The sequence below is a fragment of the Martes martes genome (assembly GCF_963455335.1).
Source record: "Martes martes genome assembly, chromosome: 3".
Classification (NCBI taxonomy): Eukaryota; Metazoa; Chordata; class Mammalia; order Carnivora; family Mustelidae; genus Martes; species Martes martes.
Window position 1 is genome coordinate 42,424,468 of NC_137890.1, and position 144,179 is coordinate 42,568,646.

The following is a 144,179-nucleotide window of genomic DNA, read 5'->3' on the forward strand; positions in this document are numbered from 1 at the left end:
TCCAGTGCCTCCCTGCTCTCTGGTCAGCAGGGAGCCTGCTTCTCCCTCTCCCTCTGCCCTTCCCATCCCCCTACCCCAGCTCCTGCTTATTCTCTCTAGTGCTCTCTCTCTCTCAAATATATAAAATCTATTTTTAAAAAAGGAGTTTAAAGACCACCTCCTATTCCTAGGCCAAATGATATCCCAACCCAGTTCTCTAAATTCTTCCTTCATTTCTCTAACAAACCACCCTGTACCAAGCACTGCTGAGGCTATGCAGTTGTAGAGAGCTTAGCATATTAGATATCTGCACTTTCAGTTGATGTGCTGTGATAAGACAAGGTCTCTGGAGAGAAGATGACTTTCAGCAATTTCCAAAGTCTCTATGGAAAACTGCAGTTCATTTAAAATTTTTTCATAGAATAGAAAGCCAAATTAACCAGTGATAATATCCATAAGTAATCAAATTTTAATAAAACCAACAAAATAAACATCTGGTCTATTTTAAATATTACAATACTATTGCTGTTTTAATTCAACATAAAAATTCATTCCTCTTTTCTAAAACTGTAAGTCTACATGAAAATCTGAAAATATTTGGGAAGTTTTATTTTCTCTTTACCATTTCATTTGTTTTTCTCTTTCATTCTTGGGAATATGATATAGAAGTAGCTTAAAATGTGATATGGTCTACCTCTTTGTCTCCTAAATTATTCAAGAATAGAAATATCAATTCAGTCAACAAGAATATGTTGCTCTAGGTTAGTATACAGGAAAAAGAGATAGTAGAAAAACAAATTTAAAAAGCATACATATTTTGGAAAATACCTGAGGAAAATGCTGTGTTTTACCCACTTCAATACTACTACAATCTGATAACCCAATTGATGTTATAGCTGTGAAATGAATATTTAATTTCCTTCTACCTTGGACTGAAGTTTTACATTTTTCTTGCCCAGGCCAAATCATTTTCATTCCAGTGTAAAACCCACTTAAAATAGCCATGCATTATAAGAAAGTTTAAGAAAATTACAAAAGGCAAAAACTTTTGTCACAGCTAAAATTTCATTTGTCCTTTCTTTCATTCATTTAATAAATACTCATTGATTTAGCAATAAACTGACATTTCTTTTTTTTAAAGATTTTTTTTTTAATTTATTTATTTGACAGAGATCACAAGAGAGGCAGGCGGGGGGGGGGCAGAGAGCCCGATGCGGGGCTTGATCCCAGGACCCCAGGATCATGACCTGAGCCGAAGGCAGAGGCTTAACCCACTGAGACATCCAGGAGTCCCAATAAACTGACATTTCTAAGAAAACAATAATGATGGAACTTAGGTCTTTCTCTCCAGAAAAATATAGTATACTTTAATGGTAGCTGGGTACATAAATGTATTCAAATAAGTAAGTTTACTAAATTGTCAATGGGGCAATGATAAAAGTTTGTATAGTGCCCATTTGAAGCCAGTAACAACAAGCAGTCAATTCTATCTGCAAGAATAGTTTTGCTGTTTCATGATAATGCACTTATTTAGTGCATGTGTATGGACTGAATATTTGTAACTCAAAGCATGCACAAATATAAATAAGCCATAAGAAGACAGAATTATCCAAAGGGGTACTACGTGATTTTTCACAACAGAGTTTTTCAGATTCTGACAACATAGGCAAAAAAGTAGCTGTCAGTTTCCATACTGGCATTACTTTTTTAAACTTATGCTAAATTAAATGTCAAGGTAAATAGCCAAAGGAAAGATAAATAGATATGCTTTTTAATCAAAATGATAATAGAATTTTTAATGTATTTCCCCATTGAGCTGTTTTATCCTTTCATCTATAAAGTAGTATTTTTTTTCTTATATGCTACCTGTGATCTCTTCCATCATGATATCTTTGTCTATCCCACTCAATTTGATATTTCTCTAATCCTTAATTTATCACATTGTCTCAATCTACTCAATATCTCTTTTTCCTTGTGATTTCTGCCTTAGCTTGACATTTTCCAAGACCCAAGGGTAAAAATATGTTAAATTCAACACTTATAAATAATTCCATCAATATTGTAAACAAATGAGAGCAACAGTGGCTATACTTCTATCAGAAAAAAGTTATGTTAAGACAAAAACTGCCACAAGAGACAACATTATATAATGATAAAAAGGTCAATTCACCAAGAAGATGAAACAATTATAAATATATAGACATGCAACATCAAAACACCTAAATATATAAAGCAGACATTACCAAAAATGAAAACAGAAAGAGAGAGCCACAAAATAATATTAGAAGACTTCAATACACTTTTAATAATGTATATAACATGCAGAAAGTCAATAAAGACATAGTGGATTTGAACATCATTACAGATCAAATGGACCTAACAGACATACTCAGAACATTCTATCCAATGGCAGGGACATGTATACATTCTTTTCAACTGCTCATAGAACATTCTTCAGTATAGATCACATGTTAGGTTAAAAATAAAGTTTTAACAAATTTATAAAGATGGAAACCACAGCAAGAATCTTTTTCCAACTACCATCAAATGAGGCTAGAAATCAACAGAAGAAAAATGTGAAAATTCAAAATATGTGAAAATTAAACCATACACTCTTGAACCAATGGTTCAAAGAAGAAATCATACGGAAAATTAGAAAATATCCCAAGACAAATGAAAACAAAGTATTACATATCAAAATGTATGTGATGCAGTAAAAGTAGTACTAAGAAGGAATTTTATAGTATTAAATGTCCACGTTAAAAAAAACCCTCAAACTATCTAATTTTATGCCTCAAGGAATAAGAAGAACAATAACAGTCTAAGCTAAAAGTTAACAGAAGAATGGAAATAATAAAGATTAGAACACACATAAACAAAACAGAAGACAAAAAATAGAAAAAAATCAAGCTTACAAAGTCAAGTTTTTTTAAAAAAAACTAAACAAATTTTGGCTAAACTGAGAAAAAAAGGTGAAAACTCAAATGATATTGGAAATACGAGACATTACAACTGATACCATAGATATAAAAAAAGATCACAAAAGACCGCTATGAACAACTGTATGCCAACAAATTGGATAACTTATTGGAAATGGATAAATTCCTAGAAATATAAAACATACCAAAACTGAATTGTGAAAAAATAAAACACCTATACAGATCAATAATGAGTAAGGAGACTGAATCAATAATTAAGCCACCCAACAAAGAAAAGCCTCACTGCTATATTCTACAAAACACTTAAATGAAGAATTAATGTCAATCCTTCTCAAATTTGGCCAAAAACTGAAGAGGAAGGAACACTATCAAACTTATTATCTTGATACCAAATCCAGACAAAGACACTACAAAAAACAGACAAAAACCAAGCAAAAAAAAAAGCAAAGGCCAAAATTCCTAATAAGCAGCGATGCAAAAATGCTCAACAAAATGTCAGCAAACTGAATTCACCAAGACTTTATAAGGATCATACACCATGACCAAAGAGGATTTATCTATGGAATGCAAAGATGGTTCAACATATGAAAATTAATAAATGCGGTACACTACATTAACAAAATAAAGGATAAAAATCATATGATCATCTCAATAGATGCAAAAACATTTGACAAAATTCAACACTTTCATTATAAAATTTCTCAACTAGGAATAGAACAGAATTAAAACAAAATAATAAAGGTCATGTATGAAATTTCATAGCTAACATACTCAGTGTTGAAATACTGAAAGCTTTTCCTCTAAAATCAAAAACAAGGCAAAGATAACCCTTTTCACTAATTTTATATCACACAGTACTATAAATCCTAGCCACAGCAATTGAGCAAGAGAAAGAAATAAATGATACCTAATTTGGAAAGAAGTAAAATTTCCTCTCTTTGTAGATGACATGATTTTGTATATAGAAAACCCTAACGACTCCACTAAAAAGAGTGTTAGAATCAATAAATGAATTCAGTAAAGTTCAAGGATACAATATCAACATACAAAAATCAGTTACATTTCTATACACTAAGACCAACTCTTTTAAAATTCAAAAATTAAGAAAATTTTTAAGAATTAAAAGAAAAATCTTATCTACAACAGCATCAAAAATAAGATACTTTTTTTTTTTTTAAAGATTTTATTTGACAGAGAGAGATCAGAAGTAGGCAGAGCAGCAGGGAGAGAGAGAAGGGGGGAAGCAGGCTCCCCGCAGAGCAGCGAGCCCGAGGAGGGACTCGATCTCAGGACCCTGAGATCATGACCTGAGCCGAAGGCAGAGGCTTTAACCCACTGAGCCACCCAGGTGCCCCAAAAACAAGATACTTTATTGTGAATATAATTAAGAATATAAAAGATTTATTTATATCTGAAAATTATGAAATATTGCTGAAAGAAATTAAAGAAAACAGAAATAAGTGGGAGGATACCCCAAGTTCATGGATAGAAACAAACCCAGAAACAAACATTCTGTCAACTCTTCTTTGACAAGAGTGCCAAGAACCCATAAGGATAGTCTCTTCAACAAATGGTGCTGGGAAAACTGGATATACATACGCAAAACAATGAAACTGGTGTTTTATACCATACACAAAACCCAACTCAAAATGGATTAAAGACTTAACTAAAGACATAAAACCTGTAGGTATAAACCTTCCCCAAAAAAACACAGGCAAAAGCTTTAAGGCATTGGTCTTGTTAGCAATGATTTCTTGGATATGACACCAAAAAAACAGACATTAGAAGCAAAAATGGGCAAATGAGATTAAAGGAAAGCAAAAATCTTCTACCCCAAAAAGAAAACCATAAGCACAATTAAAGGACAACCTATGGAATGGAAGAAAATATACAAACTTTGCAAATCATGTATCTGATATAGGGTTACTGTACAAAATACATAAAGATGTTCAACTCAATACCAAAACTAAACAAACAAAAAAAAACAAAATATAAAACCAGAAGAAACCCCCAAAACAACAAACAAAAACTAGCCAAATAGCTTGATTAAAAAATGCACAAAGAACCTTAATAGACATTTCTCCACAAAAGATACACAAATGGCCAACAAGCATATAAGAAGAAGCTCAATACGATTAATCATCAGAGAAATGGCAATCAACATCATAATTATATGTCCCTTCACAACTGGTAGGATGGCTATTATCAAAAATAAAAATTAAAAATAACAAGTGTTTGTGAGGAAGTGGAGAAATTGTAACTCTCAATACTGTTGGTAGACTATAAAACGTTGAGGCCACTGTGGGAAACAGTACGATGCTTCCTGAAAAAAAATTAAATATAGAACTATCATTAGCTCTAGCAATCCTACAGAAGTAGGGTATGTATCCAAAAGAACTGAAATCAAGATCTGCACTCCCATGGTTATTGCAGCATTATTTACAATAGCCAAGCTATGGGAACAACCTAAATTTCCACTGCTAAAATCAAAACAAACACATACCAGCACTGAAAACTCTCTGAGCAGATAAAACCAGCTTAGTCATACAAAGGATAATTAAACTTATTTTGCAAAACTAGCTTGATCCCAGTCTTTTCTTATTTATGCTTCTGGAAATCATAAACAAAACTTACAATGTCTCCCAAGGTTAGTATGAAATAACTACTGACCAATTACCTATTATTTAGGAAAATTAAAATATTATAACTAATCTCTGTAAAGAATAAACATTTAATGCCGTCTCACTATATAAGCCACTTTTATAACAATATATTCCTGAATATTCTTTTATGTTTTGGCTTCAGTGCTCCCAGTTCACAAACTATCTTTTTGGTGTGTGCGCAATAAACTTCAACAAATTGCTGCTTTGGTGACTCACTGGTTTTACTTCTGCTGTCTGAACTTTCGACACCATTGAAAGATTGATGGATAAAGAAAATGAGGCATTTACATGCACAATAACATTATTCAACCTTAAGAATGAAATTCTGCTATTTGCAATAACATGCATGAATCAATTGGCCATTATGCTAAGTGAAATTAGCCAGGCACAGGAGGGCAAATCAGGAATGATCTCACCTATATTAAGTATCAAAATGGCCAAACTCAAGAGCACCTGGGTGGCTCTGCTGGTTAAGCGTCTGCCTTACTTCTGATCATGATCCTGGAGTTCCAGGATCCAGCCCCATCTCAGACTCCCTGCTCAGTGGGAAGTCTGCTTCTCCCTCTGTCCCTCACCCCACTCTCCTGTTTTCACTCTCTGTCTCTCTCTCTCTCTCTCAAATAAATAAAGTCTTTAAAAAAAAAAGGCCAAACTCAGAAACGAATGGTTTTTAGGGGCTGGACAGAAAGATATGGAGAGTTCCGTTCAAAGGGTATAAAGTTTCAGTTATTCAGGGTAAATAAGTTCTAGAGATCTACTGAACAATATTATGTCTATAATTAACAATACAGTATTGTACATTTGTTCAGAGGGTGTACGCCTTAAGTTTTCTTACTCCAATAAAGACAAAAACTATCACTTAAATTTTTCAAACTTAAAAAAACTAATACCTACTTTAAGACACCGTAAGACCTCCCGCTACTGCTGATGTGAAGAGGAGGTGGCTCCCAGTGAGGGAAAACAGAGCTGGAGCCCGAGGAGCCAGGAGAAGAGCTAAACACCTGCCTGCCACAGCCTTGCCACCACCAAGCCTCCGAAAGCAGGAACTAGAGTGATAGGTGATAGCACGCGGCACTGGGCGCTTCAGCCTGTGCGTCTAAAGAGAGGGCTGCGCGCGCAGCCAGCGCCTGGAGGAGGCGGGGCCGAACGCCCAAGCCCGCCTAGCTGAGCTGAAACTGCGGGTGCGGGCTTTACCGTCCGTTCTCATCCCCTCGAAGCTGCACTGCTTTCACCCCCCTGGAGGAACAGTTCCACGTAGGCATCAGCTCCTTTAAAAGGAGCTCCGTTCCGACCACGGTGGAATCCAGACCTCAGAAAAAGAACAGCAAGAAACACGTGACTAGGTACAAATGAAATAGACTTCACGAACAAGCCAGTGAGGAGATTTTGAAAGTAGAATAAAAATCTAGCAAACTCTGCCAGCCGTTTTTTCAGAAGAGGCCGTATTGAGCACGATAATCCCAAATTTGGATGCAATCACATTTATCAACCAACCACAAGTGTCTGCCTGCTTGGGGAGGAGGGTGAAGAAGCACTATTTAACAAGAGTTGAAGTCAGAGTTTAGAAGATATTAAATTAGGTTACAGAATCAATTTTTATTTTGATGAAAACCCTTGTTTCCAAAACAAAGTCTCTACAAAGAATTTCATGTGAATGAGAGTAGTAGTAATCCATCTTCAAAGTCACTGAAATCAAATGTAAATTTGGAAAGGGTTTACTGAAATGTTCAAGTCATACACAAAATAAAGCCAGCAGAAAGAGACAGCATAAGGAACCAGAACATTTCTTAACCGGATTTACTGACCATTCTGATGCAGGTGCAAATGTGTTAGGAGAGGTCATCAAAGATGATATTTGGCCAAATCCATTACAGTATAGTTTCTGACATGGATGATTAATAAAAGCAAGGAGAAGAAATGAAGAAAAGCATTGGAAGATACTGATAAAGGGGATGAAGTTGAAGGTAAAGAAGATGAAGGTGATGATGGGGGAGGGTAGAGAGGATGATGAAGGAGATGACTAATTAACACTGATGGATTCCAACCTCACCTTTTTTTTTTTTTAAGATTTTATTTATTTATTTGACAGATCACAAGTAGGCAGAGAGGCAGGCAGAGAGAGAAGGGAGGAAGCAGGCTCCCTGCTGTGCAGAGAGCCCGATGTGGGGCTCAATCCCAGGATCAGGATCATGACCCTAGCCGAAGGCAGAGGCTTTAACCCACTGAGCCACCCAGGCACCCCTAGAATAACATTTTGAGAAACTACTTAAGTATAGGCTTTTTGATGCTGTAGAAATATAGTAGCTAACATTAGATGCCACTTAAATTTTTCAGAGATGAATTAATGGGCAATTTGGTCAAATTCAAAGCTTTTTGACATATAAACTTTGTCAGTGGGACTATTCCATCAATAGGTACAGTGTAACAAAACCTGTCCAGATGAATAGTATATAGTAGTTTCTGCACAGGTTTCTGTTTAATAAATATATCATTCTATGGTCAGGAATCTTGCTCCAATAAAGAAACATTTTTAAAAATATATACATATAACATAAAAGAAGATTTCTTCTTAGGTAAATTGACACAGTAGAAAACCACCACAGTGCACCCTAGGTTCTCCTGCCATCTCATGCTTTGAGCAATAGGTGTAAACAGGGTTAATTCTATTGAATTTCCCCTCTGGGGATGTGTTGGTCCTCAAAAAGGAGAAATGGACTATACTGCAAAGGAAGTACAAGACACTGTCATTTATACCTTTAAACATGAAACTAGATTCTGAGGGTGCTGATCAAGAGAGTTGGAATATAAAACTGGACTTGGGAGTGTTATTCAAAATTACAGGGTATAAATTCCTGGAAAGGACCCCAGAAGTTGGTCAAACTAATTTGTATAATGCCTCTATACCCTGGAAATTTGATGACCCACATTGAATAAAGATAAAATGCCAGAATTGCCTTATAGATAGTAAAGCAAGAGACGTTCTAGACTGAATATATTACAAGCAGTCATAAGGCCCACAAAATCATAATGTTCCAAAGGAAGACCAAAGCTCTAAGCAACTAAATGGCAAGAGGCTCATTCTTTCTCATACCAGACATGAAAGTAGGAGAAATTGTTGGAGAATTTGACTCACTAGCCAGAGCCAGAAACACACACATGTTGCTGCCCCTCCATCTTCTGCCTTCTCACTGTCCCTCCAAAAATTATGTTTCCAGAGGAATGGCAGCTGCCCAAGAGGATAGAAGAGAAGAAAGGAAGGGAAAGGGGAAAGGAAAAGGAAAGAAAAGAAAAGAACTTGTCTCACTAATAACAAGAAAATAGAGGCCAGGCAAAAGTGTTTCACCACCAGAAGAGAAGTGGTTACAACCAACCATAATGATGACTGGCAAAGTTTGAGTGGTAGCTGAGAGGATGTAATATGAAAAAGGTAATGAATATGGTTCACAACCATATGGATACAGAAGACAAGCTCCCCAGGGAAAACACGGGTGGGCAGCCAACAAATTACTATTCAGTTTGTAGCAATAGAAGAAATCAAGAATGGAAGATCAGGGGACCGAAAATATTTGGTCCATTTAAGACTCATGACCCCTTGCCAAGATTCTAGAGCTGAATCAGTTATCAGACTTAGAAACCATTGCCAGAAGAGATAGTGAGATACCCAGGAAAAAAGACCATGCAAAACCATACTTAAGTATACACAAAATGGATATACTAGTCCTTCACTAAAGAGAGCTTGGTCATTTCCTCTGCTAACTGTGGACTGGTGAATAGATTGCCAGACACATTGAGAGATGTTAGAAACAGGGTCTGCGTTGACTCATCTGGAAACCTAAAGCATTATCATGTCATTGTGCCCCTTCCCTATTAGAAATGGAGTATATGTGGGATAGATGTGGAGAAGGGAGATAAGAAATAGGTCCTGGGCAAGGGCTGGTTACAGAACTCACACTGGTGATCTGGTTGCCATTTTACCACTATGTTTCTTTAGTCCATTGAGGAAGAATTATCTTGGTAGGAAATTTTAAGGGAAGTCTTCAGAAAGTACTCTTCCCTGCACAAGAAAGTAATTCAAAAATTTTATATTGCATTCCAGGTGGCTTAGAATACTAATGCTACCTACCCTCAATAATTTAGAAGAAGCTGGAAGAGTGGTTTTCATCATATCTCCTTTGATTCACCAATTCTAACTCCTATAGAAATAGCATGGTTGCTGGATGATGACTATACTACTGACAAGTTCAACCTAATAGTAGCCCAAATATAAAATACCTTTGCTAAACTTTAATATAGCCTCAGTCATAGGATATGTGGCTGATCTGGAAAATGTGTTCTTTTCTCTCCCTCTAAGAAAAGATAATTAAAATTAGTTCACATTCATGTGGGATAAAAAAAACATATAGTCATAGTTTGGTTCCAGTGCTATGTTAGCTCTACCAACTCGGTCATAATTTAGTCAGATAAGATATGGATTACCTACATAGTCCAAAAACATCACCAAAATGACTCATTGATACATGAGTGAAGTAGTATATATGGAATGCATTACAATTAGTGATAGAGTACACAAGTCAAACACATGTGTAGGAAGCCCAGATGCCCATGATACCCATCATTGTTGTACCAGTGTCTTCTTTTCACCTTGTGTCTATGGGGATCTCTAATGACCAGATAAAAGAGGATAAGATGGGTGCATGGGTGGCTGAGTTGGTTAAGTGTCTGACTCTTGATTTCAGTTCAGATCATGATCTCAAGTCATGATCTCAGGATCCTAAGATCAAGTTCTGCATAGGCTCCATGCTCAGCAGGACATCTGCTTGAGATTCTCTCCCTTTCCCTCTGCCCCTCCCTCACTGACATGTGGGTGCACACTCTTTCTCTGTGTCTCTCTCTAAAAATAAGTAAATCTTTTTTTTAAAAAAAGAGGATAAGAAATCCTTAGCTTCGTTTATTGATGGTTTGTTTCGGTATGAATGTGCAAGTCAAAATCAATAGCAATTACGTTATACTACTATAATGGTTAGCCTTGAAAATAGTGACAAAGGTCAGTCTTCTCGATGGGCATAACTTCAGAATATCACATGGTCATCCACTTCGCGTGGCCAGAGCAGTGGCCCTGGAGAGAATAAAAATAGATTCATGGGCAGTAGCTGAGACTAAGAAGAAAGACTGAGAAGCTGCTGAGGATCCTAAAGGATAACATAGTGCAATATTGAGGGGGAAAAAAGTTCAGTATATAGGCAAATTATATATAAATATGTCACATACCAGGTTTAACTAGAATGTATCCATCTCTGAAAAGGAACCATAAAAGACACCAAAATGAGCCGGGAAAGGGGCTTTCACAAGCCTTTGTAACTGGCAACTGCCAGCAGAGCATAGGAGGCCCAAGAAGTGGCCACAGTGGCAGCCATGAAGGTAATTTCAGGGTCAAGCAGCATTGACGCATATACTCTCATTCCACCAATGTGAGGCTTGCTACTGCTAAGCCCAGTGTTCAACCTGCTAGGGACAAAAACTCATGGCTGGCTATGGCACCATCTCTTGAGGTAGCCAACAGCAGCTTGTTCTGTATGTATCTGGGTATGTATGTATATGTATATGTATATGTTTACTACCTGCACAGCCTCAGCATATCCAAGGATTTATTTGACATATTGGCATCAGATTACACTTAAACTTGCACAAATGCAGAAGATCTACTTTACAGAAAAACAGATGCAGGAATGAGCTCATGATCATGAATTCACTAATCTAGAACTTCCCGGCTTGATAGCTATTCCAAGGACGGGTCCTTTTCACTTCAATAAACACACACTTTTGGTCATCTGAAAGGATAATTTTGACTAAGAATGGCCATGACTAAGAATGGCCATGACAAGGTTGCAGGAACAAGTTATGAGTGATCCCAAATATAATCCAATTGATTTAGTGCTTATTACATGAATATTCAGTAAGTAGAAGACCTATTAGGAAAATGTGAGCCTTTTCTCAAACTGTGGTTTGCAACCCTCTTAGACCTTTTGTTTTTCTTCCAAAGAGGAAGGGCTTTCACTTGGTAGCAAGCAACAACATACTGCATTCTGACTATTAATTGGGTACTGTGATAGTATCTGGAGAAAAACAAGTCATGAGCCCTGATCTGTAATTTCTCAGAAACTAATGGGCTCATCTCTTAATTTGTCAATATCTGTAGCCCATAACCTTAATTACATGCTGTTCAATGACCTCACTTGCTTACCTTAGTAAAGTGTCTTACCTAAAGTTCTAATCCTCTAGGTGTTAATCTGTTACTTAAAATAGTTTCAACTATAATTTTCTCACTCTTGATCACAACTCACTCATACGATCCAGTAAAACAAATTATTGTGTTCTACTGCATTGATTTGACCTCTGGTCCTTTATAAATCTTACTTCTTCAATTAGCTTATAAAAAGAAATTGCAATATATAGATTCATGGAATAGCATGAAGATGGAGGAAACATTTTTAACAATTCTAAAAACCGAAAGGGATTTTAGAAGTGTCACTGTTATGAATTGTGTTTAAAATCCCATAGTCTATGTTAAAATAAATAGTCTTAGGACAACATAGTCTCTGCTGTAGGTATTTCAGAATCACCATAATTTTGTATACTACAAATGCTTAAATATGTTGGAAATGACTAATTATGTCACATTTTCATATTAAAATATTGAACATTCTATTACATTTCATTCCTACAACTGCTGTCCTTTTTCACCTCTTGATCATCGCTTGTCTGTATAACTTCAACAGCTTCTCAAATCGTCTCTTATTAGATCTGTTCTTTCCCCAATGACCTTTCTATGAACTTAGATATACTTTATGAGGCTTTACTTTTTCAGAATAACATGGTTTCTTCATGTCTACCCAGAAGTTTTTAAATATTTTTCAAATATTGTACACTTTTATTCTACAAAGGCAGTATCACATAAAATTTTATTTTTTGAAAAAGTAGATACCCCTTCTTCAGGCCATGATATAAAATTAGTACTTGAAAAATTCTCAATGTATAATCAAACACGAAACTGAACAAAATATATAAAGTAGTTGCTTTTAGGCATTGGACAGCAGGCAGCACAATACTGCAACCTCAAAAATAAATTTGAAAGTGAATAAATAACCACTAGACTATCTGTAAAGAAGTAAAAACACTGCATCAGTTTACTCTAATAAAATGTACATATACATTATATCATCCTTCAAAAATTCATCTCTTAATAGTATATTTCCTTAGGGGCACCTGGGTGGCTCAGTTGGTTAAGCGTCTGCCTTCAGCTCAGGTTATGATCTCTGGGTGTTTGGGATAGAGCCCCGCATCCGACTTCCCGCTCAGCAGGGAGTCAGCTTCTCTCTTTCTCTTTCCCTCTGCCCTTCCCTACCACTCATTCTCTCTCTCACAAATAAACAAATAAAATTTAAAAAAATAGTATTTCTCCTTAGACACATTGCTTTAAGGCATTTCTACTTTGAAAAAAATATTTTTATAACACAGTTGACTATACATTATCTGTATTTTATATGATTATAATGAAATTTATAATGAATATAAATGAATAATGAAAAATAGAAAAAAATTATTTTCAAATATTTTTATTTTAATGCCTCCAAATGAAGTTTCATGAGGACATCAGTCTTGTTTGTCTTGTATTCTTCTGTCCCTTATTCCAATGCCTAGTACCTTGTAGGTCCTCAATACGTATACACTGAGTTTATGAATAGAAGCATACTTAAACATTTCTCCTCAAATAGATACCTAGCACAATGCTGTGGATGAAATGGTTCTCCATTTCATGGAGATGGTTCTTCATCTCCAGGAAGATATTTAATAAGTATTTTAATCAAAACCATAAATATAGGTACATATTTATATATATAATTATATATAACACATTTATGATGCTTGTGTTACATATAAATGTATATATAAATATAAAGTACCTCAGACCTCTCAAAACTTAGATCTGCAAATGATCTTAAAATATATAGTACAGTTTTATTATTTTAAACATTTGAAATTGTGATAGAGACAGTAAGTGACTTGGCCATGTATATTATTTATATTTAAGAAAACTATGTTAGTCTTTTGTTCTTTTGCAGAGTTTATGAGAAGATAAGTAACAAAAAATATTGAGTCAAGTAAAAGAAGAAGACACTAAACACATTATTATTTTAGAGAAGAAGACAGTGACAGGTGCAGATTATGCAAAATAAAAAGCGGGACGATGAATGATGTATTTTCCTCTTATACACGCAAATGAATATATTTTACTACAGCATTCATTCGAATGCATTTTGTGATTATCCATCATGTGCTAGGAAATGTAGAGGGGACTTGGTCTGTATCTGTGAACAAGATAAACACCGCCACCTTCATGTAACTTACCTTCACCAGTGGGAAATATGCAAGTATCAAAATGGACATACTAAATAAAATATTATGTTGAAGATGCTAAGTATCTTGAAGGACAAGATGCAAAGAAGTGAGTTCAGAATACTGGAAAGAGGAGCAAATTGCAATTATAAATAGAGTATTGTAAATAGAGTGAGATTTACTTGTAACTCAGGGTACAAGTTGTGTTCAAGGATTATCGAGGAGGTCACAGAGGATGCAGGACAGGGGACTAGATCAAAAAAGGGCAAAAATATTGATATTTTACAAAGATATTTGGTACTATGTACTACATATTTTATAAAGATAATATATAGACTATCAATTCTAAGATTTGAAAACTTAAACCTAAAAGAATAAATTATTACAGTTGAGGAAACTTTGTCTCAGAGAGATAAGAATGAAAAGTGTAATGTGCCTTGTTCAGTTGACAAATTCAAAATCAGAAGGTAACAGAAAAAATTCAGGTGTCTTTATTCAGATTTTGTGTAAGAGAACTTCATCGCTCATAGTCTTTGGTGGTAAAGTGGGAATGTTACAATAAGGTAGCACCTTTAGGTGCCTTTTATTTTATTTAGGGCATTAATAGTCCACAACCCATAGCTGGTGGCAGAAGATAGAATGTTGCTTTTTTTTTTTTAAATCCAAATATTTAATCTTTCGTAGTACTTATAAAAGAAAGACCAATTGGATTCTTTGGCTTTGTGAAAGTGAAAGCCCTATATCCTTTTTATTTAGTAACAAGTGGCTCATCATATTTGATCTGTTGAACTATAAAAGAATAGAACTTCAATATGAACATCATACAGAACCCTTACCATTCATTCTTTTGTTCCATGTATCCACTGCTTTTAGCTCTTAAAAGCACTTCTTTCACATCATTTTCTGAAGTTAGTGCCTTTACTGAAAAGGCTTTCTAACTGTCCAGGAATTTTGCAACTACTGTAAACCAGGTGACAGCTTACCACTAGAGATTTTGAAAATGATGCTTTACTTTTAGGTTTATTTATTTTTTTAATCAAGTATCCAGGATAAAATAACAACACTATCACATAACAAAAACATGAGGAAAATTATGTAAATATTTGAATATTCAGGATACAATAATTATATTTTCAGTTTATAATTATCTATACTAAATAGCATAAAACTAGCAGCTGAATATACATAAGATTGTTTCATATTTTGTAGCTCTAATTCTTGATGCATATTTAGAATAGCTATGTCTTCTTGAAGGGTTGTTCCTTTCATCATAATATTATATCCCTTAATGTCTCTGGTAATTTTATTTGCTCTGAAGATACTTTATTTGAAGACCTCTCCAGCTTTTTTAAAATATATATTTGTACATTATACTTTTTTCCATCATCATTTTAGCTTCAATTCAATTATGTCATTATATTTGAAGTAAGTTTATTTTGTGGATGGATAGTCGGGGTATGTATTAAAATTTACCCTGCTAATCTCTTTTTTTCTATTGGTGTATTTAATAAAATTACACCTCATGTAGTTATTAATACTTAAGAGCTTAAGTCTGCCATTTTATTTTTGTTTTGCTGCTTGTTCTATTTTTTGTTTCTCTGTTTTCTTTTAGCTACCTTCTATTTCACTCCCTAAACTTTTTTCAACTTTAATTTTTAAAATTTAACCACTAGCCAATAATACCCGGAACAACCACTAAAAATCTCTACAAATAGATACACTTAAAAACACTGTCTGCTGGTGTCACTTTACTGATTCAAATGATATATAGAAACCTATGTCAATTTACATTTCTTTACCCTCCTCCATTATAATATAATTGTGTTAAATATTTCCTTCTAGATTCTGAAGTTACTGTAGAGAATTCTGGGGGAATTTTGATATTAGAGTTCTGTTTTCTTCAGAAGTTTTACTATTTTCTCTTCATCAATGCTCTGAAGTCTCATGATGATGAGTCTTATTGTGAGGCTTTTCTTTTTTCTTTCTTTTCTTTAAGTATACTATAATAGGTCACCAGTGGCCCCATCTATGTGGCAGCTATGAAATACTTTTTAAAAACTAATGTCAAAAAATAAAAGCCACATATGACAAGCCCACAACTGACCACATACACAGTGGCAAACAGCTGAAAGCTTTTCCTCCAAGATCAGGAGCAAGACCAGGGTACTCACTCTCATCACTTCAGTTCAACATAATACTGTAAGTTCAAGTCTGAGCAATTAAGCAAGAGAAATACATAAAAGACATTGAAGTCAGAAAGGAAGAAGCTTAATTATCTTTTTAGAAAGATGACATGATCTTGTATATAGAAAACTCTAATACTCCACCAAAAAATTTAGAAGTAATAATGATGAACAATGAATTCAGTAAAGTTATAGGATATGAAACCAAAATACAAAAATTAGTTGTTGATTTTAATGACCAAAGACCTGAATACACATTTTTCCACAAAAGACATATAAAATGGCCAACACAGAGGTATATGGAAAGATGCTCAATTCCACTAATCATCAAGGTAGTGCAAATCAACACCACAATGAGATATCAGCTCATGACTGTTAGGATGGCTGTTATGGATAAAACAAAAGATAACAAATGCTGGCAAGGATATGGAGAAAATGAAACTCTCCTACACTGCTGGTGCAAATGTAAATTGGTAACAGGCACTATGGAAAACTGTAGGAAGTTCGTTAAAAATAGACTAGTATAAAAAAAAAAATAGACTAGTATATAATCCCGGAATCCAACTTCTGGTTATATGTTCAAAGAAAATGAAATTGCTACCTCTCAGAGGTATCTGTACACTCATGTTCATTGACCATTACTTATAATAGGCAAGATTTAGAAATAATCTATGTGTATATTGATAGGTAAATGGATAAATAATATTTTATCCATGACAATGATTCAAAAACCATAAAGAAAAAGATCAAGTCAGACTCCTTCACTTAAAAAAAAAAACCCTCTCAGGGCACCTGGTTGGCTCAGTCCATTAAGCATCTGCCTTCTGCTCAGATCATTATCCTGGAGTCCTGGGATCTGCGGTTGAACCCGGCAATGAACTCTCTGCTCAGAGTGGAGCCTACTTCTTCCTCTACCTCTTCCTTTCTCTCCCCTGCTTGTGATCTCTCTCTCTGTGTGTCAAATAAATAAATAAAATCTTCAAAACAACAACAAAAAAAACCCTCTCAGACAAAATTGAATGACAACAAACAAACAAAATATGCAATATATATGAGTGTAGTTCAGAACGCCTATGTATTTAGCTTCCCCAGAAAAGAAACATCCACTCTTTTCTCTGAGCAGGTAGGAAACCCAGAGACTCTAGAATTTTTTTGGAAGATTTTCAACAATCCATTGGTTTCTGGTTATTTTACCACTCCCCTTTCAAGGTATTTTGGCTCTTACAATAATTAAACCACTAAAAGTTCCTGAGGGAAAAACGACTTGATATTCAGTAAATCTCACTCTCTCATTGGGTGCAGCTTTTTTTTTTTTCTAATTAGCTCATTTTTTAATTCTATCATCTCCTTGCAGTATATGCCTTTGCAAAATTAATGTATCATTTTGGTAGAATTAGCAGAAGTGGACTTAAAACATGTGTTCAGTTCAACATTTATAATAAGAAAATTTGGGAGACTATAAAAAAATATAAAAACCTAAAATGAATTCTGAAACATTTAAAATAAAAACCTTAGCTTTGTCATCCTAGTTGCAAACTAGAAGCAAACCACACATCTACAAATGACCTGAAAATATCTTTACCATGACTCATTTAGAGGGGAAAAAAAAGTGTACCTCATTTCTGCAAAGGACATAATTCAATATGTACAGTTAACTTATAATTTGTGAAAATGTTACTATAAAAAAGAATACCTAGCTAATGAATAAAGAATATAGGTTATGACTATATATGGCTATAAGGTGGTTTTTTTAATAAAAGTAAATTTAGATTAATTGCAAAACTTTTGTTCTACCTTATCATCTTTATCATGAGAGTGTTATTTTGTGTGGAGAATCTATTTTGTGATCAAAATGGAGTTAATTACACTGACACAAAAATTTTGAACTTCTGAATGTGATATGAAAATCAGATCTAACTACCTAAAATTCTTAAAGATGCATGATTCTTATGCCTTAAGATTCTGTTGTTCTAATGTGTATCTTCTTCTACATTAGGCTTTAAAATATATATGGTCCCTCCTATGCTTCCAACCTCATGATTGACATTATCATCTCATTTCATTGGCTGTGACATTTTTTAAATTGCTTGAACAAATTATGCTCTCTTGCTTCCACTTTTTTCAAATCAAATTCAGTCCTCCCCAAATTCATTCAGTCATCACTTGACAACTTAAGATATACATTTCATGATCAAGGCAGACATCATGTATACTGGGAATAAATTCCCAAGCCCCCAAATTATGTTAGGTACCCCTTCTATATATTCTAGTACAACACTCACTTCCTCTATCATGTACATATTCAGTCTGCAAATGTCTTGTTATATATATGTCTCAGGCAGTAAGCCTTCAGAACTATAATGCACTTCTTAGTAAAATAGTTTTCACAGAGTAATCCCTCAATATGCATATATGAAATACAAGATAAGTAAATCAATTAATAAATAGTATTTTGTAGAAGTTTCTATCATAGTTATGAATTTTTAACACTTCCATGGTGTCAAATACAATTCTAAGCTTTTTACATATCAGAAAAAAATTGCATGCACTTTTCAATTATTATTTCTCTACTAAAGAAAAAATATTTTAACACCTGTAATGTTAAATATATATGGAACAAATTCAAACATTTTTTTGAACATACAGTCTAAGTATGTTCCTATCCAAATGTTTTCTTGGCTAAAAATATCAACAAAAAAATACATATATACCCACATTTGTAAGAGGAATGTGTTTTAGTTTGTTTCAGCATTCAGACTTAATAGCTGTAACTATTATGGACATGGTAGCTTGCTTATACATTGTAAACTGTGTACCAACATACCCCTTACTGATCTCCATGTGCAAAGAACATCATTTGCTTTCTGGGAACTCAAGATTTATTTCACTGTGCTCTAGAGTAACACCTTTCATTTGTCTACTTGTTTTTATTATTTCATCTATAGTCAGTTAGGTAGGTAGATACTACATATTATTTTCTACTTTAAAGATTTTATTAACACAGAACTCTGTAGTGATTTTGGCAACAGGAAAAAAAAAGGTTACTAAACGGTTTTCCATACAAACAAATGGAAAGAATAATATTATCAAAGTATGAAACAATGATCAGTATCACAAAGAAAAACTTTTCTATGTGTGTGTTTAAGCACCTCATATAGGGGGGCCTGGGTGCTCGTTGGTTGAGCATCTGATTCTTGATTTTGGCTCAGGTCATGATCTTGGTGTCCTGGGATCAAGCCCCACTTTGGGCTCTGTGCTCAGTGCAGAGTGTCCTTGTCCCTCTCCCTCCCTCCACTTGCACTCTCTGTGTCTCTCTCTTTCTCGTCTCTCTCTCTCTCTCTCTCTCTCTCAAATAAACAAAAATATTTAAAAATAAACTTCATATAAGTAGTTCTATTTACATCCAAATTAAATTGGCCCATATCCCAACACATCCAGCAGTGTGACACAGATGTAACATAGTTGTCTGAAAGTATACCATTCCTGGAGTAAAAATAGGTCAGTAAGAACAACTGTTGAAAAAAGATATTTGTTCACTCTTTGATCCACTTTCTGTGGAAACTCAAGCCTTACTGAAATTTCACACAAACAACAATGAGATTCCCCAAAAAGCATTTTGAGGACTGGTATTATGGTTATTCTGTATCCCCTGCCCTCTGCTTCTTCCACTACTCCATATGATCAGTAGCTCTCCTATTCTAGCTGACACTGAGCAGCATTTAATATATCCTGTGCCTTTCAAAAGTACTCTGCAATTAATGCCCCTTATAGATAAATGTTATTGATGTCTATTGTGTTTGTGGATTCCATTGGTGTTGCAATGGCCATTAGTCCTTATGTACTGACTGGTATTATCACAGTAGCTTGCCTCAAAATATACTTTATTTTTCTTATTTTAGAAAGACTCCCTTGCTCAAGGAATATTTAAGCCTAAGTGTATATAATAAAGGGAAGCATTCGTAATGGGGAGAGAGAATGATGAGAGGGAGGAAAAGGATAGAAGCTAAGTGACAGCTTATTTTTCATTTGTAGAATGAGAAGAGATAAGTCTGCTATAAAATAAATTCATATTTCTCTTAAAAATTGATATTATATCAATATGTTTCCAGGTTTTATGCTGTGGATTCAGTCTTCTCTGTTGGACCCACATGATGCCTATCAAGATTCTAATGAATTTGAACTTAGAAAACCCCCAAAACATCAGACAGTACCTAAAATGAAAATAAACTCTTTGTTTAACAGAATTGAATGGGGAAGAATGTGAAAAAAAATGGCTGGTCTGTTCACTGTATGCAGTAGTGAAGCAGTTAGAATTTAGCAACAGATTGTATACCCAGGACAAAAGAAAAATGGACATTCATTTCTGCACAGGAGAAAATCTTATGATGGGGGCTGACAAGTCACAATAAAAGGAGGGGAGAATTACCAGGTTCAGGAGACAATTAGAACTAGCAAAATAGATACACTTTGCCTTGTACTTAATGTAACTATTCCTCTAAACCTTCTGAATTTCTGTAAAGGTCTAAACCTCCAAAATGCAAAATAACTGTAATTATTGTCAAAATTAAGGCATAGGAGGATCACGGTTTTGGGATTTTTGCAGAAGAGTTATCAGCTAGTTCCTTGGTAAGAGGAGTGATTCAGAAGAACAAACATGAGGGGCACAGGGGTGACACAGTCAGTTAGGCGTCCAACTCTTGGTTTCGGCTCAGGTTGTGATCTTAGGATACTGATACAGGGTCGTAAGATCAAGCCCGGTGTCAGGCTCTGTGTTCAATGCGGAGTCTGCTTGAGACTCTTTCTCTTCCTTTGCCTCTGGACTAAGTGATTTGGGAAAAAATGATTATAGTTTTTTGGTAACTCTTGGTTGAAACACTGGTTCTCTAATGTTTGCTCCCCCAGATTAAGGAAACTTTCTCTTAAGATATCTATGATTTACAAAAGTATGATAAAGTATTCATTTGTAAACAAATTAAAGCATTTAACTTTTCTCTTTACCTGAACCCTCTAAAATTCAAACGTCTCAGTAAATATTCTTCATTCCATGGCAATCATAGTCATTTGCATAAGTTCAACAAGAATCTGTTCTCCTGTAACAGGACACCATTGGAAACTTGGTTAGTTTACTAAGGTTTTGACCGAAACGTCATATTGGAGAGAGAAATGCATAGACTGAGATACGACCAAACAGTTTTGAGGAACTAAGGTTGACTTTATGAAACCTGGGGCTATAAATCCCCTTGAAAATGTTGGCCTGATACAAAGTTTCCAGCAGCCTCACCAGGTGAATAAAGAATGTCACTTCCTGGCAGATGCAGTAACCTTAGGATATATTGGAGACCTCATGAACAGGAATCCGCCCAAATCTACAGATATTGCAGGCATGTCTGATGGCAAGTACTTGGCTTGGCTTCTGGCCTAGAGAGGCTACTAAAAGTTCAACAGGAAGCTTCCTTATAAAAGTTCCAACAAATCAGATTCTAAATGATCTGTATGATCAATCATTATTCTTGCAATGCTTATACAAATAATTACATCATTTGTTAAAACTGGACTTTTTTTTCAAACAAATTAGTCTTATTTGGCTCTCTCTGGAAATGAGGGTTATTATAGAGAAGGTGTTTCAGTAACACACCTTTGTGGACACTAAATTTTAGTTCTGACTGTCTTTGAATGTTGTTTGCCAAAGCTAGACAACTTGAGGTTAACTTCAGAGAAACTGCCACACTATCTCATATAATCTCCTTGCTTGTCATTCTGTGGGGATAACAAGACCCGATAGGCATATGATTACTTGAACAACTGAGAAATGACATAGATTCCCCAACAATTGTATGACTCAGCTATCACCTTGACCAATTTTTTTTTAAGATTTTATTTATTTATTTGACAGTGAGAGACACAGCAAGAGAGGGAACACAAGCAGCAGACAGAGGGAGAGGGAGAAGCAGGCTTCCCACTGAACAGGGAGCCCAACACAGGGCTTGATCCCAGGACTCTGGGATCATGACCCTAGCCAAAGGCAGACCCTAAACCACTGAGCCACCCAGGCACCACTCACGTTGGCCAATTCTACTTGGCTGGAATAACAAAACCGCTCTTTCAGAGCATACCCCATAGAGATAATGGATGGCCCTGTTTTCTTCATGATTAGATTTGATGATGCACTTGGGAATGCCCTTATCTCCTGAGACAGTATTCACCCATTTGCCAGTGATTCCTAGTAATTAGGATATTGTTAAGGCTGGACCTCAAACAAAAAGGGCTTCTTAATGGTGTCATCCCTCATTGTCTTCTATCCTAGAAGGCACTTCTACTGACAGTATCCTTGCAAAAAAGTCTTTAACAAAGCATACAAAAGCCCTCCTGGTAAAAACAGCCTCAAAGCTCATAGTGGAACTTCTAGGACTTACATTAGGACTGCAATATAAAATAAGCAAAACGGTATGCTTGCTCAGCAGTACTCTAAATGATATTTCCCAGGCACTGGATGCACTCAGCCAAGAATTAAATGAAGTCATAGAAAGACTTCACCAGAACTGTGCCACTACTGACTGTCACTATTGCTACACCATTTGGGGTGTAAGAAATTCCCTCACATGTATTGTTTTAACATTAGAGTTAACTCCTGCAAGGTGTCCCAATTAATAGGAGATGTTTGTGATCAATTAAATAAGATCAAGATATTCACTGATCCATTTGACAAAATTGGTAACTGGGGATCTTATCTAAGGGATGTGATCATAATTTTCTGCTTAGTTATTTCTTAATGGCAGAAGCAGCATTTTAGCCTATGGATTTAATAGTAGAGTAACCAGAAAGGCGTGGTAGCTGCTTTTTAGCTCTTGGCAGCAGAAAGTGTGGGGAGCTCCCACCCTGCAGAAAATCTGTTGCCCAGGCTGAACCAACTCCACGTTCTCCTCTCCTCCATCAACAACACACATATTGGTATTCTTTAACATTTTTCTATATTCTTCCTTCTTATTTTATATCTCACTGGACAATCATATCAACTCCTTTACTTTCAATTAACCTTTCTATTACAATAACTTCCAAATCTGTCTCACTAGCATAGATAGCATTCCTTTTATTCATATTCATACATCCAAATGATAATAGATACTGCCAATCAGATGTTACTCTTGAAGCTGATATTAAACATGCCTAACATTCAGCTTGTCAATTTCTTCTGAGAAAATTTTAATAAACATGCTGAAATGCTAAGGATAATTGAAACTATTGTCATTAGTTTATTAAAATTTTTTGAAGAAGAGAGTGTTTGCATTCCCTCTACATTCACTTAAACTATTCATGCATTTAAATATGTTAATTGATTGTTTGCTATGTGCCAGGTAATCATCTAAGTAGGGACAGAGATGCAGAATAGACACAAGGTCTTTATTTCATGGAGCTTACATTCCTATCAGCAAGACAGAGAAAGTTCCTAGGAACAATTAAATATGGAACAAATTGTGAGACAATTAAAATTCCTAAGAATTAAAGATAAAGTGTGTTAAGGACGTAGGGAGGGATGGGACAAGGATATTTTAAGTGCAAGTGTGAGAAAAGGTCTTTCTGAAATAGTAGCAGCACTTGAAGAGAACTGAGTAAATTGAGCAAGGAAGCCACATCAAGTTTGATGGAAAGAGTAACATTTTCCTAAGCAAGCAAATTTTCCATTTAAGAGTAAAAGTACTTTGTTGTCAAGATAATTATTTTTAATTCATACTAAGAAGTACTGGGCATGTTTTCTTCTGATGGTGAAAGCCTTGCATTTAACATGAAGTAGACACTGGCTCAAAAATGCAATTATGCTTACATGAAAAAAGTGAAATTTGAGACAGTTAATGAATAGTATCACTAAAATGTCAATTAAGTAGGCATTAGTTTAGCCAAGTTAAATATTCACCTTAAAAATGGCAGAGCTTTGGGGCACCTGGGTGGCTCAGTGGTTTAAGCCTCTGCCTTCGGCTCAGGTCATGGTCTCAGGGTCCTGGGATCGAGCCCCGCGTCGGGCTCTCTGCTCAGCAGGAGCCTGCTTCCCCCTCTCTCTGTCTGCCTCTCTGCCTAGCTCTGATTTCTCTCTGTCAAATAAATAAAATAAAAAAAAAAAAAAAAAAAAATGGCAGAGCTTTATTTTCAAAAAACAGCAATAACTATAGAGGAAAACAATTTATGAACTTGCAAATGAATCAGGTTTTAATTCTGACATAAGTAGCAAAATCCATTTGTCATTTTTTAAAGTATCAGATTGTTGTAATTTATTTTCTGCAAATATGTCATAGACAACTATATATTAGTTGTCATATTTAATGCTGTCAATTAGAGAAATGAGATGGAAGATAACTATCTTTAGGTTAATAAATAACTATGTTTATTTTCCTAGCCTAAGAAAAAAAAACACTCACCAAATATTACTTGATGTAGTGGATGATATGACAATCCAAAAAAAATTCTTTCATAGTGAAAAATCTCAGAAAGTTTATGAAGATGATCTCTAAAAGAACACAATGAGGATTTTCTTTTATGAAATAATAATCTTCAAATAAACAAAGAAATTTGAGAATTTCAAGTACAGATGGATTATAAATTATGTGTGATGTGAACTGATGATATTAATAATTTTTGTGTAAATCCTGAAAGAATAAAGCATTTTAATCATCTGTAATAAAATCTCAAATTGTCTAGAAAAAAGTCTTGTTTTAAAATAATAAGTGTAAATATTAAGTGTAAATAAATCATAATATTTTGCATAAGGACATATTATGTTAATAGTATATAAAATTGCTTATTTATGCATATTATTTGTAATTTCTAGTAATCACTTATTATAAATGAGATGTGGGTAGGAGTGCCTTATGGGCAAAACTAAATACTTATGTCCAAATAGTTTTTATTAAAAATTTGCTTAGGAAGAGTCAATCTCTTTTTCTAAGTTAATATTTTATCTGGTCTTCTGATTACAAAGGAGTCAGCATCACACTCATACTTTAGTACTTTGTATGTAAAACATATCTCCTCTCCTTTGAAGCTAGATAACACAGATATAGATTTGACTTTATAAAATTTATAAAATTCACTTTGTTTATATTTGGAAGCAGTATTTTTTAAAGTGGTATTATCTTCTATAAAATACCACCATAAACCTAATTATAATTGATAATGCATTTTAAATATTAATTACACACTGTTCTCCTGTTAAAATTAAATCTATGATCATTTAAAATGCTAATGACCTTTGAGAAATCAAGACAATATGAATATTAGTTCAGACAGGTTAGATAAAGCAGTTTTTTAAGGACTATATGCCTTTTACCAGTATTTGACCCTCTAAGCTATTATTGGCAGAAACTGTAACTAACATGTACTTTTTTCTCCCTATTAATTTCCAATTATTCTAGTGTATGGAACTTACAAGATACCATAATTTTCAAATTAACACAGTATTTTAAGTTCACAGAAATGGTTGATATATAAAGAAAAAAACTCTTAGTTATATATCTAATCTAAAATACTTAGATTCCATTCAACACTAAGGAACTATATTTTACTTGTTAAAGAATGCTATTTCACTGTATTTTCAGGGAGTTTTGATATGAAATGAAAAAATATGTTGCCCTAAAAAAGAAAAGTAATATGACTTTTTCTCCAAATATATTATTATTTTAATATTATTTAGTACATAAAGCTTGATTTCCATAAAAATGTTTCAAGAAATTGCCTCTTGAAATAATAAAGCACATATAAAATTTAAGTCAGATTACTGATTCTCAAAAGAAATGTAATGACTTATATTAAAAATATATAAAATTGTGAATAAAATTTGTTTTTTTTAAATATTTTATTACTTGAGAGAGAGAGAGTGAGAGCATGAGAGGGGAGAAGGTCAGAGGGAGAAGCAGACTCCCCGCAGAGCTGGGAGCCCAATGTGGGACTCGATCCCAGCACTCCGGGATCATGACCTGAGCCGAAGGCAGTCGCTTAACCAACCGAGACACCCAGGCACCCATTTATGTTTATTTATAATATAAATCATCTCCAAAGTATAAATTTAATTATAATTGATGTAGTTTTAATGCTGGCATTGAATTTATTTCACTTGGCATTTATAAGTAAATTGTTTTGTTTAATTATCAAAATTTCTTGATGGTAAGATGAATTTAATTCCTCAAAATTAAGAATTAAATCTCAGTGCACACAGTTCATATTTTATTACCCCCTTTTTTATAGTATATCCCAGTTATAATAAACTTGGGTTAGAACAAATATCATGGCTACAAAGATGTCATAATTACAGATTTATCTGGCAACTTTTATGCTATTTGGGAGCATATCATTATGTTACATGTCACTAAATGTCAATGACTTTTAATAAAATGAGATGTCCTTGTTGAGACTTTGATCATCTCCCAATAGACAGGCTTATTTCTCTAGTTTCTCTTGGTGATTCCCTGGTCACTTATTTTTGGCTGTGGATTGCCATGGTGAAGCTTCATGGTACGACTCTCCAGCATTTACCATATTTCCTGGAATATGATAGTTATTCAATGAAAACTTGACTGAATAACTGAATCAATAAGGAACAAATCAATGAATGAATGGTGTGACTATGCTAGATATACCAAGTTTTTCTTTTCCTTCTTTCATTCTAGCATGTCTTTGAAAATAATTTCCTTTTTGTGTAATTTGAGGAAACATAATTAAAGGACCTTAATATAAATCTAAATATATATCTAAGATTTCAGTAATAACACTATGTCTTTTTTTCCTTCTTAATAACAACTTTACATTTTAGGGAAAAAATAAAGGACATATTTTTTACTTGTTTTATCCTGGGCTACTTTTACTACTAACAAATATTGTTTCTGAATGGATGGAGTAACAGAAAGTAGCTTTTATGCAACATCGGGTATTCTTCAAATTAAAATAACAAGTTAGAGTTATACTTAAGAAAAATGCTATTTTTTTCAGCAAAAAAGGAAAAAATCAATGTCTATTTTGGGAAAGTAGACAAAATGCAGAAGCAGTATCACCTGAATAAAAATTACCAGTTTAGGAAAGACAGAATCTTCTTGGAAAGAAGAAGTTTTTCATGATTTTAGTTCAAATTATCAAAAAACAAGGTTTCAAAAAAAAACACAAGGTTTCGGGGGCACCTGGGTGGCTCAGTAGGTTAAAGCCTCTGCCTTTGGCTCAGGTCATGATCTCAGGGTTCTGGGATTGGGCCCCGCATCAGGCTTTCTGGTCGGCGGGGAGCCTGCTTCCTCCTCTCTCTCTGCCTGCCTCTCCGCCTACTTGTAATCTCTGTCAAATAAATAAAGAAATAAATAAAATCTTTAAAAAAAAAAGGTTTCTAAAAACGCTATAAAAATATAAATATTTTGTTTAGAAGCAGTTTCTTCCCTGTGTGCATGCTAAACATCTTATGATGTAAAAAAAGAAAATTAACTAAGGATTAATTTCTTTTTTGTAATGTTCTCATGTGAATTATAGAGCACATTGGAAACTGAAGCTCAGGCTTTTTATTTCCAGAAGCAAAGGACTGTGAATAAAATGATAGCATTTGGACCCTTCAGATCCCTCCAGACAAACTTCCTCCAATACCCCAGTAGTCTGAGAATTTGTAATTGGTGTTTGACCATATATAAGTTTAAAGAATCAGCATCAAGGGTCCAAAAAATAACACTGACATACATAATATCCACATTTGCAAATACATATTTCACTATTTGTTTCACTTCCAAATTTTTAAGTAGCATTAAAAAAATGTAAAATTGGTGACATTTGTTAATTTGTTCATTTAAAATTTGTATAATATTTTATATTTTTAAATTAATTTATTCAAATACCACTAATTACTAATAAATAGAAGTAGAAATAGATTTTGAAAGGGTCCTTCTCATGTCCATGTCCCCAATTCTAAATGAATTCTAAATAACAAAACTGTAAACTATTATTAGGTATAAGTTAAAGTGATATTCAATATTGGAATTCATATCTATTTTTTTTCTAAGATTTTATTTATTTATTTGACAGAGAGAGAGAGATCACAAGTAGGCAGAGAGGCAGGGAGAGGGGGAAGCAGGTTCCCTGCTGAGCAGAGAGCGGGATGCAGGGCTCCATCCCACGGCCCTGAGATCATGACCTGAGCTGAAGGCAGAAGCTTAACCCACTGAGCCACCCAGATGCCCCTCATATCTATTCTTATTTATTACATCATACAAATAAAGACATAAAAGTATAATTTTTAACCATGTTAACAAGGTAAATTTTGGTACTTGCTCACTCAATCTAGATAGTATTTGGTAATTTTGGAGAAAGTGAGAGAGAAAAGAGGAGAAACTGATAGAGAGAGGTGAGAAATAGACAAACCCAATAATGTATCTAATATCCATAGGAAAATTATTTTTAAAGAGTAATTATTAGTTTGCAAGACATAGAAACACAATAATTATTATTTTTTAATATTCTGAGAGAGAGAGAGAGAGAGAGAGAGAGAGTGAGAGAGAGCACAGGAGGGGCACAGGGAGAGGGAGAGAGAATCTCAAATAGACTCCACACTCAGCAGCATGGAGCCCAACACAGAGTTCAATCTCACCACCCTGAGATCATAACCTGAGCTGAAATGAAGAGTTGGACGTTTAACCAACTGAGTCACCCAGGTGCTCCTGGAAATGTAATTATTAAAGTGAAAATAAAAATGTGGATGTATATAAAAGGATAAAAGAAGAATCTCTTGGAGATGGAAGGAAATAGTTCATTCTGAGCTGGAGAGTCATTATGAAACTTTTCTTTCTTTTGCTCCTCCCTTTCTCTCCTTAGTTACTTGTCTATTTCCAAGTGCGAATATTCAATCTCTCTTCCTCTGGAAACTAATTTCTTTGCTCACTTCATAGCTTAAACAAAGTCTATTATGATCACACCTACTGGAGATCTCAGACCATGGAATTTAGTTATCTTCTGGCTCGGTACTGAAGAGTTAACTGTCTTTTTACACACATTCAGAACTTTTATGGTACTGACTTCAGTTGTTCTAAACTGTGCCAAATAATCAACCAGCTTTTCATGAGTAGGAGTCAAAGCTTTTTCAGATTTCCTATCCTAAGTCTGTGTGCAAGGCTTGTTCTCTAAGAAAAAAAAGTGTCTGAGTGAACAAAATTTTTAACACCTCTAGTATCTTAAAATCTCTTAGGTTGGCTTGAAGTTATAAATTGCTTTCATTTCACAACTGTTATATAAAAACTGTTTTTTTTTGCAAGAGAAACAGAAACAAAAATGAACTATTGGGACTTCATCAAGATAAAAATGCTTTTGCACTGCAAAGGAAATAGTCAACAAAACTAAAAGGCAACCTACGGAACGGAAGAAGATATTTGCAAATGTCTTATCATATAAAGTGCTAGTATCCAAAATCTATAAAAAACTTATCAAACTCAACACCCAAAAAACAAAAATATCCAGTCAAGAAATGAGCAGAAGACATGAACAGACATTTTTCAAAGAGATCATACAAATGGTCAGCAGACACATGAAAAAATGCTCAACTTCACTCAACATCAGGGAAATACAAATCAAAACCACAATGAGATACCACCTCATACCAGTCAGAATAGCTAAAATTAACAATGCAGGAAACAACAGGTGTTGGTGAGGATGCAGAGAAAAGCAAACCCTCTTGCACTGTTGGTGGGAAGGCAAACTTGTGCAGCCATTCTGGAAAACAGTATGGAGGTTCCTCAAAATGTTAAAAATAGAGCTACCCCACAACCCAGCATTTGCAACAGTAGGTATTTATTCAAAAGATATAAGCATAGTAATCTGAAGGGGCACCTGCACCCCACTGTTTATAGCAGCAATGTCCACAATAGCCAAAAAAAAAAATGGAAAGAGCCCAGAAATCCAGCAACAGATGAAGAGGTGAGGATGTGGTATATTTGTGTGTGTGTGTATGTGTATGTAATGGAATATTACTCAGCCATCAGAAAGAGTGAAATCTTGCCTTTTGCGACAATGCGGATGGAACTAGAGAGTATTATGCTAAACAAAATAAGCCAATCATAAAAGAAAAATACCATATGATTTCACTCATATGTGGAAATTGAGAAAAAAACAACAGAAGAACACAGGTAAAGAGAAGGAAAAATAAAAAAGATGAAAATAGAGAGAGAGGCAAAACATAAGAGACACTGAACTCCAGGAAACAAACCAAGGGTCATCAGAGGGGAGGTGGGTGAATTGGGTGATGGGCATTAAAGAGGGCACTTGATATAAGGAGCACTGTGTGTTATTTGCAACTGAGGAATCTAAATTCTAACGCTGAAACTAAATAATACAGTATATGTTAACTTCATTGAATTTAAATAATTTAAAAAATCTGTTTTTTTCTTCAACTGGTTAATCACATCAAAAATAGTTTAAGTATTTTGAAAAAGTCCATCAATTTATCTGCTAATGTATATGCTTGCATACCTTCACTAATTTTATATCATCTCCTATAAATTGTTGTTAGTTTTATTTTAACTTCCTACCTAGACTCTGATCCTCTTGCTATCTCTAGTTCTAATTGGCAGCTATAAAATGGAGTTAGTTCTGCTGTCTGTTGGTACAATCTCATCAAGAAAACTGTAGGAAATATTAGATTTTATACTTTGCAAATAAGAAAACTGGAAAACAATTTTATAGAAACAACTTACAGAGCATGAATACCCCACTTTTGCAAAGTCTCATATTTTTAAAATATTACCCAAATTTTTCATGTGAATTGCTGAATTAATTGACCTGGAATAAGTAATAACTAATTAGTAAATAATTATTAATAACAAATAAGTAATAATTAATTGATCTGGTATTATAACTTCTAGACTTTTCAAATACATAAATCAAATTATTAGTTATTTTGAGAGATTTCCATCTTATTAACGATCCATTTTTTTTTTCATTTTGAAATAAAGAAATATAATATGTTCCATAGCATAGTCCGCAAGTTAGAGATACAAGCCCCTGTTTCTTCATACTATTAAGAACTATAATTCAAATAGTTGCTGTAGGTGAATAAAAGTTTTACAAATTATCTGGACCAAATGGGAAAATTGCATTTTGTAAAAATAGAAGCAAAGTAAATATATAATATAGTAGGTTCACCAGCATGAAATAAATGACATTTAACATTGCTTCAAATTTAGGTATTCATTGACCTTCTGTTTAGCTTAGTTTTCAGCATGAATATGTATTCAGTTAAATATGTTGAACGTGCCGAACTACAATGAATACTTTCTCATGATAATAAAATCACAAATGAGAATTTACAGAACACTAGTGCCGAGAAATGGAATTGTGTCAATACAAGTAATTCGCATTAGGAGGTGAGTTTCCCTAGAGATTTACTACTTATTCTCCTCAGACGATGAATTAGAAAGATTTAGTTACCTTCATCAGGAAGCTATAAACTCAAGGGAATAACTTTCATTATGAGCAAATGTTTGAAAATTTGTTATTCATTATTGAAAATTAAAGACTAAGTAGATTCATTAAGGACATTAATTACATACACAATTAACTGTTGTTTTGGAATTGCTTTAGATGGTTTCAATAAAATAATTTTAATGAATATGTGGATGCTGCTGCATTTCTAAACATAATATGCTAGCATGGTCATTTATTGAATGTTAGAGGAAATACATGAAGCTAGAAGAAATACCTAATTTATATGGGAATTTTGTATCTTAATAAATTATTTTGAATCCAGATGTGGATGTTGCTGTTTGAAACATGTGATGCTGGTATGGTCATTAATACTGGAGGGAGTTTATGATATTAAAATGAAATATTCATTGGAATATCTGGAACTATTTGGAATTATAGCTTCAAAATATTTGAACAATTATGGAGGTCAACTTCTAATCTAAATTTTATAATGTATTGAGAAATTTGCTTGTTTGACAAACAGATTGCACCCAGTGAAGTAAATGACATCTATTTTAAAAAAGGTATGTTTCTCACTTACTGCATCTATCTAGGAGATATGAAATCTGACTGCTGACATATTTCATCACAAGTAATTCTAACTAGTTGGAGCTTGTTCAGTAAACAAGGGGATAGTCCTAACCTCCCATGTGTAAGTTTATGGATTCACCTTTGGTCAATGCAGAGTTGCAGTTTTAAATCCATAAAGAGCATAAACACCACAAACTCCACCTTAGAACACTTCATCATTAGGGAGCAACACAATGATTTTTTTTCCTCCAGCATGATTTATCTTTCTTGAATTTGTATTAGACTCAGCATTCTATGTAGCAGAGTTTGTCTTATTCTTTGACAGTATGTCCATTTTTTCCATGTTATTATTTTCACATTTCATGTGTATAAGACTATGGCTAAGTGATTTTACATTCTGGAATATAGACACTGGAACAGCTGTTCCTCAGGGAACTATGTGAGGTGATCATGGACAAATGAGAGATATGTAGACAAACTTAGTATTTCCTGGCAATGTGATGGCAATATGATGTCAAGACTTCTGTTGCTTGAGTACAAAGGTATATGATCTAGAATTTTTTTTAAAAGATTTTATTTACGTATTTGACAGAGAGAGAGATCTCAAGTAGGCAGAGAGGCAGGCAGAGAGGGAGGGGGAAGCAGGCTCCCTGTTGAGCAGAGTCTGATGCAGGGCTCCATCCCAGGACTCTGAGATCATGACCTGAGCCGAAGGTAGAGGGTTAACCCACTGAGCTACCCAGGCGCCCCTAGAATATGCCTTTTTTGGGTACTAATATCCTTTAGGCCTGTAAATGAACCCCTGAGATCTGAACATTTTATGTCAAAGAAAGATAAAAGCAAAGAAAAGTGTAAGTCTAGAAGAAGAAAACAGATTTATATATTCCTGTGAGCTAGAACATTTGCCTTAGATTCTCCATCTCAATCTGATAAAGGAAGGTATGATATTGCAGTAAGAAATAGTTCAAGTTCTTAACATTCCAGATGGTAGGGGGGAAAAGAGAAGCCAAGCAATATTAATGAAAGCGAGATGCAGATAAGCAGATAGGATGTTCTAAGTATTTTTGGCCTTCATCTGTTATATCAACATTTCTTTTCCTGGCTGGTAATGAGAAGAAAGCAAAGAGGACAGAACAGAAAAACTTCCGTGAGACAATTCAATGAGTGGAGTATTTGGTGTAGATTCATCAGTTCTAGCAAAACCTTGAAAGTACACTGTAAGCAGATTTAACACATGAATGAATCAGAATTCAAATTACAATCTGTGATATTGTTCTCTGATAAGCATATGAGAGCAATTATAGTTTTCTGAAGAGCTTTCATATACTAGGTTACATGATAAACAATATGAGCATATCTTATAAAATGATATAATTACTGTATTAACAAAGCCTTTTGATGCAAAGGTGAACATAGTCTACCCTTCTACATTTGACCCCAGAAGAATAACTAATTCTTCACACCTTGTAAATCTGATCAATTTAATAATAAAATTAAATTAAATTAAAATTATTTAGAGCACATATGCCCTAATAAAATAAGTAAGGCTACAAATCTGGTAAAATAGTTCAAATGATTTTTAGGATTAAGATTAATAGGAAAAAGTCTAAATATGAAATATTTTGCGGGTGGGACTGACCACGAAAGTTATTGCAGAAACTGAAATTCAATGAGTTCAAGTATTAAAAAGTGGGGTCTGTTTTCTTCATATCAAGATAAAGTTAGTTATATAATATTATGAATGATTCCTAACAACATTTGAGATTAAGATTTGCATTATATGATCTTCAAATTGGGTAGTTAGTAGATAATGTTTTAAAATACAATTTGATACAAATATAAACATGGGGTTTACAATATTCACTGGTAGAAAGAAGAAAAGTAAATATTCAATATTCAATCAGGGAGTCATTATTTGAAAACTGATGTCTGAGAAGATAAAAATTTCTTTCTGTTAAGGTGAAAATAAGATTTTTGAAGCCTTTCTTTGGCCAAGTACTATAGTATCTCACAAAGTCAAAGACTGATACATTCTTATCCCCATCATGCCATGCAGACTACTGGCCTCTGATGAACCGATTATCATTAAAGCAGTATTCTCCAAAACCTCCTTTTAAATTAAACATTCAGTTTGAGATAATTGTAGATTCACATTAGGTTTTAAGAAATAACACAGAGATTTCCCTTGTCCTCTTAACCCAGTTTTTCCCAATGGTAACATCTTGCAAAATTATGGTACAATATCACAGCAAGGGTGCTGACATTGACACAGGCAATGCACACCATATTCATCACTACAAGGATCATTTATCTGGAACACTGGCACTTTTATGGAAACTCCCACTTCCACTTTGCAAATATTTCAGTAATTGGGTTTCCAACAGACAATTTTTCTTTTCTATAGGTCCAGCTGCTTCAGAATTATATAGATCACAAAACCTTAGAGTCTTTCCTCTTGTAAATGATTCCATAGCTTTGATTCTCACATTATAAACAGAGTTAATTGATCAGAAGCTGTATTTTGTGATAAAAAAAAATACAGTGATGTTGGCAGAAATATGAGGCAAGAAAATAAATCCAACTATGTGCATTTTTCAGTCAGGTCTGTCCTACCCTCCTTATGATGAAAGAGCTGTGAGTAGAAGTAAAGCTGAATGAAATATGGTTTAAGTAAATTAGACACTTTTCCCCTGAGGTGAAAACAGGCTAAGATATTTAGAGAAGTCCTTTTGCTACAAGAATCTGAGACTCTCTCTAAAAATATTTTCAGCCATCCTTTGCCTTCAGTTTGTAGCCTCATAGTCTTAGAAAGGCTCTTCCATTTCCACATTACATCTGTCTTCCAGAACAGAAGTTCAAAATGGTACATGCCAGTCAACTGTGTGATTTTTTTTTTTTAAGATTTTATTTATTTATTTGACAGAGAGAGACAAGGGGAGAGAAGAAACACAAGCAGGGGGAGTGGGAGAGGGAGAAGCAGGCTTCTCGCGGAGCAGGGAGCCCGATGCAGGGCTGGATCCCAGGACCCTGGGATCGTGTCCCAAGCTGAAGGCAGATGCTTAATGCCTGAGCCACCCAGACGCCCCAACTGTGTGATATTTAAGAGAGGATTCTTAAAAGCTTCATCCAGTGAGTTTTACTTCTACATCATTGGTATAACTGTGTCACCTGGCTATTCTTAGCTGCAAAGAAGCTGAGAGATAGATTTTATTTCTAAAGTTGGATACATTGTTGTCCTTTTAGAAATTAAGTTTCTTTCCTAGGGAAGGAGAAAATACATTTTAGGGGATTGTCTGTGAATACCACATGGCTCTAGTACATTCACCTGCCATTGCACATACATTGGTATATACATCCTTATTTCATTTCATTCATTCTTACAGACAACCATTGTCACTTCTGTGAATGTTTGTGAGAAATAGAAGATGGATACCCTGGGCTGGGGGGAGGGAGGGGGTGGCTGGGTGATGGACACTGGGGAGGGCATGTGCTATGGTGAGTGTTGTGAACTGTGGAAGACGGATGATTCACAGACCTGTACCCATAAAACAAATAATACATTATATGTTAATTTTTAAAAAAAGATGAATACCCTGATCTACCACAAAATGGTTCACTTAGTAGCCATAAAGTTTTATAATAGTAGTTATTTGAGTCAATAGCAGAGTGCAAAATTATTCTGAATGAGAACCAACTCCAACCACTACATCAAATGGGTTTAAAATTAGCTTTTGCTGCTGATTTTTGCAGATAACATTTTTAAATGAATTCATCTGAAAATTACAATGCAAAAAAGTGCTTATGTGCAAAACATACTGCTGTAATGTTATTTCAACAACTAAATTTTGAATTATTTAACTAATGTCAAGTTGTTTACACACTTCTGCTGTTGTGTGTTAAAGAAGCATATTTTCCATTTGTATACAAATTTGCGGCAGATATATTTTCTGTTGAGTTCAAACTAGAGTTATGGTACTGCTTTTTTCAAATTTATTTAAGTGTAAAGGGAATTTCCATATTTCAAAATCTATTTAACTGTACAGTTGAAGATCTTCCACTTAACCTTCATTTGGGAGTTATTATTCTGCAGTATAATGATATGCTAAAAGGCAAATACCAAGAGAAAAACCCAATAAAATACTATAAATGCCTTCCAAGTGTTGCATATGCTCGATTAAAATAATATGCTTGTGGACTGATATTAGTATTTGGCAGCATCTCTGTGTTAAAAGATATTTCAAAGATGAAATATGTAAAGTCTCATTATAGATGAGTTTAACAGTAGGTAAAATCAGCTATGAATACCGCTTAAGTAAAATGTTACTCCCCAATAAAGAATTCCATTGTTCTTATTAGTGGACCTATACTACAAAAGAAGACTACTCAATTATTATTGTATTTTGGTTTTTGCCAGTAAAAAATCTGTGAAAATGTGTCATCTCCCTTCTTATGGAAGCACCTATATAACACCTTCAATTTTGTCTCTTAGCCAAAAACCAGATTTTTTGCAACCTGATCCTTTAGAGAAAACAAACAAAAAAACTTTGGTTGTTCCTTTGATATTAACTGCTTATCATAAATTATCAACTCAAATATTCCTTATTAGGAAAAATTTACCTGACCTTCTACGTAGGTTCAAACAACTATGATCTTTCAGAGCAATTTGCCTTTATGATTTGTGTGCCTTTTGAACATTGTGTCAGACGTAGAATAAAATCTAAACACGTCCCCATTGTATCTATGACTTTTGATTAACTGATTTTTTTTTCCCCTACTTTCCTGAACCTAATTTTGTACAATTGGACAACTCATACTCTACAACTTCCACTTTACTCTTTCTTCTTTACTTTAAACCCTAACTCATCATTGCCTTAAGGTCTTTGCCCCGGATAAATTTTTTGTCTGAATCTTTTATCTTCCTGTTATTCAATTATCTGGTTCTTTCTCATAATTTCAATATCAGGAGTAATACTCACTCTTCAGAAAGACCTTCCCCAAGAACCATACCCAATGTTGCCCATTCCAGCAGTCTCAGCAAATAATATCTCTGTATTTAAGTGTTCTTCAAAAATACTAATTTCTATATAAAATAAATTCATTTATTTGTATATTTATTAAGACTTGGTCTCCCATTTTCCCAAAGAAGCACTTCATAAGGGCACAACTTTTTTTCAATTAATGGATGAATTAACGTGTCTCTCTGCAGATTATACTTTCTGAGTGCAGAGACTATTACATGCTTTTAGTCCAGTGATTAATACATACTTAATAATGTAAATTGAATGATCGGTTATGTTATATTTGCTGCTAAAACTTGCAAGTCAGAAAAAAAGAAGCTAACACTTCTGTACCTAAAAGGTTAAACAAATTCACCTTGAATTTACTCATACTACTCATTTATCATGTACTCTTTCAATATTCTTCTGTACTTTGGTTTTTGTTTCCTCTTTAATTCATTTTATTTATTAATCCTGTTCAATCCACCATAAATATGATAGGAAGACAGCAATAGGTCCTGAGAATAACCCTGTACAAAAATAGACTTTTGATTTTAATTGCCTGTTACTGGAGAGTCAAATCTACTTTTGTAAATCTATAACCTGAGGTTACTGATTCTGCTCTATTTGAACTTAGCTAGGCTTTTCATAATGAGTAGAGTTATAACTGCTATTTTGCTTTTAATTTAGCTACCTCACTCTTGTCCTTATTGACCTTCACCCATGGTTTTAACTAACCATTTATCTAACCTGTCAAGATCATGACAAATGTCCCCAGAGTTTGCTGTGATTGAATGTGAAATTTCTGCAATAAGAACAATCCCCTCAGCAAGTGTTAAGAGAGACACCAGGAAACTCCAACCCTTAAATTCAAATCTACTTGGTTTTCCCATTAATCTGGAAAGCCTACAATTAAAACAAAAACAAAAACAAAAACAAAAACAAAAACAGAAAAGAAAGAAAGAAAAACCCAAAACCAAAAACGAAAAAACAACATGCCACCTTTATACATGTAGACACACAGGATGTGCCAATATATGAAGTATCTAGCAATGTGTATCCAACCAAAAAATTAATAATAATAATAATAATAACTAGGGAAAGAAACTGCAGATCACTCATTGCTTCAGAAAACAAATACAATATTTAATGGTATGCAGACTTATAATTTAAAAATACATATATTGCTTTCAATCAAATAAAAATAAAAATTAAATTAAAACTGTTTTTTATAAATCATAGACATTAGAAATGTAGCTTTCCTACTGATTTTCAAATTAAAGTATATATATAAATGTTACTGTAAAATATCTTTTAATATTACCTTTCTTTTATGTTGAGTATATTTAAAAAAATAAAACAGTGATATTTACAAATATGGATTTAGGGTCTCCAACCATGATAGGAACTTTGGTTTTACTGTTTGTAAAATATTGGTTCCCCCCAAAATTAAATCAGCTAAAAGAAAACATGTAAAATTAAAATGGATATGTGACTACCATAGAAGTTTTGCATAATTTCACTTGAAACAAAACACTTCCACTAAATGCATTCTTATATGGTCTTAACATGTTAAATGATAAAAATCTTGGGATAATGATTAAATGGATGCAATGTGTGCAGTTTCCTAGGCTTTTTTTTTTTTTTTTAAATCAACTGTGACCAAAAAGGAAAACAACTTATTAAATAGTTATCAAAACCTATTCCATTTTGGTGTTAAACATTAGATGTGACTTAAACACAGGAAAATGACATAATCTAAATCATATTTGCAATGTAGAGTTTTTTGGGTTTTTTGTTTGTTTGCTTTAAAGATTTTATTTATTTATTTGTCAGAGAGAGCACACAAGTGAGTGCAAGCACGGGGAGCACAGGCAGAGGCAGAGGGAGAGAAAGAAGCAGTCTCTCTGCTTCTTTCTCTGCTTAGCCTGATGTGGGATCGAGTCCCACATCAGGCTAAGCAGAGAGCCTGATGCGGGACTCGATCCCAGGACCCTGGGATCATGAACTGAGCAGAAGGCAGATGCCTAACCAACTGAGCCACCAAGGTGTCCATGCAATGTACAGTTTTCTCAGAAGTTTTATTTTAGGAGATGCAGAACAAGCTATGAACTTTTGTTTATATATCGATTTTAGACAACTCAGGATCAAAAATCAACTTTTCAAATATTCACTGTATGATTATTAGGCAAATTACTTGACAATATGTGCCTCAGTTTCCTCAGTATCAAAATAACAATAATAATTAAATTATCCTTAGTGTTACTATAAAGAACAAATTAATTAATAACTAATGAGTCAGATATAATAAACACTTCAAAATGGTGATTATTTTCAGGTCTTATCAGTTTAATTTAGCAATTGACAATTTTTCCTAATTCAACTTGTTAAGTTTCAGATACATAAATGTGATTTTCAATTGATGTCTTCTAATTTGATTAGAAAAATTTGACTTCTTTCTCCTGTGAGAAATAAATGGTGTACACAAATGAAAAACAGACAGATTGGAATTACTAACAGCTCCAACAGTGACACACAGAGCCACCTTGTGGAATTCTTGGCCATGTACTAAAGTAAAGAAAGATGTCTAGATATAAAATGGGTTCAATCTAATAAAATGTAAAAGGACTACAGACAATTATTTGAAGTGAATTATAAAAAATTCTCTGGATGATAATCCTCTCTATCAAAGACTATCATTAATGTGAAGGAAAAATATGAAAGTCAAATATATTTTTCATCTCTGCATCCTTGCATTTCCCCAAAGCCACCCACCACTGTTAACAAAGGCTCGAGTTAACAGCTTTGGGTTATCATCATTGCAGTCCAGTTATTTCCTATCCCACTGAGTTACTAAAAACTGTGTCATGTGGAAACAACAACAAAGGAAACCATCTATAACATTGAAAATGTGAAATATGACATCCTGAGATGTCACTATTGTGAAAAAATAAAATATTTATAGCATATGGTTTCTAGTCAATTACAAAGCACAAAATGATAAAGACATGCCGGTTTGCTGGGCTGGCAGGGCTGCTCTGCCTTTAGGGATGACCAAGACAGTATTAATGTTCCCCTCAGTTTGGTGAACTTTTAGACAGGCTTCTTCCTATCTCCAGGTCACTGAACTCCCTCTTCTTAGATCATTTACTTTAGAATGCTTGCAATTGTAAATTATTTCTCTGCCCCTTTCATATGTAAATCTTCTCTAGTTTCTTGCCTGTTTTACCATCCAGGAAGATTTTTCTGAAGCACCTGGGAGCCAACCTTTTGAAATGTAAGAGTTAATGCTCCCATCTTCCAGTTTCTAAGGTAGGACTGCCTTGGGTCAAGTTGTAAAACTACTTCCTATCATGAACATATGGGAAAGTTTACTTTTCCTTTGGGTCAAGCCAATTATCAAACACAGATGGTCTATGATTGCCCCACCCCAGCTCTTAAAAACTTTCCAGCCCTTGTTTCAGTAGAGTTGACCTTATCTGAATTCTGGCCTATTTCCCCTCTTGCTAAAACCTTGAATAAAGTCTCTTGCGCCTGTTTACCTTTGCCCAGTACAATATTCACTGAGTGTAAAAATTAAGGATCAACATTGCTTTTTTAACAATAAGAAGGGGCTTCTTTTTGTAACTTTGTGTCTAATTGAGACAAAATTTTTGGTTCGTCAGTACGTTCTGTAACAGTGCATTCTTTCTCTTTCCTTTTACAGTCTCTCTTGACAAATATTAAAGCAGTTGAGAATAACTAGACTTTCAGAGTCAATGTTATCAGAGTCTATTTTCCTGAAATGTATTGGAAATTCTGACTGGGACACTTCTCTGCACACCAGTATCACTAAGTACTCAAAATTCTCATGAGCATTTGCAGCTGCCTTTCTTTCTTTTTCTTAACAAATTTATTGAGATATCTTTCACATTTAAAGATTATATACACTTAAAGATCTAAAAGTTGATGTTTAGATATGTGTATATATTACATATTGTCATGATCAAGCTAAACAACTTATATGTCACCTATATATAGTTAAAATTTTGTGTGTTTTTGTCTGTAAGACAGACATTCTCTTGATGTGATAAACTCTTTAATTTTAGTCCTATGCTTTCAAATATGTCCATGCTATAAATATGCAAATTGCTTGGACTTTTTGAAATCAGAAATGAGCCCCATATACAGTATATATGATACAATGAAATCACAAAATCCAGGTGTGCAATAAATATAACTTTCCTTATTCTCCCTTACCAGATTTCATTTCTGTCTCTAGCACATATTTTTTCAAGTGAAAATAATTTATTCCATCCTATCGTAAAATTTCTTTGTCACATCAGATTTTTTCCCAGCAATTTTGAATTTAGCTTCTGGTAATTCCATCTTTTTATTTATTTTGTGGCTGATGCTACATGCAGGCAGAGCAGGTGAGGACTTTGCTTTTGCAATGCTGTGACGACACTGGACTCTCTTCTCCATGCCATGCCATTTATTTCTCCATACTGACCCACTTGGTCTAGATAGTCACCAATAGTCAAATCATTTAATCATTCCTTTGTTTGCAATGTTTTATTCATTCAACAAATTTTTATTAACCATTCTCTTTCTTGGGATGAGACAGTATACAAATAACATTATCCCTGGCATCATGGTGCTTATATTTTCACATTGAAAGAGAGGCAATCAGCATAATAGAAGTATGTTAGATATATGCATAATAGAGGAAAAGGAAGCAAAGAAGGAGAAGTAGGAGGTTAATGGCTACGATTTTAAATAGGACGGTAAAGGAAGGTCTCAATGAAAAGATACTATTGACCAAAAACTGACTGTGATGAGGGAATGAGCCATGTTCACATTGTAAGGAAGAGCACCATAGATAGGAAAAACAAAAAACAAAAAACAAAAAAACACTAAGTAGAACAGTCCTAAGGAAGGAGTAAATGAGTGGGTCCTGGGAAGAGCAAGACTGAATGAGTAAATACCAGGATATAAGGTTAGAAAAGTGTAAATAATGGGTGAGGGTGTGCATTTCATAGCATTATGATGATCTTGAATTTCACTCTGAGTGAGTCAAAAAGTTATTGGAGAGTGTTCAACAGAGAGGTAACATGATGTAACAGAATTTGAAAGACACTGGCAGCTGAATTAAGAATAGACTTCGGTAGTTAGATGTGCTGAAAAGGAAATTAGGCAGTGCTCACAGTAGCCTGGGAAAGACACAATACCAGCTCCGGGGTGGTGCAGACAGTAGAGATGGACAGAAGCAGTCCGACTCTAGACAGACTGCAGAAAAAGGAACCAGCAGCTTTCTTGATAAATTAAAGTGTAATGTGAGAAAAAGTAACACACACGAAGATGTGGGCCTGAACAATAGGAATAATGGGGTTATCACTAACTTAACTGAGAAAGACTATAAGAGGCACAGACTTCAGAGGTGATCAGGAGATCCGACTGGCATGTTGGATGCCTAGTAGGCATCTGTGAGGTGACACTGAGCAGGCAGTTTGCTTAGGATTCTGGATTCAAAGGAAATATCAAATCTAAAGATATAACCTTACTCTCCTTCCCAAACCATAGTCTTTTATTCAAATCTAAAAGGGAAAAAGTAGTTTCTCCATCCTCATGCACTCCATCAAATATATTTTTTCAAGGCATAAACAGTTTCATCAGAATATTTTCTTTAATGAAATTCAATATAAATTCTTATTAAGACAAAATGTATTTTATAATACTTCCTTTGCTCAGTAGACACTAAGAGTTTAATTGTGACAGCCATCCTATTAAATATCAGGGAAACAGGAGGATGTCATTTTTGTTCTAGTACAGGCCTTGAAAAAATAAAGAGGTTTAACCAGTGTCAAAGGAATGAAAAATGAACATTAAACAGAAACAAGTAATCACGAGAGTTCATGAAGGTGAGTGGTTATACATAAATATATAAGGTATCAATAAGTTATATAAATAACCAATACTCCATTATAAAATATAATTTAAAAATCAACAACAGCCAGACAAGGGAATGTGGCAAGTGTATGCCAGATTCCCAGCATATATATTCTAAAATTTTTCAAAAGGAACAAAGCACTTATATTAATAGAGGTCTATGATACTATTCAACATGTGATCTTACTACATCAAAATGTTAATAATTTCTAAATGAATGGATGCATAAAACAATTAAGATCATATTCTCTAAAATCAATGATGGGGGTGAAAAATTCTTCTAGATGTAATTATGACAGAGTGTTAATACTAGAAAATAATATTTTTCAAAGTAAAATTATCAGAATAATTTGAATTCTATTGAAGTATTTCAAAAACAAAGATACTGAGGTACTCAAGACTATAAGGAATTTTGAGATCTGTGGTCAACTATGACATCGAGATCTGTGACACGTATGCTATTGATATGATAGCTCTTGATTGCAAAGTCAGACATTAGATCAAAGTATAGCAAAAATAATTTTCAGAAGTAAAAAGTACTTTAGATATTGCTTATTCAAATATCAGCATGTAAAGGAAAACAAGTAGTCTCAAAGGCTCAGTGTAAGTAAGCTGGAACAAACTGTACTCATTTAAAGTTTGTGGTAATATTTATTGGGACTGATGTTTAGAGTATATGTAAGTATTAGAATTTCTGTGGACCACATCATTCTTCAAAGAACAGTTTAGTTTGAAGATGAATACCTATGTCTAGCCACTATCACCTGGATATTTCTGCCTTGCTTATGCTAACAATCTAAAGCTTCAAGGAAATATCCTAATGAGGGAGCATGCTGTGACAATCTGCTAGCTAAGCTATTCCATGCAGACCAATTTCATTATTTTTAATGCATGTGCCCTTGCCTATGAATACATGATTTCCATTTTACTCCTGTTTCATCAAGCTTAGGTATAGACCCACGACAAAAGCAACCCAGATGCCTTAAAATGATGTAAACCTGATTTTTGCTTTGTAGTTATAAACTTCTCCTTGGCTTTGCATTTGTAATTGAATTTGATGATAAGCACCTGGGACATCTTTTTTATCCCAAGATTAGTTAAGCTCCTTTTAACAATGCGCAACAGCGATAGCCTTTATCTGGCCATTCTCCTCTATTTTCCTCATGAAATAATTTATGAGAAGCTCATTTTCTTATATCTCTCTTCTTTAATACAAACAGATCAGCAAGGGAAAGAAAACACTGCATTTACACTAACCTAATTTTAGCAAATAACTCTTCACAAAAACCCTCAGTAGTTTTTCTTCTTTTAATCCTTAAACAAATTGGGATTTTAAAACAGTGAACTTTCTGGGCATCCAGGTCTAGAGACATTCACTTATTAGACCAAACTAAGGATACTTTTCTGGCTAATGGACAGTGCAGATGTATGAACTCATTTCATTTTGTTCAATGTGCTAGTTTCAGCACCTAATTAACACAATCACCATGAACTCCTCCTTTTTTTTTTAATTACTTAAAAGAACCTGTTTATCCACCTCAGCAACTTAGTAAAATTTTTAACTGGTATGTGTTCCCTTGCTTGGCAAGTTAATGTACTCAGCTTTGTAATTATTATTATTGGTAGTAGTAGCAGTTGTAGTGGTAGTGGTGGTCATAGTAGTCATAATAACAGTACTGGTAGTCACAGTACTTTCTCTCTGGTCTTTGTTTTGTTCTTAGACATTCTAGGAGTCTCACCAAAACTGTCTTGTTGCTTTCACTTACTAAGGCCAGTGCTGCCGGACTTCTGAATGGAAAGAATTGCTTCCATGTGCCTTCTGGAGGTCAGTTTGGAGCTGCAGGGAACTTGGACTGTGGGTGAGAATTGCTGTGGGAACTGACTGAGATCTGAGTCCTCCTTGAGCCCTCCCTTACATTTATCTCATCTACCGAGATTGTTTGACATTTTCTAACTCTGGGTTAATATAGCTCGTGACTTATTTTATAATTTTGACCCTCAATCAGCTGCCACTGAGCTTTCAGTCTTACTGTGTCTTCTTTTTTCTGTACTTGTTTTCTAGAGCATTCTTGGGTTTCTTGTTTGGCCAACAAAGGAATCATGTCTTGGTTGGGTGTGTGGTGAACGCAATGTTGAAACAGTTAGCACCACTATGACCCTTTACGTCCTTCTTTACAATTCTATGATAGTCTACCTTTTTAACTGGTTTTTAAAATCTGTCGCTATATAGGCACACTCTAGAAATATCTAGTCCAAGTCTAAATCAAACCAAGTAGAAAAAAAAATTAACTGAACTGTTTATATACGATCATTTAACTTTCACTGTAGCTCTGATGCTAATTATAAGTTTATAGAAACTTCTGTAAGTTTATAGAATGTTCTCAATACTCATATACTTTAAAAATAGAAGATAAACATTGCCAAAGAACTTTTAAAAATTAATTACTAATTTGAAAGTGTTTGGTTCTAAGAAAAACTGTCTGGAAATATGGGAAAAATCTAAAACAAAACAAAAAATTTAGCTGCAGTTAAGGTAAATGCCTTAGTGACTTATCTCTTGGCTAAGAGACAGTAAAAGATGCAACATATTCAGTTTGATTATAAATTGTTGTATACATGTAAAAAGGTATGCACATTTCTATAAACTGTATCTAACCAAGGTGAGTTTTTAAAAATTAATGTTCTGACTTCTCCATGATTTTATCATAGTATAAAAATGTCAGCTTAATATTCTAGTTTATGAGATCTTGGCTTATTGTCTCATATAAAACATAAATAAAATTAACATCCTAAATTTTTCATTTTGAAAGAAAATGTTGCTTTAAAAATGTTTAGGGTTTCAAAATGTAAGCATAGATGCTCAACTAAACTGAAACACAATAACTAATGACAAAATACTGTATGATACTATTACTCTTCAAGGGTAACTTCAGTTTCTAAAATCTCTAACTTATTTTGAAATCTTGAGAGATTTTAAAGAAGTGTTTATTACTGAAGAAAATTTAAAAGAACATCAAAATTTCTCAAAGATTGGGAACAAATACACTACAAAAATTTTTACTTATTTTTTATATTATATATTTATTTATATAATATAGACTTACATTTCCAATTGTATTTTGATAATATTCTTAAATATTACATGGCCATATTGGTTGTATATAAAGCTTAAATCAAAATAGTAGAATTTATGTAATTAGCATATATTACTTTAATAAGTTAATTTTACTTAAGATTGAAAAGGGAAGATTTCAAAAATGTTATTCTGGCACCTTGACTGCACCACGGTCAATATATCCAGTTACATCCGTTCAGCCATCTCTCACCAAAATGACTAGGAGGAGGAATCCCCAACAGAAGAAAAATACAGAGGATGGGCCTTCTGTAACAGAGCTAATGGCTATCGACATAGACAATATGTTGGAGAGGGAATTCAGGCTAACAGTTATCCAGGCAATAGCTACGTTGGAGAAAGCCATGGATGACCAAACGGAATTGATTCGGGCAGAATTGAAAGCCGCCAGGGATGATGTTCACAATGCTCTCAGTGAGTTCCAATCTAATCTAAATTCTCTAAAAGCTAGGGTAACTGAGACAGAAGATAGAATTAGTGATCTGGAGGACAAACAGATAGAGAGAAAGGATCAGGAGGAAGCCTGGAACAAACAGCTTAGAAGCCACGAAAACAGAATCAGGGAAATAAATGATGCCATGAAACGTTCCAACGTCAGAATTATTGGAATCCCTGAAGGGGAGGAGAAAGAAAGAAGTCTAGAAGATATAGTGGAACAAGTTCTCCATGAAAATTTTCCCAATCTTGTGAATGGAACCAGCATTCATGTACTAGAGGCAGAATGGTTGCCCCCCAAGATTATAGATTCTTGAAAGTCCTCGAGACACCTAATAGTAAGAATGAAGAATTATAACTGTAGGCAGGTCCTCTTGAAGGCAGATAGGAAAAAGAAGCTCCTTACGTACAGAGGAAAGCCCATCAGAATAACGTCAGAACTGTCCACAGAAATCTGGCAAGCCAGAAAGGGCTGGCAAGATATATTCAGGGCACTAAATGAGAAGAACATGCAGCCAAGAATACTTTATCCAGCAAGACTGGCATTCAAAATGGATGGAGAGATAAAGAGTTTCCAAGACCGGCAAGGCTTAAAAGAGTATGCGACCACCAAGCTGCCACTGCAGGAAATATTAAGGGAGGTTCTATAAAAGAGGAAAAAATCCTAAGAATATCATTGAGCAGAAATATAGAGACAATCTACAGAAAGAAAGACTTCAAAGGTAACACGACATCAATAAAAACATATCTATCAATAATCACTCTCAATGTGAATGGCCTAAATGCACCCATAAAATGACACAGGGTTGTAGATTGGACAAAAAGACAGGACTCATCCTATGTTGTCTACAAGAGACCAATTTTGAACCTAAGGATACACCCAGACTGAAAGTGAAGGGAAGGAGAAGCATCTTTCATGCCAATGGGCCTCAAAAGAAGGCCGGGGTAGCGATTCTCATATCAGATAAATTAGATTTTAAACTAAAAACTGTAGTCAGATATATAGAAGGACACTACATCATTCTTAAAGGGACTATCCACCAAATGATCTAACAATTGTAAATATCTATCCCCCCAATATGGGAGCAGCCAATTACATAAGAAAATCATTAATCAAGATAAAGAGTCATATTGATATGAATACATTAATAGTAGGGGATCTTAACATGCCTCTCTCAGTAATAGACAGATCATCCAAGCGGAAAATCAATAAAGAAACAAGAGCATTGAATGAAACATGGGACCAGATGGACTTCATAGATATATACAGAACATTCCACCCTAAAACAACAGAATACTCATTCTTCTCAAGTGCACATGGAACCTTCTCCAGAACAGACCACATACTGGGTCACAAATCAGGACTCAACCGATACCAAAAGACTGAGATTATTCCCTGCATATTCTCAGGTCACAGTGCTTTGAAACTGGAGCTCAATCACAAGGAAAAGTTTGGAAGGAACTCAAACACCTGGAAGCTAAAGACCACCTTGCTTAAGAATGCTTGGATCAACCAGGAGATCAAAGAAGAACTTAAACAATTCATGGAAACCAATGAAAATGAAGATACTTCCATCCAAAACCTATGGGATACAGCAAAGGTGGTCCTAAGGGGGAAATACATAGCCATCCAAGCCTCCCTCAAAAAAATAGAAAAATCCAGAATACACCAGCTATCTATACACCTTAAAGAACTGGAGAATCAACAACAAACCAAACCAACTCCACACATAAGAAGGGAAATAATCAAGATTAGAGCAGAGATCAATGAGGTAGAAACCAGAGATACTGTAGAACATATCAATGAAACTAGAAGCTGGTTTTTTGAAAGAATCAATAAGATCGATAAACCATTGGCCACACTAATCCAAAAGAAAAGAGAGAAAGCTCAAATTAATAAAATTATGAATGAAAAGGGAGAGATCACAACTAACACCAAGGAAATAGAAACAATCATCAGAAGTTTTTATCAACAGTTATATGCCCATAAGTTAAGCAACCTAGATGAAATGGATGCATTCCTGGAAAACTATAAACTCCCAAAATTGAACCAGGAAGAAATTGACAACCTGAATAGACTGATATCTAGTAACAAGATTGAAGCAGTGATCAAAAACCTCCCAAAAAACAAGAGCCCAGGACCTAACGGATTCCTTGGGGAATTCTACCAAACTTTCAAAGAAGAAATAACACCTATTCTCCTGAAGCTGCTTCAAAAAATTGAAGCAGAAGGAAAACGTCCAGACTCTTTATGAAGCCAGCATTACCCTGATCCCCAAACCAGCAAAGACCACAATAAAAAGGAGAATTTCAGACCAATATCACTGATGAATATGAATGCTAAGATTCTCAACAAGATCCTAGCAAACAGGATCCAACAGCACATTAAAAAGGTTATCCACCATGATTAGGTGGGATTCATCCCTGGGTTACAAGGATGGTTCAACATTCGCAAATCAATCAATGTGATAGAACCGATCAATAAGAGAAGAGAGAAGAACCACATGGACCTCTCAATTGATGCAGAAAAAGCATTTGACAAAATCCAGCATCTGTTCCTGATTAAAATGCTTCAAAGTATAGGGATAGAGGGAACATTCCTGAACTTCATAAAGTCTATATATGAAAGACCCACAGCAAATATCATCCTCAATGGGAAAAAGCTCGCAGCCTTCCTGCTGAGATCAGGAACACGACAAGGATGCCCACTCTCACCACTCTTGTTCAACATAGTACTAGAAGTCCTAGCAACAACAATCAGACAACAAAGAGAAATAAAAGGTACCCAAATTGGCAATGAAGAAGTCAAACTCTCTCTCTTCGCAGATGACATGATTCTTTATATGGAAAACCCAAAAGACTCCACCCCCAAACTACTAGAACTCATATAGCAATTCAGTAATGTGGCAGGATACAAAGCCAATGTACAGAAATCAGTGGCTTTCTTATACACTAACCATGAAAATACAGAAAGGGAAATTAGAGAATTGATTCCATTTACTATAGCACCAAGAACCATAAGATACCTGGGAATAAACCTAACCAAAGAGGTAAAGGATCTGTACTCGAGGAACTACAGAACACTCATGAAAGAAATTGAAGAAGACAGAAAAAGATGGAAGACCATTCCATGCTCTTTGATCGGAAGAATAAATATTGTTAAAATGTCTATACTGCCTAGAGCAATCTATACTTTTAATGCCATTCCAATCAAAATTCCACTGGTATTTTTCAAAGAGCTGGAGCAGATAATCCTAAAATTTGTATGGAATCAGAAGAGACCCTGAATTGCTAAGGAAATGTTGAAAAACAAAAATAAAACTGGCAGCATCACATTACCTGATTTCAAGCTTTAATACAAAGCTGTGATCACCAAGACAGCATGGTACTGGCACAAAAACAGACACATAGACCAGTGGAACAGAGTAGGGAGCCCAGATATGGACCCTCAGCTCTATGGTCAAATAATCTTTGACAACACAGGAAAAAATATACAGTGGACTAAAGACAGTCTCTTCAATAAATGGTGCTGGGAAAATTGGACAGCTATGTGTAGAAGAATGAAACTCGACAATTCTCTTACACCGTACACAAAGATAAACTCGAAGTGGATAAAAGATCTCAATGTGAGACAGGAATCCATCAGAATCCTAGAGGAGAACATAGGCAGTAAACTCTTTGATATCAGCCACAGCAACTTCTTTCAAGATATGTCTCCAAAGGCAAAGGAAACAAAAGCGAAAATGAACTTTTGGGACGTCATCAAGATCAAAAGCTTCTGCACAGCAAAGGAAACAGTCAACAAAACAAAGAGGCAACCCACGGAATGGGAGAAGATATTTGCAAATGACAGTACAGACAAAAGGTTGATATCCAGGATCTATAAAGAACTTCTCAAACTCAACACACACAAAACAGATAATCATATCAAAAAATGGACAGAAGATATGAACAGACACTTCTCCAATGAAGACATACAAATGGCTATCAGACACATGAAAAAATGTTCATCATCATTAGCCATTAGGGAGATTTAAATTAAAACCACATTGAGATACCACCTTACACCAGTTAGAATGGCCCAAATTCGCAAGACAGGAAACAATGTGTGTTGGAAAGGATGTGGAGAAAGGGGAACCCTCTTACACTGTTGGTGGGAATGCAAGTTGGTGCAGCCACTTTGGAGAACAGTGTGGAGATTCCTCAGGAAATTAAAAATAGAGCTTCCCTATGACCCTGCAATTGCACTACTGGGTATTTACCCCAAAGATACAGATGTAGTGAAAAGAAGGGCCATCTGTACCCCAATGTTTATAGTAGCAATGGCCATGGTCGCCAAACTGTGGAAAGAACCAAGATGCCCTTCAACGGACGAATGGATAAGGAAGATGTGGTCCATATACACTATGGAGTATTATGCCTCCATCAGAAAGGATGAATACCCAACTTTTGTAGCAACATGGATGGGACTGGAAGAGATTATGCTGAGTGAAATAAGTCAAGCCGAGAGAGTCAATTATCATATGGTTTCACTTATTTGTGGAGCATAACAAATAACATGGAGGACATGGGGAGATGGAGAGGAGAAGAGAGTTGAGGGAAATTGGAAGGCGAGGTGAACCATGAGAGACTATGGACTCTGAAAAACAACCTGAGGGTTTTGAAGGGGCGGGGGGTGGGAGGTTGGGGGAGCCAGGTGGTGGGTATTTAGGAGGGCACATATTGCATGGAGCACTGGGTGTGGTGCAAAAACAATGAATACTGTTACGCTGAAAAGAAATAAAAAAAAAGAAAAGAAAATTGCAAAAAAAACCCAACTTTATTCTGAAATTATGCAGGATGGCTGTGTGTGTGTGTGTACAGTCAGTATACAGACTTTCTGTATAGACTACATACATATATTCAAATACTTATAGACAATATTATGACAAAAATTAGTGGACTGATAACTAAAAGAAAACTATGAACTTGTATATATAGTATGTTCTTCACATATACTTCTTTCTATGCTTATAAGTTCATTTAAGTATAACTGAAAGGACACTTCACTGCAAGAAATTCTAAAATTCTTAATTATTGTAATGGTTATTCCTATAATATTATTTTAACTTTTGCATGGTAACTTTGATTAATGAATCAATCAAGACAATACTGACTTTCTAACTTAATTATATAAAGGTAACTTGATAGCCATATAATATGTTTCAGGGAAGGCATGTTTCCATGTTGAGAAAACTATACTCATATTCCTGTAAAATACTGATCCACTGTATGTCTATAGGTTAATTTGTTTTAGGACAAATTTGTTTTCTAGCTTCAAATATCCTTAGTGGTTATAAGAAATAATAACCCCTGTATAAATTAATTAAAGACACTAAATTTTTGTCAATGCCTCCATTGTCAGTTGTTACTCTAATATGATTATTGAGCAAATCCCTATAACTTGATTTGTATCTTATAGATAATTCTATTTTCCTATACTCTGTTACAAGTTATTACTACAACAAGTTCACTAGACCCTTTGGGTTTTAACAACCATAGGCATTTTCTGTTTTGCATGTTATATTTTTATTTGTTTTTCTCCTTACTCTTGGCTGATGGTCCCTCCAACAAGCTTCAAGCAATTAGTCTTCTGGAAGAAGTGCCATGATCATCAAAGACTCAAGCAGGATTTTGTTGTATAACAATCCCTAAATGAAAATACATTAGTAATTGTTGTTGTTGTCAAGTGTATTGTTACTAGGATCTTACATGTTGCAATCAAGTTCTTATCTTGTAAGTCTGTACATCAGATGTCTGTGTATGGACAGGAGACTGCAATGACTCAATAAACACAACATCATGCATTAAAAATCTAAAACTGAGGGCGCCTGGGTGGCTCAGTGGGTTAGGGCCTCTGTTTTCGGCTCAGGTCATGATCCCAGGATGCTGGGATCGAGTCCCACATCAGGCTCTCTGCTCAGTGGGGAGCCTGCTTCCTCCTTTCTCTCTGCCTGCCTCTCTGCCTACTTGTGATCTCTGTCTGTTAAATAAATTATTAAAATATTAAAAAATATATATAAAACTGAGAAGTGTCAACCAAAAAATCCAACCATTCAAGTCATTTGTGTCATCATTCTATCTCGGCGAAGAGAAATTAAGGAAAGGGCAGCAAGCAAAATTTTACTTACTTTGAACAAACAGCTCACAGCAGTATTTGCCTAGGAAATATCAAAACTGACTATTGTGTTTTTTTTCTGCCACAGAATTAATCAGTGGGGGCTTGTAAAGGACATGCCTATTGAGCATGCCTCTGAGACTACAAACCCTTACTTGATATGAAGGACTTTCCTGATCAATGAACAATGGAACTCATTTTATTCAACTATATACAGATCAATAGACTTATTCTATTCTCTCTAGGGTACCAGTTTTAATACTTAATTAGCACAACCTTCATGAACTCTCACTTACCAGCACATCAAAAACTGACCTTTTGTCCTCTGCAGATTAATTTTTTTAATGGTGTATATATTGTTTGATACAGTTAATAGACTCAACTTTGTAAATATTTTTATCTCTGGTAGAGTGTTTAACTCATTGAGTATAACAGAAAATAAGTACATAAGGCAATTATATCTTTGTTATTAGGATATGTTCTGATATTTATAATTTACTATATTTTTTAAATAAATACTGGTGATGAATCCTAATTGATTTTATGAACTGTTAATAGATTATGGCCTGCATTTTTAAAAATACACTTCTTTAAAATTTCATAAAAATACTTTGTTACTAAAAAAAATACTTTGTTACTTTTATTACATAATTTCTGGGGTCAGACTGATATTTGAATATTTGCTCCAACATCTCATAGCTTTGCAACCTTAAAAAAGTATATTTCAGGGGCGCCTGTGTGGCTCAATGGGTTAAAGCCTCTGCCTTCTGCTCAGGTCATGATCCCAGGGTCGGGGGATTGAGCCCCGCATCGGGCTCTCCGCTCCGTAGAGAGCCTGCTTTCTCCTCTCTCTCTGCCTGCCTCTCTGCCTACTTGTGATCTCTGTCTGTCAAATAACTAAATAAAATCCTTAAAAAAAAAAAAGTATATTTCACCTGAAGTATACATCATTATATGCAAAATATGTTATTACTGGACACACCATAAGCTTTTTTATTATATCAAAAAGTTTGCAAATCATGTAGCATGGTGCCTAGAACTTACATGTTATTTTGATCATGAACTCACCATCAGTGTAGTTAATATAACTGCTAATATTATTTTTAATGGTCAATTTTTGAAATTCTTACATTAAACAATATCTTTAATTAGCAAGGATAATCTTTATTCATAAAATCACACACACACACACCCCCAAAAAAATCAGTTAAGATTTAAGTGAATTTTCTAATGAATTAACTCTTTATTAGTAATCTTTTGAGAATACAACAAATTTATCTGAATCTAAAAGTTTTGGCTGAGTGTATATCCAAACTTACTACATTCTTTCTGGTTTCAAAAGTTCTCTTATTTATGTAGGACTGTTAAAAAGTAAAATGTAAATGAAAGAACTCCACTTTCTTTTGACATTCTCTAAGCATTAATAAGGGATTGCTTTGCCACAGTAATAATATGAATTATGCTAAGTTATTCTCCTGTGAATTTCTCTATTATACGGATCTTGTACGTACTATAGGGGATGAAACGTACAAGATTCCCCGGGCAGCTTTTCTCTGTGAGGGTCAGATACTTAAGTTTCTGGTAAAGCTGTACTCTGAGGTATTTTCAATTAAGTAAGTAATTAAAGAAATAGATGACTAAAACAATACAGAATTATTTGTAAAATTATTGAAACTATCATGGTAAAATATGGTTAATAATCTGTTTGTAATATATTCAAGTGGAGCAATCTGAAAGGTTAAGTTTAAAGTAATTTGTTAATATGCAGACATTGGTTAAATCAAGTCAGCTAATGGAAATTTGCTCAATTAACATACATGTTCCAGGTATAAAACCTCACTGGATGGCTGCGTAAATACAGTTTGGGTGCTAAGAAAAGATAGATCAATATTAATTTTATAAGGTATCTACATTTCTAGCTAAAAATCTTTTTAAGAAAATGTAGTATTGACAAATTACATGGAGATTTGTTTGTATGTTTTTCCTCTGTAATTGATTTATGAACAAGATTATTTTTGGTCTTATTATATCAATGAACTAATGGTTTACATTGTTTTGTTAAAGTATAAAATAGGCAACTTTGAAATCTTATGTAAAGTTAATTTTGAAAATTAAGCCACAACTGGACCTTTTTATTTTTAAGACATGTAAATTGTGATATATAATACATATACCCTAGTACTAGAAAATAAAATATATCTGTGACAAAGAACTTACATTCTTTGCAGAAATATTTTCAAACACAAACTTTCTGTGGATATAATTGCACTTCCATTTCATTAAAGTACTGGTTATTGTAATATTTTGCAAATGTCTGCAACTTTAAATAAGAAGAAACCAGCTTTGACATTTTAATTTATCTACTGAAACCACAAACTAATTCCCAAGGCTCATACTTTTAAAAAAATTCTTTCTTTAAAATTTCATCACATTTGTTGAGCTACATGGGAGCATCATGCCTTTTTTCTTTCTTTCTTATCTTTTTTTTTTTCCTTTCCTTTCCTTTTCTTTTCTTTTTGTTTTTTACGTCTCATCAAGTTTAGGGATTGAGATCCTTGAATTAATGATTGTCTAAACCCTCTAAAGCTTTCTTTTCTTCGCTATTTATTTTTGCAGTTTAAAAGTTGGTGAACTATTTCTTTTATTCTTTAGAAGAATCAAAAGCACTCTCAGCTATGCTCTGTATTATTTGGAACAACTGAATTTCCAAAACATCCTTATTGAATCATCAATTTATCTGTTTCTGAAAGAAAATCTTTGTTAATTCAGTTGCATTGTATGCTAATTTAATACGCTCCATAGGGATTTAGATAAAACTTCAAAGTTATTTTAATCCTTAGAAATGAGGTGAAGGTAACTTTGCATATGACTGTAAACACAGTGATAAAGCAATGAAATTTAAAATATCTGTTAAAGATCACTCAAGAAGTAAAAATACTAAGATCCTGGTAAGGATACTAATTGTAATCTTTCCACTGAGATACATGAGATCTTATAAGATATGGAACAAAATAGGGAAATTTTACAAACTCTGATATTCACAGAGTTTAAAAATTATATATTGAGTAAACCTGGTTCCAAGTACCTGTTTCAATGTTTATAAAATTTCCAATATTTTAGTAAATGATGCCTGTACCTGTATGATGTAAAAATCAGCATTTTTTTGTTTTCTTTAAAAAATAAGGAATTATTAAATATTTAATCAAGTTTGTTTCAAGAGAAAAAATCTGTTATTTTCTTTAATTTGCTTTTTTTTTTTTTCTGTATAATCTCCCACTAAAATCAGGAATACCCAGTTAACTACTGGTGATCAACATTATACTAGATGTTCTAGGCAGAGCAGTTAGACAAGGAAAATAAATAAAAGACATTCCCAATTGGACAGGAAGAAGTTACATTACATGTATTTGCAGCTGACATGATCTTATATATAGAAAATCCTCTGAAAAATGTACAAGAACGTTGCTAGATCTCAGAAACAAACCCAGCAAAGTTGCAGGGTAAAACATCAACACACAAAAATCTGATGTATTTCTATACATCAGTAAAGAACAATCTGGAAATAAAATTTAAAAAAGCAATTCCATTCACAATGGTATTTGCAACAAAATAATATATAACCCAATTAAAATTAATCAAATAACTTGAACAGTCATTTCTCCAAAGAAGATATATGAGTGGGAAAAAAGCACATGAAAAGGTGCTCAACATCATTAGTCATTAGAGAAATGCAAATCCAAAACCACAATGAGATACTATTTCATACATACTATGATGGCTACAATAAAAAAATCAAATTCAATTAAAGAAGATAAAATAACAAGTGGAGGCAATTAGGTGGAGAAATTAGAAATCTGTATATAGTTTGGTAGGAATGTCAATGGTGCAGTCACTGAAGAACACAGTTTATCAGTTCCTCAAATCTAAAGATAGAATTACTATATGACCCAGCAATTACTCTCAAGATATATACTTCAAAAAATTTAACCAAGGACTCACATATCTGTATGACACTCTTCATTGTGGCATTATTCATAAGAGCAAAAAGGTAGAAGAAACCCTAGTGTTCAACAACAGATGAACAGATGAACAAAATGTGAGATATGCATACCATAAAATACTATGCAGCCATAAAAATAGAATGAAGTTCTGATGCATGCCACATAAGAAACAAACTTTGAAAATGTTATTTTAAATGAAATAAGTCAGGCAAACTGGACAAATAGTGCATGATTGTACTTGCATGAAATATCTAGAACAGGTAAATTCATAGAGACAGAAAGTAGATTAGAGGTTTCCAGGGGCTTGGGAGAGAGAAGAAGGAAGAATTACTGTTTGTTTCTGTTCATGATAATTAAAAAGCTTTGGAAATAGTGGTAATGACTTCACAAAACTGTAAATGTGATGAATGCCTCTGAATTGCACACTTAGAAGTGAATAAAATGGCCAATTTTATTTGACATATATTTACCACAATAAAAAAAGAAAATTCCAAAAAAAGTCATATGCATATAAAACTCACAAGTGGTGTGCAAAGAACATGAATCTCCTGAAAAAGATCATTATATGACCACTTAGAATTAGCATAAATTATGCAAACAATGAATCATGAACACTACATCAAAAACTAATGATGCCACTGCATGGTGACTAACATAACATAATTAAAAAAAGTTTTCTAATTTATAGCAGCTAATTTTCTTCTTTGGAAATAATTTATAAAGCAATCTATCCTAAGTAAAAGAACATGTATCTACCTATAACTAATAGATTAAATACTGGGGGTGTACAAACTAAAATAAGAATGCATTTCTCGGGAGCTTTCCAAAGAATAGGGGAGAAAGAGAGAAAAAGGAGAGAGAGAGAGAGAGAGAGAAATCAATAGAATAATTTTCCTGAGAGACAAAAAGAAATGTAATCTACTGCAAAGATTAGATAGAAGAAAGAGTTACTTTGTTATAACAGGATATACACTGCATCCAAATGATATAAAAGTGTGTGTGTATGTTTGATTTTTGGAGGCAATGAATATGTAACTAATAGAAAATATGGAATTAGATTTTGCAGTGCATGAACAATTCTTGAAAGAGTTGAATGAAATAGGATGAAGATTAATTGACCAGATATCTTAAGTAGAATTGAGGTGATGAGGGATTATTTCAATTTTATGATGATCATTTCATACTGGGAATAATATGTCCTGATATTTTATGTAGACAAAAATCAGATAACTTAGTTCTCCAGATTAGTGTACTGGAAAAGGAAAAAAGTATAGGGCTTTCAAGAAATGGAAGAGTCTTATTAAAATATGAGCCATGGAATACAACTGGGGAAAATGCACACTAAGAAAGAAGAGAATTTTTGAAATGGGAGATAGTATAAAATTTAATGAATTAGGGCTTCTGATAAAATCAGAGTGTAGGAGTAACTGAACAAATTAGCTGTAAGGTGGGATGTGGGTTGTTATGGAATGAATATTTGCATGATTAATTTTTCAGCTAAAAGAGCTGCAGATAGTAAAAAGATACGCCCATGGAATGGGTGTTTGAAGTCATGGGGACGAGTAGTCACTGGAAACAAGATCAAAAACTGAGATACAGTAGTAAATGATCAATACATTAGAAGTTGTCGACAAGAATAATGATAGAAATTGGGGAAGAGAGGTCTGTAGTTTTAAATAATTGAGGGGTACTGATTGTGAAAACTTCAAAGATAATATATGCTTCGTATCTCCTTCCCTGAAAATGTGTACTCCTAAATTAATAATAACCTTGAGACACATTTTTAAATTATCTCTGGAGTATGTTTCTGTTGAAGAAATATTTGACATAGGGATTTAAAAAAAAAATTCAAGGGTAACTCAACACATTAAAAAACCAAATAATCTAATTTAAAATGCAAAGACATGAGCAGACATACAGATGCAAGTGCAAATCAAAACTATGAGTTATTACTTTACACTTGTCAGAATGGATAAAATGAAAAACACAAGAAACAAGTGTTGGTGAGGGTGTGGAGAAAAAGGAACCCTTGTGCACTGTTGGTGGGAATGCAAACTGGTACAGTCCCTGTGGAAAACAGTATGGAGGGTCCTCAAAAAATTAAAAATAGAATTATGACATGGCCCAGTAATCACACTACTGGGTATTTACCCAAAGATTACAATACACTAATTTGAAAAGATATACGCACTCCTCTGTTTATTGCAGCATTATTTACAATAGTCAAATTACGGAAGCAGTCCAAGTGTCCATCGATAGATGAATAAATAAAAAGATGAGTATTATTCGGCCATAAAAAGAATGAAATCTTGCCATTTGCAACAACATGGATGGATCTAGAGAATATAAGGTGAAGCAAAATAACTCAGTCAGTAGTAGACAAACCATAAAATTTCACTCATATGTACAATTTAAGAAACACAACAAAAAAAGAGACAAATCAAAAAAACAGACTCAACTACAGAGAACAAACAGATGGTTACCAGAGAGGAGGTAGGTAGGGGCAAGGGTGAAATAAGTGATGGAGATTAAGAGCACACTTATCTCAGGGCGATTGGCTGGTTCAGCCCATAGAGCATGCAATTCTTGATCTCGGGGTTGTGAGTTCAAGCCCTGTGTTGAGTGTAGAGATTACTTAAAAAAATTAAAAAATCTTAAAAAAAAAAAAAGTTCACGTATATTGACCAGCACAGAGCAATATACAGAATTGCTGAGTCATCGTATTTGTACACCTGAAACTAATATTATACTGCATGTTAACTATTCTGGAATTAAAATTTAAAAATTGCCAGAGGAGTTTTTATTATACTTGCTATTTTTTTTCAGTTAGTGAATATTTTAAGCAATTTAATATTGTAAAAATATGGTAAGGCGGTGGTTCCAACCACAGTATCAATCTACTGGTTGTTTCTTGAGATCAATGAACATATTGAAATAGATAATGGTTTGGGAAGAGGGGGAAAGTTAAAACAACTACCAGAAAATGTTTACTAAATGTAAATCTTGTTCAGAAAAATAAACTATTTGTTAAGGATATTTCAGATTTTCTTTCAACATTTGTCAGTGTGTTGTTCGGTATATTAAAGGGCATTCTCTTCTAATCTTTTCTTTTAGTAACATAATTTTGGTTGCATTTTCTAGTTACCATTTTTAGGATTATTCACTTGACAAGTCTCTGCTATAAAAAATAACAGTAAAAAATGTGATGAAAGGTGTCAAATTTGGTTCTGCAATAGCCATTAATCTTACCTTGTAAGATTTTGGTGTCTCATGAAACTGGGAAATACAATTGGCCTATAATTACACTATATAGAATACTAAACAAGGGAATTATAGTCACCTCCCATATTATAGATATGTTCATGCACTCATGAATCACAATGATAATTTAATAAAAAAAAGTATTTTATCCCAAACACTTCAGATGTGTGTCTAATTTAATTTCTTTTACCAATATCTCTAATAGATTTTATGAAACCAATTCTACATTTGAGAAAAAAACCAAGAAAAGACTTAAACACCTAGGGGATTTGCATAAGGTGACGTGGCAAGTGGCAAGTGGAAATCACAGTTGGGATTAAAACTCCTGGGGTGCCTGGGTGGTTCAGCTGGTTAAAGCCTCTGCCTTCAGCTCAGGTCATAATCCCAGGGTTCTGGGATCAAACCCCACATCAGGCTCTCTGCTCAGCAGAGATCCTGCTTCCTCCTCTCTCTCTGCCTGCTTCTCTACCTACTTGTGATCTCTGTCTGTCAAATAAATAAATAAAATCTTTAAAAAATAAAACACAACAGCTAGATATGTTCAGGTTTGCTTGAACCAAAACCTACGTTTATCTATGTTTTATGATTCACCCTAATAACTTTCCCATATTCTCTTTAATATGTAATTTTTTTTGTATTTCCTTATACAATAATTAAAAAAACAAAACTCACTAACTGCAAGTAATTATAGATTTTAATAACACAATCTGTAGCAGTTATGTTTCTGGGTTTAGATTTAGAGGATGTGAAGGAATTTTAGGACACACATAAGAAGCAATCACAATTACAATGAGAATTTGCAGCAAGAATTATGAAAACATATTTTTTTCTTTTGGTTTGTTACATTTACTCTGTTACTTGCAGCCCATTAATGATACATGACAAAGTGAAAAATACTCTTACTATAGAATCTTACATTGTCTACAGAGTAAGTTCCATCACACCAATTTGGCATTCATGTTATCTTCTGCCATATTCAATTCATGGCAACCAAAACTCCAAAACCATTTGGCTCATCATGTTTCACTGAACTACCACCATCTACCTCAACTCTTAATAACTGAATTTTTACTAAACTTTCGAAGTCCAGTTCAAACTTTACCTTACACATGAAAACTTTCTCAATCTTAACTACCTCTGTCAAATTTCCTTAGATTAAACTACTCCTTTTTTTGAGGTTCTTGGTGCATATAACTCATTAATTTCTTTGGGGGGATTTCTTTTGTTCTTCCAGTAACTACCCACCCCTAAAAACAACATCACTAGCTCTTTTTTTTTTTTTTTAAGGTTTTATTTATTTGAAAGAGAGAACAAGTCAGGGGATGGGCAGAGGGAGAAGCCAACTCTACAGGGAGCCTGACACAGGTTCAATCCCAGGATCCCAAGATCATGACCTGACCTGAAGGCAGATGCTTAAGAGATTGAGTCACTCAGGCACCACTCACTAGCTCTTTAAGTTCAGAGCATGAGACTTATTTAACTTTGAACTACTCTCCAACATATAATATTTAATAAGTACATAAAATATCTTTGCTGAAACACGAAATATTTAATCTCACTTTTTGTCTTTACCTTGAATCAGCAATAATGCTATTAATCTCACAAAATCCCTGCAAGGTAATTAGAAAAGTTGTGATTAAACTATTGTGCAGAAAAAGAAATTAAGTCTGTGAATTTAGTAATATCTCCAAGGCCAAAGGATGTAGTTAATTATATATAACTTTGAATTCTGGATTGATGGTTCAGCACAGTGTTATACTATATCTTTCAACTCATTTGAGACCCAATATACAGTAAAATTCATAGTTCTGCTAAACATAGAGATATGTTATGCACTCATGAAGCCATGATTTCAGTTGTGAACCCAGATATTTTCCTAGGAAATTTTATTTAATCTTTAAATGTCCTGATTAAAATCCACTTATCCATATTGAAACTAATTTTATCTTTTTATAAGCAATTTGAGGAAACCATTTAAATTCTGCTCTCTTATAATGGTTTTACATACTCTTCTATACAATGAAACCACAAATGAATAAATATACTGTCTTCCAACAGGAGGACAGTGATAAAGTCCTAAAAAGCCCATAAATAATATCAGGTTATTATTCATCAAAGGAAACTATTGTTCTCTTCACCTGGATTTTAAAAAATTGACTTAGAAAATTTTAAAAATCCTTCATGCACAATATTCTGTGGTAAGAACTGCTGAATGTTTATTGGTCTATGTGAAAGGAATTCATCCTAAAGTCCAATTATTAATTTAGAAATAGATCATGAAACAAATCTACACAACTGGTATAATTGCCTTCTTAGAAATATTGGTAGAAGATCCAAAGATAGATTACAGATATAAAATTAACCAACCATGGTAGGTTTCCTTTAAGAACTTTCAGGAAGAGATAAGCAAGTGTTCCCTGAGTTCGTTCATGACTTATATGTATATTAATGTTTCCATGACTAGGAATTCTTATCTAATAAAAAATGTCATTTAAAATTTTATTTATTTATTTATTTATTTGAGGATGGGGGGAGGGGAGAGACAGAGGGACAGAGAGAGAATCTTCAGCAGGCTCCACACTCAGTGCCCATTGAGGGGCTGGATCTCAGAACCCTGAGATTATGACCTGAACCAAAATTGAGAGTTGGATGCTTAACTGACTGAGCCACCCAGGGCTCCCTAAAATTTTATTTTAATTTGAGGTCTATAAAGGAACTTAATATAAGAAACAAATACCCACTAATTAATCTCCATCTCATTTTCATACCTCTCCCCTACTTGGGGTTTATATCCCAGATAAGAAAAGCCTCAAATATCTGTCAATACATCTAATTTATTCCTATATTTTCAACAATAATAAAACAGTTCTCCAGATTTAGCAAGTAGAAGCAATAGCAGCCAATAAATTCTGGGATTGGGCTAGACTGGCATTAAGTAATCACAGGGAACACTATATATTTTCTGAACTTTAAAAGATTGCTTTAATATAAAAAAATGTCCAACATATGAACATGAGAATATGTTGATACCAAATCAGTTCTTCTGTCTCACATCCAGCGGAACAAACATTTAGTGATGGATACTAACAATATAATTCCTTATATCATAACCCACTTCTAGATTTTAGCATTGATACTCAGTTCCTAATATATTCATTAGGCAGTGTAAGGACCTATTTTAGCCAGAACACTTCAATCCAGGTTAAACAATAACCTTGTTGTTTAACCCTTAAACTGTCCCTGTCCCCCTTCCCCCAGGGGACTTACTCAAAAACAAGTCTCAGAAACCAGTCCCAGTACCCAGCCCAAATACAAGGGTGGGTCAGGCCAGGTGGAGACATCTGATCAGTGAGGGGGATGCACACTGTCTCCCTAGTTACCAAGGAGTATGGGCCCCGCCCTTTGGGAGCCCTTTGGGTGCCAATTCTGACCAAGGTGATAGGCTAATTCAAATATCTACTAGGGTAAATTGTAATTCAATTGGTCACTTATGTATGACCTAACATGACTGTGCAGCTTTCTCTGTGTGTTACAATTTCATTGGCCACCTGTGCATGGCCAGGCCCAACCACATGGCCTTTGCCCTTAAAAGCTAGTCTGTGAAGCAGAGAAAGGTCGCCCTCTCTTGTAAGAGGTGCGGCCCCAAAAGTTCGGTTTGATTCTTGAAGCTTGGCGCGAAATAAAGCTTTGCTTGACCTTCGCTTTGTATCAGTCTTGCTCCTATAATCACGGACCCATTATTGGGGGACCTAACAGGCAGCACATATTTATCAATCTTCTTAAAAAATTTTTAAACAGATTTATTGGGATATAATTGATATACCATTAGAAGAGCCACAAGAATGGCAGATCCAGGTTTCCAAAACTGAAGTCACTAACTGTCCCCCCAAAACCTGCTTTGGCATTCCAAGACACACAAAATGACAATGCCACCAGGAGCTGAGACATCAACACTGACTTCTTCCCTTCTCACATGCCTAACAATCACTGAGTTCTGCTAATATAGCATCTAAAATTATAAGTGAAAACAAAAACAAAAACCAGACAAAATCCCTCTGCCCAAATAAAGATTAGATAAATGGAGGTAAACAGATTTAAGAAACAAGTATCTTAGGGGGTGCCTGGGTGGCTCAGTGGGTTAAATATCTACCTTTGGCTCAGGCAGGGATCTGATCTCAGGGTCCTGGGATTGAGTCCTGCGACTGGCTTCCTGCTCATTGAGGAATCTGCTTCTCTCTCTCCCTATACTCCTGCCCTTCCCCCTGCTCATGTCATGAGCACAGGCGTGCTCTCTCTCTCTCTCTCTCTCTCTCTAATAAATAAATAAAATCTTTAAAAAAGAAAGAAACAAATAGGTGTTTCAGGGGAAAATGAAAAAATAAAATGGCTTAGCCAAATTATTTATACAATTTGAGAAATACACTTATTTGGCAAAATCCAATTCACATTATGTGGTTCTTTCACTTATAAGCTTTTTGATCTTCTCAAACAAAGGATGTATCATTTTAAGTTTATGGCATTGCTTTGATTTATTTATTCTTAATCTTTAAATTCAAGATAGGAACATAAAAGGAAAACAGATTAACATAGTATTTTTTAAAATGTCCTACTTTCCTTTGTTGAGGCTTCATAGCTGTAAAGAGTTTCACATTTCTTGCCCAAGAGATATGTCTGAAACTGACACAAAACCACAGCCTTTATTTATGTTTCTCTTCCATATAATTGGTCTGAACAATACATTTTTATTCTCCAGCCTTATTTGTTAGGTATTGGTTCCTGAGAAGAAAACAGTCTTTCTTACTAAGAGAGCCAAGTGTTGTTTGTTATATAGACTTTTATCGATCATAAATGAAAGGTCTCCTTTCTGCTGTTTCTGTTGAAAAGTCCTTTGAATAGAAACCCATTTACCCCTTCTTAGATGCTGTTTTGGTGAACAACCTGAAAATTTATGCAATATTTATTTTCTCCTTAAACAATGTATTTCTAGTAAGCATGTTTATATTTACACTGTGATCTGCTTCTGTACTCTTTACTCACCAATTGTTCAAATAAACTGATCCGAAGAAAATCTTCAGAGGTTTACAAAAAAGTCTCTCAATGTTTCTATAAGCGAATACATATATGAATAAATAAGCTTCTGTAAAATAGGTTGGCAAAAAAGATAACTTATGTTCTTATGTTTTTTAAGTATGAGTATCAAGTAGATATAAGTACCTCCATTTGTTAACTAGAACAACACTGTTTATAATACAATGTTTACATCAATGGAGAGGAAATAACATTGCTCTTATCACTCTATTTACCTATCTATATAGCTACATATCCACGCATCACAAAATAAAATGGAAGTTGATAATCTTTGATTGCATTGGGTTCTGTGTAAATGAATGGTTATAAAACTAAACAAAACAGCTTCCTAACTCATGTAAAACAATTATTTGCAATTCAAGCATTATTTCCTTTTAATGCAATTCCACAGACAGGCATTTGAAGATTCCAGTAAGAGTAAAAGAGGGAAAAAAAGAGGGAAGGAAGGAAAGTCACATTGATCAAGTGCCTATTTTCAGCTAATCATGGAGATAAGGACTTCCACATGTATGTACCTTGTAACAACTCTCATAGGTTCTGCAGTTCCCAGTTTCTCACAGTTCTGATCACTTTTGTCCCACTAAAAAATTCATGCAACTGTCACCGAAAACACACCCTCACAAATGAATACACTCTCAAAAAAAAGAGTCATCCTAAACTTACTTGAGCCTTGCCAGAACTGTTACAGATTGCTATGGAAACTCATTAACACGTCTGAGAACAAAGTATTTTGTAGATATTAGCCAATACAAGTAAAGTAATCACTCTGAGAAATGTTAGGTAGAGTTTAAGCTTGTACTCCACAAAACATGCACCTCCTCACCATGCTCAGTCTCACATCCCTCAATTTAGACAAACATCACTAAACGTCACTCTCTTGGATGCTACATTAACCTCCAGGTTGTCCTCAGTCTATGGTCTGCCTCTTTCCAAACACACTCTATATTTCTGATACAGCAATCTTTCTAACACAGAGAGCTAGCCATGCTACCTACATAATCTAACTCTTCAATGCCTTCAAAATAAAATTCAAATTCTTTGCTTCAGTGTACAGGGCTCACCGTGATTTTTTGTTGCTAACCGTGCTGCCACTGTCTTGCTAGACTCTTCCATGTAGCCTACATTTACATCTTACTAAAACCCTTCCACGGTTTTTGGACTTGTCACACTTTCTTACACTGTCACACTTTTGTGACACTTCGTGTCACTCCCACTAATCTCTCAAGATGCCATTACTTTATAAAACTTCCCTTGATTTGTGGGAACCCAGGAATTGAATGACAGTTATGCATGATGAGATGAGCTGCTACAGGAAAAGTACCAAGTGGTTGTAGAATATCTGAAATCAAACTTGAAGTGTTGGGGCACCTGGGCGGCTCAGTCTGTTAAGTGGCTGTCTTTGGTTCAGGTCATGATCCCAGCGTCCTGGGATGGAGCCCTATGTCGGCTTCCTGTTCAATGGAGCCTGCTTCTCCCTCTCCCTCTGCCTGCCACTCTCCCTGCCTGTGCATTCTTTCTCTTTCAAATAAATAAATAAAATCTTTAAAAAAGAAAAAAAAAAACTTGAAGTGTTGCAAAAGTTCTCCACACAATTTCTTCTCTCTGTTATCAACTGGACTTGATGAGGATCACATATATTGCAGTTGAAATGAAGGTCTTAAAAAAAAAAGTCACACCTTACTAACAGACCTGAACCTGACACTCAGTATTATTCATGTTAACACATCATTATGAGACAGAATTAAAAAGGTAAGAATATCCCAGTTTTTAGATGTAGTCCCTAATGTTAGACAGTATTTACTACAAAATTATGGTGAAACAGTATGTTATTTCTCCTTTAAGTAGACTTCGTAGATATATATTTAAAGTACTAAAACAAATCATCACAACTAAAGAGTGTCTAAAGTATACCACAAGCTTTCTCATTTATCTAACATCATATCACTTATAAAAAATAAAAACAATAAGATACAATAAAATCACATCACTTATATTTGATGAAATAAAAATAAGGGTCCTACAGAAATTGAAAAGGAGTGATATTGCCCAGATGTTTAGATTTTATTTTACATAAAATGAATTTGTTAAAATAACACCAGAACCATAGCAATCTCATTGTTATTATTTCCTATAAAAGTGGTGTGATCTAAAATCTTATTTTGTTTTGCTTTTATTTATACTAATGATTATTAGTAATTTTCTTTGCTTTCTCAATTTTTGTTAAAGAGATACCAGAATTCCTTAAGTAATTTTCTGCTCTTTTAGATTATTGTAATGATCTCTTCATTAAAAGTCACAGCTAGCCAGTAATTCAATTCTAATATGTAATACAAAAGTCAATAGGTAGCCTTGTCAAGTACTAATAGCTGCATTTTTGAAATACTTGTCACCTGTTGCTTATACCGTAAAATAAGGCTGCTGGTCTAGATTGTCAGTCAGATGTCTTTAGCTCTAATTTTTTCCCCCTCTTTCCTCTTTTTTTTAAAAAAAACATATTCCCATTCTCTCATTATTCATCCATCCATCTACCTACCCATCTATCTACCTATCTATCTATTTAGGTATCTCAAACCTAACCTGAATTTTGCATACGATGCCTGTATTTAAGAATTCTATTAAAACAGTTCATACACAGCAGTTTCGAAGGTGCTTTCAAAGTTGCATCATTTGATAATCAAAACAATCTTTCAACATAGGTTTTACCACTATATTTTAAAAACCAACATAAAAAATCATCTTCAGTTTTCTAACATGTAACTATTAGAATATTTTCTAATGGCCATTTATTATTACTATTTTATCTCAATTTATTTTTTCACCTTTTTAAAGTTTACATAAATGGTATGTTATTTTATTGACATGCTAGGACATCAAATTTTCTATGGCCATTTATTATTAATGTTAAAAAAATAAAGTTGTGGTGCTTGTGTATACTTGTATGTATACTAGGCCTACATGTACATTTATGGTTCTATATGATTATGTGGGTCTAATCATAATTTATTTATACTCATTTCTATATGTTATAGCTATATATGATATATATGTTTTATACAGAGATTAAAAAGATAACCGAGCATTAAAGATTTTAAATAAGGGGCACCTGGGTGGCTTAGTCGGTAAAGCATCAGACTCTTGATCTCAGCTCAGCTCTTGATCCCAGGGCTGTGAGTTTAGGCCCTACATTGCGCTCCACTTAAAAAAAAAAAAAAAGGATTTTATATAATAATCAATATCTTGTAAGCAATAAGTAACTGAGTAACAAATCTGAGTTTCAATCTCAAGCCTCTCTCTTCAGTTTCTCTTAATAAAGAAAAGACAGTTTACTGTTTCAAAATATTTAAAACTATTCTTAACCCAATTAAATCAGTATTTTCATCTTTTAATTAGGAGACTTTTCTGTAAGTTACTTTCAAACACTATCTGGCACAATAGTCTGTTAATTTCTTTTCTCTTTATGTTTGTTTTTTAATATGCACAACAAAATTAACTTAATAAAATTTAGAAAATAAGTCTTATTATTTAAATGTATTTTTTCTTCTCCTCATATCACATTATTCTACACTTCCATGGCTCTGAGAGGTACAAAGAAAGGAAAAGATTGCAAGAATTTGATAAATATAGTAAGAAAAATTGTGGTAAGTTTTGAAACTTGCTGCTTGTATATTTCACAATCTCATAGTAATCACATGATAATGAGGTTCATAGTTTAAAGGAAAGAATATTTTGTAAAATGTTTCATAAGGGATTACTACCAAGTGAATTTAATATCTACTAGGTAGTCAAGGACAAAATAAAATGAGTATTTCATGAGCAAAAGAAAGTCAACCTAGATGACATGAAACGATGTCTGTTATGATTACATTAATAGAATTATTTGAAGAAAAAAATTGAAGTAAAATTTGTAGAGTCAAATAATAATAGCCAATTACTTGGTATTCTTATCTGTTACATTAAAGTAGAAGTCAAAATTAAATATATAAATAAATAAAGTAAAAGTCATAGTTTGAACTTGTACTATCAGCTATACCTCCTATTTTTTTCCTCAGTAACTCAGCAATGCATCCTAGCTGTTAGAAAAGAAAATGAAACTCATGTATATTTTGTGATAAACTATTCGCTAAAATATTCCATAATCAAATACACATAAATAGTATAACCTGAAATGTTTGGTAAACTTGTACCTCTAAAGAGAGAGTTTCATCCCAAGGGAAAAAGAAAGTAAAGAGCCAGACTTCACCACGGAGTCCAGTATGCTCCTTGTGACTCCATAGTACCAGGTTCCCAGCAGGCTCCTATAATCCAGGCTCTGTCCTGCCCATTCCAGTACCAGACCATTCCCATGGACCCAGATACCAAGCCTACCTCAGGGGTCCCCAGGGCCTGGTTGGCTCCTGTGAATCTAAGATCCAGGTCTGTCCTCACAGACTCAGGCACCAGGCTGTTTCCCATGTATTCAAGCCCCAGGCATGCCCATCTACTGACCCAGGTGCTAGAACTGTCTATGCAAGGACTCAAGCAACAGGCCTGCTCAAAAACACCAAAATATGGCCCATCCAGTCAGCCTGGATGGCTGGATTTGCCAGTCAGCCCATCCAGGCTGACTGGATGGGCTGACTGGCAAAGAGTTTGTTTATCAAAGCCAGTATATAAAGACTGGAAGAAGTTCCTACTTCCTTGAAAGTGCAGACACCAACCCAAGGCCACAGGGATCATGATTAATCAAGGAAAGAAGACACCACCAGAGGAAACTAAAAAACTCCAATGACTGACCCTGAAGAAATGGATATTTATAACTGTATGACAAAGAATTTAAAGTAATCCTCACAAAAAAATCTTTAAAAACAAATGAAAAAAAGGGCGGCCCCTGGGTGGCTTAGTTAGTTAAGCAGCTGCCTTGGGCTTAGGTCATGATCCTGGGGTCCTGGGATCAAGCCCCACATTGGGGTCCCTGCTTGGGGAGGAGCCTGTTTCTCCTGCTCCCTCTGCCAGCTGCTCCCTTGCTTATGCTTTCCCTCTCTCTGTCAAATAAATTAAAAAAACTTAAATAATAAAGTAATCCTCACATAAATTCTGTGAACTATAAGAAAACACTTATAGACAACTAGTTGAAATTAGAAAAATAATACATGAGAGAGAGCAAGAGTGCCTATATTTATATCAGATAAAGTAGACTTTAGGTCAAAATTGTAACAAAAGACAAAGAAGGTCATTAATTAATGATAAAGGGGTCAATTCACCATGAGTATATAACAATTGTAAATATATATGCAGCTAATATTGGAGCACCTAATATATTAAGCTAATACTAACAGAGAGAAATAAAGAATCATACAATAATATTAGGGGTACCCCTAATACTCCTACCTTCAACAATGGATAGATCAACTGGACAGAAAATCAACGCGGAAAAACTGACTTGAACTATATTTTAAAGTTCCTAGGGACCTAACAGACATATATAAAACATTTCACTCAACAGCAGCAGAATATCCATTCTTCTCAACTGCACGAGACATTCTCTAGGATAGATCACATGTTAAGTCCCAAAACAAATTTAAGCAAATGTAAGAAAACTGAAATAATATCAAGTATCTCTTCAAAGCACAATGGTATGAAACTAGAAAACAACAGCTGATGGAAAACTGGAAAATTCACTACTGTGTGGAAATGAAACACACTGCTGGAGAACTAATAGGTCAAAGAAGAAACAAACAAAAAAACAAAATAAAAAAAATCTCAAAACCAGTGAAAATAAAAACAACATACCAAAACTTAGAGGATACAACAAAAGCAGTTCTAAGGGAAAAGTTTATGTTGATAAATGTCTACTATATTTAAAAAGAGAGAGAGAGAAAAGAAAAATACCACACACACAAACGCACACACACAAAAACCTCCCTTTGCATCTTCAGGACCTAGAAGAAGAACAGTCTACATATGGAGATAATAAAATCTCTAGACAGAAAGTAGGCAAAGAATTTTATCAAGAATTTCACAAAAGGCATTTTCTCAAAATGAAACAAAAGAAAAATACCAGTGCATACATAGTAGAATGCCTAAAATTAATAAAAAAGCAAAGCTCATTGGCTACTCCGACAGAAATATGGCTTCAAAGACATAATAGATACCTTTCTCATTGTCTATAAGCAGTGGGTTGTGATAAAACAGATTCAGAACAATATTGAATATTATATTTCTTATGTGTTTACACTTTAAAAAATTCTTCAGTAAGTTTTTCTTTCTAATACTTAGGAACAGAATTATTCCCTTTATGAATCTTTCTAGTAAGTACTCTTTTCTACTTGGTTTCTTTTAGGCATATTATCATATCTAGTCATCTAGTCAAAGTTGTCAAACAGGGTATATACATACACTAAAGTTGAAAATCATACAGAGAAGGGTTTATGCAAAAATTTGAGGGAATTGCCAATTGATAATCAGAAGAATGGGAGAGGAAGACCTCTCTGTTTGATTTTCATTATATCTGATATCTAAACATAAATATACTCAGTGTTTTCAGGCACTAAAGTCATTTTAGAGAACACATGAAAGACAATGGTTGGTAAATAATTCACAAGAAACTGATGTAATAAACAAAATGTTAATATATTCATTTATAATGAAAAATATGATTTTTCTAAAGAAACAATAAGGAAATAGAAGCATATTATTCCCCTAAGACAATTGCATAAAGATCCATATCATAAACAAAAATTATTTGATTTGCCTTAACAATATGAATATGATAACCAATGTACCTTGTGAGAAAAGGGCTGTAGAACAAAAGTCTTAGGACAGTTTTAGGCCTGGTCATTTGACTTTCAATGTAGTGCAGCTCCCAGCAAACACCTTCAAGTGCACAATTCCCCCTCACCCCTCATTACTGTATTTACCCATTTAGAGAGGCAGAGATAGAGCCAGTGTCTAGAAATGTCATGTGTGGTCACGAGTTTACATAATGGGTGGGTAGTTGCTCCTTAAATTACCTCACAGGATCATCAAATTAATCATAGTATCTCTCAGGCATCTGTTTGACCTAGAGAGTTGGAGGTCAGTGAATATACCCAAAAAAGTATGCCACTATGATCCCGCACTTTGAGGTTCATCAAATATTTTGAGAAATATTATTTTTCACTTGGATCTGTGGTTCCTTTTCGTGTCACAAATTTACCCTTGTGCCAACCATGAAAATGTTATCTTTTTACTTAGCAAAATAATATGTTATGCCCACAGTGGCAAGTAGTATAATTCAAAACAGACTTTTTTAGATACAGATTTGATAAAGAATCTAAAGAATATCAAAGCCTCTCAATTCAGTAAATAATTTTCTATAAAACATATCTGTTATTGAAATAGTTTAGCTTTCATGTGAAACTACAATAGAACACAATGGGAGGGCTGCAATTTTAGTGAAATTAAATGACTATTTCAATTGTTCAGATAGTTAAAAAAAAAATCAGACATAGTCCTTGACCAAAAGAACTAAATCTTTTAAGAGTGTTTCTTCTTTGACAAAAATAAAATCATAGCCATTCATTCACAATTTCAAAATTAACATGGTACACCCTTCATTCCATTTCTAACAGTGTAGAATATACAAAATTTTGTTTCTCTTTCTACCAGGAACTGAAGTCAATACACAAAGCTGTTTGTGGGAAAGGTTTGGCAGCTACAGCCTTGCAGATGTTAAGATATGTTCTCTGTTAGACCTGGCAGCTGGGTATGTGTATGCTCCCCAGTTATATCACTTGTCTGACCTCGTGATTTGTTCCACTGTTAGCTGTGGCGACAGCTGTTCAGCTGTATTGAGGTTTTGTCTATTATTTATTATTTATTGCAAACTACAGCCCAGCATAGCTAAGTAGCACTATCTACTAGAGGTAATTGTGTTGAACAAATCTCTTATCCCCAAATCTCTGATCTGGAGTACATGATATGAAGGCATCAGAGGAGCCATGGTCAGCAAAACCAGGAGAAGCACTCATTCTTTGGTCCTGTGCTTACGAGAGAGATTCTCTCCTTATCTCTTTGGCACAGCACTAATTTAAGATATAAACCATCCAAATTCATTAAAAACAAATTTAATAATGAAAAAGCCTATCTTGTGGCATTTTAAAATAAAATACAGATGATTGAAATTGCATTATTTTCTAAGAATTTTAGCAAAAAAGGAGCTACAATAAATCATATAGTGTATGTTTAGAGACATAGAATAAAAAAATTGATTTAATGCAATGACTAAATATATTTATACCTATATATTTATTTCTAAGTACGTGCTGGCAGCATACCACAATATTTTTGTATGCTGTAATTTTATTATTATTCAGTTTGATACATTTTCTAATTCCCCTCGTGCTTATTATCTTGGATGAGGTATTAATAATGTGTCACTTAATTGAAAATCAGGTAAGGATTTTTTTTAGACCTTTTTTTTTTTTTTAAGATTTTATTTATTTATTTGACAGACAGACATCACAAGTAGGCAGAGAAGCAGGCAGAGAGAGAAAGGGGAAAGCAGCCTCCCTGCTGAGCAGAGGGCCCAATGAGGGGCTTGATCTCAGGACCCTGAGATCATGACCTGAGCCAAAGGCAGAGAGGCTTAACCCACTGAGCCACCCAGGTGCCCAATGAAGTGGGGATTTTTGAAATGAGTTCTCATTATTGATAACTAATTTAATTATATTATGAATAGAGAACTACTTTATAAGATTTTAATCTTTCTGATAAATTATACTTATTTTGTGACATAGTATGTGGTCTAACATAGTATATCACATGGACTTGAAAAGATTTTATTCTAGTTCTTGAATTTAGTTTTCAGTGCCTCAACTCAATAGTGTTATCTGAGTGTCCAGATTATGTCTTTATTTATTTGTAGATTCTGTTTTTATTTTTTAAATCAGTTTCTGAAAAGGAGTGTTAATATAATAAATATTACTGTGGATTTGTATTTGTTTTCCAATAATACTATTTGGTATGATTTTTGGGTTTTGTCCTTTTTTTGGATCAAAAATGCAGTTTTATATTTCAAGTGTCTCTTGTTGAAGCATATATTTGACTCTTGGTATTTTTCCTAAGTCTAACAATCTTTAATTTTATGTGCAGAAGTTAATCTATTTTATGTAAAAATTGCTATTGTTAATTTTTTTCTCATATTTTGTGGACTGTTTGTATTTGACCCATGTATTTTGGATCATCTCATCTCCATTTCTGGGTTTCTTCTGGCTCAAACCAATATAATTTTTTAAGATTTTATTTATTTATTTGAGAGAGAGAGAAAGAACAAGCAGGCAGAGGGGAAGTGGGAGAGGGAGAAGCAGGCCCCCTGCTAAGCAAGGAGCCTGATGTGGGGCTCAATCCCAGCACCCTGGGGACCATGAACTGAGTGTAAGGCAGATGCTTAACTGACTGAACCACTCAAACGCCCCTCAAACCAATATTTTTTTCAAAAATTTATTGACTTTTGAACTATAAATTTTGCATTAAATTTTAGTGATAGTTCTAATGACTATAATTTGCATGCTTAATTTTCTGTCTATTTATATTTAACCCTGTTTGTTTGATATAAATGCCAAAATACAATCTTAGAATTTTTGCATTAAATGTTCTTATAACTTTTAAAGAGAGAAAGAAAAAATATATATGATCCTTTATGTATACCCACATATTTACTTTTTATAGTGCTCTTCTTTTTAAAACATTTGGCTGTTTTAAAGAGATTCTCTTTTATATTTTTTATACTTTTTACATGATCAACTGTTTTTCAACAATAGGCACTTGGAAATTTTGGGGTACTCTTTGTTATTCAAAAGCAGTCTCTGAAGACATAATAGTAAAAAGTTTCCAGAAAAAAAGTCCTTCAACCTTTGGGCAATGTCTTCTTCAACAAAGCACAAACCGCTTGATATTTGAAAAGAAGCTCTTTGTGTGCTAATGATCCATATTAGTTTTGCGTGCTGTACAACAAATTATCACCAAATTATCAGATTAAAACAACACCCACGTATTATCTGTTGCTGTAGATCAGAAATTCAGACGTAATATTAATTAGATTCTCCACACAAGTTCTCACAAGGTGAAAATCAAGGTGTTAGCTGGACTAGGCTTCATTTTCATCTGTATTCAGGATCCTCTTCTGCGCTCATCAGGTTGTTGGCATAATTTAATTCTTTGTGATTGTGAGACTGAGATTCTACAGGCATACCTAAGAGCTACTGTGGGTTCAGTTTCAGATCACCACAATAAAGCATAGATCACAATAAAGCTAGTCAAATGAATGTTGGGTGTTTCCCAATACATTTAAAAGTTATGTTTAGACTATATTGTAGTCCATTAAGTGTGCAATAGCATCGTGTCTCAAAAAATTATGTTTTTTAAGATTTTATTTATTTATTCATGAGAGACAGAAGAGAGGCAGAGGTAGAACAGAAGTGGACACTCCACTCCACAGGGAGCCCAATGTGGGGCTCGATCCCAGGACCCCAGGATCACAACCTGAGATGAAGGCAGATGTTTAACCAACGGAGCCACCCAGGTGCCCCCTAAATTACACATCTTAATTTTAAAATACTTATTGCTAAAAATGCTAACACTGTCTGAGATTTCAACCACTGTCTGAGCTTATAATCTTTTTCTGGTGGAGGGTCATTGATGGCTGCTGACTGACTAGGGTGGGAGTTGCTGAGAGTTGGGGTGGTTATGGCAAATTTTCAAGTAAGACAACAATGAAGTTGGCTGCATCAGTTGAATCTTCCTTTCACTAACGATTTCTCTGTAGCATGTGATGCTGCTTGATAGCATTTTATCCACAGTAGAACTTTTAAAATTTCAGTCCACCTCTCAAACCCTGCTGCTGTTTTTACCAACTAAGTTTCTGTAATATTCAAAATCATTTGTTGTCATTTCAACAATCTTCACCAGGAGTAGAGTCCATCTCAAGAAACTACTTCCCTTTGCTCCCCCAAAAAGAAATGACCCCCCATTCTGTTAACATTTCATCGTGAGATTGCAGCAATTCAGTCACATCTTCAGGCTTCACTTTAATTATAGTTCTTTTGTGATTTTGATCACATCTATAGTCTGAACATACACAACATCTATTGATTAAGTTAGCCATCTTATATGGACATGGTTCATGGCACCGAAAACAATTACAGTAGTAACATCAAAAGCCATTGATTACCATTTTTTTTCATGGAAAAATTTGAGAATTACCAAAATATGACACAGAGACACAAAGTGAACAAATTTTTTTTAGAAAAAAGGTGCCAATAGACCTGATGCAGAATGCAGAAAAAAAATGTCAATTTGTAAAAACCCACAGTATCTGTAAAGCAAAATAAAATGAAGTGCAGGGACACCTGGGTGGCTCAGTGGGTTAAAGCCTCTGCCTTGGCTCAGGTCATGGTCCCAGGGTCCTGGGATCGAGTCCCACATCGGGCACTCTGCTCAGCAGGGAGCCTGCTTCCTCCCCTTTCTCTGTCTGCTTCTCTGCCTGCTTGTGATCTCCATCTGTCAAATAAATAAATAAAATCTTTAAAAAAAAATGAAGTGCAAAAATGAGGGATATGCCTGTATTTTCTTTCTGGCTATTTGAGTGGGGGTTGCTCAAGTCTCCTAGAGGCCACTCTCAAGTCTTACTAATACAGTTGGCTCATGACATGGAAACTTCCTTCTTCAAAGACTGTAGGAGAATCAGGCCCTCTTCTAAAGTCTTTTACGTAATTAATCCTGGCCCATCAGGATAATCTTCCTTTTAATTAACTCAAGCTAACTTAGGACTTTAATCACACATGCAAAATCTCTTCACGTTTTCCATATGTTGCAACCCTGTCACAGAGATGTAACCCCATCATTTTCACAGGTTGTCCCCATAATCAGGGGAGGGGGTTATCCAAGGTGTGTATGGGATTGGCCACAAGAATCTTGGAATCCACCTTAGAATTTTGCCTACCCCATGATCTTTGTGGAGACTGAGTATCTAGTCATAGAAACTTAGCTATGATATGACTGGAACTGCCCATTTGCACAATCAGATTTGTTAAACTTAAGTCAACTGTAATAGAAATCAAATAACTGATGTGGCATTTTAGTAGTAGAGTCAAGCAGATCTATCACATACTACTAAATATTATGAACTGGTGGCACAGATCTGTATACCTACTTCTGCACTCACCCTTTCCCTCAGCTCACATCTATGACCTTATGGGGGAGTTCCTTAGCATCACATTACAGAGGAGGATAGATATTGGTTCTGGTTTGCATGTGGGTCAACTAAATATGTCACAGTTCAATGAAAGTAGCATGTAATTGTAATAATGCATTAATCTGAAATGCAGTAATTGGGGACATCCTCTCAGAAGGTGTTACTACTAACATTACTCTTTGTTGTCCATTTGATATACAGTGAAAAGTGACCCAAGGAGTATATAACTGCTGTAGAGTATCAGATGGCTTGGATGGTTGAATAGGGTCCTATAAAGAGCAAGATTAGATGTCAGATATATGGAAGTAAGGGGAAAAACATGTGGGTAGGTATATGTCAGTAGGCAAAAGTGTGTGAAACCTGTGTCTCACATTCATGAGCTATCCTGAAAAACCACAGGAATGCTCAGCTAGGATATCAGTTCAGAGGCAACATTAGAAACTGAACCAGTGCCCACTCAGTGAAGTGTCCCACAGATATAAATTATATAGGTTTCAAAACCAAGGGGTGGGAAAAAGTAGAATGAACTTTTATTACCAGTTGTCCAGTGACCTATTTATAGAATCTATGCTTTATATTCCCATAGCTTTAGGCTCTGATGAGTTAGACAGCCAATTCCCGAAGGAGTTGGTGGTACTACCAAAATGGGACAGAATATGAGGATTCCATCACTGCCACATGGAATCCTCATGGTACTGTGTCAAGAGGGAAAAAAGAAGTCACTTTACCAATGGAGAGAGTCATGCCTGGTCATCATGAGGAGCTAGGACTGATGATAAACCATGTAGGTAGGGGGAAGTGTATTTGAAACCTATGTCATTCTCTTGAGTGTCTCTTGCCACTTTGATTTAGAATATGAAGAGTGACAGGACCATTCAAACAGTCATGAAGTTCTGGATCACCCCACCTTGCATGTGAATTAGATTAGATGGCATACTGAATGAGAGCATGGAAATCTACAACAGGTGGTGTGGAAAGGAGATGATAAAGATGAATTCCTGCTTAGAGACCAGCCTCGAAAGTGGACACTTCCACTCAGTCAGAGTTGAGATGAAAATATCTTAAAAAGTAAGCAATATTAATAATTAAATAACAATTTGTTCCTTGCTAACTGACAACTTTTTTGAAGAGTCTGTTATTACCACCAGAAGGAATGTGAAAAAATATAAAACGAACTAAAAATAAATTGCCATTTGATGGAAGTAGGAATAAATATGTAAGAATAAATATGTAAGTATGTGCAAAAAAAGTGTTTAAATTCTCCTATCTTTTAATATCTTTTTCTTTTAAAAAAAGACTTTCAAGTCCTAATTTTACAATTCCATATGTTATTTTTAAATTAAAAGATAATAAAACAGAAAAGTTAAAAATATAGTTATGTGAAAACAGACATTGCAATTTAAGTCATAATACCCTAATTGCATAAAAGGATTGCTAATTTTGATGAGAAGTAAAATGTATAATTACTGTCATAATCTTTTTATAAAAATATGTTGAACATTTAAAAAACTGAAAAAATAAAACCCATTAACCATCATTTAGATTAAATGTTAATGTTTACTTGTATTTGCTTTAAATCTTTTTTTATTTTTAACTGAACACTTAGGACACAAACAACCCCTTTGTATCTTTGTGTTTCTATGCTATTATAACAATAATTATTGATAAATTATTTTACTAATCATTTCTGGCCATTATTTATAATTTTACAAATATGGATATATTTATCAGTTACCTCATTTTGATTTGCATATTTATTTATTTTTTTTCCAGAATTTATAATATGACTTTCATCATTATACAGCTGACTATTTTTACTTAATTACATTTCTGAGTTTATACACAAAGTCTATTCACGTCAATAGGCTCAAAATATTTCAGTGTTTGAAGAGAAACTTTACCCAAGGGTATGGGGGAACCAAGGCCCTGGCACATGTGAGTAAGTTATTGATCAAATTAACAAAAATATTTTCCTGTAACTCAATAATCAGAGAATTTCAGAATTGTTTTTACCCGGTCCACCTGACCAAGCTACCAGACACTATGACCTTCTTCTGCATCAGAGTATTTCAAACATCTGACTTTGTATGATGAAGCTGTTGAAATTTTTGTCAATCTCTTTATCAGCCTATAGACAATGTTGTCTATTGTGTATCTCAGTAGTTCTTAAAAGTACATTTTTTGGTAAAGGCCAAGTTTTGAACAGAGTTCAAAAGAGAACAATGAATTTCCTCAAAATATATTTAAACTATTTGCCATGAAGTAACTACATGCTGAGGAAATCAATCAATCAATCACTTACTAACTGTTCCCAAGGGTTTTTAGAGTTTAGTTCAGTGATCCTTGAATGCTGGTGTGTATGTATTACCTACAATATTTATTTACATGCAGAGACCTTAATTCAATAAGATCATGGTGGGGTCTACTAGTGTGCATTGTAAATAAACACCCAAGTTTTTCTGGTGCAGGTTGTCTGGGGACAAGTTTCTGTTTAAAAAAAAAAAAAAAGAGAGAGAGAGAGAGGGAGAGAGAGAAAGATCTGGTTAGATCAAATAAGAGGACTGAGAATTCCTGAGTGGCAGCAATTCCCAACTTTACCCAATGACAAATTGGATTTTTCTGTCTAGGGCTTTTATGAGATTTCTAGCTGAAATCACATTGTCCAAAGACCTGTGGAATGCCCTGCCCTGAATGATCGCATCTTAGCTTGTTTTCACTTGGTGGCACTTCGACTCAGTGTGACCTGAATGTGTGCAGTTTGGCTTCAGGACTAAAAGACTAGTTGTTCTGAAACCAAGAGCGATCTGACCAAACATGACATTTACTGGCATAACTCAATCTTGCACTGATATTTGAATGGTCACAGAATCTCTTGCCCTTCTTCTCAACGCTATTGATGTCTTAAACTATTTCATTTATCAAAGGCTATATCTCCAAGAGAACAAAATCAAACATAGGTCATTTTAATACAAGCACTCAATCAATTTTTCAATTTTAACCTTGACAGAATCAAAAGATTTGAATGTTTTTACTCATTCAGAACATTCTATTTCAGCTCTGCCAAAAAAATTGAACTGATTTTCTGTTTATCTAAATGCCTATCAAAATTAACCTATATACCTGACCCCCACCTAAATGTAAGTGTATGTACATTTGGACAAATGCATATCTTTCTATCTGCACTACTGTGTTTTATATTTCAATATTCTGTGTGATCTGGTATCTTATAAATTGACAGAATTTGTATCTATACAGATGGGATACCTATATCTATCTGACTATACCTATCTATTCATTTATCTATAGAGATCTTACTATTTTAATTCTTGTACATACTGTGTATGTGCTGTCTCAACCTATAACAATGCTATGTCTTTATCTGAAGAAAACACTTTCATTCTGGACAGGATAACTACTGATTCAGGATAATCTGAAAAGCCTGTCATGAGTGAAATATAACATGAGAAGAAAAAAAAACATAAAAGCACAAACTAGAAGCTTAGAATAGAAATCTTGACTCAGATAATCTCTGCTTTTATGAAGAATCTTATAATTTGTATACAAAAGGGTCTGAATATTAAATTCTGGCACTATTAAATCACTGAACTCTTTAAATTTTTTGATATTGTACAAAGAGTACATGAAAATAGTCCCAATTAGAAGAGTGTGCCTTGCCAAAATACAGCAGCATATTGAATTACCCAGTGTAAGTACATAAATTATTATGTACGAGGGAAAGAGTATAAGCAAGAGTGTAAGTAAGTATTACATACATATATATATGATGCTTTACAATTTTGATTGGTCCCTTAAAGTAGTTATTTTACAGAAGTGTTCATGTATTCAGACTATTAAAAAAAATGACTGGAAAATAGCATGTATTCATACTTTTTATGTCCATCCATTTTTTTTTAAAGATTCTATTTATCAAACAGAGTGCACGAGCAGGTGAGAGAGAGAGCAAGCACACAAGCAAGAGGAGGGGCAGAGGGAGAAGCAGTTTCCCTGCCGAACAAGGAGCCCCATATGAGACTCCATCCCAGGACTTTGGGATCAGGACCCCAGCCAGTGAAACGCAGACACCAAACCTACAGAACCACCCAGGTGCCCCTATGTCCATCCATTTTTAAGGTACAGTAAATATTTATTGAGAACTTACTATGTTCTATATACTTGGAACTGGTCACAAAATAAAACAAAGACCATCGCTCATATGAAACTTCCATTCTTGTGTGTTGAGGGATAATAAACAATCATAAAAATATATTAGCAAAATTTTTATCAGAAGGGACAAGGAAAAATGGGGTGTGGAAAAAGAAAAGCAGGCAAAAGACAATCAGGACAGTGTGTGTGCATGTGTGCATGTGTGTGTGTAGGGTTAGGTACTCAAGTTAGCCTGATTAGAAAGTTATATTAGAGCAAAGGCATAAAGCTAGTGATAGATCCATATCAAGGGAAGAACATTTTATAAAGAATACAGGCAGTCTGAGGCTCTAAGAAATGTGAGTACATGACCTGCTTGAGGACCAGTGAGAAAATTGCTGCAGCTTAGGTAAAGTGAGTAAGATGGCAGTAAGAGATAAATCAGAGTGGTAACTTCTATACAGATCAAATAGAATTTGATCATAAGGACTTTACATTTTCCATCTGACATTGAAGGAATGACAGAGAAAAAGAACTAATATCTTAAAAAGGTATAACCATCTCGGAATTTAAACTTATGCATTTTCCATATGAATCTTATAAAATGCCCTGTACTGCACAGAATTGAATGTTAATTTCCTATTTAAAAGTAGTATTGCACAATAACCCGAAATTTTAAATTTTGCAATATTGTCCTAGATAAGGAATCTCTTTAAACTAAAAACCTAACAAGGTCTTCAAATAGAAGTAAACAACCAATAATTGGTTTAACTTAAAATATTTTTAAGATAATGGAATTTGTAAGAGATAATTCCATTGCACAGGACCTTGGAGATGGATGTGAAAATATTTAAAACACTTCATCAACTGACAAGCAAATATGTTTTACACATCATGGATATTATTTTTCCTGAAATCCTATTATAATATTACTTCTGATAGTCACTCTTTTGAGGAAATGTAAATTGATCTTTGAGGTCTGTAGCCAGTCTGCCTTCTTCTCTCCATTTTCAGGGTCTTTTTATGACTGTATCTGTTGAATTACTTCCAGGTTATTTAGCAGTATTCGGAGGAGACAGGCAGGGAAAAGTGAGTCTACATCCCAAAACTGAAAGTCTAACTTTGACTTTTTAAAATTATTATAAAATTACCTGCATAGAGAACTCTTCTGCTAAAAATACACACATATAATGACAGAAGTTAGAAATAATAATTACTTCTCATTCAGTCTGCTTTGCTTCTGAACATCCAGATTATCAAAATAATGTATAAATGTACATGAGGATATAAATTTAACTTAATCTTTTCTACCTATGATATACAGAGAACTGATGTAATGTATTATTGTTATGGCACTTACAGCAGATAGAGAGTGAATGTTAGTGTTTCCAGTGGAGGGAAAGTGAAATCGGTTTTCCTAAATCAAATATATATATTTGCTTCTCAGACCCTATGACATGGATATTTAGTTCATTCATATGATGGTATAACAAGGCCTCTGAGGATATAACTTTTTGGATCCTATTTTATTAAGTGTCAAAAAGTGTAATGTTGAAGACTCATGTTGAAGGCTCATGTAATGCAATTTACCATCCTCACCTAATCTCTCTCTCTCTCTCTCACACACACACACACACAGACACATTTTCTAAAGATGCTCTATAAAAGATTTATGGGTACCATGCAAGTTTTATATCAGCAAATTCACTAATGGCTTTTACCAGTGAATCCCTCAGGAATACTGCTTTTTAAATGTTGAAATACAGCTCTTACACTTCTAAAGAGCAGGAATTTGGTGTGAAAGGTTTAAGAACTAAAGGTGGAATAATACGTCAAAGAAAATCTCAGCTCTGATGGTTCAGGGAACTTATTCTTCTGTGGTAACTTACACATGGCACAGTATTATGACCCAAACTGTATAAACAGCAGCTTACCACACGTCAAGAATTACGACTGCTCCTATGTCTCATGGTCTCAAAAGAAATTTTTATAAGACTATACTATAACTCGGGCCCACCAATTTACCTCCATGTTTACATGATTTCAAAGCCATCATTTAATTTTTGCATATTCAGAGTCACATTACAACATTAAAATACAAAAACAGCTTTTTCTCAGGATATTTGTGATGCTCCAGTTAGTCAATAGGGAAAACCAAAACAAAACAAAACAAAAAAACCACCACCACCACCACCACCACCACCAACAACAACAACAACAAAAAGGAAGAAGAAAAAGAAGATTCTTTAAGTCCCTGTGCCTCAATACTGGTGTGAGTCAATGTTGTGATTTATATATATTCATATACACATTATATATGTATTTTCCATTTTGACATTTGGCATGAATTTTTCTAAATGTTTAACTCATTTAATTTTAAAAGTAAATCTACAAGGCGTGTGCTATTAACATCCTCATTTTAAGTATAAAGAAATTAATGCACAACAATTTTACATCATGTCTTTGGTCACATAGCTGTTAAGTGACAGAGCTGGGACCTGAACCTGCACTTTAATAATCACATGTAGGCAGTCTATTCTCCTTATCTTAATCCTCTTGTTCCAGATCATTACCATATCACAGACACTATCTTTTAAATGAGAAATCACAATTTTTTTGTATGAAATTCAGTTGGATTATCTGCAACTATTTTCAATTATGAAATTTTCAAATAGTTCAATTTCCCTTTACATTTATGATTACAATTCCATGGGAGCTGTCTCACTATTGTAGTCTAGTAATGTCCTTGTTACGTAGGCATATAAAAGTGTAATGACTTCTCCATTTTTATCTTACTTGATCATTTTCCAAAAATCCAACACATCACTAGACGCATGCAGATATTTTTAGGTCACCCTTTCAAATAAATTTCTAACAAACCTTAATTTTACTTGATATCAATTTTTAGTACTATTTTATGAGTTCATTATTTAACAATTATTCATACAATTGGACATTTAATCAATAATTTATTTTTTAATATTCTTGATACCTTTAAAAAACATCAGGAACTTTTAGTTTATCAGATAATGTGGGCAAATAAACAAGGAACTATAATAGATTGTAATAAGAACTATGAAAAAAAGATGGGCAAGCTCATATCTAAGAATTTATAGTCCTCATAAAATATATGGAATATCACCAGAATTTGCTTACAGACTACACGTGTAAGTGTTGATTTCTCTCTGTCTCTCTGTCAGAACTTCTCTGCCATACACAAATCTAAAAACACACACACAATGAAATTGCAATTAAGACATGATGTTGTATAATCATAAAGGCATATTCAGACTACTACTGCTTCTGCATATTTCTACTACAGCTATTAAAATCCAGTTTAATAATATCTTGTCTGGGCTGCTCAGTTGGTTAAGCATCTGCCTTCGGTTCAGGTCATGATCCCAAGATCCTGGGATTGAGTTCAGTGGGGCTTCCTGCTCAGTGGGGAACCTGCTTCTCCCTCTCCCTTTACTCCTCCCCACTGTTCACGCTCTTGCTCTCTCTCTCAAATAAATAAATAAGTAAAATATTGAAAAAAAAATTTGTTCTCACATTATTGCAGTAGCTTCCTCACTGTTCTACTCGCTCCCACACTCTATTCTTAACAATAAACCCTGATTCCCATTTCACCCAAAGTTAAAGTCAAAGTCCTTCCATTGAGTCTCAAAGCTCTGTATTTCTGATGCCCAGTGACTTCCTCGTATCATTCTCTACTGATACTATTCTCTACCTTGCTCACCCTTTTCCTACTACTTTTTTCCTCCTTACTTTTCCTCAGCCATTCCATGCTTGATGATCTTTTCACTGACGCATTATTTGGCCTTAACTATTCCCTGCCCATATATTCATTATACGAATTCCTTGAACTTTCCTCAAGTATCTACTCAAATGTTACATTGTCATTAAGCCCCGCAATGACTTGATCTTTAAAACTGATACCCTCTGAACTTCCACATTCCATATCCTTTCTTACTCTGAATTATTCTCTGCCAGGGATCTTACGCACTATGAAAATATTGTTAATTTCATTATCTATTATGTTTATGCTTTACATTATTCCTACTTCAAACACAATTTGGCTTAGGCAATTATCTCTTAATTAGGGCAGTTGTCCTTAGGGCAATTATCTCTGACTGGTTCATACACTGACCTATCTCAAGTCCCTATAATGGTTCTGAGCATAACATGTCTGCCCAAAAAGTAAATTATTACTCAGTCCTTGTGGCAATAGTGAATGAGTGAAACACCTAGGCAAAAAATTTTGGGATAAAATTATAATATTTGAACAAAATATACAGAATTTTAAAAATATTTAAAAGAAAGTATGCAAAAAAGCAGAGGTCAGAGGACACTTTATTCTTGAAAAGTTGCAGCAGTAGGGGTGCCACCCAGGTTCCACCCAGTTGGTTAAGAATCAGGCTCTTGATTTCAGCTCAGGTCACATTCTCAGGGTTCTGGGATCAACTGAGCCTGGTACAGGGCTCCCCACTCAGTGGGGAGTCTGCTTGTTTCCCTTTGCCCCTCCCCCCCGTTCCCACAAGCTTTCCATCTCTCTCTAAAACAAATAAATGAATCTTTAAAAAGAAAAGTTGCAATAATAAAGTGTAAAAATTCACATTCATGGTTCTTTCCTTGAAGGTATTCTCCAACCTTATGGTTATAGCAGAGAAAAAAATCACACTAAAACAGTGCAGCCTGGGTGGGCTCAGTCCTTAAGCCTCTGCCTTCAGCTCAGGTCATGATCCAGGGTTCCAGGGATTGAGCCCCGCACTGGGCTCTCTGCTCCGTGGGAAGCCTGCTTCTCCCTCCCCCCCTTCTCCTGCTTGTATTCCCTGTCCCAAGTGGTCTCTCTTTGTCAAATAAATAAATAAATAAAATCTTTAAAAAACAACAACAAACAAAACAAAACAAAAAAATGCTGCAGCCTTACAGGCTAAAGAGTGCAGAGAAAGAATTCAAGAGTGGATAATTTAAGAGGGGGTAACCCTGAAGTGACATAACCAGTGTGTGATCCATAGTACAGGCATAAACTGCTCCAATCTCTTGATGATCACTAACCTACACATATGCAATGGGGACCCAAGTTTAAAAACACAGGGACCAGAAAGCAATCTATTTTTATAGGGTAAAACTGTGTCAAGTGAGTTTTGTGCATTTGTTGCCTTATTAATTGATGTCATTCCCCAAGCATATGCAACTGGAACAGCAAAAAGCTAAAGCCCAGTAACTTGACGATTCAGAGGAAAGAAGTTAAGACTGATGGAGCCGCTAGAAACTACTAGCAATTCCTAGAAACAAGAGAATAACAGAGAAGTCTGACCTCAGAATTTAAATATAATCTCTATATCTATTAGATTGAGACACAAATTAGGAAGAAACAGTAAAAGCAGCCTCTGGAATGCACAGGTATTGGGCAGCCATGTCCACTGCTGTCTAGTCTAATGGATGGTAGATACAGTCTATATTTTAAGTCCAGGCACAGTTACTGTTTACTAGAAAAAGAAGTAATAATTTCCTATTATTATTGTTACTAGTAATAAGATTTATATTTACTCTAATATGTTATTTGCGATTTTCAATCTCCAATAAAAGTTCCAATGCTTGCAAAGAAACAGAGAAGTGACACCTAACAATAAAAGAAAAAATATGCTGAGCAAAAACAGACCCAAAATGACAGCAAACTTTGGATTATGAAGAAAAATTCACAGGAGCTACTAAACTATATTCAAATAATTTTTAAAATTATGCCCAAAGAGGGGCACTTGGGTGGCTCATTGGTTAAGCCTCTGCCTTTGGCTCAGGTCATGATCCCAGGATCCTGGGATAGAGCCCCATATTGAGCTCTCTGCTCAGCGGGAAGTCTGCTTCTTCCTCTTCCTCTCTTTCTCTCGCTTGCTCTCAAATAAATAAACAAAATCTTTTTTTTTTTTTTAAGATTTATTTATTTATTTATTTGACAGAGAGAGATCAGAAGTAGACAGAGAGGCAGGCAGAGAGGGGGGTGGGGGCGGGAAGCAGGCTCCCTGCTGAGCAGAGAGCCCGATGCGGGACTCGAACCCAGGACCCTGAGATCATGACCTGAGCCGAAGGCAGCGGCTTAACCCACTGAGCCACCCAGGTGCCTCAAATAAACAAAATCTTTAAAAAAATATACCCAAAGATTAAAGAACAATGGTCTTAAGTGGTTTAATGAGTGAATAGAGAAGAGACTCCAATAAAATGGAAAGGGAAAAAAATGGAATTTTATGTTATTTATTTTAAATGGAATTTCAGAGCTAAATACCCAATAAATTAAAGAAAAAATTACTATATGGGGTAATGGGAGACTAAAGATGACAGAGGAATTATTAAACATAAAAATAGACCAGTCTATATATCAGAGACAGGAAAAGGAGATCTATATACACTGAAATACCTGTGAAAGAATATCAAGAAGTTCAACATATCTATAATTGTAGTGTCAGAAGGAGAAAGAGAAAAAAAAGCAAAATATTTGAAGAAATAATGACAGAAACTTGTCAAATTTTGTGGAAAACATTGATTTAGTGATCCCAGAGATTTCAGTCTAAACACGATGGCCCATCATTATCAAAATGCTGAAAGCCAAAGAGAAAGAAAATCTTAAAATGAGTCAACAAGAGATAAACTTTATTTGGAAGGAAGAACATTGTGATTAATGGGTGATTTTTCACTGAAACAAAGGAATCCTGAGACACTGAAATGTCATATTAAAAATGCTTAAGGGAGAAAAAAGCCCAAAATACCACGAATCAAGAATTCTGTATCTGAAGAAACTACACACCCAGAAGTCCTCTTAATTTATTCTGAAATACATATGACTGTGTTGTTGAGTTCACATGTGTACAGAATTGAAATGTATTACATAAAGCAGTAAAGAAGGAGTGGAAATGGAAGTAAATTCTTGCAACTATTCCATAGTTTACCTCAAGTAACTGAAGATTAACTTTAATTTGATTGTCACTATTTAAAAATTTATAGTGTAAAACCCTACTAACAGCTAAAAAATGCAAATACATGTAGCTTAAAAAGTGAACAGAGGAATTAAAATGGAATACTAAGGGGAAAAAAAAGCTACTACTGGGGCTCCTGGGCGGCTCAGTTGTTATGCTTCTGCGTTTGGCTTAGGTCATGATCCCAGGACCTTGGAATCAAGCCCTGCGTCATCCTCCTCCTCCTCCTCCTCCTCCTCCTCCTCCTCCTCCTCCTCCTCCTCCTCCTCCTCCTCGGGCTCCTTGCTCAGTGGGAAACCTGCTTCTCTCTCTCCCACTCCCCCTGCTTGTGTTCCCTCTTTTGCTGTCTCTCTCTCTGTCAAATAAATAAATAAAATCTTTAAAAGGGGGAAAAAAAAAGAAAAAAGCTATGAACAAAGAAGTTAGAAAAAGAGGACTATGGTAACAATAACAGATGAGCCATCTAAACACAGTGAGCTGAGTGGCAGACCTAAATACAACACTTTTGGTAACTATGTGAAAAAAAAATGAACTAAACATTCTAATCAAAATGAACACATTGTCAGACTGGGTAAAACAAACAAACAAACAAGAACAACACAAGGTGCCCAAAGAGGGGCACTTGGGTGGCTCATTGGTTAAGCATCTGCCTTCAACTCAAGTCATGATCCCAGGGTCCTGGGATTGAGCCCCAAATCTGGCTTCCTGCAAGGCAGAGAGTCTGCCTCTCCATCTCCTTCTGCCCCCTCCCCCAGGGCTCCTGCTTATGCTCTCTTTCTCTCTCTCTCTCCCTCTCAAATAAATAAAATCTTAAAAAAAAAAAAAAAAGAATGGACTATGCACTATCTATAAGAGATAATATATTTATTCAAAGGAATAAGGAAGTTCAAAGTGAAGGGCTAAACATGTATCATTAACAGCAAATATAAGAAAAACAGTGGGGCACATTATAACAGATAAAGCAGACTTCGAAATATGAAGTATTACTAGAGAAAAAGAACAAAACTTAATATAGAGTAAATATGTCAGGAAGATAAGATAATAACATTGTAAGTGTATATATGCCTAATAAGACTGCTTCAAAGTACATGAAGTAGAAGCTGAAAAAAAATAAAGTGAGAATTAGACAAATCCAGAATCACTATTGGAGATATATATTATAATTGCTCTCAGTGATTCAAAAAAGACTAAACAAAATTTCAGAAAAAATATCTGGAAGATATAAATAACATTATGAACAACAGCAACCTAACTGACATATGAGAAGTCTTTACCCAACAACTGCAAAATATACATATTTAAGTATATCTGAATTATTAACCAAGATGGACCATATCCTGGATTAAAAAAAAGCTACAATATATATTAAAAGATTAAAATTTAATGGAGTATCATACTTCCTTACAATTTTGTGACTGGCAGGGAGGAAACTTAGATGAAATGAATATTTCCTAAGAAGAGTATTTCTTAACTAAAACTACCTCAAAGAAAAACATGAAAATGAATAGTCTCATAACTTTGAAACACTGGATCATAAGAAAAAAATTTCCCTATATAAAATTCCAGGAAAAGAGGAATAAATTTTAACCTCTGAACAAATATTCAAATAACAAAACTTCCAAAATTGATTTATATATAATGGTCATTTGATTACAAGAGATATTCCATTGTGAAATCATATGGATACAATAATCAGCTGCATTCCTATACACTAACAATGAGAAGAAAGAGAAATTAAGGAATTGATCCCATTTACAATTGCACAAAACCCCATAAGATACCTAGGAATAAAACTAACCAAAGAGGTAAGGATCTGTACTCTAAAAACCTCAGAATACTTATGAAAGAAATTGATGAAGACACAAAGAAATGGAAAAATATTCTATGCTTATGGATTGGAAGAACAAATATTGTTAAAATGTCTATGCTACCCACAGCAATCTAGACATTCAATGTAATCTTATCAAAATATCATTGACATTATACTTGTAAATAAATAATGGGACAAGTGGGTATTCTTCTAGGAAATCATGTTTTCCCCCCTTATTCAGGACACATAATAAAATCAATTTCAGGAAGACAATAATTCAGGATAATGTGATTAAAATTAAGAAGTTCTGTTCATCAAAAGATACAGGAGAGTTAACTCTCTTGTATTACTAGAGCTCTGGAGAGAAAGATGGTCACTCCCCTATTTGGACAATTTCAAATCTCTCAATCATACAAAGTAGATGATGGTTTCAGTTATTTGATGTCACAGACTACTAGCCTCAAGTGTGAAGAAATTTCCTTTCTTCCTATCTCTTGTCCACAATTACTGATGACGAAATATTTCCCAAGCACAGTGAGGATAACAATTTTAAAAGTTCTTTCCTTCTCAGAGGAGTGGTAAAGTGTTTGTTGTAGGGCCCAAATTAAGTCCAAAGGGTTATTTTATTCAGACACCATTTTTTAAAAAAGTGGGCCACCATTCCCTTTTCTTGCATTTATAATCATCTTTGCTTATTATTTATCACTCTCTTTATGAGGATTCCTTCTGCTTCCTCTCTTCTCTCTTCCTTTTTCCCTTCTCTTTTTTGTCTTTCTTTCCTTTCCCTTCCCTGAGCAAATATTTGCAAGGGGCTGTTTCTAGACATTTGGGCTATAGCAATGAGAGGAATTTGCATTACAATGAAAAATATTTGCCATTCTAGTTTCTACTGAGCCTACTGAACACTGAAAGTCACAAAAGAACTCAAAATTTTTCTTATAGTTAACAGAAGAACTCAAAATTTTTTTATAGTTAACCAACATAGTTCATAAAAAATGCAAATAATTTATATCAAAATGGATTTAACCGAGTGGAAACTGATTCACTACTAGTCATGATTGGGTTATTTTATCCTTCTATGCAACTTATTTGCTTCAATAGACATTTTTTTCTCACCTGGTGTCACAACAAATCTTGGCATATAGCAATATATTACCAGATTTTATGATTTAGCATTATGGAACAGAAAGTTTAAGTCTCATATTTGCCTATGTATATGAAACTTGGCAAACATTAGGATCATTATAATGACTCCCTGTTCAATATTACTTTTTCTACTGTTGTCCACCTGTCTTCTAATCAAACATGATAGTTCTCTTTTTTTGTACTGCAGACTTATGGACATTAATAAGACAAAAAAAATTGTAACATTTAGGCTTGCTAAAAAAATTGAACTACAGAAAAACTTATTCAGTTATAGAAGGTAACTAAATAAGATGAACAAAAATGCAGAAATCTTCTATTAATAGAAAAAAGGTTATTTCTTTTAGAAACTATGTGCATGATTAGCTAAAATATGTTAAATTGTTTAAATTTATGATATTTGAGCGGCCCCTGGGTGGCTCCAGTGGTTAAGCCTTTGCCTTCAGCTCAGGTCATGAACTCAGGGTCCTGGGATCGAGCCCTGCATCGGGGCTCTCTGCTCAGCAGGGAGCCTACTTCCCCCTCTCTCTCTGCCTGCTTCTCTGCCTACTTGTGATCTTTCTCTGTCAAATAAATAAATAAAATCTTTAAAAATGTTTTATGATATTTGAAATTGATGGTCAAGAATGTGTGTTTGGGGGCGCTTGGGTGGCTCAGTGGGTTAAAGCCTCTGCCTTCAGCTCAGCTCATGATCCCAGGGTCCTGGGATCAAGCCCCACATGGGGCTCTCTGCTCAGCAGGGAGCCTGCTTCCTCCTCTCTCTCTCTCTGCCTGCCTCTCTGCCTACTTGTGATCTCTGTCTGTCAAATAAATAAATAAAATCTTTTTTAAAAAAGTGTGTTTGTTTTGAAGTACTTTAAACTGAATCAAGTTTAATTTGGCATCAGAGATTTTTGCATCATTTGACTACCATAGTCAAATACTTAGGAAGGTGATATTTATAAAAATAAATATAATAAGAATCATTGTCTAACACAATTAAGGTATTATACCGAAGGGATATCTTATAGAATGTGTATGTTGAAGAAAGTTAGAAAATTCAGACACACTGACTCTTGCTCAATGCTTCATCCTCTCATGGTTCTTAAAAAGACTATATAATTGAGGGGGGCACCTGGGTGTCTCAGTGGGTTAAGCCTCTGCCTTTGGCTCGGGTCATGATCTCAGGGTCCTGGGATCAAGCCCTGCATTGGGCTCTCTGCTCAGCGGGGAGCCTGCTTCCCCCTCTCTCTCTGCCTACTTGGGATCTGTCTCTCTCTGTCAAATAAATAAATAAAATCTTAAAAAAAAAAGATTATATAATTGATGATTGTGTGAATGACCAAAAAGAAGTATAAAACAAATCTATGAGAAGATAGAGGGAAAAATAAGAAAATTCCAAAGTCTACCAACTATTAAAATTTTCTATTTATACTTTAAGTGTCTCACTGATCCTTTCCATCTTTCTCTATACACGGTCAAAAACATAGTTTGGGTCGTCCCCGTTTTACCATGGCGTTAACAGGAAAGACTCAAAGTCAGCTTCCTTGTCTCAATGTGTAACCCCATTTATTATATTATTTATTATTTTAAATATAAAAATATGTAAAACATATATGGTAAAGTTTCACAACATTTTATAAAATAAACAGCAATGAAATAACCTCCTAAATCAAGAAATGGTACATTTCCCTTGGTGACCCAAAGGATACCATATTCTAGGAAAACCTCTCCTTATTCACCTATACAAATTTTGTGATAACGATTTTCTCTATGTCTGTATTGCTTTCCTAACTTACTTTTTCCTTTTATGGAAAGCAGAAGAGTAATCTGCCAAAGATGCTCCTGTCTTAATCCCAGGTATCTGTAGATTTGTTGCCTTACATCACAAAATAACGTTGCAGATGTAACTGTGTTAAGGAACTGGAGATGGGAGGATTGTTCTGGATTATCAAATGTGCCCAATTTAATCATATGGGTCCTTAAAATTGGAGGGAAGTCACAGAGCAATGCAAAGTCAGTGGCTTTGAAAAGAGAGGAAGGGAACCAGGAGCCTAAGAATGTGGGCAGCCTCTGAGAGTTGTAAAAGACAAGGAAAGGGATTCTTCCCTAGAGAACCCTCCCAAAGTAACACAGCTCTATCAACACTTTAATTTTAGTCTATTTAGACTCATGTCAAACATCTAATCTATAGAACCACAAAATGATAAATTTGTGGGGTTTTTTAAGAGCCCAAATTAAGTTTATGGCAATTTGTTACATCAAGAATAGAAAAATTTTAATGATGTATGATTATTTAAATCTAAACAAAACTAGCAAATAACAGAAGGTTGTAAATGTAACTGTATTTTTCCAAAATATTTAGGCTTTCATAAACATTTCATAAAATAACTCCAATCAGACTTTGGTACATTAAATGTACATATTTTAACTTAAAGAGGAAGATCCAAAAGCCAGTTGGAAAATTAAGTTGAAATGAAGAAACAGATTGGGAAGCAACTGGGAAAAAATAACAAAAATGATATTATAAAAATTTAACCATATTGATAATTTATTTGAATGTAAATGAATTAGTTACTTCACCTCACCAGGAATTGCCATTCTAGATTAAAAAAAAAAAAATCAAGAAATACTTACACTCTTTCTCCATGAAAGGAACTGTAAATATGTAAATACTAATAGATTAAAGGCTAATGATAAAATGACAAAATACCATGAAAACACTGAGAATAATTTGATTATATTAAAGTCAGAAAATACTAGAATTCAAGGACAGGCATTACCTGAGATAAGGGTGGGAGCTATTTCTTAATTAGAAAACTGGGAATATATCAGGAAGATAAAATAATTCTAAATGCACACACATCTATTAAAAACAATGAAGCAAAAGATGAAAACTTAAGAAATAAACCAACCTACAGCATTAAAGATACTAACAAGTCTTTACCAAAATGTAACTAAATTATCTATCCAAAAAATCAGCATATAGATATCTGAACAGTAATGACTGAATTTACATTTATAGAACAATACTCATTATTGAAGAATAAATTTTTTCAAGTGTTCATGAAACATTTTCTATAATATGCTACATGTTACCCATAAAATAAATTACATTAATTTTTCCAGAATTTAAATCTTACAGAACATATTCTCTGGGGAAAAAAAAAATCACAAATCATAAATCAATAATATATCTTAGAAGTTTACAAATATTTGGAAATTAGGTAACACACTTTAAAATAATTTATGGATCCCAGAGGAAATCAAATAGTAAAAGTGAAACCAGTTTGAAACATATGGTAATGAAAATATAACACGTGAAAATTTGTGAGATGCAATTAAGCCAGTGCTTAGATTGATATTTACAGCTCTAAATGTTTATTTTAGAATAAATGAAAAGTTTAAAGTAACTGTCTATGTTTGCACCTTAAAGACCTAAAAAACTGTGTGAGCAAATTATAATTATTATCAAAGTAAGTAGAAGGAAGAAATTAATACAAATAAGGGTAGAAAGAACTGAGATAGAAAACAGACTAGCCATAGGGGTTGAAAATACCAAAAGCACCAATTTTGTCGTTTTTATGAACTTAATAAATATAAGGAAATCCTAGAAAAAATTATAAAGGAAAAGAGAGAGAAAATACTCCTATCAATATGAGAAATGTAAAAGAGTTCCTCACTACAAATCCTATGGACTTTAATATGATAACTTTTGGGAGACAATTCTTTATAGATTTCTTGCTTTCTTGCACATTCTAGATCTTCTGGGCAAAGGCTGTGTTTCAATAACAAACAGTCCTACACGTTAGGAATAGTGGGTCCTCCAAAGATATTCAGAGATGTACCTCCTTAAAGATATCCTGGAGTAGTAAAAAGAAAGCCCTTTCCTCCTGCCTGGAGACACTTGCCCATATTCCAGGATCATGTGTAAACTGTTTCTCTGGAGAGGAGGACAAGAAGACCTGCTGGAAGCTCCACAGAAATGCAGAGATTCTACATCTTGGCATTTCTCTCTTCTGGTGCACCCACTACATGTGCCGGTAACCTCTGGCCCTTATTTCATCATCCTCTGAGGATTGGGGAATAGGAAACTGATCCCAGATATTTCTCTGAGCAATTTACATTTTTACTTTTTTTTTTTTTTTGAGAGATTTTATTTATTTATTTGAGAGAGAGAGAGAGGAAGAGAGAGAGCAGGAGCAGGGGGAGGGGCAGAGGAAGAAGCAGACTCCCTGCTGAGCAGGGATACTATTTGGGGCTGGATCTGGGACTCCCTCTGGGATCATGGGGATCATGACCTGAGCAAAAGGCAGACACTCCACTGACTGAGCCATCCAGCCACCCCTATTTTTACTCCTTTGTAGTAACAAACTGCCTTTGTCTCTTCTCCAGGGGACTTGTGCCCACATCAGCCTAATTTACTGGCTTGCAAGTAGGTATAATTTCAGTGATAAAGGATTATTATGAAAAGCTTTAGGCCAGTCAGTTCAACAACTTAAGTGAAGTGGTTCTTATCAGCAAAATCTGGAACACTTTGAGAGTGGAAAAAAAATAGTGACAGTAATTAATTATAACCCATTGAATAAGAAATAATAAGCCCATTTGAATATAAATAAATGCACAGATACATAAATCAGTAAACAGTCAAAAGTTAAAATTCTCACAATATAATGGCAGTATAGACAAATTATGGGATGATTTAAATTTGATTTTTAAATTAATGTGCAAAAATTTAATTAGATGCACAATATGTATATAGTCTCAACTGACTCTTACCAAATTGTTTTTTTTTTAATTCATAAAGGAGAAATACTTGCCTTTAGAGTGGAGGAACCTCACAGACATATTCTTAAGCAAATGATCAAAGGTAAATCACCAATACTGTGCAAACCAATGTAATGTGGCTCCTGATAGGATACACTGTAAACACAAAAATGTCAGTTTTTGGTATTTTCACCAGAATTATATTATTTAAATCTAAATATCTGCTACTCTGTAAAACTTTTGAAATGATTACTATTTCCATGGTGTTTTAACAATGAGAAAACCATGTTGACTCAATCATTATCAAGTCAAAGATAATCAATGCAGAGAAAGTTTTCCAAAACAGGCTGGTGCCAAATTGGGCCTATAGCCTTTTATAAATGAAGTATAACTGAATCACAGCCATGACAGATTTATGGCAAAACCGAGTAGGTAGTTGCAACAGAGATTGCTGGCTCCCAAACTGGAAATATTTAATATTTATTAAAACTAATTAGATAGCCTGAAATATTTGGCCCTTCACAACAAAAGTTTACTAATACTTGCCTTAGAAGATAGAACATTTTGTATATTCTGGCTAGTGTGCTAGTTTGTAAGGTAAATAAAATTCACATCTCAGCTAACAGATTAAAATGATTCTATTAGCTCATATACCACCCATTAGAGTTACAAATCATAGTCAAATTTGAGAGAATAATTGATTTCATTAGTAAAAAATATTATATAGGACAACACATTGTTAGTTTGTATCTGACTAATTTTTAAAATAATTTATAATTTTGGACTTTTGGGGTAGACGTATCTTGTTAAGGCAGTACTTTTAAAACTATCTTAAATATAGTTTTCAACACAAGCAGAAGTAAAAACTATACATGATTGTATTATGGGTGGGTGACAATTAGAAGGCTAACTTCTCAGGATTGAACCCGTTTATTAACTGGCAAGAAGATAATCTGGTGGAAATAAGAATGGAAATTGCCCATTGCTTTTTAAGGTTGTTGATAATTGATTGTAAAGTCATATTATTACTTGCTTAACATTCTTTGATCACAAGAACTGGCATAAAGTCAAGTTAAAGTTAAATAACAAGAAATAAAATGGGGTGATTCTCAAAATCAAAGAAATATTGTGGGAAGAAAATGATCCAGAAAAGGAAGTAGAAGTTTATAGACATAGTGGACACAATTTTCTGAGTCCTTCTGTTAAAAAGAGTAACTGGAACTTTTTCTTGTTTAAAATTGAGATTCCCAGAAAATAATCTTAATAGATTTGCTTGCATTAAACATCAACACATTCAGTAGGAGAGTGGGAGAAATTTGACTGACAAACCCCATTGATACTGTGAAGGGATTTATACTAAAAAACAAAACAAAACAAAACAGAATTGCCTAAAGTTTTTAATTGTATGATTTATTTTAAAATTATGCAAACTTAATTTACATTTTTAGTAACATTAAAGAAATAGTTAATCCGTATTGTCTTCTTCTTTTCAGATAAGATAGAAAACAGCTGACTGCCATCCTCATACTGTAATCTCCAATTTATAGTAAAAATTATCTTGCTGTCCCAAACTTTTGGTAAATCCTAGAAATTCCAAGTATCTTTCTCCAAAACAAACTCACTACCATCTCAAAAACGAGTGCTATGTGATACATTTATAATAATTGTATCAACTATTCATTCAATAAATATGTAACAAATATGGGGAAGGAATAAATATTCAAAAACTGACTTTTATGTGACAGGCATGCTATTATATTTAATCATCAAAGACATCCTTTGAGACAGGCATTACTATCACCAATTTATTAATAAAACAGGTGAAATTCAGAGAGATTAAATAATTTCCTTAATGATACATAATAAGCAGGCAGAATTTGAATGCAAAAAAATTTATTCCTTTATACCATTGTTTTTTTCTGATAGCTAATGTAGATAATGCAAACATAAGTATGATATTGCCTTTAAATAATTAGTAAAATAAGGTATGCAAATAAAAATGTTGTAAAGAAGTACCATGTATAAAATTAGAGACATGTTTTCAGGAGAAGAAGAAATTATTTTTCTGTGGAATGATGAATCAAAGGATTTTTAGTGAGAAGTTTGTCATTGAATGACAGCAATTATTGTTAAAGACATATAGCTGGTGGAAAATATTCTAGGTAAAAGGAATATTTTGAGTTAAAGTAGTTAGATAACATGTTTGGCTAGAGATTAACATGCAGGGTTTCTAGCTAGAATAATGAATGCATTTTTGAACTAGTTTAAACAAACTAAGTACTTTCTATTTACAAAGAGAAAACATTTTTAACTATGACCATGTCCTAAAAGGAAAAATAACAGAGAAACTACTTTCACTAATATGCTTAATCATAATCATCTCATATTAAAAATTATAGCACAAATTTCCCTTCTACATCTCCAATAAAGGAAAATATAACAAATTTCAATGAAAATAATTCCTATTTTAGTTTTGCAAAGGAAAAATTTGAGTCTGTTACTATAACTCTAGCCATGTTTTAATATATTAATTCTTTTTTTCATGAATTCTCCCCAAAAGTTAGTGAATATTTTCAGCTAGCCTCTTTCTGGTTTTTAAAAAATTCCTTTGGGTCTAAAGAAGTGTTTTTCAAACTTCAAAGAATTTTATAAAAAACAAAGGTAGCATTTTATCTGCCCCCATTTTGCACTCTACTTCTTCACAGAAGTGAGGAGGCCAAGCCATTTGGGGATCTGGGCTTTAACTTTCTTACAAGAAGGTTACTTTCCAATACTGGACAAATACAGAGTTTTCCAAAGAGGCATATTTCATTGAGGTTGTATGACTAATGTCAAGGTCCCAGAAGGTCATTATCTCTTTCAAGTTGGTCAGAATGACATCTGCCTCAAGCAACCTAGAGGCACAGTTGATTGTTCTAGTTTTATGGTAAAAATATAAGCTCTTCCTGTAACTTTGGGTTTAAGTCAATGTAACTATTTCATGGCAAAAGAGATGAAATTTGGGAAGAAGTGGGAAGAAATATTAAGTTGGCTTAATTGAAATATAACTGGATTATAAGTGGAAATATACATAAATAACTATTAAAATAAGTATGGTTTTCAGTTTCAAAACAACACCATTTGTGAGTTGGATGAAATCATAAAGCGAAGACTCCATGTCAAGGTTTCATGACTGGGTTTCCATATATTTTTAGAGATTTATTTATTTATTCATTTGATAGAGATCACAAGTAGGCAGAAAGGCGGGCAGAGAGAGATGGGGGAAGCAGATTCCCTGCTGAGCAGAGATTCTTGATGTGGGGCTTAATCCCAGGACCCTGCATGACCCGAGCCAAATGCAGAGGCTTAACCCACTGAGCCACCCAGGCGCCCCTGAGTTTTCATATTTTATAAATATTGTTTGTCTTTGTAGACTTAAGAAAAAAAACAAAACAAAAACCAGAACTAATATCCCCATTAGAAATAAAATTCATTATGAATTCATTATAGTAGTTATGACTCCTATTGTTCTTTTTGGTATTTTAACAGCTCTGGCCCAAGTGCGGACAAAACCTTTACTCTCAGGTCCCATTAGTACAACTGTTTCCCTTACACTCTACTTAGCATGGAATAAATAAAGTAAAGAGAATATGCTGCTTCTTTTTGAAGAAGCTGTGGAACATTTGAATAAAAATAGAGAGAAAGTATAGATTACATAATAATCTAAAAGTTTATTTTCCAAGCTTCCCTATAATTAAAGCCTGAAAAATAACAACAATCCTCATCCTCTTGTGATTGGGAAATATTCTATCCTACTTCACAAGATATGGTTTGCCAGGGAAGTAGATCATGAAATCACCCTAGGAAGTTTAGTTACGCTGCACTACAAAATATACAATTGTCCACAATTGGGAGCAGAAGCCTGATGCAGATATTGGTGCTACAATTCAGACAGTTCATTTCTGTATGTACAAGATAGCAGACCAGGGGCAGGCTCTGCCATCTACTGACAATTGCAGAATGGCTGATTATAGAAGACATGAGGAGGTTGTATGCTTTCTAACAACATTATTTACCTTGCTTAATTAGAAATAATCTCTTTATTCAACTCAGATGCATAAAGAGAAGTAAATTTGCTTTAAATTTTTAAATCACCTATTTAGACTTACCAAAGGCATTCTTAATTTCTGTTAGTGTATTTTCTTTTTTTAATCTCTAGCATTTTAGTTTTCTTGGTTCTTTCTTAGGATCTCTACCTCTCTGCTTATGTTGCTGATCTGATCTTGCCTGCTGTCTACTTTATCCATTAGAGCCCTTGGCATACTAATCATAGTTGTTTTAAATTCCTTGTCAGATAATTCCAATGCTTCTGTCATGTCTGCTTTTGATGCTTGCTCTGTCTCTTCAAATTGTTTTTTTTTTTTTTTTTTCTTCTCCTTTTAGTATGGCTTTTAATTTTTTCTTGAGAGCTGGATATGTTGTACCAGGTAAAGGAAACTGCTGTAAACAAGCCTTTAGTAATGTGATAGTAAGGTGTGGGTGGAGGGGAAGCATTCTATGGTCCTATTAGGTCTTAATTCAGTGAGCATAGACCTCTGGACTATGATCTTCACAATTCTGTTTTTTCCTCCCCTCATTAGTTGGGACAAGTTAGCAATAGGGCCTGGAGTTGGATATTTCCCATTCCCAGGTCAATTAGGCTCAGACAACACCCCTGCAGGCTAGGTAGGCTCTTGGTCAACTTGCCTCCCCTGAGGGTAAGCCTTGTTTAAAAAAAAAAAAAAAAAAGTGTTCTAACATATTTCAAAATATTTATTTTTCCTCTTCCTCTGCCAGAAACACTGAAGGGATTTTTCTCTGATATTCACTGTGTGAACCTGGTCCATTTCCTGGAGGTAATATCACAATATCATGGTGCCCTCAATGACTGGCTTCCCCTGGAATTGTTTATGCTGAGCTTCTGGCAATTCATCAATTCCAATTCAGGTTTTCCAACTTGGGCACTGGTTCCCACAGCTGTTCCTGTTCCTGAGTCTCTGCTCCACTTAGCCATGACTGTTTTCATCCGTCTGTCTCTACAGTCTTGGATGCAGAAGTTTACTCTATGTCCTCCTCTCTTTTAGGGAGCCAAGAACATTTGTTGATGTTTCAGTCATTTGGGGTTTTTACTTGTTAGGATAGAGCGGAGATTTCCAAATTCCTTACAAGTGGGACTGAAAACCAGAACCAAGTTTGTTTATGACTCATTCTTTTACCTGACATAACTTGGTTCTAATTATAAATCAAAGTATCTAGCGAAAAGATTAAGCTTTGCTTCTCTGTTATCAGTTTCTTTCAAACTTTATCACTCTAAACTACAAATACATTTTTTACATTAACTAGGATTTTTATAAATCACTTGAGCCTCCCATCATGGTGCCTCTCATATAGTAACTTTTAGATTCTAAAATGAGAACTGTGTCCTAGGTAATCATTTCACCATCCCTATGGCAGGTTTATCTAGTTTAGAAGACAAGGTAAGAATCTCATGAAAAGAAGTCCAAAATATTTCTCAAGGGTAGTTCATGATTTTCATGTATTAGCTGTTCTTGCTGGCCAATCCAACTGGACATTTCTTTTCTGTACTACATGGTGGTAAGATGTGTAACAATTGACTGCATAAATGGATTGGAATGTTAAAGTATGTAGTAACAGTAACAATTCAATTCAGAAACATGAGACTGTTTTCACATCATCATACGTAATCCTCCTCACAAACCCCTTAATTTGTCTAAACTAACAGAAGGTTGTAAGATTTTTAATACAGATACTACGTCTTGAATCTCTTCTAGTTTAAAGGTGAACCATATTTATAAACTACTAAACTTTATTTATAAAAGTATGGAAAAATGAAATCATGGTTGACATCTTGCTATAAATGCTTTAACATTTGTTATGCCATTTCACCGTTAAATGTTGTGTGGTAAGTCACTATAAGCTACTTATTCTCATGCTATTTAATATTTAAATTATGTTTAATAATATGGGTTTGGAAGAAGACAGAACTGAGTCTATTTAGGATCCCAACTTGAACATTTAGTAGACGTTTGACCTTCAACAATTTACTTAATCCCTGTAACCTTCAATTTTTTCATGGAGTTTACAGGTGGTTTCAAGTGATTACATATTCCAATTAAGGTAACTAAGTTTTAAAGAAAATGGTTATAGATAATCAAATAAAACATTAAAAATATATATCCAACATTAGCTGCAATAACATTTATGTTAAGGAAAAAAAAAAAAGCCCTAAAGAAATAACCTGAATTCCTCTAGGACAGAAAAATAATTAGATAAATAAAAAAAGAAGAAAAATAACAATTTTTGGTATATAGGCACAAAGTGGTTATAACTAAATAAAATAATTAAAATGGTTATAATTAAATAAAATACTGTGATGCCACTTTCTAATAATAATTATTGACTTTTTAATCTGATGACAGCTTTAATTTTAACTATGTAGCTTAGAAATTTGGGAATTAGGGAAACCTGAATGCTTAACAATTTTGGATGGAGGGAATTTTTTTTTTCAGAATGAAAAAATAAATTGAATATGTGAGATAAGCAGAGAATTATGCAGATTTTCTTGTAAGGTATTATAATTTTTCCCATTTTAGAGATAAAGAAAGTAAAACATAAGTAATATATTCACAGACAAAACTAATAAGGTTCAAATTCATGTGTCAAAATTTTGTGTGAATCTGGAGATAACTATGTTAATTATCAGAATTAAGAAACTTAGAGAGTGAATGTTAAATATACTTCAACTGTGAAATGTAGCCAAGCTTTTATTTTGTATCTCTGTCACAATTCCCATTAAGAATTCTAGCTGGTCTTGCTTAGAAATGATCAACATTGTCAAGATGTTTCGGAACAATGTTTCTGAGGCAGACAAGTTAACAGGGTTTTATTAGATCCCATGGAAGAACATGAACATTTTTCCATGCTCCCAAGAGAAGTTTAGAAATTATCTCTGTGAAAAATCACCTCAAAGTGGAACTTTCAGCACTCACAAGGAGATAGAGTAGTTGGCATAATAGATGTTTGATGATATCAAAGAAACATATGTGAAAACATACATCCCAGTTAAATCAGCCAGAACTAATAATCATGCCTCCCTACCAAAATAATCCCCTGAAACTTAAATTCCCTATCCAAGAGGAAAGAAAAATATGGCAAAATTTTAGTTGCCTGAGTTTATTCTTGAATGATAAAACCCTGGGAAGTGCAACGCTGAGAGAACAAGAAGGGGATGGCAATGTGATGCAAATATTGCTAAGTAAAGGAATGAACTTCTTCAGCTCTGGGGATGGGATAATGCAGACATTAAGTATAGGGAAGCACTACTAACAACAAGCCTAGAGAAATTAAAGAGAAGAAGGGGGGGTATTATAAGCTAGAAGATCATATGGGGAACCCTCATAGAAGGGTTCTAGTATCTCGGGGTGGGGGTGGTGAACTTGATGTGAGTGGGAAAAGCCAAAAGAAGCTTGGAAGCTTCAACTCCAGATTTCTTCTTTTGGTGGAGCAACACTGAAAGAAAATATTTGTTTCCCAAACTGGTCTTGAATCTCTCGAAAATTATTGTTCTGTATGTTTTATCTAGTGTTTTTGTTTTTTCAGGCAGATTGGTCAATCTGATTTTGGCTAGCAATGGAAGTCCAGAAGTTTTTCTTTTTCTTTTTTTTTTTTTTTAAAGATTTTATTCATTTCTTTCAGAGAGAGAGAGAAAGAGAGGAGAAGAGCAAGCACACAAGCATGAAGAAGGGCAGAGAGTAAAGCAGACTCCTCATTGAGCAGGGAGCCCACCATGGGCTGAGCCGAAGGCAGATGCTTAACTGACTGAGCCACCCAGGTGTCCTGTAGAAGTTGTTTGTATTAGAATATTCTAATTTACAAAATTCAATAATCTCAAAAGATGTTATAAGTTTTAATTTGGCCCCAAATATTTAGGGGGAAAAAAAGCACATTCAGTGACATATGAGCTTATAAAAATTATAATTTCAGTTAAGCATTAAGATCTAGTAAAATTTTAATACAAGTTAATAACATTTTCCCAATTTAAAGTAGGAACCTCAAATCAACTTTAAGTCACATTTTGAATGATTTCTTTGTAAACATTTTCTGAAATTTCCAAGAAATACATTTGCTTCATTTTCATAATCAGATACATGTGACTCACTTGAAGAATTCTGTCCCTCTTAGTAAGAGTTTTATCTTAAACTGAAAATAAATGAACATTTAGTTGCTTTAGCATTTATGTTTAGTCTTCACTCCAGTAGTTGTATGTTCATACCTTGGTGTAATTACAAGATGTCAACACTGGTCTTCCCATTTCAACTACCTTCTCAGTTACTAGTTTTTTCTCACTTCTGGCAGATTTTAATATTTCCATTTGACTTTATCTCACCTACATCTAAACCAAATACATGAGATGGTTTTGCTTTGTGTTAGTTAACATTTGTACTTTTTTTTTTTTGCCATAAACAGATTAACTTATCAAACTATCTATCCCCCCCACCCTGCTTTAAGAAAAGTCAGATACATAGAAAGCAATATTTCAATTCAAGTAATAAGCTTATAGCAGTGTTATACATGTTCTTTTTTTATTTTAAATTCCATTAGCCAACAAATAGGACATCATTAGTTTCAGAGGTAGAGTTCAGTGATTGATCAGTTGCATATAACACCCAGTGCTTATCACATCACATGCCCTTCTTAATGCCCATCACCCAGTCACCCCATCTGACCACCCACCACCCCTCCAGCAACCCTCAGTCTGTTTCCTATAGTTGAGAGTCTCTCATTGTTTTTCTCCCTCTTTGATGACTTCACATTCTGTTCTCCCTCTCTTCCTCTATGATCCTCTGTGCTGTTTCCTATATTCCACATATAAGTTATAAATGAATCTTAAACAAACAAAAAAAACCCTGCTTCTCCTTAGCTTAAAGAAGAAAGAAAGAAAGAAAAAGTACAAACACATCAATATGCCACAGAACTACTTTTCACAATCAGTCTTTTGGTATATATATATATATATATATATATATATATATATATATATATTTTTTTTTTTACTTACAAATAATTTTTTTATTTAAAAAATGAGACTGAATCTTCTGTTCCTTTAGAATTATTCATATATGTAAGCCTTTACCTTTTAGCTGGCATTTTTTTAACCTCATCTGAATATAAACTTTTTTCAGCTTAATCATACATTGACATCACTGACTATATGAATACAAATATGTAAGTAAAAAAATTATATAACCAGTGTTAAATGTGTAGTCATCAGACTATTTTGGATTTTCCTACATGATAAGCTTACTCTAATTATTGAGGAAAAGACTGGAATATGAAAGTTCTGTGCTCAAGGAATATAAAATCAACTAAGAGGCAGACAAGTGAAAAAATTACCATATTTCATTGGCATAAGTGCCACACAAAAAATGCATAAGTACATAGAAAGAAGCCACAAAGAGTCACTTAATGCTGAGAAATGTTTCAAAAAAGTTGATATAGAGAAAGAGAAAGCTAGAATGTGCTGTAAAAGTCAAATAGCATATCACCAGACAAGATGCATAATGTGGAAGGAAGGGAGGGCATTCCAGGCATGGGAAGCAGAACTGAAACTGTACAAATGGACTTTTAGTAGTTCTGTGACTAAAGCACAAATATCAATGGGGGTTGAGAAGGAAGAGATAATACTGTGAAGAAAGACCAGGGCTGGTTGATGAAGCTTTTTGAACATAACAGTAGTGAATGGATTTATGCTGTATGGAATGGAAATACAATAAAATATTGCCAAACAATAGGATGACATGTTAAAATATGTATCTTAGCTTTTGTGAAAACAAAGGTTTGGAGGAATGCAAGACAGGAGGGAGAGAACAATTAAGATAAACAAGAATATGCAAAAGCATATTATAGTATTGTTACCTTAAGGTCCTTAAGGGCTTTTTAAAAATCATGTAAAATATAAACCCAAAATATTCTGTGTGATTAGATTACAGAATTAAATAGCAACTCAAAGATCACAAATTCCAAAATGTATTCTAAATAGTTCATTCTTTTCCTCTGTTACTAAGTGGAAAAATATATTCCAATCATACCCGATCAACTGGCTTCACTAGAAAGAGTACATAGTGTTTTCAGCCGACTATTAAATATGAATCTGTCAGGTTTCATTACTATTACCAAAGTGGCATTATCAGTTTTGCTCTTTCAAAGTCAAAACAGCCTATTGAGTAGGTAAGATCAGCCAAGTTTTTATTCCTAACATTACACTTAAAACAACCTAACTTAACAACCTAACAAACCTTAACAACCTAACAAACAACTTAAAAGAACCCTTCCTCGGTTGTTTGATAGTAGATTTTGAAAAGGACTTATAATACAGACAAAAATCAGCTATAATATATCCATTTACAGTACATGTTTGAAACACAATGAAGTATGAATCCAAAATTGGAAGAAAAATTAAAGAACATATAAACAGAATTAGAGAAGAAATATTACCCTGGAAATAATGGTTACACAGTTTGTACTATCAGTTACATATTTTTGATCCAAATGTTTTAGATTCTTTAAATGTATAAGCAAAGGCAATTAAATTATGACATATTAATACACTATTTGAGGTGTTATTATGACTAAATATCAACTTTATATCTCAAATAATGAGATTTCTAAACAAATGTAGATTTTTAAAATTCTTTTATGAAAATAAGGCTGATTTTGTGAGAAACTATTTGATGTTTTATTCTCATAAAATATTATTTCACTGAAATCATAATGTCAATTTCCAAATTAATTAGACCAATAAAATGACTCATGGTCTATTCAAACCTAATGGTTAACCTTATGGCCTGCTAGTCATGAGGCTCTGAAAGAATAATGATCTAAGGGACTGAGAGGGGACAAAGAAAATCCTTGCATTCCCCTTGGGGAATGAGAGAGACAAAATATAGACAACCAGTAAATAGTACAACCTCAGTTATCTGGTACTTGAAACAGGTAACTGTTCAGCTGATTCTGTTATTACACAGACACTTCTCTGAAAAGGGAACAGAGTTCGTGATGAAAAAGACAAAACCTGAAATTACACAATTAATTACAAGCCATTTCTCCTATAGCTATATATTGCACCTAGGAGAGCCTGAGCTTAAAGGTTATACTACTAATTCTCTGTTCAAATGGTACTTTTATTACCCATTAAATATCACTCAGTGTGTGATTATTTTTACCCTTGACTTAGAAATTGTGAACCTGAGACATTAAAATGGGTTAGTGGCTCTAAATCAGACCATACATAAAAACTCCCAACTAATTGGTTTTTATAAATTGTTTGGCATCCAGATGCATTTAAAAAATGAGTACATAGCTTCAGGAAGAAACAGGTTAAGTAAACTTGTGACAGAAGATAGGAAAGTTATAAAATATCCTTTTGTATTCTCACTTATTTTCTGTTGAACATCTTTTTCTTGACAACCATTAAGATTAAACTACTTCTGTAGTAGGGAAACTCCCAATATCTTAATCTATTGATAGTCCTCCATATATGTACCAATGGACATCTTACATTTTATAGAAATGAGAGTATTTCACAGGAAATGTTTATACAGCATAATAAAAGGAAAGAGGATACCCATGGGTCTAAAAGAGCAAAATCCCAACAAAACTACAGTGAAAGCCCCTTGAGAGAAATTGTGAGTCTTTCTCACTTTTATATATTCAAAGTCTGAGAATAATTGGTTAACATATAGATACCATGTATATAATAATGAAAAAAATATAGGACCCACCATTGGCAGCATATTAGGGATACATACTCTCGGGGTGCTGACACAGAATATATAAGAAATTAAGAAGTATAGTGGGGACAGAGGGAAAACAGGTCAAGAAGAGATGTCTCAATATTTTCATTTTTATGTTTGAGTCTAATAAACCTTTATCCAATGTACTTAAAAACTATTATGGAAATGGTGAATCACTATATTGGACACCTGAAATTACTATTACACTGTATGTTAAACAATGGGAATCTAAATAAAAACTTAAAAAAAAAAACTAGTCAATCTATATTTCTACCTATCATTTATCTTCTATATCTATATACATACACCAGGGTATTGAATAATTACTGCATAGAAGTTATTTAATAACTTCTCTTAAAAATTTTTGCATGATTTTGTGGTATAGTATCAAATAAGAGGTGAGGTCCACAAAGTTTTACATTTGGGCATTCAATAGAAGTTCACAACAAACACTCTTTTTCACTGCTCATCGTAGGAGACATTAATGAACAGATTATGACTCGGACAGCGATGGCCGCATCACCCTGGAAGGGTATTGAAATGTAAAGTGGTGGAGGAGCTGCTCTCCGGGAACGCACACATCCAGAAGGAGTCGGCCCGCTCCATCGCCGACGGGGCCATGATGGAGGCAGCCAGCGTCTGCCTGGGGCAGATGGAGCCTGACCAGGTGTATGAGGGGATCACCTTTGACGACTTCCTGAAGATCTGGCAGGGGATAGACATCGAGACCAAGATGCACGTGTGCTTCCTTAACATGGAAACCATCGCCTTCTGCCATTAACCCGCCTGCCCCCCCCCCAGAGGCCGCGCTGTGCCCACAGCCTCCCGTGGGGCCCGAGGCCGCAGGGCTCCTTCTGTCACCGCTCGTGTAAATAGCCCCCACTTCTCCGCTGTCTTGTTTTCCCGAGGGTGTGGTACCTGGGACCTCGCTGTTTTTATCTAATAAAAAAGAAAACGGTTGGTTTGTTAAAAAAAAAAAAGAAAGAAAGAAAGGGCTGCTGCATGCCTTTTCTAGAACTACATATACTATTAAAGTCCATAGTGTGCATTCCCAAATAACTTTTAAAAAGCCTCATTGAATTCATTGGTAATTTTTAATTTATATGTGCTTTCTTCCTCTCGAACAAGTTTTGGTATCATTACAATTAAATTGACATAAAATGTGCTTTATGTCAATGAGAGCTTGTATGGTTATTCACTACCTTGTTATCTGATCCTACAACAAAAAAGGTTTTATGTGTTTTAGCTACATACATCTAAAAAAGTAGAATAAAACATGACGTGTCACAAAACAGTAAATATTTCACTTAATTGGAAAGCATACAGTACTACTTAGAACTGTATTACAAATACCAGGAGGTGGGGAATAAGTATGCATCACCAACTTTCATAAACATCACTTTCACGAAGTAGCAATAAGCCAGGTACTTCAGAAAAATTGGAGATCATTGCCACTTTCAGTATACTATACAGAACAACCCAATAATTTTTCAAAGATGTTTTTCATTGCAAAGAGTATTAATTACACATCTGTTGTTTCCCCTCTTGGGGAACTGCAAAATAATTTTTAAAGATCTGAGTAATTCAGAAACTGGAGCACTTTTATCAGTAAAGATATACATGTTAATTTCTTTAAGTAAAACTTATATATTGAACTGCAAGAATATACGATACATAACAGGCAGAAATGGTAAATTTCTCTTATGTTCTGGTATAAATTATATTTATTTACAGAGAAGATTTGTTGTTATAACTTCTTGTTTAATGAGCCAAAATATTGATATCTAATAGAAAACATAATCACATTCAAGAAAAACATTTCCTGGAAAGACATTTCATTTTTTAAAGTCAGGTTTATTTAGCTATAATCTATGCATAATAATTTTGTGTACAGTGCTATGTGTTGTGACAAATGCTTATAGTGTGCATCCACTGTTAAAATCAAACCCATCACCCTCCTAAAAACACCCTTTTTTTAAAAAATCAATCTCTTCACAACCAGTAAGCATTTTTTTTTTCCATCTACTTGTGCTATCTCCAGGTTGATTGTAAACAAAGGCATATGATATGTAGTCTTTGGAGTTTGGGTTTTTTCACTTTAAATAATTTATTTGAGATTAATCCATACTCTCCATATATCAATAATTGGTTCCTTTGTATTGCTATGTAGTGGATATGCTACTCTTTGTTTATTCATCCACTAGATGAAGACATTTGGGGTGTTTCCAGTTTTTTAAGATTATTAATAAAGTTTCAACACACATGTATGTACAGGTTTTTCTGTCAACATAAGGTCTTATTTCTTTTGGGTAAATACCAAGAAGTAGAATGCTGGATAATACAGTAAATTTATATTTCACTTTAAAATAAGCTACCAAATACTTTTCCAAAGTACCATTTTTTTATTCCCATCATATTGTGTGAGACTTCCAGTTACTACAACCACTTGAAAAGATGTGATAACAACCTGTTTTTAATTTGCATCCCACTTATGACTACTAATATTAAGTATCTCTTCCTGTGATTGTTGCCATCCATGTATTACCTTTGGTGAATGGTCTGTTTAAAAATTTTGCTAATTTTTGGGGTGCCTGGTGGCTCAGTGGGTTAAGCCTCTGCCTTCAGCTCAGGTCATGATCTCAGGGTTGAGAGCCCACATAGGGCTCTCTGCTCAGCAGGGGGCCTGCTTCCAACCCCCCCCCACCCGCCTGCCTCTCTACCTACTTGTGATCTCTGTCTGTCAAATAAATAAATAAAGTCTTTAAAAAATTTTTTTGCTAATTTTTCTAATTGTTGAAAAACAACTGTCTTCTTATTCATATGTTTTGAACAGTTATTATATTATATCCCAAATATATCAATTCAGGATATAAGTCCTTTATTAAATGTAAAATTTGCAAATACTCTCTTCCAGGCTATGGCTTGTATTCTCAGTTTTTTAACATTGGCTTTCAAAGGAAAAAAAAAATTAAAGTTTGATGAAGTCATATTTTTATTTTTATGGACTGTCCTTGTGCTGTGATGTCTAAGAACTCTCTGATGAAGATATAAAGACATCCTTCTAAATTTTCTTTAGTAAATTTAATGGTTTTGAGTATTACTTTTGGGTTTATAATATATTTTTAAATAATTTTACATGCTCTGAACAATGGTGATTGTTCACTTGATTTCTACATATGGTTGTCCGAGTTTCCAGCACCTTTGCTGAAAAAAAAAAAAATCCTCTTTCCAATAATTGCCTTTACTCCATACTAAAAATATCAATTAACTGTACATCTTTAGGACTATTTCTGGACTCTATTCTGTTCCACTGATCTAAATGCCTAAATTAGCTATTTACTATTACTTCATAAAGTCCTAAAATCAAATAGTATAAATAAATACACTAAAAAAATCTTCCAAATTTATTGTTTTGCTTTAAATTATTTTGACCAAAGTACTTTGGATTTCCATATAAATTTAAAACTAGCTTGCTCATTATTATAAAACTATTTCTGGTACTTTGCTCATAAAACTGAATCTATGAATTAAATTTGAGGATCTCCAATTTTGGAAATCCAATATTGGAGGATTTCCAAATTTGATGGATCTCCCATCCAAGAAGATGATACATTTCTTCTTTCTTTAGGTTTTATTTGTATCTCATTAGTATTTTCAAGTTTTTGGCTTATAGAACTTCATATAGCTTATTATATCTAGATTTTAAAAATAATTTTGATGCTACTATAAATATTTAAGTTTGCTTTTAATTAATGGTTGTTCATTTCTAATACATTAAAAAAAAACAGCTGATATTTGTTTATTGGCCTGAATCTTATGGCCTTGTTAAATTCACTTATTGGTCCTGTTAACATTTTAGTAGATTCTTTGATATTTTCAGTAAAGATAATCATATTATCTGTGGTTAGAGATAGTTTCATTTGCTCCTTTCCAATTTAGATGTCACTTCACCTCTTATTTTTCTAGTCTTATTGCACTGACTAGAAGGTTCAATGTGATATTAAAGATTGGTAAGACAGAATATGCTTTTCCTTTGCCTGGTCCTAGGGAAAAACATACAGTATTTCAGTTTTATATGGTGGTAGTCTTTTGTAGGTCCTGTTTATCAGGTTGAAGAAATCCCCTTCCATTCCTTGTTTACAGGATGATCAATATATATGGAATTATAACAAACTTTTTTTCCTAATTTCTTGAGAGGATTATAAAATTTTTCATTTTTAGTCTTTATATATGGCAAATTACAGTAGTTTTTAAAGCTTTGAAGCAAAATATACATAAAATAAAAATCACTCATTTTAAAGTTCAATTCAATGATTTTTTTTAAGCAAATTTAGAGTTATACACTAAAATCCAAATTTAGAACATTTCCATCGCTCCCCCAAAATCCAATGCACTCAATTTGCAGTCACTCTTCAGTCTTACTTTGTGATTTGCTAACCACTAACCTACATTATGTCTCTGTGTATGTGCCTTTTCTAGAGATTTCAGATAAAGTTGTGTTTTAGAGACTATATGTCTTTCGAGCCTGGCTACTTTCACTTAGCCTGATTTATAAATTTTCATTCATATTGTAGCATGTATCAGGAGTTTATTTTTCTACCAAATGGTATTCAATTACATAATATGTCTTAACAAAACTACTTTTTAGAAATGTATTATATCATAAATAGAAATTATTTGAATAAGTGAAAACTCTAAATTAAACAAGGTATCAATTTTTTAACTATTTTTTGGTGTGTGTGTGTGATTATTGTGGGAAATTTAGTTCGGTTTTTAATCCATTTTTAACTTTTACATTTTGTGTCAAAAGTAAAATTAGAGATCAGATACACAATATATCTTGATTTCCTGGAGAATCAATAGCAAGTTATTGTAATCATATTCTTCAGTTAACAAATATGCTCCTATAAATGGTATGCAATTATTACAAATTAATTACTGTGAATTAAACATCTGTTTTTCAAAGGAAACCTGAATATGAAAATGGCATTTATGTCTTCTGCATGGGATATGATTGACTTGTTTATGGATAATTTCTTACATTTATTAATAAAATTAAGCAAATTTACACACAAATGAATACCATTTTGCTAATGTAAAATACGTTAGACAATTTATTTTGATTTTTTTTCTTCATGCAGTGGCTCTAAATTGAAATATTTAATACCATCTGCACTCAGATTTATCATGATATAAATCTCCCTTGGCAGGGAAAAGGGTATTTATACCATTCCAAACCTTCATCTATTGGGACACATTTATTCTTAAACATAGAATATTTGAAAATCTAATCCGTTATGGGACTCCTTTTTGGTACAGAATATTAAATTTTTAAGGGATTAATAAAAAATTAATTCCACTTTCTCTGTTCAACTACTTCCTTTCATTTTGAGGATTTTTAAAGGGTTACAGAATCATCGCCAGAAACAATAGATTAAATGCTGGTTTACTTTGGGGGGGGTTATAAATAATATTCAGTGTGAAGTACTTATGAGGACAGGGTGACAATTCCAAATCTTAAAACCACTCATGGATATAGGAGGATTTATTACATGAGCATAATTGTTAATATAGATAAGAACAAGTCAGATGAATAGAAAAGTTTACTAAAGATTAATAAATATTTAAGCTGAGAATGGACTTTCAAAAATAGAATTATAAAATACAGAAGTCAGATTATATGAAAAGTAGCAGAGAACAACCATAGCAACATTATTTAAAAAGCACCAGAGATTAAAAAAATACTTTATATTATTAAAAATAGAACCATATAAACAATCTAAGAAGCACATAAAAATGAATCAAAATAAATGTAGTGGAACCTTCATAAGTATCAACAAAAATAGATTTTAATGTAAAAATAATTATTGCAGACAGCAAAAGTAAATACAAGTAGTAAAAGTTTCAATTGACCAGGAAGGTATATTCATTTCAAACTTCTGTGGGTAGATTCAAAAATGTTACATGAATATAAACAGATGATAAATATATTGCTAATAAATAGTATATATATATAATTGGTATTTGTATATTTTCCTTTAAATAACTGGTAAATCAAGTAAATAGTATAATAGTTTAGTGCATTTGAAACCAACGTCAAAATTGACCATAAAATCATATACAAAATTTTATACTCACAAAGTAGAGAACATGGATTCTTCTAAGCACATTAAAAAATCACATGTAACCTAATGCTAGGCCCTAAAGCAAGTCTCAGTGTCCACAAACAGGTATCAAAATAGTCCTATTATCTGATTAAATTACAAATATATAGAAACCATCAAGAACAGATAATATATAGGCCAATATATTTGAAAACAAAAAGTATACAAAACAATTGGGTCAAAAAAGAGAGTGGAATAAAATTCTAAAAATATTTACTACTGTATAAAAATAACAACTACATTTCTGATTTTGTACTGTAGTATTGTACAAAATTAGCCAACACAATTTTTATAAATATAGAGCCCAAATTCAGGTTAGTGCTGGAAATGCCTCATTCTGGTTTATGTGTGATGACTGCTGAACGTTCAGAAATTTTGTGAGATACAGGACACCAGTTGCTTAAATTTAACCATAATGGGAGCATTTACACCACAGTAATATTCAAAAGCTACAGTTCAGAGCTTTAATTTTGTAAAATGCTAACACATGACTTCCTGTGTGTTTACAATCAGAAAGAAGAAATGCTGAAACCTAGGTTGGAATACAGACAGAGCTGAGTACAGCCAAAGAAAATAGAAGAAATAAAATAACAAACATAAGAGGAAAAAATAATGAGTTGGAAAGCAAGTATTCTAGAAATGCCATCAAATTTCAAATTAATGTTCTTAAAAAGATTATTAAAAGAGAAGTAACCAAAAATATTAAGAGATTGGTTAAGGACAAGCACATTGAAGGAGTAGCAATATTAGGAATTACAGGTCATAAAATATAGATGCAACAGAAATTTAAAATTTAATTACATAGCATCATTAACAGATGCATTTCAACAGAATTAAAACAGAGCTAAACTAACCAAAACTAATTCAAGAGGAATAGAAAACCTGTGTTTCAGCCATTCCATAAATTGAGTCCATATTTTAATATCTTCCCCCAATAAAAAAATCTCATTCCTATTGTATTGCTGGGTTATTTTGTAAGAAGGATCTACAAATGTTTATTCAAGGGGAAATATATAAATCTCATCTTACATAATATTCCCACAAATAGAACAATGTAATACTATGTTTCAGTTAAAATCTATAACCTATGCAAATATATGGTGCTAAGTAAAAATCTAATTGGATGAGTTTTATAGCACAATGTTGTTCATGCAAATTAAAAATGAAAAATATTATAAGAACATATATATTCAGGTGAAAATATAAACATCAGTCATTCCAATGGCTTTCTATGTGAGGTGGGAATGAGAGTAGAGATGAGATTAAATTATTAAATTCCAATAATAAATTTACTTAACAAGTGAAGTAAGTCACTGAAATTGAGTTAAAGAAATAAAATCCAAAGAAACCAAAATGAAATATCTTGCACAAATTTCTTGTTTTAATGATAAAAATAAAAGTGATCATAATTTACTGGGTGATTTCACTTATATAAGTAAAAATTAAGAAAAAAACTTGCTAACAGATGATATGGGGTAGTGATTGGAAGGACACACGTTGGGGACTACAAGGGTGCAGATAATGTACCGTTTCTTCAATATTTAACATGTACTGATCTTATTTCTCATATTTAAATTTGTCCTGATACACTTTCTTTTATGCATTTGTAATAAGAAAGCTTTTGTTTTTAACTCCAAAGATGAAGGAATGAGAAAAAAAGAAAATGTCAGAGTGAAAGGATAAAATTTTAAAAAGACATATAGGAGGTAAGAAACAACCTCCTGAAGTTACTGCCCAAAATAATGGCACAAAATGAAAATTAATAAGGGTATTAGAGAATGTTTATGTTGTTATACTGGTGTTGCAATTATATTGGTGTGTACAAAAGAGACACTGAACCAAAGTAAAGTTAACCAGTTCCTTGCAATGAGGTTACAAGTGATTTAAAAGAACAAGTCTAATAGAAATAATGGTATCATAGTTTAAAAATCTCCAAAACGTAAATCACAAATATTCTGGATATGAAATTCCAAAAACATATTTATTCTTCTTTTGAATCTTCTCCTTTAATTCATCTCCATTTAAATTCAACCATGGTTTATTGTTTCCAATTATTATATTAAAATTTTGATTATATTATGCACATATGTTCAGACAAGTGTATCAACATGCATTACATTTTATAAGACAACTTTCAACACATTCATATTTTACTCAATACGTGCATTGATTTTAACTTTATCACAAGATGTTTTCATCATATGGCTTTCTGATTATACAGCCTGTGGGCTGATTTTATTTATAAAAACATTTGCTCAATAACATTTTTCTTCAGGAAGAAAACATGGACAGTGAACTTCCAAACTGAATGTTATCTTTGGTTATCCCTTGGTTAGGGGGAAAAAAAAAAAAAGGCTGGGTTTAGATCTAGACTGCGTGTACCTCATTATTCTCTTATCAAAGCTATGCAGATGTGGTGGCAGAGGCTCAGTTCACTGGTCAGTAATCAATTTCATCTTCCCATGCACATTCCCTAGATTTCTGCGCATCTCAGTGAGGCCCAGTTTCTGAATTCTTGCTAAAGGAATAGGACTGCGAACTGTAGGAACCGCTTCCAGGTTAAGGCTATAAAAAACCTCTGTCTCCCCAGGTGCAGATGTTGAGGAGATCATAAGTGATGGCTGAGTGACAAACTTTCAATCTTTGAATAACTATTTCAAAATGAAGTAAGCCATTCCATTTGGGCCAACTCTTTATAGCAACTGGAAGAATTCTATCATTAGAGCAGACCTTGCTGTATTGCCTCATAGTTAGTCTCTCTTACAAAGAAAGACAAAAGTAGAGTGGGTTCCCAATTTATCATGTCTGGCTGCTTGCAAGAAATTTTTTCAAACTGAATTTTTTGGTGTCACCAGGTATGGATGTTTTCCTTTAATTTTTCTTTTTTCTTTTTTTTTTTTTTTCAAGATTTTATTTACTTATTTGGCAGACAGAGATCACAAGTAGGCAGAAAAGCAGGCAGAGAGAGAGGAAGGGAAGCAGGCTCCCTACTGAGCAGAGAGCCCGATGCAGGACTCCATCCCAGGATGCTGGGATCATGACATGAGCCGAAGGCAGAGGCTTTAACCCAGGTGCCCCTTTCCTTTAATTTTTCATGAAAAACTTTGATCCATTTAAATTTGAGGCATCAGACTTCTTAGGTGCAGAGACATAACATTCATTTTATGTTTTGGCTGGTTTCATTTTTTTCACACTGAAAATCAGATATTTTTATTTCATACATATTCTAGCTCTGTTTTGACAACAGTGTTCTTCTCTTTGTCATTTAATTGCCTCTACATTTTTGAAATTTATCAGTCTTTTCCTACATGTCACAGTTTTTGAGGGAATTTAGTTTAGAGGAGGAGACAGTAAAACTTTGTGTAGGTTACATCATTTTTACCCAAATCACAGTTTCCAGAAGGTTTCCCTGGTTCAAACACCTTATGTAACAGATACTCAGCACTTTAACAAGGAAAAAACCCAAATGAGCCAGAAAGGCAAAATCCAATCTCATTCTTTCAATAAATATTACTCTCACATAATTTAGGTAATGGAAAACCAGCAGTGAACAAAATAGACACATTGTTTTCCTAAATTAAAGTACATTCCATTTGAGAAGACAGAGTATAAGCAAAAAACAATTTTACAATATAATGTTAGAAAAAGGGATGTGAGTGCTATGCATTTGTCTTCTGAAGTCCTCTGAGCATTAATATGCACTCACCAACAAATAATTGAAGGCCAAATATGGATCAGAAGTTACTGGATATTCATATTGCCCTAATATTGATTCAAGTTATAATGATTATTTGGTTAGAAGAGGTGGAATAATTAGGGGAAAGAGACCAGCAGACAGACAATGAATTCAATTTTTTTTTCCATTATTGGTTAGAAGAATACAAAGTTAACACCATCATAATATTTACATAGGCCTAGGACTTCACCATGCTCTTGATTAGAGTACAAATTTCCTTTGTCTACAAAACATCCAGCAATTGCTAAATTGCTAATAATACTAAGATTTTTTTTTAAGATTTTATTTATCTGTCAGAGAGAGAGAGTGCACAAGCAGGGGGAGGCAGGCAGGGGGAGAGGCAGGCTTCCCATTGAGCAGGGAGCCCAATGCAGGACTCAATCGCAGGACTCTGGGATCATGACCTGAACCAAAGCCAGACACTTAACCAACTGAGTCACCCAGATGTCCCTAAAAGATTTTGATAAAAATCCCATTAAATTATTTGGGAAATATCCTTTTACCATTTTCAAAGTACTTTTGTTTGTTTGTTTTAAATCACATAGACCACTCCACTTAGGAGGACTGATTATGTGATACAAACCTAAACAATTTATGGTGTGTTTCATAATTGTAGTTTATGACTATTTGTATCTGTTGGTATCAGTCTGGTAGCTTTGCCCAGAGTCTATTGCTGTTGCTTTTTAAATAGAGACTAAAAATGACTAGTTGTTTAAATAACCCAGAGAGGATATGGTAGGTGGTCATATTGTACTTCCAGCTTCTCTAACATCTTGTTTGATAACATATGGTATGTGTATGTTATGGGCAGACTTTTCAAAATAATTAATTTATCTGGAAGATAACCAGAAATAACCTTCACTTTCTTTTCCTGATCCTGTCCATAGAAAGCATAACTAATATTTCTCTTTTATAAATGGCAGATAGGCACTAAATATTTCAAAATATACTTAGTTGGAAGCATCTGGGGACTACTAATTCTTCTATTTTGGGGATATTGCTAGTGCCACAGCTTCTAAGATGCATGAAGCCTCAGAGTGCCAATAGTCAGGTACTTTGGGAAATGAAGAAGAATTACATGCAAAATAGGTGCATGCAGGAAGAGTGGGAGAGGCTGAGTCCTGCTGTAGAACATGAAGAGAATAGTCTAATAACTCTTGCTGCAATGGTTTTGTCATTTACTCTATAGTGTAAACCTAAAACCATGTATTTTATTTCATGGTAATTAATTATGTATTACTCAATAATCCTTTTCAATCACAATGAGCTAACATACATATTTATTAAAAATTACTGAATTCTTTTTCCCAAGGAATTTAAAAATAAATGTATAAATTTCATAACATGTTAATCAAAATTTATCTTCTAGAAGAGCAACAATTCTAGAAACAGAAAATCGACCACTTACTGAAAGGTAGGACCGGCAGAGAAGTGAATCCAAAGCGACAGGAAGATAGACCCCGGGGGGAGGGGCTGGCTGCCGGCAAGTGGCGGAGCAACAGAGCACAAAATCAGGACTTTTAAAAGTCTGCTCCACTGAGGGATATCACTCCAGAGGCTAAACCGGGGTGAAGCCCACGTAGGGACAGCATGGCTTCAAGTCCTGCAGGGTCACAGAAGGATCGGGGTGTCTGAGTGTTGCAGAGCTCACAGGTATTAGAGAGGGGAAGCCAGCTACAGAGACAGAGCCGAGGAGTGAGCTCTCAACTTGGGGTTACCTTGAACCATAATCCATGGCACAGGCTGGTGCTCTGTGAGTGGGCTCCCCACAAGATCTGGGGAGACCCCCCCTGGAAGAGCTCAGGTATTTGTGGGGTTCTGAGACTCCAGGTGGAGCTGTGTGCCAGAGACAGAGATGCTTGGTCACAGGCTGGGTGAGCTCAGAGCGCGGCCAGAGGTCAGGGAGATGGGAGTGATTGAGCGCTTTTCTCCAAGCATGGCTGGAGGCTGGGGAGATGGGAGTGATTGAGCGCTTTTCTCTTAGGGCACACTGAGGAGTAGGACCCCGAGCTCTCGGCTCCTCCTGGATGGAGATTGAAGGCCGCCATTTTAATTCTCGTCCTCCGGAACTCTACAGAAAGCATTCAGGGAACAAAAGCTCCCGAAAGCAAACCCGAGCAGATTACTTAGCCTGGCCCCTGGTAAGGGTGGTGCAGTTCCACCTCAGGCAAAGACACTTGAGAATCACTACAACAGGCCCCTCCCCCAGAAGATCAGCAAGAAATCCAGCCAAGCCCACGTTCACTTACCAAGGAGAACAGCGGAATTCCAGAGGAGGAGAAAGCAAAGCATGGGATTCATGGTTTTCTCCCAATGAACCTTTAGTCTTGCAAAGTTAATTAATTTAAAAAAATTTTTTTCTTCTGCTAATTTTTTTAAACTTCTACCCTTTCCTCTTTTAATGTTTTTAAACTAGTTTATCTTAATAACTTTCATTAAAAAAAAAAAAACTTTTTTGAACCTTCATTATTATAGTCATATTTTATTCTTCATTGTATCTAACTTTATTTTTTGTATACACATAGAGTTTTTTCTTCTAAAAAGTTTGGGGTACAACTTCTTCTAATAGATCAAAATACATCCTAAATCTAGCACTGTGCTTAATCTAGTCTCCAGCCTGAGCAAATTCTCTCCACTTTCTTTTTCTTTATTCTCCCAACAAACTTACCATATCTACTCCTGTGTTAGAAATTAAAAAAAAATTTTTTTCATCTTTATAGTCATATTCCATCCCTTCATTGCATTTACCCTTATATATGTTTTTCATTCTTTAAAATTTGGGGAGGCAGTTTCTTCTTAGAGACCAAAATACTCCCAAAATTAAGTGGGTGACCCTGTTCTAGTGACCAGTCTAATATCTATATATATATTTTTTCCTCTTTATACTTTTTCTTTATTTGTTTTCTTTAATTTTTTTTTTCTGAACTTCTTTTTATCCCCTTTCTCCCCCCCCACAATTTGGAGTCTCTTCTGATTTGGTTAAAGCACATTTTCCTGGGGTCTTTGCCACCCTTTTAGTATTTCATTTGCTCCTTCATATATTCTTATCTGGACAAAATGACAAGGCGGAAAAACTCACCACAAATAAAAAAGAACAAGAGGCAGTACTGAAGGCTAGGGACCTAATCAATACAGACATTGGTAATATGTCAGATCTAGAGTTCAGAATGATGATTCTCAAGGTGCTAGAGGGGTCAAAAAAGGCATGGAAGACATTAGAGAAACCCTGTCTGGAGAAATAAAAGCCCTTTCTGGAGAAATAAAAGAACTAAAAACTAAGCATGTTGAAATAAAAAAAGCTATTAATGAGGTCCAATAAAAAATGGAGGCTCTTACTGCTAGGATAAATGAGGCAGAAAAAAGAATTAGTGATATAGAAGACCAAATGACAGAGAGTAAAGAAGCTGAGCAAAAGAGAGACAAACAAGTACTGGACCACAAGGGAAGAATTTGAGAGATAAGTGATACCATAAGATGAAATAATATTAGGGGCACCTGGGTGGCTCAGTGGGTTAAAGCCTCTGCCTTTGGCTCAGGTCATGATTCCAGGATCCTGGGATCGAGCTCCACATCAGGCTCTCTGCTCAGTGGGGAGCCTGCTTCCCTTCCTCTCTCTCTCTCTCTGCCTGCCTCTCTGCCTACTTGTGATCTCTCTCTGTCAAATAAATAAATAAAATCTTAAAAAATAAAGATAAATAATATTAGAATAATTGGGATTCCAGAAGAGGAAGAAAGAGAGAGGGGAGCAGAAGGTATATTGGAGAGAATTATAGTAGAGTATTTCCCTAATATGGCAAAGGGAACAAGCATTAAGATTCAGGAGGTGCAAAGAACCCCCCTCAAAATCAATAAGAATAGGTCCACACCCCGTCATCTAATAGTAAAATATAAAGTCTTAGCAACAAAGAGAAAATCCTGAAAGCAGCCTGGAACAAGAAGTCTGTAACATACAATGGTAAAAATATTAGATTGGCAGTGGACTTATCCACAGAGACCTGGCAGGCCAGAAAGAACTGGCATGATATATTCAGAGCACTAAATGAGAAAAACACGCAGCCAAGAATACTATATCCAGCTAGGCTATCATTGAAAATAGAAGGAGAGATAAAAAGCTTCCAGGACAAACAAAAACTGTAAGAATTTGCAAACACCAAAACATCTCTACAGGAAATATTGAAATGGGTCCTCTAAGCAAAGAAAGACCCTAAAAGTAGTAGATCAGAAAGGAACAGAGACAATATACAGTCACAGTCACCTTACAGGCAATACAATGGCACTAAATTTGTATCTCTCAATAGTTACCCTGAATGTAAATGGGCTAAATGCCCAATCAAAAGACACAGGGTATCAGAATGGATAAAAAAACAAAACTCATCAATACGCTGCCTACAAGAAACTCATTTTAGACCCGAAGACATCTCCAGATTTAAAGTGAGGGGGTGGAAAACAATGTACCATGCGAATGGACATCAGAAGAATGCTCAGGAGGCAAACCTTATATCAGATCAATTAGATTTTAAGCCAAAGACTATAATAAGAGATGAGAAAGGACACTATATCATACTCAAAGGGTCTGTCCAACAAGAATATCTAACAATTTTAAATATCTATGCCCTTAACATGGGAGCAGCCAACTATATAAACCAACTAATAACAAAGTCAAAGAAACACATCGACAACAATACAATAATAGTAGGGGACTCTAACGCTCCTCTCACTGAAATGTACAGATCATGCAAGCAAAAGATCAACAAGGAAATAAAGGCCTTAAATGACACACTGGACCAGATGGATATCACCGATATATTCAGAACATTCCATCCCAAAGCAACAGAATACACATTCTTCTCTAGTGCACATGGAACATTGTCCAGAATAGATCACATCCTGGGTCATAAATCTGGTCTCAACGGGTATCAAAAGATTGGGATCATTCCCTGAATATTTTCAGGCCATAATGCTCTGAAGCTGGAACTCAATTACAAGAGGAAATTTGGAAAGAACCCAAATACATGGAGACTAAACAACATCCTTCTAAAGAATGAATGGGTCAACCAGGAAATTAAAGAAGAATTGAAAAAATTCAGGGAAACAAATGATAATGAAAACACAACAGTTCAAAATCTGTGGGACACAGCAAAGGCAGTCCTGAGAGTAAAATATAGAGTAATACAAGCCTTTCTCAAGAAACAAGAAAGGTCTCATATACACAACCTTACCCTACACCTAAAGGAGCTGGAGAAAGAACAACAAAGAAAGCCTAAACCCAGCAGGAGAAGAGAAATCATAAAGATCAGAGCAGAAATCAATGAAATAGAAACCAAAAAAAAAAAACAATAGAACAAATCAATGAAACTAGGAGCTTGTTCTTTGAAAGAAGTAATAAGATTGATAAACCCCTGGCCAGACTTATCAAAAAGAAAAGAGAAAGGGCCCAAATAAATAAAATCATGAATGAAAGAGGAGAGATCACAACCAACACCAAAGAAATACAATTATAAGAACATATTATGGGGCAACTCTACACCAACAAATTTGACAATCTGGAAGAAATGGATAAAATACATTAATAAAAGAAAGAACAAGAACCATATGATACTCTCAATAGATGTTGAAAAAGCATTTGACAAAGTACAGCATCCCGTCCTGATCAAAACTCTTCAAAGTGTAGGGATAGAGAGCACATATCTCAATATTATCAAAGCCAGCTATGAAAAACCAACCACAAATATCATTCTCAATGGAGAAAAACTGAGAGCTTTTCCTCGAAGGTCAGGAACACGGCAGGGATGTCCACTATCACCACTGCTATTCAACATAGTACTAGAAGTCCTAGCCTCAGCAATCTGACAACAGAAAGAAATTAAAGGCATCCAAATCAGCAAAGAAGAAGTCAAACTATCACTCTTTGCAGATGATATGATACTATATGTGGAAAACCCAAAAGACTCCACTCCAAATCTGCTAGAACTTGTACAGGAATTCAGTAATATGTCAACATATAAAATCAATGCACAGAAATCAGTTGCATTTCTCTACACCAACAACAAGACAGAAGAAAGAGAAATTAAGGAGTCATCCCATTTACAATTGCACCCATAACCATAAGATACCTAGGAATAAACGTAACCAAAGAGGCAAAGAATCTATACTCAGAAACTATAAAGTACTCATGAAATAAATTGAGGAAGACACAAAGAAATGGAAAAATGTTCCATGCTCATGGATTGGAAGAACAAATATTGTGAAAATGTCTATGCTACCTAAAGCTATCCACACATTTAATGCAATCCCTATCAAATTCCCATCCATTTTTTTCAAGGAAATGTAATAAATAATCCTAAGATTTATATGGAACCAGAAAAGACCTCAAATAGCCAAAGGAATATTGAAAAAGAAAGCTGAAATTGGTGGCATCACAATTCCGGACTTCAAGCTCTATTACAAAGATGTCATCATCAAGACAGTATGCTACTGCCACAAAAACAGACACATAGATCAATGGAACAGAATAGAGAGCCCAGAAATAGACCCACAACTCTATGGTCAACTAATCTTCGACAAAGCAGGAAAGAATGTCCAATGGAAAAAAGACAACCTCTTCAACAAATGGTGTTGTGAAAATTGGACAGCCACGTGCAGAAAAAAGAAGTTGGACCATTTTGTTACACCACACATGAAAATAGACTCAAAATGGATGAAGGACCTCAATGTGAGAAAGGAATCCATCAAAATCCTTGAGGAGAACGCAGGCAGAAACCTCTTCGACCTCAGCCGCAGCAACTTCTTCCTAGAAACAACGCCAAAGGAAAGGGAAGCAAGGGCAAAAATGAACTATTGGGACTTCATCAAGATCAAAAGCTTTTGCACAGCAAAGGAAATAGTTAACAAAACTAAAAGACAGCTGACAGAATAGGAGAAGATATTTGCAAACGACATATCAGATAAAGGACTGGTATCCAAAATCTATAAAGTGCTTAGCAAACTCAACACCCAAAGAACAAATAATCCAATCAAGAAATGGGCAGAGGACATGAACAGACATTTCTGCAAAGAAGACATCCAGATGGCCAACAGACACATGAAAAAGAGCTCCACATCACTGGGCAACAGGGAAATACAAATCAAAACTATAATGAGGTACCACCTCACACAGTCAGAAAGGCTAAAATTAACAAGTAAAGAAATGACACATGCTGGCAAGGATGTGGAGAAAGGGGAACCCTCCTACACTGTTGATGGAAATGCAAGCAGGGGCAACCATTCTGGAAAACAGCATGGAGGTTCCTCAAAAAGTTGAAAATAGAGCTACCTTATGACCCAGGAATTGCACTACTGGGCATTTACCCTAAAGATACAAACATAGTGATCCGAAGGGGCATGTGCACCTGAATGTTTATAGCAGCAATGTCCACAATAGCCAAACTATGGAAAGAAGCTAGATGTCCATCAACAGATGAATGGATAAAGAAGAAGTGGTATATATATACAATGGAATGCTATGCAGCCATCAAAAGAAATGAAATCTTGCCATTTGTGACAACGTGGATGGAACTAGAGGGTATTATGCTTAGCGAAATAAGTCAATCGGAGAAAGACAACTATCATGTGACCTCTCTGATATGAGGAAGTGGAGATGCAATGGGGGAGGGGGGCCTTAGGGGGGTAGGAAAAGAATAAATGAAACAAGATGGGATCAGGAGGGAGACAAACCAAAAGAGACTCTTAATGTCACAAAACAAACTGAGGGTGGCCAGGGGAAGGGGTGTAGGGAGAGGGTGGTGGGGTTATAGACATTAGGGAGGGTATGTGCTATGGTGAGTGCTGTGAAGTGTGTAAACGTGGTGATTCACAGAACTGTACCCCTGGGGCTAATAATACATTATATGTTTATAAAAAAATTTAAAAAAAATTATCTTCTAACCTGAAGCCCAGGTGACATTAATGACCACTTCAGCAGCTGTTTCAAAAGTGGAAGCAATTTTTAAGACCGAAGTTAACAATTTGACTCATACAGCTTCAGTAGATGTGTTTGTATATAGCTCTTTATTATTTTTTAAAGATTTTTAAAAATTATTTATTTATTTGACAGAAAAAGAGAGAGAGAGATCAAAAGTGGGCAGAGAGGCAGGCAGAGGGGGAGGGGTAGCAGGCTCCCTGCTGAGCAGAGAGTCTGATGTGGGGCTAGATCCCAGGACCCTGAGGTCATGACCTGAGCAAAAGGCAGAGGCTCAATCCACTCAGCCACCCAGGCACCCAGATTTTTAAAGATTTTATTTATTTATTTGATAGAATACTGAGGGGAGAGGCAGAGGGAGAAGAAGAAGAGGGAGAGGCAGGCTCCCCACTGAGCAGGGAGCCCAATGACACAGTACTTGATCCCAAGACCCTGAGTCATGATCTGAGCTGAAGGCAGATGCTTAACCAACTAACTGAGCCACCCAGGTGCCCCTCTTTAAAGCCTGACTTTTCATTCAGATCAAATGACTATTCTAATTTCATTTAACTCACTTTTTTTTCAAACTTTCTTTTACATGTATGAAAAATCAAGTAATAATTGTTAATATGTCAGTTCCATTAGTAGAAAAGAAAATTCATATTCACTTAACTGTCACTTTTTTATCAGCTTCATTAAATATTGCAAGAGAATATCAGACAATAAGTTGCTTTTCCCATCCAATTTTTGTAATCTAAATAAGGCCAAGAAGTTCATTCTGTAGAAACATAGACATCATTGAAACATCTGACATCATTGAATCTGACATCATTGTGAAGCTATTATAAATTCAATTAAGAAGTTTAGTTGAATTAAATCACTAGTTTCTGTGTTAATATTATTTTGACAGAGTACAATATCATCAAAGCCACAATATTTTTACCAAATTAAGAATAATGCAGAACAGAAATACACTTGTAATTGGTTACAGTACACACATTATAAACAATTTGCTACAAATTGTGAGTTTCTTCCAATTGAAACAGATGCTGATTAGAGAAATGTTTTTGGATTTGCAGTTGAAATGAAACATCTCCAGTGTTTCAGTGTACTTGTATTTAAAAAGGTAGGATTTTCATATCTAAAGGAAACAAATATCTACCATGAGAATGTAATTTATGAAAAAGATTAGAGAGAAAACACACATATGTATCAACGGTTAGGAAAAAAAAATACCTAACATTTTCTTAGAACTTAGAAATTAATATGTAAGTCAGCATTTAGAAAATTAATTTTAAAGAGCTTATCATCAATGAGTAGCTGTTCACTAACTGGCAGCTATTATTGTATATCACAGTTACTGCCTCATTAATAACCAAAAAATTTTTTGAAACTTTTTTTTTAAATTAACATATAATGTATTATTTGCCCAAGGAGTACAGGTCTGTGAATCATCAGACTTACACACTTCATACCACTCACCATAGCACATACCCTCCCCAATGCCCATAAGCCAACCACCCTTTCCATACCCCCTTCCTCTCAGCAACCCTGTTTGTTTTGCGAGATTAAGAGTCTTTCATGAATAACCAAAATATTTTTATCTATTCTAATCATTTGCAACTATTCTTTTGACTATTTATTCAGATTAACTGAACACAGAGGAAAAAAACGGTTATCAGCAGTGTAAGAGTAGCAACTGGATAAGAAATTAATGGAGATGGTAGATATGAAATACATGAACTTTTTTTTTTTAATACATGAACATTTTTGAAGAAAGATTTGTGTGTTGTTAGGATGAGAAAATGAGAATCAAGGTTGCTTCTACTTTGTATGGATTAGAATTAGAGATACATATAGAACAGAAATAGCCTGGGGCAAATGATATCTAACTATTTAAGCAAACCCAAAACCTTTTTCTCCGCCACATGATGGTATCTTTATTTGCTATTTGTTTGTTTCCTTCCTATAGCCAATTAAAAACTAGTGAACATCCTATATGCTCTTTTTAAGAGCAACAAATATGGAGCTTAATCCTAAAAACCCATACTATTATCATGTCTCATAAAACTAAAAAAAAAAAAAAAAAATCCTTAAGAAAATATGGAACAGAAAACAAATCCTAGATTATTTCAAGATTTGACTTTTTTCTTTCATTGTTTCAATTTCTTTCAATGATACTCATTTCAGTAGAGATTACAGTGTATAGAATATGTATGAAAATATGTACTTTTTAAAAAAAGTTTTTTTAAGATTTTATTTATTTATTTGACAGAGAAAGATCACAAGTAGGCAGAGAGGCAGGCAGAGAGAGAGGAGGAAGTAGGCTCCCTGCTGAGCAGAGAGCCCAATGCGGGACTCGATCCCAGGACCCTGAGATCATGACCTGAGCCGAAGGCAGAGGCTTTAACCCACTGAGCCACCCAGGCACCCAATATGTACTTTAATTTACAGAATTAGTTGCTGGAATCTCAAAAGGGTTTTTGGATTACTTGTCAATCATGAAGAGAACTGGAAATTAAATGTCAAGGACAGTTTTATACAATTGGTTTCTGTAAACTTCCATCAAATAATTTTGTACTTAATTAAAAATTTTACTGGCTTCCATCTGTTCTTACTTTAATAGGCTCCTGGGAAAAACCAGTTTGTTTTAAAGGAACACAGAACATCAAAAAATGGGTAGAAGACATGAACAGACACTTCTCCAAAGAAACATGCAAATGGCTAACAGATACATGAAAAAATACTCATCATCATTAGCCATCAGGGAGATTCAAATCAAAACCATATTGAGATACCACTTACACCAGTTAGAATGGCCAAAATTAACAAGACAGTAAACAACAAGTGTTGGAGAGGATATGGAGCAAGGGGAACCCTCTTATACTATTGGTGGGAATGCAACTTGGTGCTGCCACTTTGGAAAACAGTGTGGAGATTCCTTAAGAAATTAAAAATAGAGCTACCCTATGACCCTGCAATTTCACTACTGGGTGTTTGCTCCAAAGATACAGATGTAGTGAAAAGAAGGGTCATCTGTACCCCAATGTTCATAGCAGCAATGGCCACAGTCACCAAACTGGAAAGAACCAAGATGCCCTTCAATGGACAAATGGATAAAGAAGATATGGTTCATATATCCAATGGAGTATTGTGCCTCCATCAGAAAGTATGAATACCCAACTTTTATCAACATGGATGGGACTGGAAAAGATCATGCTGAGTGAAATAAGTCAAGCAGAGAGAGTCAATTATTATGTGGTTTCACTTACTTGTGGAGCATAAGGAATAACATGGAAGACATTGAGAGATAGAGAGGGGAAGTGAGTTGGGGGAAATCGGAGGGGGAGACAAACTGTGAGAGACTGTAGACTCTGAGAAACAAACTGAGGGTCAGGGGGTGCGGTTGAGTAAGCCTGGTGGTGGGTATTATGGAGGGCGCGTATTGCATGGAGCACTGGGTGTGGTATGTAAACGATGAATTTTGGAACACTGAAAAAAAATAAAATTAAAAAGAAAAAAATAAAAGTACACAGAAATTACATTTAGTAGTATTTGATCTAGATTTTCTTTTGTAAGATAAATTCTTCAAAATAACATTATACCTCTTTTGAATCTGTTTATGTCCACAATTATAAAGAATAAATTATAAGAAACAACCCATTGGAGTTCAACTTTATCAGAAAAACACACTTTAAATTGTACCTTACAATTTCTAGGTAATATAAAGTGCTCTAGGATCACAGAGGAGGAGGAACTAAATTTGGCTTTGGAAAAGGGGGTATTCCTGTCCTATATCTTAGAACCACTGAATCAGAATCTTTGGGATTGGGCAAAAGGTACTGCTGTCCAATTCCCATTTCGCAGAGGAGAAACAGAAGAACAGTTAAGTGAAGTAACATTCCAAGCTAAGAAACTAGCAAGACGAGGTGGAATTCCTGCTCAGGGCCAGAATTGCCACTCAATCACTGTGCTACCAATGCTGCATGATTTTATTTTAAAACCTGAATGCTGCTACCAGATTGAACTTCTTAAAATAATTACTTTATTCCACAATGCTACTGTTCTTGGCAACCACAGAAAATAATTATGTACAGATTATATGTCCCTCTCAATCATCTCCATCCACTTTTTCTTTTTCTTTTTTTTTTTTTTAAGATTTTCTTTATTTATTTGAGAGAGAGAGAGAGAGCGAGAGAGCGCATAAGCAGTATGGATGAGCAGAAGGAGAGGGAGAAGCAGAATCCCTGAAAAGCAGGGAGCCTGATGCAGTGCTCCATCCTAGGACCCCAGGATCATGACCAGAGCCAAAGGCAGGGACCAAACTGACTGAGCCTCATCCATCCAACTTTTCAACAAATACCCACCTTTTCTCCAAATAAATCCTTTCTTCCAGCCACACTAGTCTTCCTTACTTCTTTCAGGATACCCATAACACCTCCAAGCCTCAAAGAACTTTCTCCAAACTGAAATACCTCTACCCTCCTCTATACTTACTTGTACCTTATGTATCCTACAAGGTCCAGCATTCAGAACACTTTCATAGCACTGACTGAATGAACCAAAGTCCCACAGCTACTCCAAGAAGTTTCCTTGATAACTTCCGCACACACATTATCTTTAATTTCTTTTGCACTTAACTCTATGTACCATTTAATTAATACCTACTACAGTAGCACCTCACTTATCCAGTATCATTGGGAGAAGATAATGCTCATCAGAAGTGGACTTTTTAGATAACTTAAGCATTAATTTAGAAAGGGGCAAGGTACAGTGAAATTAATTTAGCAAGCCGCAAAGTAGGGTAGTGCTTATATCAGTTAGAGATAGGCCTACATTCAAATCCCTGTCCTGCCATTTACTACCTAAGTGGCTTTGAGCAAATGCCAACTCTGCCAGTTTCATCATCCATAAAGTGGGGATAAATTATGAACTTCACAAGGTTGTAGGTGTTAAAGAAATCACATGCAAAAAATTTCTAGGTAACGTCATGATAAAAATGACACCATTCTGGATGTCCAATGATACCCTGACTTGATTGTCTCACTCACTCACTTAATTTGGTAAAGTCTCTTGGGTATCAATGCCTTTGATTTCTCAGCTCTAGATGATAATGTACAAGTAGATGATAGTGATATATAATATTTATTCTGATTATAAGATATTAATGTATATGCAATACCATGTTGGGTGCATTTTTTTTTTTTTTTTACCAGCCACCAGTCGTTTTCAAATTTCAAGTTACAGCTGGATCTTTCTTGTCTGCTGTTGTCAATTTATTGTCGACTCTCTGCCCCATTCTCCAATATGGATATCCTAAACCATTTTGCTATTTATTTCTCCTAAAATAATGTGTGATCTTTTATCATATTGTCTTCACTTATATTTCTGCCCCCTTTGGAGAGCTTATTAAAATAATTGTTTTATTAAGTGTCCTGTTTAAGTTTCTTGATTACAAGTAACTTTCTTACATTCATTCATTTAAACAATCACATGACTTTCTGCATTGCTTAACTCACATCCCTAAATGATAGTAATAGAAAAGGTCTTCTCTGTCAACAATTTCTAAAATACTACTCATGACCACATCATTCTCTATGCCATTACTCTCTTCTCCATAACTTACATTACATCCTAAATATCCTGAACATTTACTTACTAGTTTTGTCTCCTCTTCCTAAAATATGAATACCTGAAAACAGAAATTTTACCTATCTTGTTTTATGCTCTATCAAGGACCAGCTATACCCAGCCACAGATACTAAATATTTCCTAAATGAGTGAATCGACAAGTTAATTATATAGTAAATAAATAAGCTAGTCAATGAATAACTAAATAAAGAAAATTATAACCCCTTATTCATAAATAAAATACTAAATATTTCCTATATACCATAAAACATTTTCTGCTGAAAGAAAATTGCAAATACCCAATGTTTTGCTCATGAGCATAGCATACTGTATAAACTTGTTGAATCACTGTTATACACCTGAAACTAATGTAACACTGTGTGTCAACTACTCTCAAATGAAAAACAAGAACAAAGACATGCTGCCTGTGAACATCAATAAAATCTCTTGAGAATATAAAACAAAACAAAATAAAACAAAAATTTCTGCTTTCAAAAAGCTAAAATAAATCAGGTTGTTCAACATGTTTGCAGTAAGAATTTCACAATGTAAGTAGAAAGGAGAAGAAATTGGGGCACCTGGGTTGTTAGTTATTTAAGTGTCCTCCTTGGGCTCAGGTCATGATCTCAGGATCCTGGGATCAAGCCCCTTGAACGGATCCCTGCTCAGCCGGGAGTCTGCTTCTCCCTCTGCTGCTCCCTTTTCCCTTCCTCCTCCCCTGTTCCTGCTCCCTCTCTCTCCCTAATAAATACATAAAATCTTAAAAAAAAGGACAAGAAATTTTAAGCAGTGTACAAGGTAGGTCATTCAGACTTCTGAAAACCATACCACCTGACTTTCCACCTCCAAAATCCACTTCCAAACTGTTGAGTAACCTGGCCCCATACAAGAAAGGCAGGAAGAGACCATAGAAAGAGGCAGACCACTCCAGCTTGGTAGGTAGCAGTTTTAATGACCAAGGGAACTTACAAGGCTTCTCTTTGGGTGGCCACAAGATGACTAGTTTTCTGGACATGCCCGCCAAATCTTAAAATTTTACATATAGGACTTAACTGGGTTCAGTCACATATATAGACTAGATAGTCTCAAGACCACATGCTATCTAAAGGCTCTATCCTTGGGGCAGCTTTTGGGAGTGGGGCAGGCAAGCAGAACAAACATTCTAAAAAGGGGGGGGGGCGGTGTGATGGGGAGCCTCTGATTGCCTATGGCTATCTCATGGATCAAGTGGCAATTATAATCTCTTGAAGACCTCCCAGAAAAAAAAACACATAAATCTTTTTTTCCAGCTTCTATGTGTGACCTACTAAGAACGTGTTCTTCATTTTACATTCAGATGGCAGCCCTAAAAATCAACACAGGGAAGTCAAGGATATTATGAGTGCAGTGAATGATTCCCCTTGGTTCTATGGACGAGTGATACAACTTATATATCAGTAAAACTATAAATTTGAAATTTGGCCATGGTGGAGTGTCGTATCAAACATGGAAGTCATGACTTACTTTGCACAGACTTTTAAGTCTGGAGAATCTTTTTCAGAACGACTGTTCACCTAGTGCATAAATGAAAGCTACAAATATTAGCAAAAATTCTTAATCAAACACTCACAAAAACTTGCATTCTACCACTTCTGGCCATTGTGAAATATATTTGTTTATTTTAACTTGAGTTCTTGCTTTGGGACCTGAGAAAATATAATCCAGTTTCTACATAAACCTGTGAATATATTAATCTGATAGCCTCAGTTTCCCCTTCCTGATTTCTTAGATTTTAATTTGTCCCTTATTTTTATCCTAATTTTCTTCTTTATGTTGGTGTTTGGAAGAAAGATTCCTATTTTGTAACCAACTTGACAGAAATACACCCCTGGCAAGGTTAGCCCCAGACACTACCAGTACTGTGATCTTATGCAAATTACTCAAGTTATCTGAGCCAAGGTTTCCTTATCAATAAAAAATACTAGGAATATTTAACTTTAAGTGGTGCAATGGCATTAAAAGAGGTAATAGTCATAATTCTTCTGATAAAATCCTTGCATATATCTTACAAATATTAAACACCAATAGAATATATGTAGAACCAAAAAAAAAGAGCTTCACAGATTAAAAAAAAAAAGTAAATACACCTTAATAACTAATAAATTAATTAACAAAGAATGTTTACATATACATTTTATATTCTGGAATACTATTGGTAAAGTCATTTGATTCTCTTTAAAAATCAACACACAGTTTAAAATTTCCACTTGTTTGTGCTATCTCTTCCTTCTGTTCATACAGGGCATCTTAACTCCATTCATAATGAGGTTAGAGAAACATACATTCTTTTTTCAAAATATTACTTCAAACTTTAAATAACTACAAGTCAATCCAAGGTTCTCTTTAAAATGATGATGAATGTAGAGACATAGGCATTTTAATTTGTTTGACTAGATGAAATAAAAAAGATTTCCTTTTTAATATATCCTATTTACTCCTACCCAACAATACATTTTCACATGTAGATTACTGTTAATATGTATTAGATATATTTGAGAATTAATTAAAAGTATAAAGTCTTATGAAGTTCAGAGTTAGAAATACGGTCTTTTAAAACACAAAGCAATTTTAAGTATTTAATAGAAATATGGTTTCAGGCTTAGTCTGAAATAAAACATACAGTAATTATTAATCTGCAAATCATTAGTTACAGCACTTAAAATAATATTGTAAAATTTTCCAAAATTAGACTAGGCTCATTTGTCATTGTATGCTAATGTAATTGTCACACTGTATTGGTTCTCCTACAATTAAATGTTCCAGTTAACAGCCACCCATCAGGGTATAGCCATCAGTCAAAGAAGTAACTCAAAGACCTCTTAAGGATCTTCTTTTACGTGGAATCAATCTGCACCAAAGAAAGTGTCACCTTCTTTCTTTCTTTCTTTCTCTGTGATATTTTCCTGATCCCTAGAGTAGTAATTTATCACATCTGCCTCTGTTTCTCTCTCCAAGTCCCAACAACGTATGGTTTTGTAAATGGATATCTACAAATCTGTGTCATAAGTGCTACACTGGATATTTATTAAATAATAAGGCTGTACTTTTTAAAATCTGTATTTGTCAAGTAACCAAAAGAGTTTTACCCATTCCCTTTAGCTTGGCTAGGATTCTTTCTGACTTTCCTGCACCCCTCCTTTTTTTTTTTTTTTAAATTTAAGAGCATTTACTTTAAAAAAATTTGTAATTGGAAATTCTTTCTCTGTCCTTTGAAATGTGAATCTTCTCCTAGGAATTACTGATGCAATGATTGTAATAAAGATATCATACTAAAGTAAGCTCTTACTAATAGGATAAAGTAGCTGTTGGATGTAAGGAAACTCTGTACTATCTTTATAGTTTTAATGTATATCTGAAACTATTCTAAATAAAACATTTTTAAAAACAGACTGAAAAACAATGGTTTGTGCTTAAAAACAGACTTAAATATACATGAAGCAAAAACAGATTTGAAAAGAGAATTTACAATTGCAATTTTACTGGGAAATTTTCATCCTACAAATTGTGTTATGCTTTTTGTCATTACTCAGATCCAAACATTTTTACTGAACTTTTTTGACTGAGTTATTTAAATATTTGCTATTTAATTTCTTTCTTTTTTAAAAGATTTTATTTATTTATTTATTTGACAGAGAGAGAGAGAGAGATCACAAGTAGGCAGAGAGGTGGACAAAGGGAGAGGGGGAAGCAGGCTCCCTGCTGAGCAGAGAGCCCAATGATGATGTGGGGCTTGATCCCAGGACCCTGAGACCATGACCTGAACAGGAGACAGGCTTAACCCATTGAGCCACCCAGGAGCCCCATGCTATTTAATTTCTAAATATTTTCAGATTTTTCTGTATATCTTATTGATTTGTAACTTAAATCCATCTTGTGAGAGAACATATATTGTATGATTCTCTCCTCTGAAATGTATTAACAGTTCTTTTATGGATTGTCATATGGCTTATCTTAATGATGACCCTTGTGTCCTTGAGAAGAATGTGCATTTTGATGTTATTGGATATATTTTTTAAACAAATCTCTAGTAGATTATGATGGTTTATTGGTCTAAACCAATGTCTATTTACCTTCATTTTGCATGGTACAAAGCTTTAGATTGGTGGCTCAGTAGGTATGGTTATTGTTGCTCTGTCTTGTTTAGTTTTTTGGAATTGTAGAGACAATCATGTCTTCTGGTGTTCTATATTCTGCAGGTGTGAAGAGTCCTCCACTAGGTTGCAGTGTGCCTCTGTGTGCGGGTGTGGGTGTGCTTTCCTGCTGGAAGTTCCCTGAGCTCTTGTATTAGATGCCAGGAAGTCTTTCACTAGTTCTCTAATAATTAAGCTATAATAAATCTTCAAACATTGCTTTTAAACCCTTTCTTTCATTTCTCCTCCTGAGAATGCAACATATATTTTTTACTTTAAACTGTGTTTTGTATTTCCCTTTTTCTGAGGTATCTTCTGGGTTCATTCTTTTGTTCTCTCTGTCGGTATTTTGTATTGACTGATTTTTTTTTTAATTTTCTAATCTCCTTTTTTCAGTCTCTACCTAAACTTAATAAGTTAATTTCAGTCATTGTGTTTTTCCATATGAGAACGTGATTCGAGTTTTATACATTGCTATTTTTTGCTTAGATTCTCCATCCTTTTTTTCCACTTCCTGAATGTATTCATTGGTATTTATACTAGTTATTTTATAAACCTTGTTTATAAATATACTTGTTTATATATATACTAGTATATACTATATATATATTTATATATATAACTTAATAAGTTAATAAGTTAATTTCAGTCATTTTGTTTTTCCATATGAGAACGTGATTCGAGTTTTGTACATTGCTATTTTTTGCTTAGATTCTCCATCCTTTTTTTCCACTTCCTGAATGTATTCATTGGTATTTATACTAGTTATTTTATAATCCTTGTCTGCTAGTTCCTATATATATTATATATTATATATATAAATATATATTTATATTTATATTTATATTATTATATGTATATATTATATTATTATTATATATATATATTTAGGATTCTGCTTCTACTGTATTTTTTCTCTCTTGACATCCTTCACACTTTCACGCTCCTTTTCTCATTATATTCTATGCTGGAAATTTATTTATAAAAGCAATGTTCATCAATAATTTGATGTAGTTTTTATCAGGGGATGATTCATCTTTGTTCTTTTAGGAATAGAGTTTGAAAGCTAGTTATCTAAACTAACCACTGGCTGCTCTACTTACATATACTCTACCTCTATCCAAACATCCTTATCACAAAACCTATCATGTGTATGCTATAAGACTCTCCTTCTGGTGACTTTTTGTTGTCAAAAAATCCCTTAACTCTGGAAGATTTCACTTAACCTTCCAACCCCTCAATTAATATACAATGGAAAACACTGCCCATGCCTTGGAAGTGACCTAGATTTTAACATCTCAGGCAAGACTACCTGACTGTCAAAATGTCCATTGGTCTCCTGCCACTAAGAAAGCCCCTCTGCATATCACAAGCCCTGTCCCTACCTTGTACTCATCTTCAACCATTATCTCTGGAAAGTGGGATGTAGAAATGGTTGATGATCTCATCCCCAAATTAGATGGAATTCTTCCTTCTCTAGAATTTTAATGAGTCTGGTTTGCCTCAACAGGCATCTGACATACTTGGAAATATGATCAATCTGGATTATTCTAGTTCTTTTGATCTCTAGCCAATATATTGTAAAAAGATTTGGAGGTCCTATCCCTGTTTTTCAAATTCTTCAATATCTCATTATTGTTTGGAATAAATTTTTAAAAACAAAACACTCTTTTGAGTAGTGGACAAGTCCATTCATTATCTGCCCTTTGGAATAGTATTTCATATTAATTTTCTTTCATTCACTTTTTACATATAGTTGTAGAAGGACTTGTATTTCCTAATATATCAAGTTGTTCTGCAGTCCTTTTCTCTCATAAACACTTGATATTTACTGCAGTCAAATTAACTGTTACCTTGTTAATCTATTTTTTTCTTTCCACTTAACTATTACAATTCCTTTAATATGAGCATCAGTTCATGTTACATATTCTCAGGAGATGCATATTCCTATAGTTAATTATATCTCTCTCCTCTGTACTATTGTAGTATTTGAAGTATGAACATTTATTAAGTTGATCATGTAAAATGATAATTTATTTAGGATCTTTTTTCTACCAGTTTTATTGAAATATAATTAACATACAGCACTGTATAAGTTTAAGGTGTATAGAATAATGACATAAATTTATATTGAAAAATGATTTATTAAATAAGTTTAGTTAACATCCATTACTTCACATAGATAAAATTTTCCTTTACTTACAATGAGAACTTTTAATATTTACTCTCTTAGCAACTTTCCAGTATACTATGCAGCACTGTTAACTATTGTCATCATGTTGTGCATTATATCCCCAGTACTTATTTATCTTATAACTTAAAGTTTATACCTTTGACCACCTTCAGACCCACTCCTCCCTACTCATCTACCAACACCTAAAAGAAAAGCACTTTGTACATCTCAGTTTCTATAACTAGCTTATTTTTTAAAAGATTTTATTTATTTGACACAGAGAGAGACACTGTGAGAGGGAACGCAAGCAGGAAGAGAAGTAGACGGAGAAGCAGGCTTCCTGCCAAGCAGGGAGCCCGATGCAGGGCTTGATCCCAGGACTCTGGGATCATGACCTGAACTGAAGGCAGACACTTAAACTAGTGGGCCACCCAGGCGCCCCTCTATAACTAGTTTAAATGATAAGATGGAATACACTCACAGAAATAAAATTGGAAATTTATATATAACACATCCAAAATATAATTGTCACCATAAGGATAAATATATACAGTAACAACCAGTGGGCCATGGAAAAGCAAAGAGAATAACTGGGATTTTATGCCATTATGGTACAATTTTGGAGGCTCATGTACTCCCAGTCAATTATTTTGTCAGTTTTTGGCAGTGGAAATAGTTTAAATAAGGAAAATAAGGATTTCTAGATTTCTTGAGGAGTGTGCACCATCTCTCAAATTCTACGATATATTGGACTAACCCTGGTGAGGTTTCTTCAGAAAATGATCCCAAATAGGAAGTACTAAAATGGAAATTGCTTTGTATTTCCAAAAGAACAAAAATAGCAAAAACACAATATTGCAGAGAATCTTAATTTTAATCAAAGTGGATGTCTTCCGATGTAAATTTCATCTTTAAAATATTGAATATAAACCCAAAATACGAAGTGAATAAAAATACCTAAATTTTTAATTTTAATACTAAAAATAGAATTATTCTATAGTTTTGGATTAGTGATAAATGTACTTAAGAGGAATAATATTCATTTATATATTTCTTTTTTTAAAAGATTTTATTTATTTATTTATTTGACAGAGAGGGAACACAGCAGAGGGAGTCGGAGAGGGAGAAGCAGGGTCCCTGCAGAGCAGGAAGCCAGATGCAGGGCTCCATCCAGGACCCTGGGATCATTAGCCTAAGGCAGACGCTTAATGACTGAGCCACCCAAGCACCCTTATGTATTTCTTTTTAAAAATAATGTTTTAAGAGGTTATGCTAGACAATTTAGAAATCATCTGAATTGGATTAAAGGAAATTGATAAATCCAATACTTAATTTTTTAAAGTTTTTTTTAAAAATCTTATTTATTTATTTGAGATAGAAAGAAAGTGAGCCAGAGAACAGGAGCAGGGGAGCAGAGGGAATGGGAGAAGCAGGCTCCCTGCGGAGCAGGGATATTGACATGGGGCTCCATTCCAGGATCCTGGGATCATGACCTGAGTTGAAGGAAGGTGCTTAACCGACTGAGCCACCCAGGTTCCCTGATAAATCTAATACTTTAATATTTTATTTACTTCTATTATTTACAGATATTATCTATTCTGATAACATAAACCCAAGCACAGATCCAAACCAACACAATATTTTCTTTAAAAAGAGTACCTATTATTCACAGACATAAAAGTACGTATTTTTTTCTGTCCTGTTTTATATTAATATATAATAAAATAATGACGAATTTTTATTTTTACATATTTATCAGTTTTTATACTTAAAGTTTTTATACTCTAAGTTTTATGCTCTAAAATCACCTAGCAGGTAAACAAAAATTAAAACATTTTTATATAATTGAATTATACTTCTGGGAAGACAAATCAAACAAGTAAGGCAGTTTGGTTTGTTTTGCTTTCTTTTCTTTTCTTTCTTTTCTTTTTTTTTTTTTTCAAATAGAATCAGATATAAATATGAATCATTCCACCACAAATCTCATGCAGAGTAGTTTCTTCTGAGTTCAGATCTGTGTTAGTTTGTTACAGCTCCATAACAAAATACCACAGACTGAGTAACTTGAACCACAAAACTTAATTTTCTCAAAGTTCAGAGGCTAGAAATTGGAGATCAAGGTATTGGCAGGGTTGGTTTCTTCCAAAGCCCCCCTCCCTGGCTTGCAGATGGCCATCTTCTCCCTGTCTTCAGATGGTCTTTCTGTGTGTGTCTGTGTCCTAATATCCTTTCTTTGTAAGGACACCCAGTCATATTGGGTTAAAGCCCACCCTAATGATTTCATTTTAATCTAACTACTTCTTTAAAGACCCTATATCTCTAAAGCAATTACACTCTGAGGTACTGGGTGCTAGGATATCAACATATGGATTTTGTGGAAACACATTTCAGCCCATAATAATAAGTCCTAAAGCAAATCCTACTGTTTCATCCCTGCATTGTTATATGTATTATATAAGAGTAAAGTGTTCATTACAGAAAATTTAATAAACAAAAGTGACTAAAAATTATTTGAAAAGTAGATGAATCATGATGGTGAAATTATCATGCTCACTTTATGTGTTTACATTTGGCATACGACTTATGATACTTAATTGTTCATACTTTTATTTTTCATTTTTGTTTCAAATATATTTACTCATCACAGCTTATGGAGCCAGATAGCTGCTGCCTCTATGACTTTGTGGCCTATGCATTAACCATGGTAACAGCACAGGATTTATCATGGTGTTAGTTCCTAAGTAATCAAGCCACTTTATTTAAAACACAAAATAATTTTACTTTTAAATGCCTACCAAATATGAACTAGTATATGTGATATTAAATGACTTCTTTTAATAATCACAATTTTGTCAACATAGCTTTTTTTTCAAGGTTTTGGTAACAAAATTAGGATATGTATATCTGGGAGATTCTCATTTCCTGATATCAGGTTCTAGAAGCTTTGGTTACAAGACATAAACTTATTTGATGTATTGTATTAGTTTGTGCAAGTAAAGATGCTACAATACATTGGATTATTTGCTTTTGTACTATGATCAATGATTTAATTATTAACTGTCGCTCTTTTCCAGCATGTTCACAGATTCCATGTAAGAATATTTTAAACAGGGGTGCCTGGGTGGCTCAGTGGGTTAAAGCCTCTGCCTTCAGCTCAGGTCATGATCCCAGGGTCCTGGGATTGAGCCCCGCATTGGGCTCTCTGCTCCGCGGGGTGCCTGCTTCCTCCTCTCTCTCTCTCTCTCTCTCTGCCTCTCTGCCTACTTGTGATCTCTGTCTGTCAAATAAATAAAATAAAATCTAAAAAAAAAAAGAAGACTATTTTATACAGCCATACTTCAAATAGAAAAGTTATCACACTAACAACTTGATAATAGAGAACAAACACCAAGGCTCCACTCCAATGGCATAACATAAAAATACCAACTTCTAACATTGCAGTTGGTTTAATAAGATGAACTCTTCTCTAAGTTTATATTAAAGTTTTATACACAGCCCAAGTATTCCCTTTCCAATTGTCAACATTTCTTCTCTCGCTTTTAGTTGATTTATCACAGTACACACAGTTTTATAACACAACCATTTGAAATAACTTACATTATACCATTTTATGACTGGAATCATTAGTGTATTAAACAATTTCTTATATCCTTCTTATTTGTTTAGTTTCTTTAATTGTTATGGTTATTTTCATATTCTCTCCTTAGATAGTACTTTAGCTATTTCCCTGATGCAATGCTGATTAGCCTTACCCTAATGAGGGCTGTTTGCAAACTCCCAATGGATGCCTATAAAAACTAGTTCAGCATTCAGGTCCAAATAATTGTTAATTTCTTCCTTAATTCCAGGCATTACCAAGGGATCATTTAAAATACAATTATTAAATTTCTAGGATTGGAATAATCATCTTAATTCTATAAATATGTGAATACAAAAATAGAATTATATTTCAATCTTTGTCTCAAAAATATATACAGAAGAAACTATCAACATCTTGACAATATGCTGTTCTTAGACATTTATACATTTAATAACCTGTGGTCACTTATAAAAATTAAACATAAAGAAGTAAAATTAATTTTAGGTTGAAACTTTAGAAGTCTTTAAAATAATTAATAATTCAGGTATCTTTAGCATGTCATCAAACAGCATAGTTTTTATATTAATTTTAAGGATGAAACTTAAAAGTTTCTTCTAATATGTGAGGTTGGTAAAACCAGACACATTAGGTCAGAATAGATGAAGTCCCTTTTTAACACAAACCACAGCTATAAACAGCTCTCTAGCTCTGCATGCCTGTGGAAATAAAGTACAGATTAACTCTAGTTCTTCATAAAATGAAAGTTTATTTACTCATGCATTTGAAAGGGTGAGAAACACCATGTACCTACAAATATGTGTGTGAAGCATATTCCCAAAAGGGATTTTTAAAAAATGAAAGAAGGAAAATTTTAGAAAAGTTAGCATTGATGTGTCAGGCACTGGGCTAATGATTAAGGATTCAGTAGATAAAATGCCATGCTTCACATTCCTTACAGTGAAGTAGGGCACAATTCACCAATTTAGATTTCAAAAATTTATACTACATAAAAATAACATATCTTTGACATTATTTTTGTTGATGGGTTCATGGGATATAATCATAAAAATAGGACACAAAACTGTATTTCAAAAAAAAGAAAAAAAAAACCCGGATTACATTAGACTGATAAAATATACTAAGCTGCATCAGCACGTGAATTGTTATGGCAGCAATGATAAAAATAGTGATAACATTTAAGTTATATGGTATAAATTGAAATAAAATAAATTAATTGACACTGGATTAATTCCAACCAATATCCATCTAAAATATGATTTGTAAAATGAATAAACATGACAAACATGGAAAACATACTCTCCTTTTACATCATTGACCACATAAAAGGGACTTGACCAAGAAAGTTATTGAACCAGAAAAGTACTCTGGACAGATTTGAAAGGTTTATAGAGTGTTTTCAGATCTAAAGGTAATTCAAACCTAGCCCTCATTCATTTGAGTAAACGTTTTGGTCAAAATACCACTCTCAAATATTCTGTTTCATGCTAGAAAATAACAGATGTATATTTATGTTCTAGGAAGTCAAGTGATACCTCATGGACAATTTTAAAATAGTTTTATTCTGAAAGAGAATGAATATGTCTACTGGCAAAATAAAAAAGGACATTGCAGCACACGTAGAAGGCTATGAAAAGTAAAATCAAGACACACAATACTGACACTAAGGCAATCACTATTTGCATTTTGCTGCATACTTTATTGTTTTCCTATTATTTTTATAATGATGATTATAAAACAAATATCCAGTTATGTAAAAGAACTCAAAGTGAAAATACAAGTTCCTTTCTCTAACTCACCCAAATATCAGTCACAGTATTAAAGATAATTTTGTGCTGTGTGCTTTAAGAAATGTTATAAATACAGTTAAAAATACCTTTATCTATATATGCCTATATGTTTATATTTCTAATTGAATATATTATAAAAAATCAGAATTATGTATTAAAATCTGTTCCAGAACTTGCATATTGTCGTTTTAAAAAATCTGAATGATACATAATATAAATGTTTTGTGCCTACATATACAGATTTAACTTCTTCATAAGTTCTGATTATTATTACATGATATGAGTGTATTATCATTAAGATACTCAGTTTCAGTTATCTGAGCAAATAATTTGTTTCCAGATTTTGATTGTCAAACAATTATGTAATGATAATGGTGATGATGATGGGAGGCCAGGGGGAGAAAGAGAAGAGAAAGAGATGGAAGAGTCAAAATTATTACCTGCCATTTGACTTGGGGGAAAAGTGAATGTAACCCATGTTCAGAGGTTATTTTTTAGTCATTTAAGCCAGTCCCTGGGATACTTTGCCTTCTCAGTGACTGATTTAAGCAAAAGCATGTGACCCATTCTAGCCAATGGAATATGAAAAATGTCAGCTTAGAGGCATCCATAAAAGGTTTTCTGGTTCCCAGAAAGGAGACACTGGAAGAGACATTCTCTCCACTGAAGAGGAGACAGGGTAGCTTTTGAGAAGACCCAGGCTTCTGAGTAGGGTAGATTTTTATAGGTCCCCTTATGTAAAATTTTCAGCAGTGTGGCTATTGTATGGAACACCCTGACCCTCAAACCGCTCTATGGGATCTTCCTTGAGAGCTGGTAAACCAATCTCCAAATACTATATTATTGCCTATTCCCTCACTTTTTCTCTGTATCCTCTGGGTTATTTTGAATCCCCCAAGATGACATCAAGATAGGATTAAATGCGCCAGGCTTTTTTGGAGAAACGGTTGTGCCAGGTAAAGGAAAGGGAGAACAC